The sequence below is a fragment of the Pleuronectes platessa genome, chromosome 11, assembly GCF_947347685.1.
Source record: "Pleuronectes platessa chromosome 11, fPlePla1.1, whole genome shotgun sequence".
NCBI classification, from domain to species: domain Eukaryota; kingdom Metazoa; phylum Chordata; class Actinopteri; order Pleuronectiformes; family Pleuronectidae; genus Pleuronectes; species Pleuronectes platessa.
The window spans coordinates 14,999,131-15,119,045 of record NC_070636.1 but is presented as its reverse complement, the minus strand read 5'-3'; the positions used below and the strand labels follow the sequence as shown (position 1 = coordinate 15,119,045).

The 119,915-nt window shown below is 44.9% G+C and overlaps 4 protein-coding genes across 6 annotated transcripts; 1 reads left to right on the top strand and 3 right to left on the bottom strand.

The window, feature by feature from the left end:
- Nucleotides 1-502: 502 nt before the first annotated feature.
- arhgap11a (Rho GTPase activating protein 11A) lies at nt 503-8,548 on the bottom strand. 3 transcript variants are annotated; one of them, XM_053435394.1, is made up of 13 exons: nt 8,431-8,521; nt 7,915-8,172; nt 6,370-6,437; nt 6,181-6,277; nt 5,834-6,090; nt 5,556-5,719; nt 5,329-5,469; nt 5,114-5,188; nt 4,557-4,730; nt 4,333-4,462; nt 4,092-4,200; nt 2,675-2,789; nt 503-2,554 (listed from the first exon to the last, which is right to left on the bottom strand). In XM_053435394.1, the coding sequence occupies exons 2-13, from the start codon at nt 8,041-8,043 to the stop codon at nt 1,080-1,082; spliced, it is 2,934 nt and encodes a 977-aa protein (XP_053291369.1). In that variant the 5' UTR covers nt 8,044-8,172; nt 8,431-8,521; the 3' UTR covers nt 503-1,079. The 3 variants fall into 3 exon arrangements, with proteins under 3 accessions (XP_053291369.1, XP_053291368.1, XP_053291370.1); XM_053435393.1 differs by having other exon boundaries at nt 7,915-8,548; XM_053435395.1 differs by lacking the exon at nt 5,114-5,188 and having other exon boundaries at nt 7,915-8,548.
- A 665-nt stretch (nt 8,549-9,213) lies between these two features.
- On the bottom strand, nt 9,214-12,479 carry LOC128450721 (actin, alpha cardiac muscle). The gene is made up of 9 exons (XM_053434343.1): nt 12,443-12,479; nt 11,237-11,387; nt 11,006-11,134; nt 10,705-10,815; nt 10,525-10,609; nt 10,115-10,276; nt 9,832-10,023; nt 9,554-9,735; nt 9,214-9,462 (listed from the first exon to the last, which is right to left on the bottom strand). Exons 2-9 carry the CDS (start codon nt 11,363-11,365, stop codon nt 9,319-9,321), a joined length of 1,134 nt encoding a protein of 377 aa, XP_053290318.1. The 5' UTR covers nt 11,366-11,387; nt 12,443-12,479; the 3' UTR covers nt 9,214-9,318.
- Nucleotides 12,480-15,556: 3,077 nt separating this feature from the next.
- Nucleotides 15,557-38,376, top strand: eif2ak4 (eukaryotic translation initiation factor 2 alpha kinase 4). The gene is made up of 39 exons (XM_053434278.1): nt 15,557-15,936; nt 16,028-16,143; nt 17,800-17,902; nt 18,016-18,189; nt 18,660-18,740; nt 18,851-19,002; nt 19,128-19,228; nt 19,335-19,492; nt 19,579-20,117; nt 20,609-20,724; nt 21,359-21,513; nt 21,603-22,042; nt 22,120-22,192; nt 22,282-22,365; nt 22,446-22,568; nt 22,657-22,761; nt 23,132-23,195; nt 23,297-23,376; nt 23,525-23,626; nt 23,716-23,766; nt 23,874-24,110; nt 24,757-24,832; nt 25,210-25,331; nt 25,625-25,674; nt 26,112-26,280; nt 26,879-26,995; nt 27,136-27,201; nt 27,298-27,468; nt 27,551-27,685; nt 28,134-28,241; nt 28,586-28,714; nt 30,827-30,913; nt 31,126-31,238; nt 31,327-31,385; nt 31,827-31,930; nt 32,563-32,631; nt 33,468-33,512; nt 34,427-34,542; nt 37,950-38,376. Exons 1-39 carry the CDS (start codon nt 15,799-15,801, stop codon nt 38,005-38,007), a joined length of 4,986 nt encoding a protein of 1,661 aa, XP_053290253.1. The 5' UTR covers nt 15,557-15,798; the 3' UTR covers nt 38,008-38,376.
- Nucleotides 38,377-39,042: 666 nt separating this feature from the next.
- Nucleotides 39,043-75,278, bottom strand: crim1 (cysteine rich transmembrane BMP regulator 1 (chordin-like)). The gene is made up of 15 exons (XM_053434279.1): nt 74,631-75,278; nt 70,386-70,547; nt 69,973-70,146; nt 61,723-61,965; nt 57,993-58,172; nt 55,177-55,380; nt 54,210-54,338; nt 53,324-53,477; nt 50,323-50,444; nt 48,171-48,389; nt 45,810-46,025; nt 43,887-44,108; nt 42,992-43,114; nt 42,426-42,604; nt 39,043-41,397 (listed from the first exon to the last, which is right to left on the bottom strand). The coding sequence occupies exons 1-15, from the start codon at nt 74,926-74,928 to the stop codon at nt 41,203-41,205; spliced, it is 2,820 nt and encodes a 939-aa protein (XP_053290254.1). The 5' UTR covers nt 74,929-75,278; the 3' UTR covers nt 39,043-41,202.
- Between the last annotated feature and the right edge of the window lie 44,637 nt (nt 75,279-119,915).

The following is a 119,915-nucleotide window of genomic DNA, read 5'->3' as shown; positions in this document are numbered from 1 at the left end:
TGGACCTCACCTGCAGCATTACAATTTTCATCCTGGTCCAATTTAATCCTACGCACGTAATGTAGTATTCAAGGTTGATCCATCTCAGTCTCAAAAGAAAAGAAAATCTTAAAACGTATTTACGGTAAATCAAAGTTTAAAAATGGCTGACACACTGTAATGAGCTTTTTTTACAAGTAACTAGGAGTTTAGAGTTCACTGGGAAAAAAAATACAGAGAAAAACAAATGTTTGTTAAATGAAGAAATCGCAGAGATGTACATTAAATGTTTTCAGACGCACCAGTACCAATTTTATTAAAAATGTGGCAAACAGCCAGCCAGAAAGTATATAGTTGCGACGAGGCAGCCTTTAATAATATAAATCCTGCCAGGATCTCTGCTGAGGTACGAACAAGTGTTTCACTGAACGTTTCCTTCTGATCCAGTCTAATGGTAGGACGCCCTCTTGTGGCTCAAACGCGCTCCAATCTCACCAGACCAGAATAAACAAACCAAACAAAGTTCCATGTCGTTTGTTTTTATTGTTTTGAAACAGCTCATGTGGCAAAACACTTCCCTATCCGATGGTTCTGAAATCAATGGACTTCGATCGACTGATGATTTGATCAATACTGCCTGGCTTTTCTTTTTTATACAAATCAAACAAAAAGGTGCTTCTTTTTTTTCCCCCTCTGTTTATCAGAAAAATAGTAAGACAATGTTCTGTAATAAAAAATAAAAAAAACAAAAAAAAAACAGCGTCACCCTCAGTAAACATCTACCAAAAGGATTAGATACATGATGCATAAATAAACGTTTAAGACTTGATCCAAACTTTTCCAGTCACACCCTCAATCCCATCCTGTCACATCATTTGGCCTAAACTCTACTCAGCGCTACTAAACATAATCTTGTGGCCTGATATGTGTCGATGTTTAGTTTCTAATCAAATAAGGCATAAGAACATCTCCCAATAACATCACAAAACTACCATAGCTAGAAAATAAATTAAAACTCTGAACATATGGATATTATGAGCAGGAATGTTCAATTTCATTTAGTTTTAACAGAGACCTGCAGAGTAAGAAAAAAAGATGAGCTATAAGTCTACGGGCCTGGTGGCAGACAGCAGTCGTGCCTGGTTCAGAGGATTCCTCGGTGAACCTCTGTAATGGTTCATTTCCTTCTCAGCGACCTGCGGCACCAGAGGCTTCTGAGCTCCCGACGACTCCGCCACAGAAGAGTCCACTCTGGTCTTTGGTTGGACCTTGTTGGTCACATCGCCTAACGCACACAGTCTGGGTCTACGGGCCAGGGTGCTGGGCTTTTTGGGTGGCACTGGAGGTGGTTTCTTTATGGGACAGCTGCTGTTGGACTCTCCCGCTGGGGGCTGGCCCTGGTGAGGCCGAAGCTGTGGGTGAGGGGAGAGGCCGCTCTCCATGCTCACTGCCTTGACCACAGGGCCACACAGGCTGCTCCTGGTGGGCCTCCTGTTCTCCCCCAGGAGGGAGTTGATCCTGCGGACCGTCTGGCGCACGGGGGTGCGCTGGAACTTGAGAGGAGACCTGATGTGCTGGCCCTTGAGGCCTCTGGGAGAATGAAGGGTGAGCTTGTTGAAATGTTGAATGTGTTCGGCCACATGCCGCTTCTCCACCTCCAGGCTGCGTGGTGAGAGTGGTGGCTGGTTCTGGACTTTGGTATCGATCCCTGGGGGAAATTCTTCCTTTTCTTGTACCGTGCTGACCTTAGTACCGACTCTAGGAGACGTACCAAGCTCATGGTGAAGTTCAAACCTCTTTTTATATGGCGTGGATTGCTGCCCGGAGGTGACACCCAGTTTGAAGTGAGCGGGGCTCTGCATGTCCAGGGCGTCGATCAACCTGCTGCAGTTCACCTGCTCTTCCTCACTTTCACTGTCGCCCACCATGGAGCCGTTAGGACTGTCAGGAGCGACATAAGTTCCACTTTCATCAGCCTTCAGTGCTGAACTACAGTATACACCAGATTCAAATAATACACTGTCAATATGCAGAGGAGAGAGCGCAGCTATTTCAATATGGCCAAAGGTAATGTTCTGATCATTAGCCAGGAACTTCTGCCTGGATGGGAAGGTGGAGGTGTCCACAGACCGAACTCTATTTGTAGGGGTCTCTGGTGGACAGACTTGGACGCCGTGTGAATGTGGCGTCACATTTGCTCCGGCAGCGCTGCAGGAGTCCCGTACGACAGCCTGGAGGTCACTGCCCGACTCTGTGAAGGCCTTCTTGATTTTCAGCAGGGTGGGGCCGGTTTGGCTCTGGGCTTCGGCGATGGAGCTCTCGCTCTCAAGGCTCTCGGCGCTGGAGGCACAGCACAGCTTCATGGGACGGCTGCTCACGGCCGGGGGCTTGGACGCCACGATGGCCGGCTCAGACACGTAGGTGTTCTTTAGGCACATGTTCATGGGCGTATCTGTGAAGGACCTTCCGCTGAAGGCCTGGGCTCCTACTGGGGTCTCCACACTCCATGAGGTCTGGAGGGGGTTGCATTGGGGGGTCAGCAGGTTGTCTTCAGACTTACTGATATACTTGGTGCCTATGGAAATAAGTGGGATAATAGCAAGTATTACAACTTGAAAAAGTACATCATACTTTGAAACATTACAATGGAACATTTCAAGGTTGGAATAATTGGATTTCTTTAGCAGATACTCACTCTTGCATTCCTTTTTTCTGGGCAGAACTGATGGACTGAACTCTGTCTCTTTGGTGAAAAGGAAACTGGTGGTGCTCTCCTGCGTGGCAAGGCGCCAGCCAATGGACTCAGATCCCTTCATCACATCATGGAGGGAGAAATGAAAGATGGAAGAAAGTTGAAGGAGGATTTGGTTAATATTTGGTTAAAAAGGACCCCGCAGATGTTACCCAATGTGTAACCATTAATATGTTAATGTCATGATAATTGTGGTTAGTTCTTCAGAGGATGATTAAAAATCACTCAGAAGAAACAAGATATTGATTTGTAAAACAACTTTTATTAAGGCAAGAATATACATATGTAGTGTATAAGTAAAGTGCATTAGAAATCACCTTACAGTTCACCCAATTAACCTAAAACAGGTTACAATATTGTCTCTGTATATACTTTAGTAGAGTATATACTCACATTAGGGCTGGGCTATGTTGCCAAAAATAAAAAATATATTTTCTTTTAAGATTGAAAACAGATTTTTCTCCAGAGTTTTGTTTTAAATTCTTCTTTTAAAGAGGAGAATAATAAACCTGAGGTAGATCAATTACGGGTCACACCTATTGAATGTATTTAGAGATAGATGCACGACTGCTCCTCAAAAGTGAACATGAAGTGTCTTGTCGCCACCTGGTGTCTGGCTGCGGTGCAGGTCGTGAATCCTGCTGGAATTATTGGAGGGATATGGATCCAGCCAAATAGTCAAAGTACAAATCAATACTTTTGTTTTAATCAAACGTTTCCACTTTAGATATTTGATGCTATAAAAACATGGTTGACAGCCGACTCGTATTTGGTTGAGCTGCTTCCATGAGTCTCTGGGATATTGTAGCTTAATTTCTAAACAGTGGCTGGATGCGGAGACGTGTCATCCATCTTTATATATAGTCTGGTTATATTTCCTCACAGAGCTTGTACAATGCAAAAGCATTAAATCGATATATTGGACTTTTGTAATTTTGCTATTGATGATTGACAATCATCAATATTTGTATTGCCCAGCCCTAACTCACATGCTTCCACCTAAGTGATTTAACATATTATATCACTGGTAAAAGGGAAATAGTCCACAGATCTGTACCATATGTATAAACATGTTATTTTCGAATTTTACACATGTCAAGTTTATAAAAAAACTGATTTGTTTTAAAAACCATGCATATATTAGTTTAAATTTGTTAGCTACTAAAAGTAAACATGCCTGACACAATAGGAAAGTGCTTCTGTGCACCATTTAACCCAACATCAAACCCCAAGTGCAAACATAGTATTAAATCTTAATATATATTATTAGCGGAAATGCCTGAGTGCACTTCATTAACATCTTTCACCACCTGTGACCCTGAGAAATGCAATGTGAAGTCTAACTGGTTACCACACTTACAGCTTCTTTGCTGCCCCTGCCCAGGCTGAAACGCAAACGCAGAGACTTGCGTGGAGCCTCTTTTTTGTTGACTTTAGGAGAAAAGCAGCCGGCCCGTCCAGATTCAACTCTGAAGAGGATATGAAGTCAATTATCAGTAAGATAAGTCAAGAATAACCAATTGCATTATAAGAGTACTTTCGATGTAACAATTTGTATCAAATCTTCATAGAAGACAAACAAAAAGAAAACAGGAGCGTACCTGTTGACAGCATGTCTGCTGCTAAGTCGTCGACTCTTCCTCCTCACAGAGGTCACTGATTGTCTTCTGGACCTTCCGGCTGGGGACGGGGCGTTTTGGGAAGAGTCCAAGACCCCCGAGGCACTATAAGCTAGAAAATATAAACAAAAAAAACATGTTAACGTAACCAACCAGTCCAAATTTCAGAGGAGTTGGTGCCCATTTGATCAATCATTCATCAGTACCTGATCCAGGAGTGGAGAGGCCGCTGAACAGTGTATTAGGAAGTAAATCTATCCCGAGGCTCTTTTTGACGGATCTACGTTTCTTGTTTGAGAATCCAAACGAGTGACCAGTTTCCGAGGGAAGTTTTCGCTTGGACGATGGAGTTGCAATCACAGGAGTTGCAGAGGAAAAGACTGACAAAATAAAAAAAAAAAAATCACAGAAAATGTTTAGTCCCCAAATGTGATGGATTTGTTAACGGATGATTGATAGCACTAAGCACTAGCACTAAGTGCAAATAGCAGATTCATGCAGATGACAGACAGGCAGATAGGCAAAGACAACAGGAGCCAGAGCAGACGACGGGATTTTATATAATTTAAATGACACCTCATTCATTATCCAGGCAGCTGCTAATCCATAACAGCTTATGCATTTCGGAAGCTGAATCGTGTGATGAAATGCAGAGTTGGATTTTGTTTGAACAACAGGAAGCTGATTGTTTTGAAATGCAGGCATGTTTCAATCATCAAGCCACATGACAAGCATCGGTTACCTCCTCTGATAAAGTACATACCAAGACTGTCTGACTGGCTGGCATGTGTGGGTGTTCTATTAGTTTTTATTTTATTCAGTGCACCATTGACCATATCTGAAATGTGACAGAAACCAAATAACTTTAACATCATTTATGCCTAAAGGTGCTGAAAGCAGGACTTCTTGTCTCCTTGAAAGGAAGTTGCCTATTTTAACTTTCTCACGGATATATAATCTCTGATGGTGTAAATTTACCTCCGAAGCTGCGTCTCTGTTTCCTTTTCATCCCTGAGTTCAAGTCCAGCTCCTCGAGTTCATTGAGGGATGGGGACAGAACCCCCGCCTCACAGCCCATCGTGGCTGGAACCTTTGCCAGAAGGAACTGAGGCAACACACCTGTCACACACAAACACAGAAACGTTTGAGTGCTTTAAAGCAACAGAGAAACACAGAAAGTGTAGATGAGGTGCTTTGAGTTTTACCAAAACGGAGGGCATTCTCTATGAAGCACTGGACTACAGCTGCCTGGAGCCTGAGGCGCTTCTCAGTGTTGGCATTCATCTTCTCTGTACCGTCTCCAGAGTGAAGGAGGTTAGGGGCCAGTATTACAGACAAGTTACTGCTGTCCATCTTATTCTCTGCACTCCTGTGATTGAGCAAGGAAATGGGAAAATCTATATATAAATATGTGTCTGAATCACATTTTAAAGGCTGTAAATGTAACAATAAAGTAATCAAACTAAAAAGGTAGTTACGGCACCTCTGAGACACATTATAGAGGAAGTCAAAAAAGTGACGCAGGACAGAGAGGTTTCGGTCGGGCAGCACACAGGACAGCAGCATGGTGGCAGAGGTCCTGTCCTCCTCGCTGGGCAGCTGCTGGGCCTTGAGGAAGGCCTCCTGCAGCTCTGCGGGCAGCAGAGGCTCCGGTAGCTCCCTGAAGAACTGCTTGACTAGACCAGCGACGTCACACGGAAGTGCTGTGGACAGGCACTCCTCGCCCGCATCCAGTTTTGCCTGGACACAAAAAAACAGCTGTGTTGTTAAGACGGTTCCCAGGGTCAAGATCCCCGAATGAATGCGAGGTCAAACTAAGCCATCACTCACCCTGAGTGCTTTGAGGCGAATGACAGAGCCTGATTTTCTGAACAGCCCCTCGGTGTCAACATGTGCCATCAGATTCATACACGCATCAACCAGAAAGCTGAGGAGGAAAAGAAATATCAGGATTAATGGTACAAAAGGGGACCAGGATCAATGTCCCAGCTGAAATTAAATATGCAAATAAGTACTAACCTTGGCACGCTGCCACTTTCCATATTGTAGTATGGTAAGATTTCCAGGGACACGCCGAACACCTTTGTCTGGAGGAACAATCGAACAGTGAAAACTCAAGATTAGAGACATTGTTTCTGAACAATGTTGGGAGACATTAAACTTATTTCAATCAGGCTACTGTTGATTATAACCAGTGGCCTCACAAAACCTTTCTGTATTTATCTAGGTCAAAACCTTGGAAGAATCTCTTGATTTTTTTTTTCTCGACAGTTTTGATCAAAATATTAAGTTCTCCGTGTCCTGACAGGAGTTTTACAGCTCAAGCTTCTACCTCTGATAGGTTTGATGGCGGACTGCCAAGCATTCCTGTGTTCGTGGCGAAAGCTGCAGCACCTGTATGTTCCCTGTTGACCTGCACGATCTGGAGTCATCCATTTTTCCACACCGGTTCACCACAGAAGAATTACTTTACACAACCAAGCGAAGGTTTGTCCTCACATTTTAGCGAATAATCCAGACTCATCAGTCATATCAATATTTAAATAAAGATACATTTTACTTTATCACTTTACAAGCCTGCAGAGATTAAAGACACATTGAGACATTTGTTCAAGTGTTTCTAAAAAAGAAGATAAGATTTAGTGTCCTCTCAGGCCATAATGATCACAATTTTGAGTCAGTTGATCAAAACATAAAAGTATGTATAGACTTCTTCAGCAGTGGTATGAAAGGTGGAAACACTGATCGCCCCAAACACGTGATCGGCACTTGTCCACCCAGGAAGCTTGACAAAATAACTTTTTGCAGTTATGCAGGACTACAGCTGCACAAGAGGTAAAGTTGAGAACAGCATCTGCATCCTCTGGACACAGGAAGTTTGTGTGAAGTAATGTTCATTGTTCGATTGGAAAGTCACTTAGTCTCTCGCAACAAACCTTGTGACTCCTATGGACCAATTACAGATACAGTGCACAGGAAGAAAGAGAGCTGAAATTCCTGTAAATCCACTAAAGGACCCTGTAAAGGTTAAACTGCAGGGCCACTCCTCCATCACATGTCTCTGTAGGTGAAATGTGCCACAGGGATTTAGGAGTAAGTATGCATGTCCCTGTGCCTCGTCTGCCTTTGGCTCCTACTGCTACTAATGAAATGTATGGAGTGAGAACAGCAGGACAAAGCGTCAGCAGAGACTGACATGGGTGCGACAAATGGGTCTCATCCGTGGAGACAGGCTTTCAGCGATATGCTAATTCGATTCAGCAGATTCAACAATAGTCAGAATCAGGTTTATTGGCCAAGTAAGTTTGCACAAACACTGAATTTGACTCGGTAAAGTGGCTCTCAGGTGCTTACACAGAATACACATCACAAAAAACAAACATAACAAAACAATACAAACAGTCAAAACAATACAAACAGTCCTAGTCTGAATCTGCTGCTGGTATTTATCTGATCGTTAAAAAAAAAAAAACACACGCTCAGGACCAAAGATTGTGAGTCAGTGTACTTAACGCACTAGTGGCTGGTGTAACTACGTCTGTAATGGATCGTGTGTGTACTCACCGAGCTGCTGGCGGTGGTCTTACAGCTGGACGCTTTGTTTTTGTTCCAGTTCTTTGTCTTGACGCCATACGCGGTCCGGAGGTGCTGCACGGCCAACAGGCGCATCACGTTCCTCTCCACGACTTTCATCTTTCACCTCTGCTTCGTGTTTTCAAAAACCCAAACTCCAGTTCGCTTAATCCAGCGAGCCTCTCTAACGTGATCACTTTCCCCAGACGCTAACTCATCCTCTCGTGGCTCTGAACGGATCACAGGAAGCTTCTCACACACACACACGGAGGTTTAACTACGAACCTCCACGACGAAGTTACTCGGTCTAAGTTAGTCTATTTAATCGCTGCCGTCATGCTTCGGTTGCAATGCAGTTAGCTAGCTAAAATGAACACGCTAGGCTTTATTTGTTACCGTTTGCTAGCTGGGTTAGCAGTGCGCGTTAGCTTATAAACGAGCGTCAGTCGGAATGAAACCAACAACCCCCACCTCGCTGAGTCGCAACACTTTAACGTTACTGCTCACCTCTGGTCAGGCTCACGGGTTCGAAGTGGTTCTGTAGCTGGCTAACTGCATCGCGCTGCGGCTCGGTGGCAGCTCGGTTGGGAATCGGACTGTTTCCGCACAGTATTCAAACAGCGGCGCTCCCAGCTCTCTGGGCTCTGATTGGCTGGAAGCTAATAACATCCTCCGGGGCATGTGTTTTAGAAATCGGTGTAGCCTAGCCGGGCGGGGCGGTTTCCATCGCTCCTAATTAGGGCTTAAAAGCGGACGGTGAGTGAAACCGGGCGACTCCATAGCTAGAAACTATCGCACATTTGAAATGGAGCGTGTGGACAGAGACACGATTGTGCAACTTTAGAGTCACGGCCACGTTCAAGACCATGTTTTTAAATGACTGTGAAACAGGAACACACGGGTTTGATGTTTTTGTCATTAAATATTGGGAATGACTGTAAAACCAAATACTGTGAAACGGCTCATTACTAACAACATTCTGACAATCAATCATAACCTCTATCATGAGACGAATTAAACAATTACTTCAACCAAAATGTATTATTTTAGGTATATCACCAATTTGAACCTAGGTTATAAATAAACAGAAACATGATACTTAGAAATTGCTGAATGCAAAAGATTAGGAGGAAGTGGTTTCTGTCAATAGCTGGGCGTCAAATCTGAATCGTATCATAGAAATATGAATGATTACCTCACAGAATCATAAATCAAGTATTATCAATTACAGTTTGAACACCCGCCCCCTTTCCCCGTTCATGTTTCTACAATTCAAAACAGGACAGAAGATACTCTCACAAGGGCTTATCTTTATTACAACAGAACATAGACATATATATACAGGAGACAACAACAACGTACAAAGGCATGGACAAGAGGAGTTTGGTTGAGTGTTTAGAAGCACTTCCTGTGGACGATGGAGGGGCCTGCCTCGTCGTACTCCTGCTTGCTGATCCACATCTGCTGGAAGGTGGACAGGGAAGCCAGGATGGAGCCGCCGATCCAGACGGAGTATTTCCTCTCAGGTGGAGCAATGATCTAGACAGGTAACAAACACCGTGTAAGTTTCTCTGAGTGCTCATTCACTTAGTAGGTCCACTTCATGATGGATAACATGTTGTTTCCTCACCTTGATCTTCATTGTGCTGGGGGCCAGGGCTGTAATCTCCTTCTGCATACGGTCAGCAATACCAGGGTACATGGTGGTACCACCGGACAGCACGTTGTTGGCGTACAGGTCCTTACGGATGTCAATGTCACACTTCATGATGCTGTTGTAGGCGGTCTCATGGATACCGGCAGACTCCATACCTGGTGGACGACAAGCAAAACAGATGAGCTTTGTCACAGATGCAGAATATACTGCATGTGAGAATCAATATAAGTCAAGTGTCAGCAATGACTCACCGATGAATGAGGGCTGGAAGAGGGTCTCTGGGCAACGGAAGCGCTCGTTTCCGATGGTGATGACCTGGCCGTCGGGGAGCTCGTAGCTCTTCTCCAGGGAGGAGGAGGAGGCAGCGGTGGCCATCTCATTCTCAAAGTCAAGAGCCACGTAACACAGCTTCTCCTTGATGTCACGCACGATCTCACGCTCAGCTGAGGGGCAGAAGGTTCACATGTTGAGAAACAACTCCCGGCGCCTCTCATATACACGTTAGACTAAATAACCATGATGGCGCAGACCTACCAGTTGTGACAAAGGAGTAGCCACGCTCAGTCAGGATCTTCATCAGGTAGTCGGTCAGGTCGCGACCGGCCAGATCCAGACGCATGATGGCGTGGGGCAGAGCATAACCCTCATAGATGGGGACATTGTGGGTCACACCATCACCGGAGTCCAGCACAATACCTTTAACAAGCAGGAGAGGAGCAGAGTTGGAGAGCTGAGCTTGCCAAGGTGAGGACAGGCAGCTAAATACTAGTCTTTTTCAACTATGTATCACATCATAAACCATATAATGCTGCTGAGATCAAGGGGAATACATCCTGAGGGAGAGGGATTAACACCTCCTTTCAGAATAGGATGTATCCAGATGATAGACATAACTGATCACAGACAGAAATTGGATGCATGTGAAAAAGCTGCAGTGTACTGACCGGTGGTACGACCGGAAGCGTACAGGGACAGCACAGCCTGGATGGCCACATACATGGCGGGAACGTTGAAGGTCTCAAACATGATCTGCAAGAAAGCGCAGGCAGAACGTCAAGGGTTTGTCTCAACTCCAGATCACATATGTGAAAACAACAAAGGACAGAGCAGAGAGTCCGGTGTACCTGGGTCATCTTCTCCCTGTTGGCTTTGGGGTTCAGGGGGGCCTCAGTGAGCAGGGTGGGGTGCTCCTCGGGGGCCACACGCAGCTCATTGTAAAAGGTGTGGTGCCAGATCTGACGAAGAGAAGCAGCTGATGTCAGGACTGAGCGTCTCAACTGAGTAAACAACGACTAGGTCATTAAACAAAGCGTCAGATCTAAAAATAAAGCAGCCTTTACGGCGGGGGGGCGGCTGTGAGTTCCCGAGAACGCGACACTTCAGCTGCCATGAATGCTGTAAATGAGCGTCACTGTCAACACACACCTTCTCCATATCATCCCAGTTGGTGATGATGCCATGCTCGATGGGGTACTTGAGGGTCAGGATACCCCTCTTGCTCTGGGCTTCGTCACCAACATAGCTGTCCTTCTGACCCATACCAACCATAACACCCTGAGGAAAGGAAGCATGAGAGCAACATAAGTTATAAGAGGCTACTTTTATCTATTGCTCCTAACCCAGAATAAGATTTTGTGGGGGCAGATTGAGGCGTACCTGGTGGCGGGGCCTTCCCACGATGGAGGGGAAGACAGCACGGGGAGCGTCATCTCCGGCAAATCCAGCCTTGACCAAGCCAGAGCCGTTGTCGCACACAAGGGCGGTGGTCTCTTCGTCGTCACACATGATTGAGCTTTACTGGATTGGTCTAAACATTTGAGGGACAGGTGGAAACACAAGGAGGGAAGGTTCAGACGGGTGTTAGGAGCAGGAGCAGCTGTCTAAACTACACCCATCATAGAACACATAGCACAAAGGCCTGTTATAATTGAACACTTTATCAGCGGAGCAGCTGTTGATGTGATGATGTGAATACAACTGCTATATCTGGAAAAAGTTAGCGACATAATCAGCCAATCACTTATGTGATTATTATAAGTATTAGCGGTAATCCACAGCGACTTTGAAGGCCGGCCAGCACCCCTTTGAAACACTAACACAGCCCACCTCGATGGGTCTTATCTACATCGAGCTAATTAGCATGCATTTGGCTGCTATTTTTGGTCCTGACCTCTACAACTACTGATACCATATCTCCACACTGTGATTGTTCCTGGGACTTCTCAGAGCTGCTGAGGTAGCACCAAAAAGGGCAATAACAGAGAGAGAGAGAGAAAGAGACCTGTGATCTATTTTTAAAACTCAGCAACCCCCACTTTGCTTTAAAAGGGTGAAAGAACTGACACACGGATCTCCTGCTATTTCAGGTCTGAGGGAGGTTGTCAGTGATCCAGGGCAGCAGCACCCATCTGTCAGCACACTGACACAGTTGTTTTACACATCGGCTTATGCATCTCAGCTGCCCATTTAAACTTCATTCATTGGTGCATACGAGAATATGGGAAACTTCTCCACTGCTTCTGAGCACTATAATGATGCATTTGAGACGAATGCAGATCTGTCTATGTTTTTCCACAGAAACTGAACACACAGTGATATGTGTTTATCACAGAAAATCACATCATGTAACGACCGCAGTGTTAATTTCAGCATCACTACAATAATCTAAGCAGAAACTCCAGTTTAAACCTGCACTAACCAAGTTCAGTTAGAAATGACAACTTAAGAAAACCCAAACTTTAGCTGAAGTTAAATCATCCATTCATTCATCCAAGTATCATCAGCTCAAAGGACAACTGCATGAGACCAATCGCACAAATGACACAGTCACACACAGTGACACAAGTTGTGAAGTGTACTCACCAAGGTGCAGTGCTTAGAAGGATGCTTCCACTGGGACAAAGTCTGAGGGTGAGGAGGGTCCCTTAAATAAGACCCAGACTGGGCCCGGGGACCAGGGGCGGGGCCAGGGGGGGTTCACACAAGTCCAAATAAGAGCTGCAGGCAAAAATCAACAAGCCAGAGGAACGTGTGTTTCACATACATGGAGGGAACTTGTGTACAATGAAGTCACTTGAAAAATATTGGCACGGGATAAGAACAATAAAATCAGAAAACACTATGATGCAACATTATAATGTTTAATTCAACAAAAATGATATCTTTTGGATTATTAATTGTTTAATTTAATCTTGCAAAATCACATTAACATGAATGCAACTTTGGCAAAAATTCGCCCTAATAGTTTTTTGTTATAGATTATATGATATTTGTGAGCTTTATAAAGTATGGAACTCCAAGCATTAAAATAAACAAAATAAAGCACACTTATCTCTGTTTAAGTATATTTTCTCTATAGCCTTTATATTGTGTGTTAGATTCAGTGTCAAAATCATGCAATAACTGTATTAAATTTATGTATAAATACTGCAATTCTCTCCCTCTAAGTCTAATATGACTATACAGGCCATGGACACATATGTCATAGCTCAGAGTCATAACCACCAAGAAGGCCCTCTATGATGACCCAGCCAGGCCAGCATCAGTGGTGTCTTGTTAAGGAGATGAAAACACAGTATATGTGTGTGAACTAGGCTGGTGGTATGCAAACTGAGCCTCCTCAGCGCAGGGAGCAGCTGATGGTAATGCCAGAAGGACCCTGTGTCTGATCTGGATGTCTGAGTGGCCTGTCGGCGTCGGTGCTGCGTCCTGATTGGCCCGGCTGTATCCTTGTAGGGTTATGCTGAGCAGCAGAGTCATAACTGCGCAGCCACTGAGGTTCATGAGTCGCGAGTTTCCAAAGAGGAACTCCATATTTGTCCCCCCCCCCCACTTGAGTGTGTATACTGCTTGAGGTTCGCTGTACCTTATGAGGGAACACTCTCATCTTTGCAGGAATGATACAAGTGTTTGACGTATTCCTTCTTATGCAGCATGAGTCCTAATGAACACATCATATATGGTGAGATCTCAGGGAATGCCTGCCATGTTTTGAAATGAAAAAATCCATGTATTTATTCGGACCTTCAGGTTAAGAGGGAATGACTCAGCTGCAGACGAGTAGAATATAATATGTGAGGTTATATCCTAGCTGGAGGTATGTGAGAGCATTATTCTGCTCCACGCTGCCCCACAAGTTGTAGCACCACCTATTTATAGCTATTTAACCCCCCAGTTCTGCAGATAGAAGCTGGATGCAGTTTAAGTTATTATCATAGATTTTGCAGAGAAGCCTTTAAAAGACTGGATTAGTGTTGTTTAGATCCATGAAAAAATAAGGGGTCTGAATCACAATTAAGCTTTTCTACCAATCAATGGTGAAAGACAAGGTTTTCTATGAAGCTTCGAAGATAAAGACGATATTGAAAAGTGTCTTCAGTCTCTGTGGAGGAGTTCCATAATCAATAATCATCAGGATTATGTGGATTATATGGAGACTGGGAATCCAGGTGGGTCTGAAAAGATTTCACGTTAAATTCATGGGGAGAAAAGATGTTATTCGTTGCATTGTGGGAAATGTAGGACTTTGTCAGAGCCAGAGCTACAATAGAGATTCAATATTAAACACCGTGTTTGCCTCTTCTGCATTTTCACTAGAATGTTTTCTATTCTGAGTCCCCAAATTTTCCTTCTAAATCCATTTTTGCTCTAATTGTTCATAAGTGATTAGCAATTTATGTGTTTGGACATTCGACTTACTGTATAGTTTAAAGGCCAAGTTTGTGTCCTGATGAGATGCAGAGGCTCAGTGAGGTCGTTCTTCTTGAGGCTCAGCTCCACCTACCTGCTCTGCTCAATGGAGCCTTTGTGGCATGTTGCAAATTGATGCCCTGCATGTTGCAAGGTTTGCTATCCACTGTAATACCATGAAAACAACAAGTGAAGTACTGCAGTAGTACTTTACTACAAGATTTTTGAGAACATGGTCAAAATGGCCCTTTGTGTGTGTGTATGTTCAATCTACAATTGTATTGCCAATATCCATCAATCTTGACCTTTGACCTCTTACTGAGGTAAGTGCATCACTAAAATACAGTTTCTTTACTTTCAATTTTTACACCACTGTAGATATTTAACTAGAGTTATAACATGCATCATAGAAGACATTTATAACAAGCCTATTAAATGACACATAAATATACAGTACATTAACTTCAATGGTGTATAAAACACAAAATAGTTAAATGACAGTTAACAACATATTTATACTAATTATACTATTATTGATAATAATCATATGGTATATGTTGTAGGATTTGTCATATAAGACCATTATAATAAGCCTATAAAATATTATGCATAAACTACCCTGTAAATAAAACAGATACTTGAACAGCGCTAAAATTCTTTATATTATTTTTAGGATCAGTAATAATAATCTCATGTGATGAAATATGGGTTTTAAGTTCAAGTTTCCAGCCAAATCTGTAAAACATACAGTGGAACAAAATTGAGATTCTATGGACCCGTGTGTGGACATGTGCAATAATCATAAGCAGCAATCAAGTGCAGGAGCTAAAATGATTCAATATAATAATGAAACACATAATGCTAGTTATAATAAACACAGGTTTTATTGTAAATATTCACAGAAAGATGATAAGATACACAAGTTGGTTATTTTTTTTGTGCATTTTCATTTAATTTATTAATTGATTCAGTTTGAAAATGTAGAATGAGCATTACAGAAAAAAATGTCAACAATTGTAAGCAGTCATATCAAATCCTTGTGAATGTAAATAAGTCAATTCAAGTGTGAGAGAAGGATGATCAGTAATATATATGTGTATATATATGTATATTATTATTATAATGTGTATAATGTATGTATTTCTACAGTGTCTATTTAAATATGACAGTCACCGAGTCTGTCAGCGTCAGTTTAGGTCGTTTGGCACCTTTCTGCCCTCTAGAGGCCATTTTGGAGAAAGTAGCGTGATGACGTTTCACCTGCGACACGCACGCACGCAGGCCATCGGCAGCAGCCACGCACCACGAGCAGCAGTGTTGTGGTGCGTGTGAGAAGTTTGATATTTAGTGAGTTACCTGCTCAACTCTGACTCTGTGAAGACCCGGAACAGCGGCGGAGCAGCAGCCGCTTCCTGCTGCAGTGTGACGGCCGTGAGGGAGTGACAGCCCCCGGAGGAGCAGCAGGAGCAGCAGCAGGAGCAGCAGGAGGAGGACCGACTGACTGACTGTCATGTAGCCGAGGCAGGAGAATGAGCGCTCGGCAGCAACCCACTCCAGCTGAGGATGGGACAGAGGAGCACACGGTCCAGCAGGAGAACGAGCTGGAAGCCCTCGCCTCTATCTTCGGAGAGGACTTCCAGGATCTGCGGAACAAGGACCCGTGGAAGGTAAATCTCGGGGTGTTAGCATCGCCTGTAGTTAGCTGTGAAAGTTGACGTGTGTACACAGCAGCGTTAAACTGGCTGACCTCCCTCCCAGGTTAAAAGAGCCCCAGAGGTCCACCTCTGTCTGCGGCCCAACGGGCTCAACACGGGGCAGGAGAGCCACGTGACTGTGGAGCTGCAGGTCAAGTGTCCCCCCACTTATCCAGACGTGTGAGTAGTGAGCCCGACTTCCCACTGTTACCACTGACTTACCACTGTTACCACTGACTTCCCACTGTTACCTTTGACTTCCCACTGTTACCTTTGACTTCCCACTGTTACCTTTGACTTCCCACTGTTACCTTTGACTTCCCACTGTTACCTTTGACTTCCAACTGTTACCACTGACTTTTAACTGTTACCACTGGACAAACTTCAGCTGAACAAGTCTGTTTCACCATAATTAAATATCACTTAACAGATTCTCCAGACTCCTAAACATTGAGAATGAGGCAGAGCACTTGTTCAAGTCCACATTCTGACAGATGAAAAACTACTGTGTTTAGAAACTTTTTTCTACATTTATTTAAATATAATCCTCTTTAAACAACTCTAAACTTCAGCTCTTTCTAAACCTCAAAACTTATCTCTTACCTCTCTTTAACATTCTCAAAGCAAAAAGCTATAAAAAGATGTAGGACTGGACGATATGGCAGACGACTATAACAAGATAATCAGTTTCATATCAAGCGTTATCAATAATTATCACAAATAATATCACATAATTGTTTCTTTAAAGTAAAACTTACTGAGTTTGTAGTTGTATACTCTTTATCAACAGAGAATAGCAACAGGTTTTACAAACCTGACATCCACTGTCACTGTGCTGACAGAAGCAATATACATTAGAATGTTATGTTGAATAAATTGCAATAGTTTTTGATATTGTGTTATTGCCCAGCCCTAATAATATGCATGAGAAATTTATCTGATTTTGTAGAGTGAAACATTTTGAGGAAGTCAGGAAGTGATACTATTGCATATTAATGTTCACCAACTGTCCCACTGTATGTCTCCTTCATGCAAAATAGAAGATATAATCAGCAGCTCTGAAGCATCTAAATGGCTCTGACGCGGTTAACAGCCTTTCCCAGTTCCAACCATTTAGCTATAGATCCTTATTTTCTTTCTTCGTATGTGAAACATAGTTTGTCTCCTGTGACAGACAGATTAGAGAATAAATAAAATCTAATCTGTAATCTGATGGTTGAATGCACTTATTGTAAATCGCTTTTGCTAAAAGCGTCAACTAAATGAAATGTAATATGAATCCAACCAAAAACAGGAAAAAGTAGATAAATTAAAGCAAACATTGACATAATTTAGAGTGAGGGTTTTTTGTGGCTGCAGCAAAGACCATCAACAACTGTTCAGTAATAAAAGTTTAGAGGGAGATATTAGTGTTCTCCAATAGGCCCCTACTGCCCTCACACCCACCCCCCCTCTCTGTTCCTTCCACTGCCTCAATGCCACTGACATTCAACACAGAACTTCTCTAATCAGAAATCAGAGTTTTATAAACAGTTTCAGATTTAACTGAAATGTTTCACAGATTTTGGATCTAAAATCTAGGCAATATGAAAAAAAGAAATGATTCAAAAGATCACAGGATACATGAAAGAAATGAGAAAGATGCTTGATATGTCCTACTGAACTGTGGCTCTTACTGTTTCAGGATAAGTGGCCCATGTGCCTGTTGGTAATCAATGCACAATCAGTGCACAGATCAAGTGTGGAGCTCTCATTGTAATGTCAGTCAGTGTTAACTAGTTGTCATTGTGTTGTGGTGTTAATGTATAACATAAAATCCTTGGGAAACACCATCAGGCCTCCAGAGCTCGAGCTGCAGAATGCTAAAGGCCTCTCAAACGAAAACCTTGAGACCCTGAATCGTGAACTCAACAAGCTGGCAGCAGTGCGATGTGGGGAGGTGAGGATGCACACACACACACAAACAAGCAAACAAACACAGACACACACACACACACACATACACACCCGCAAACAGACAACTGCTACCTCCTGTGCTTGCTTATCCTCTAGGTGATGATTTACGAGCTAGCGGACCATATCCAGGGCTTCCTGAGTGAGCACAACAAGCCTCCGTCAAGCTCCTTCCACGAGGAGATGCTGAAGAACCAGCGGAGGCAGCAGGAGAAAGAGGCCCAGGAGGTGCAACTGAAGAGGGACAAGAAACGGCGGCAGGAGGAGGAGATGGTACGGAAGCAACGCTGAGAGCTATTCATGCTGGATTAGTTTAATCCGGGGTTGTGCGTTAATTTGCTTTCTCAGTTATTTGTCAAGATCTTTAAATTACTCTTACAGGAACAGTAAATATCTCTTCTTCTCTTGAGAAGAAAAATAAATTAGGATATTAATGAACAATGGATTCACATGAAGCTAAGCAACCAGAAATCCAATGTTCAGTTTTATTATTTTATCCACACACAAAAACTGCAGAATATTACACCTTTACTACATATAAAAAGGGCATTCGATTAATATTGTTGTTATTTTTAACTGGGTTGCCTTTCTTAGACTCTCAGTAATGGTAGAATATCTAATTGTATTATTTCAAATTTTTCATGATTTATAGCAAACCATATTTGTATTTTCTGAAATTACTGAATCCCTGACAACTGACAGGTTGAACGGGATGATGACTCAGGTGTTTTTTATCCTTGCAGGAAAAAGAGATTATGGCTGAAATCCTAAGACGTGAAGAGGAGAAGCGAGAGGAAAAGAGAAGAAAGGAAATTGCCAAACAGGTGCACGAGAGACACAGTTTCTACTGTTGTCCATAAAAAAAAGCCGTAGCAAGTAAAGTGCACAAGCTTTTTGTTGTAATGTTCTTTTCCTGTGTCGTAAACATTCCCAGGAGCGACTCGAGACTATTGAACAGCCAGTCCCTGCCAACTCTCCCCTGTTGAGGAGGAGCCCCCCGAGCCCAGGAGGAGCTGCACCTGAACTTTCCGAAGCAAAGAAAGGAGGCAGCAACCGCCGCCGCACTACCTCCAACACACGCCACAGGTAAACAGCGCTAACTGAGCACAGTCTAAATACAGCAATATGCTTCTCATGTTTTATATATGACAAATACATATTATTCTGATAACTTATGATAATAAAGGGTAAATGTGTATTTGTTTCAACAGACGTGACACGACCAACGAAGACAACCACCGTTCACAGGAGCTTCTTCACTTCTATAGCAGCACTTCCGGGGAGCTTGTCGTCCACAAAGGGAAAAGTTTAGGTGTGAGCTCTCTGAGACGATGCAGCAGTGACGGTGCGAAGTGACTTCCTGTCGCCGTGCGGAGCTGTTTGTAACGCTTGTGTGTGTGTGTTCATGTGTCTGACAGGTGGAAGCGAGAGGCTCGGCCGTAACGTTTATTATGGATTCGAGGCCAACTCGGGAGACTTTGCTGTGGTGTACGAGTGGTCGCTGGGCTGGAACAAGAACATGGGCAAGTTCCTCACCAGCCAGGAGAAAGAAAAGATTGACAACTGTAAAAAGCAGGCAAGTAGAGAGCAAGCAGTCAAATCATTTTCAGTATATTTGCTTAAAATACTGACGAATTATTTTCCACTTGAATTCCTGTGTAGATCCATGCGGCAGAAAATGAGTTCAACTCCCTCCTGAGGCTGGATCACCCCAACCTGCTGCACTACATGGCGCTGAGCTCCATCGAGAAGGACGACTGCCTCGTGGTTAACCTGCTGGTGGAGCATGTTTCCGGGGTCAACCTGAACCAAAGTCTGGTCAACCAAACTCCGGTCCCGCTGGATAAACTCTGCCATTACACGTCCCAGCTGCTGGCTGCACTCGACTACCTCCACTCCAACTCTGTCGTCCACAAGCAGCTGGGGGCCTCCAGCGTGCTGCTGGACTCCGAGGGCAACGTCCGGCTGACCGATTACAGCTTGTCAAAGAGATTCGCCGACATCTGCAAAGAGGACATCTTCGAGCAGGGTCGCGTGCGTTTCTCGGAGGATACAGCGATGCCGACGAAGACGGGGAAGAAAGGGGACGTGTGGAGCCTGGGGCTGATGCTGCTCGCTCTGAGTCAGGGGAACGAAGTGAGGGAGTATCCAGTGGTGGTACCAACCACCCTGCCTGATGACTTCAAGGACTTCCTCAACAAGTACGTATAGTTGGATCCACTATACCAGAGTTTTAGCCCATTTACTGTAAATCATAGCTCACTGTTGTTGTTTGTCTTCCACACAGATAGTCAAGTTATGTGGAAATGGAAATGTACTTTTCACTAGTAGTCATTTTCAATTCATCAGTCGGTTATTTATCCATTGATTGGGTGAGACAACATCTTGAATCATTTAAAAAAATGTGTGACATGATATCCCAGAGTGAAGGGTTTTGTCGGACCAACAAAATTTGTCGATCTAAAACAATGTGAGACCTTAAATAACCAAATGAAAAAATCTGGTACCATCACTTTTGTGATATTATCTTGAAAAATTACATTTAACAATTATAACTTTCAAAATAGTCATAGTCATGTTCACACTACAAGCGAAAACCTGAAAGATACAGCTGTTTGTTTCCAGCTCAGCACATACCATGTATCTTACAGTACCGCAGAACCATTATATTGCATTTGTCTCTGTGTTCTAGGTGTGTGTGCCTGAATGATGCTGACCGCTGGACGCCCCAGCAGCTGCTGGACCACTCCTTCCTCAAGCCTCCGTCACCCAAAAACCTGCCTCAGTGCCAGGACGCCAGTTCAGAAGGTGATACACACGTCACAGCATGTCCAATATGTACATGGACAGAATATTAGACAAACACTTTGCCCGCGGAATCTACATGAACTAAACTTGAGTCAACAAACAAGTAAAGTACAGGTTTCTGCAAAACCAATTGAATTGAGATGGTATTTATTAGAGCTGCAGGTAATTGTTTTCATCACCTTTTGATTCCTCTGTTTTTCTTTTTTGATATACAATGTAGCCTCTAAAGCGCACAGTGAAAGATAGTGATGTGTTCTGTTAGCTTACAATGTTCCAACAATGGTTTATTATTCAAATTTATAAAATTTATAGTGATTTAAAACATGATTGGGACAACATTGTTGTTGGGTTCAGGATTACCTCAGTTAAATTTCTGCTGGACAATTAACAAATAAATTCATTAATCTTTAGTATACCAGTATTTATTGCAGGTTTGTTGTAGATTATTACAACAATTAGAGTTCTCAGTCGAAGTTGATTCCCAAAACATATGATATTACATAGTTGTACAAATCAAAATGACAACATGACACAATAGACAAATGGTAAAGATCTGAGAGGATAGTTTTGGTATAAAAATTAACCCTAGAGAGAAAATCGAATAGTTCACATGTTTTTTGGTTTGTCGTCTCAGATCTCGCTGTGGACTTTGCGTCGTCGGTCATCCCGCAGAGTCACATCCTCGATCACCTGTTCATCTCCGGTGTGCAACGGCAGTTTTCACGCTACTTTGATGAGTTTGAGGAGCTGCAGCTTTTGGGAAAAGGAGCTTTTGGTGCCGTGATCAAGGTTCACACCTTTTTATTTCAAACATTATCTTTACTGATTAGAAAAGCTGGCCCTGGTTTGTTAGTGTCCACTTTCCATCGCTCCTCCAGGTTCAGAACAAATTGGACGGCTGTAACTACGCTGTGAAGAGGATCCAGGTCAACCCAGCCAGCAAGCAGTTCAGACGAATCAAAGGAGAGGTGACGCTGCTCTCGCGCCTAAACCATGAGAATATTGTTCGCTACTACAACGCGTGGATCGAGCGGCATGAGAAGCCCTCCTTAGGGGTGCTGAGCAACACCGACAGCTCAGAGCCTCAGAGCAGGGCCGACAAGCTTACTCCAGGTCGAGGTCCTCCGCGGCTCCTCAATGAACTCGGCTTCCCAGACAACGCGGAAGATATAGCACCACCTCCAGCCCTGTCCAGCTCTGTGGAGTGGTCCACCTCCATCGAGAAGTCCACCAGCGCCATGTGTAGTGGACACCAGTCTAGCGATGATGATGAGGAGGAGGATGATGAAGAAGAAAATGTGTTTGGTTCTTTTTATTTGTAAGTATTTTTATTCCATTGGCGAGAGTTTGTCCAACTCAATACACCACTTATTATGATTTTCTATTTGCGTTCAGGCCGTCAGATAGTGACTCGGGGAGTGACATCATCTTTGACAATGGGGGCGAAAGCACAGACGAGATGTCACAGGTTTGAATATTGACAGCTTGTTATATATTTGTTTGTCTTTGGTTGTGTTTTTATTTGGTTAAAAAAAAGATATTTGTGTGTTTCCTCAGCTTCAGTCAAGGCCAGTGACCGACACAACAGAGAGCACAGATTCAGATCAACCTCCCCAGATAGCACATTACCTGTACATACAAGTAAGCTTCACCTCCATCCTCAACTTTCACCACTAGAGGTCTCTGCACTACCAAAAACTCACGTTTTCCCTTCCTGGCAGATGGAATACTGTGAAAAAAGCACTTTAAGAACCACAATAGACCGCGGCCTGCACGAGGACCAGACTCGGTTATGGAGGCTGTTCAGGGAAATACTAGACGGTCTTGCTTACATCCACGAGCAGGTACAGATCATCAGCAACATAAACTTTACCAGGCCAAACAGCAGGATTTCATGACCCGGCTGATCTCTTTCCATTTCTTTTCCATCAGGGGATGATTCACAGGGATTTGAAGCCTGTCAACATCTTCCTTGACTCGCAGGACCATGTGAAGATCGGAGACTTTGGCCTAGCTACTGACCATCCTGCTAACGTGGTATGTAGGTGCCGTGACTTCATTCAAAGAAAGTGGCTGTGGTGGAATTTGCTGTTACACAGTCTGTCCTCTTCCGTTTCCATCGGTGCACATTTTCTACAGCGGCATGACCAATTGTCCTCTGTATGGGACGTCTACACTGCTATCCCTCACAGCCCGGTGCCGCCTCACTCTCCTTAAGATGTAGTTCCCCCACAGTGTATTCAGGCTCATATAAGTTAATGTGTTCATGTGAAGGATTGGTTTACAACAAGTATTGAAACTGTGCAGGTCCTCTATCTAAACTCTACCCTTTGCTGCTGTGCAAAGATGCATACAACCAGGGTTGAACATGTTATAAACCTGTGGACAAACTGTATCTGTGTCTCAGGCGGCAGGTAAATGTGAAGTGGAGGAGGTCGGCTCTGCAGCGATGGCCAAACCGGACCCAACAGGTGCAGAGCTTGAACATTTTCACAAAACACTGTCCTTTGATTACTGTGTTGTCTGAGATGTATGTTTCAGCACTTTGTGTTACTTTTGCATCTGTCTCCAGGTAACATGACAGGCATGGTTGGCACTGCCCTCTACGTCAGTCCAGAGGTTCAAGGAAATACTAAAGCCACCTACAACCAAGTAAGAATTCAAATTAAGATTTTCTTCACCGCTTCAGTTGATAACGACGCACTAACCTGGGTGTATACAATATAATTTTACCCTGTGTGAATTTTGAAAGTTATTCTTAGTTAACACCACTTAATGTTTTTATTTCTTCTGTTCTCAGAAAGTGGACCTCTTCAGTTTGGGAATCATCCTCTTCGAGATGTCATACAGGCCGATGACCACCGGGGCGGAGCGCATCTCTGTCCTGAGTCAGCTGCGTGTTGTACGTCTATTTTCACAACTGGATGTAATTTAAGAAGCTCTGGGCTTTTAAACTGACTTCTCACTCCCCTCATCTTCTTCACGATGCAGGAGCCCATCTTCTTTCCTGAGGACTATACTGCATATGAACAGGGAACTCAGGTTAGGATGTTGGTAGCACGCAAATGGTAAACATCTTTTACCCATCCCTTGAATTCCAGTCTAACATTAGAATACGTCCCTATGTTTCTTTTTGTCTTGCCTGACAGAGAACGGTGATACAGTGGCTGTTGAACCACGACCCAGCCCTGCGGCCCACCACCCAGGAGCTGCTCAAGAGTGAACTGCTGCCTCCGCCTCAGATGGAGGAGTCGGAGCTGCATGAGGTGCTGCAGCACACCATGGCCAATATCAATGGCAAGGGGTACCGCACCATGGTGGGTCAGCTGTTCTCTCAGAACACCTCGCCGGTCATGGACTTCACCTACGACATTGATCTACATAAGGTGCGGCTGGTACTTGAGTTGACCGTGCTATTGATGGTAGATTTTGTTTAATTGTTTTTTTACATTTTACCATACTGTTGTGGTAGAGACGGTTTTGGGTTCTTAAATTTAGTTTAACCAACCACATGTGCTTTCTATGCCTCCGCGCCGGCGATAGCCAGGTTGTCTGTCCATCCCATTCTTGTGAACGTGAGATCAAGAATGGAGGGAATTTAACTTGGACTCAACGATACAGGGATTACATTTCAGTGGTCAAAGGTGATAGTGATCTGATATGAATCTGGAAAAAAAGTACCACAAAAACTGCAGTGGTTGGCGGAGGCATACAACCACAGATCAAGAGCATTATCTAAATTGATATGGCACAGTATAGATACAGGTAAGGGTGCACCACAGCAATGTCTTCTATGCTAAAATATGAGACCTAAATAAATTTAGTTTTAAAAGTTATTAGAAGTCAAACTATGCCCAACAGTTACCCAGCTCTACCTCTAGATGTCACTGCAGACTTATGAATGGATGCACCGACCCCTCCATGCCTCTTCTCTCATCTCCTCCATACACAACGGAGCAGCAGAAGGCCTGTTAGTGCTTAATCGATGTCTCCTGATCCCTAACAGAGACTGCTTGTTTGGTCTCCCTTCAGGGCAGCTTCAGCTTGAACGGGGCCAAATTGCAGCAGCATGTGTTTGAAACAATCACCAGGATCTTCAAGAAGCATGGTGAGTACACTACGCTTGTTGAGTGTGTATGTGTGTGTGTGTGTGTGTATGTGTGTGTGTGTGTGTATGTGAGAGAGAACATGAGCCTTTGTTGACTCTCCACTGTGAAGCACTTGGACTCCTGTCCTGCTGGAAGCCAGTTTTTCAGGACCCCAACATCTGCCCCAGTGAGAGGCAGCGAAACAATAAGTGCACTGTTGGGCAGCGCAAACTCTGTGCAGGTGCGAGGGCTATTTCCGTGCACGCTGCTGATGATGTCCAGCTGTACTTATTTATTTATCCCGGCTTTGTATCTGCTCACATGCATCGGTTCTTCTCGGGTAAGGGTCATGTTATCTTATGCAAATGTTGCAGTGATACACAGTGTTTGTCTTCAGGTGCGGTGCGTCTCCAGACACCGCTGCTCCTCCCCAGAAACAGGAAGCTGTATGATGGCAGCGAGCTAGCCTGCTTCATGGACCACAGTGGAATGCTGGTTACGCTGCCCTATGACCTTCACGTGAGCCCAACACACACTTGCATACAGATACAGATAACACACACACACACACAGGTGTGCATGTCCATGCTTGCACACATACACTAATTATCAGACTATTTGCATCGGCAAATGCGAACGCATGAGTGTGAGGCTGAAATCAGCAGCTGCCTTAAGTTCCTGCTAGCTCAGGAAACCCTGAGGACTAAATGGCTGTTTCCACAATGTGATTGATTACAGGCTTGTATGTACCACCTACTTCACTGTCATTATTCGACTGTACCCTGTGTCTCAACTGTCTCTTTTCACCTTAGATGCCGTTTGCCAGATTTGTCGCCCGCAACAATGTGACGCACCTGAAACGGTAAAGTTCTGTGATTCAACACCTATTTATGCAAACAAGGCCTTACTGATCCATCAGGGATAATAAAGTCAAACCAAAGTCCTCTGCAAATTACCAAGCAAACAAGTTATATTAAATTACTTATTAGTAACTTATCAATTCCACTGTCTGTTAAATGGTATAAACCATAGACTGCATGTAAAGATTGAGAACATGACAGCTCTCCAAACGTGGAGCCACAAACATCTCAGCCAACCATCGACCCCTGATGGCTGGCTGATCAATAATCCCTGACAAGTAACTTTACTCCAGTTGTGAGAGCTTGCTTTGAATTAAGTGAATACCAAGATCATGACCTAAAACGTCTATCAAAAGTGATCCTTGCTCTGTATCTTTTGGAAAACCTGACGCGCCTATTGGAATAAACTTCACGTGTGTCTCTCCCCATTTTGCTCCAGGTACAGCATTGAACGCGTGTTCCGCTCCAGGAAGCTGGATCGTGCTCACCCGAGGGAGCTCCTGGAGTGTGCCTTTGATATCATCACGCCCGTCACCAACAGCTTGCTCCCTGATGCTGAGACCATTTACGCCATCTCTGAAATAGTCCAGGAATTCCCTGCACTTCAGGTTACACATGTGAACTGTTTGTACTTGAAACGGTCCAGTGAGCCGACAGTTTATGCTACGCTGACTTGTCTTCATTCACACTCGCAGTGTGGATGCGTCATTGTTCAGTTATTTCCTACAGATTCCTCCACTGCAACCTGGGCTGTTGTTTTCCCCCCATTTCACTTCCAACTCACATTCCTAAAATTCCAAAGTATGCATAAGCATGACAGATTTACACTGTGTTTATTATTGACACAGTAAATCTGGTATGTGCAGCGCTGTCCACTTCCTTCCCTGACTCCCCCAGTACAAACCATTTCCTGTCCACATGTCCCGATGCTGCGTCAGTCTCCAGTCGCAGAATTCCTCTGCATGTCGCGTGAACCCACTCAACCTTGGGTCGGATCTGTAGTTTATCCCTCGTAGATCCTCTCCACCACCCGGCTACCTATTGTGAAAGCTTTTAATAATATGTGAGTGGGACAGAATGAGGGGGCAGCGAGATACAGCAGTCATTATTCACTGAGGTGCTCATCATACAGTAGGACTCATGGTTTTGACAGTAATTGCAGCTGAAAGGGTTAAAGGTGTGTTTCTGTGTGTGCTGTGACCGTAGGAAAGGAACTATAATATTTACCTGAACCACACCAGCATGTTGAAGGCCATCCTTCTGCACAGCGGAGTCCCCGAGGACAAACTGACCCAGGCCTCCATCATACTGTGTGACGCCATGGTCAGTGCAGGTCACACATGCATCACAGATGTTATGCACATAGCGTGTCTTTTACTGATATCCAGCTTTGAACATTTACAGTTGTGTTTTTTCCCCAAATATGGCAATATAACCTTTCTATCATCTTTTCGTTCCCTCAGAGTGACAAGCTGACCAGACGGGAGGTGGAGGCCAAGTTCTGCAACTTCTCATTGTCGACAAACAGCGTAGGTGTCCACGGAGGTGTTTGAACTTTCTGTAAAATCGATCACACTCGTAGTTGCTTATAAGCATCAACGACTCTCCTCCTCTGTCACCTCCAGTTGCAGACTCTCTACAAGTACATCGAGCTGAAGGGAAACCTGCAGGACCTGCTGCCACTGCTGATGCCACTCACCAAACAGAAGACTGCCGTCACCCAGCTGGCCAAGCAGGCCCTCAAGGACCTGGAGGAGCTCACGGTGCTGCTGCATAGACTTGGAGTTAAACTGCAGGTGATTTTAATTCAGAAGTCTATAAGAAGAGCAAGTGTTTTCATTTTCTCTCCATTTTAACGTGGATGTATTCCCTGTATAGGTGGTGGTCAACTTGGGCTTGGTGTACAAGATGCAGCACCACTCTGGGGTCGTCTTCCAGTTTGTGGCTTTCATCAGGAAACGCAAGCGAACTGTACCAGATATCGTTGCTGCTGGAGGACGCTACGACCACTTGGTGGGTTTGACCACATTTGTCCACATTCCACACAGATATGAGCCGATATGAGCATATCAGTATCTGTGTCTCTGTATGACAATATGCACCAATATGAAAAACTTTATTTTACTGAATAAACAATGTAGAAAATGTGTGCATTTATGTTAAATTTCTACGTAAAATAGTCGAATTTGTATTTAGTTGATATTAATAATTAGTTTCATGCTCAAAAACATCAAGCCTCAATATCTTATTCATGAGGGTTTGCTGTCTTCAAACATTCCTAATTAAAAAGACAGTGTACATTTTTTTTACTCCCTTATATTGTTATAGGCATTGGTGGAGCTCTAAATTCTTCATGTTAAAACTAATACATTTAGTGTGTTTTACATTAATTCCACATGATGCAGTGTTGGTTATCACTCTATGTGGCATCTTTATATTTGTTTGTTCTCTCTGCTGTTAGATCCTGGAGTTTCGAGGACCAGCCTCCACAGTACCAGTCCCTTCTGCAGTTGGGGCCAGTTTGGCTCTGGACAAAGTCTGCGCTGCTATAGCCAACATGGAAGAGCCAGTGAGGGAAACACACACAGAGCTCTGACATCCCTGATTATTGTAATGAAGGAGCAGCAGACAAGAGTTTCATATTTAATGATGCCTTATTACAGCAGTCGGCCGCCACACAGCCACTTTTAGAAACATGCTAATAACTATGATCACTGTGACTCTTGACGCCGTGGAGTTATTCCTGGAGCTTCAGATTCAGAATATGAAATGATGGGCCCAGATTACTGCACATTGTCTTAAAACAGAGAAAAGCACTGAAACAACACATTTATTAAAGATGTTATTTTACTTCATTTCGATAACCTTTCCGTGTTTAATACGTTTTTTTATACATTTTCTGTTTTACACCAGCCTTCTGTGAGCTCCTGCGACGCCCTCGTGGTCCCAGTGGGACATTCTTCCATGCCCAAAGCCATCAGCGTCGTGCAGAGGCTGTGGAGCACCGGCGTCTCTGCGGACATCGCCTACGATGTGTCACAGGTGAGTGGGCGGCCACCTGGTGGTCCTGAATTCACCGTCTGACAGGGTTCAGTCTGGAAACCCTAATCGAGCCAGTTTTGATTTGAAGGTGCTCTGATGAGTTACATAGGTATATTTTAATTTTGTGTTTTATTCACCATAAAGTGCTCTCTTGATGGCACCTGCGTTGTTTGCAGGAATCTTCACTTGCCAGCATTTGGTGCAATTGTGTAAAACCCTTGGCACTATTGAGTTGTACTTATCTTTATTTTAGAAATATTTGTTTGTCCTGTAACTAATTGGCCCAAAGATGGCGCTACATTTGTGTTGGAGATAGTTTGGATACCTGACCCAAGCGTTTATGGTTGGGACCTGTCCTGGTTCGATCTCGTTAGCCGGACTCTCCACTTGATGTTTTTAGAGAATATCAGGCTGGGGTCAGGTGCTTACACAGAAAATTGAAACTCAATTTAAAAGGTCAATATGTATATAAGCAATAATACAGTAAAAATGCATAAAAACGACCTAAACCTAGTTAAGAAGGAGTCATTAAGGCTAAATATATCTCAGCTAAAGGAAGCAATGTTCACTTCTTAGAACATTTCTCCCTTTCTGTTTTTCAAAGACCTGTGAGAAGAGAAGAATCACCACAGGACGCAGGTAGAGTTTATGTTGCAGTTCAAGCAGAAGGGTTTCGTTGAGTACGTGTTCATAAACTAATTATTATAGAACACAGCCCTCGTGTTTGTTGCATATTTAAACTCAGCTTTTTTAGATAGACTATGGGAGTCTACCATTGCTGTGTAAAATGGCTCCCCCCACCCCCATACTGTAGTAACCCCTTCCCACCTACAGAGGACAGGCCACACCTGGCATCAGTCCTGAGGAAAAAGCCCCTTGTTTTTTATCAACAGATTAATCCTGAAAGTATCAGAAATAGTGTAGAGGCTTGATGTGACAACACAACATCATCTGTGAGACAAGTTTCCAACAAAGTCATTTAATATACTCATATTTGCTCAACAACCAGGCTGTGATCAGTCCCATCAGAGTGAAGTCATTTATCCTCTGGTGTACAGCTCCAGATGCCATGCCTCCGTCACATTCACTGGGTTTATGTGACAAACTCGTGTCGGGCCTGTTTGTGCGTGTTTGTGTGAAACACCCTCCCTGTCTGATGGCCCTCTGCCCACATTTTTATGCCCCTTGTTTTTTCCTCCTTTAGTCTTTATGACCTCTTGTTGTTTTAACTTTCCACTCCTGCAGTGGGTAAGAACTTGCTTTAATGGTCTTCATTGTCTTTTGCTCTGGCCCAGTACCAGCGTGATTGCCTGCCTTCCGTTCCCCTGGATCCTTAGAAGTAACTAGGAAGGGTTGGGTTTGGCTGAAAACAAGCAGCGTTAAGTTTAAAACATTTCCAAGAGTGTGTGCGTGCTTGCGCGTGTGTGTGTTGATAATGTAGCAGGTCAGTGTCTTGACCAGTGGCAAGATAGTCAGATCGCCTTGTTCGGACCTCCTCCTTCGACTCTTTGTTAACGCCTTTCACGTGTTGGCCTCTTTAAAGACCAAATCCGTAGCTTTATTTCATCCTTAGGAGACGGTTCCACTCTTTTCGCTTTTATTAGCCAAATATGGCAAAACCTCGACCACATGTGGTCAGTGAAGGCGCGCGGCCCAGAGCTACTCGTTGCCCTCGAGGCAGTGACTTCCCTTTGACTTAATTTGTTCTGTCACTGAGAAAGTTGTAAGAAATAGGAAATCTTGAGGCTTAAATGAGGGGATTTGTTCTGTGCCACTGTTTGCTCGTCTAGCAGTGGAGCCAAAGTGAAGGTAATGAGGATAAATTGAGCTGACACTAACGTATATACATGCACACTGTCCTGCATGTAAGGGACACTAAGGGCCTTGACTGAGGTACGCATTCTACTAAGGGCGATCATAGTTTTAGGTGAAGGAATGCTTTTAAGGACTAGTATTAGGACAGAAGTTTCAAATTCTCATAAATCCAGTTCTTTGATAAGCCAGATAATCAGAATTCCATCATTGTTCATGTGTTTAAATGTGTTATTACTATAAACATGCTATTCAAAGTGTGTGTTGGTAATTCATCCTTTTGTCGTTGTGTGTTTGCAGTCTCAGGAGACGTTGTTCGACCACTGCAAGCTGGCTGGCATCACCTGCATGGTCCTGGTGTCTGACAAGGAAGGAAGCTATGTGAAGGTGAAGCAGCCATTCGGCACAGCCAATTATCGCTCAATCTTAACTAGAAATTCTAAAATTTGAATTTGTCTTTAACAGCGAGAGTTCGGAAGCTCAAACACTGAACCTTCCTGGTAGCATTTCAAATCCCTCTGCTTTCCAAACCTTTTAATTACAGGGAATTATGGGAAAGTTGAACAGGAACCTGTGTAAAAGTCGTTTTCTGTCTTCAGGTAAAATCCTTTGAGAGGGACAGGCAGTCGGAGAAGCGTATCCCTGAGTCGGACTTGGTGGACCACATCATTCAGAAATGTCGGAACAAATTCTCTGAGGAGAGAAACCTCAGGTAAAGAAGTTTTGGACTTAAATCTCAGATTTCTGTGAGCGGTGTGAAAGAGGTCGTTCTTGTAAGCGTCGTCCTTGTGCTCCTGCAGAGAAGCCCCTGAAAGCATGTCTCTCCAGAACCCCAAAGGATCCCTGCTCAACACCACAGGTACTGTATTCAGCTCCGTGCGATCAGCAGCTTTACGTCTTTACAGTCGGCTCCTATGTGCGGTATTTTTGTAACCTTAAAGCCGTACTGTAGCACGAAAACAGTCACACCTCTGTTCGTACAGTTGTGCCGTGACTCCACCATAGTGCTGCACCTAGTTTGAGTGTTAGATTTGAGTCTGGGTTCTGTAATGAATGTCCTATCTGTACAGTAGGACTGCCCTCTGGCATTGAAGCAGTTTGTTAGGCAGTGTGACGAACAAATGAAAGAAGTGTTAAATGTCACACCACTTCTGGCACAAACACACAGGTAGCCAACAACAGGAGCAACAGCCAATAAAAGCGGTTTTCATAGTCATCGGGACTTTGAGGTGTGATTGTCTGTTAATTATTATTATAATTATCATGTAAATTGGATAAAATGTGTAATATTTGTCTCCAGGCTCCTCAGAGCAACATGGGAGCAGCTGCATCACGAACATGAATGTGAACGTCATCAGCCCGGAGAAGGTTTCCTCCAGTGCGAGACGACGCTATGAGACTCAGGTCAGTGACGCACACAACGATTTGGGCTGCAATCTTCTGTCTGGACCCGATCAACCTGAGATAAAACTGACAAAGCACATGCAGGGTAAAAAAAAATCAAGTAAATAGCTCAGCAAACGTGACAGCACTCGGCCCGGGAACGAACACTCTACTGTGAACAAACTCACACACACACACTGGTTGGTCTTGGCCCTCTTGGTCTTGGATGTGGTTTTAACATTCCTCCTGCGAGATCCAATCACAAGTGGGCCGCTCTTAGTAAATGTGTGAACGCACCCAACTACATCCCAGAAGCGTCTTCACATCCGATCGCTCGGACCACAATTGAAGGTGGCCTGACCACATTCAGTTGCCTGTGTGAATGCAACTGGGTCCTGGGACACATTGAAGCAGCTTCTGTAGTTGTACGGACAGTTGGACACTCCCTGACCCTCAACTTTATCATCACAACTAACTGCCTCATCACAACCCTTATCTTAAAACGTTAAGAATAAGGCGTCTGAAACCTGAGACAAGCTGTTTGCTTTTTAAATGATTTCATGTTAAGCTGTTTTATTTTTGATAAAGAAACAATTCATATTTTCCTCCACCCTTTTCCCTTGTTTCTCTCTACATCCCTCTCTCTCTCTCAGATCCAAACCAGATTACAGAATCTTGGTAGCAATTTGCAGAACAAGAGCAATGACATTGAGGTTCTGGCGGTAAGTCATTTGTTTGTTTACCCCTTTATCCCGCCCAATCCCAGCTCCCCAGCTTTAGATGTTTCTTTTTTCTTTGCTCTCCCACCTTATCACCTGAATTCATGTGTGAAATCACAGAGCGAGGAATGAGCTTTGGATGGCTAAAACAGTAAACATCACTTGGAGCAGCCCTTATATAGTTATTTGCCTTGTTGGTAAAATCCCCGGTCGGTTGTGAATTCACTCCAGTCGCTACAGAACAATGAACACTAAACAGAAGGCAGCCAGTATGTCAGTTTCGGGGGATGTAAATGGCTGCCATGTCGCGTTTATTTGTGGTGGCGTTGTAGATTTATGGCCAGATACTCTCAAAGTAAATAATCCCTGCTTGTCCCCTTTTTTGCCATATTGCTGCATATTCCAAATACATTTGTCATCCCTGCTGGGAGTCTGGACTGCATCAGGAAACGCAACAATAAATCTGAGTTATAAATACAGGCATAATCACCTTGATAGCGGTCAGCAGGTACACGGGCCTGTAATTCTTTTTGCGTACGACAGCAGCGCGTTAATTAAACAGCCTCACTGGAACACAGCAGCCTTCAGTTTCTAGTGATAAAGCCCATTAGTCCCTTCCTGGAAAGGGGACATGGAGTGCTTTCAGGCTGAGAGCCTTGTGAAAGTGGAATTAAAGGTAATTTTCTGACGCAGGAGTGGTTTGTGTGTGTCGAAAGAATTACGCGGCCTGTTTGGCAACGGTGGATGTTTCATGGTGTAAGGAGTATTCCCCTGGGACGTTTGTGGAATTGTTGCACAGAAAGTCAGGCTCCATTGTGTTTTTGTTTTTTATCCCACAGGTGGATCTGCAGAAGGAAACGCTGATCAACTTCCTGTCTCTGGAGGTCAGTCCCCTACTGGCTTCATCAAGAACACCGCAGAGTTAATAAACGGCTGCATAACAATGAAGGGTTGGAGGCAGAGGGGAGGGGGGGTTGGCGGCGGAGCAGTGGAAAGAACAGCCAATAGAAGTCAGGATTTGAGACAGGAAGAGGGGATCCCGTCTCCTTCCTCACGGTCCTGACTGATGAGGAGTGCAGCGAGGGAACACCCCGGGCCGGTTACAGAACTTTCCCTCCTTTTAAAAAAGACTCACACGTGCGTCAGACACGCAACATGGTTAACAAAACGCACACTTAAGAGGTGTTAATATTCACATTCCAAACTCCTGACTGCACTCGTAAAAACGCGGGTCCCTCTCAACGTATGGTTAATATAAGACTTTGATTATATTGTGCTAAGAAACACGAAGGACGCTGGAAAAATGCTCTTAACACTGCTGTTATATAAGCAAAAGCCTCCACTCCGTAAAATGAAAGGGCCGCCTGTACAGAGGTGGTCAGCGCCTCGCAGCACATGTCAAAGAAAACGCATTTAGTGTATAAAACACATGACAATACCCAGTGTGTGTATATGCAGGCGTGCAGGAAGGGCCTGTTTCGAATACGTCAACTTACCCCAAGTCACACAAGGAACCGAAGAAATCTATAAACCCACTGTAGCTTTGTTGCCTCACTGCTCGGCTGCTCTTGACATGCGAAAATATACTGCGAGGCTCTGGATGAAAAACGATTCTCTCTTACAGAATGCAGTCTGTTTTCTTGTGTTAGTGTGAACAAACATGTCCACAGCTTGTGAGGCCGGTCGCAGTCTGCTTTGGGTTTTGTTCATTCTCAGTGAGTTTGACGTGTGTTTTAACATCATTTTGTCACATGACCTTCACTCGCACTGTTCTTTCGAACCTCTGCCGTCTCTCCAGTTCGACAGTGAGGAGCAGTTCAACAGCAGCGTGAAGACTCTGCTGTCACGTCTCCCGAAGCAGCGCTACCTGAAGTCCATCTGTGACGAGATCCACCATTACAAAATGACAAAAAGGTAATTTAACATGTGCGATTCCGGCTCAGTTTCATGCTAGCTATCGTTTTATTAGATAATGGAAGTGAATTAAGAGTCTACTACCATGTAAGTAGGTATGAGGCTGAGCGATAATGCCTAAAGCTAATACCTAACATCTGCATATTAACATAATGCTGTTAAGCATCTATGTATACTACAGACTGCAAATAAAGATGGATGACACATCGTAACTTCCTCCTATTTTAAGACATTTTTTAAAATGATAAATAATATTTGTCATGTACTTTTTAGTTCGGCCCATGTCCCATCTCCTAACATGGGCAAAGTCAGGTTTAAAGACATACACTGCAGACATCCATCAGGGGGATGATCAAGATGTTTTGGCTTCACTTACGGGGAGCTATTGTGTTGTCCATCCTCAGCCTATATTGCCTTTCTGCACCAGGCTGCTAATGTGGCTAAAATCTGTAGTCAAATTAGCTTCATGCTTATAGGTGTCATTAGTACCATTGTTTATCTACAGTGCATTAGCAAAGAAGTCTGTAAATACATAGTCTTTGCTTTCACTATACATGCAGCTCTTTCAACAATGTGAGTATCCTTCAGACCCAGTGCGTCACTTAGTTATATCATATCCTGACCTGCAGAGTTATAATTAATGAAAGAAATGATTTCAATGGGTAAGAATACGTGAATAAATCTCGGACGAGTCAGACAATTAAAAATGTGTTAATTTAGTAATGACGACAGGCTTTACATGCAGGAAAGGACAAGAATCCAAAATTAAAAATTACGAACAATATGATTTAGAATAGTTTTAAATCTCCCCTTTCGCATTTGTTCATCTTTGTCTCTAGGGTAAGAAGTTTTACATTAAATCCCCCCCAAGCAGGAAAACAACTCGATACTGTACAGCCATTTTCCTAACAGCTGCAGACGTCTCATCTCAGTGGGAGCCCTCGTAGAAGATGATCCAGAGACAGAGTCTTGTCTCTCGCTCATTTCCATCCACTACTGAATATTTTTAATTCAAATGAAGCCTGAGGCTAACAGTGGAACACATTAGAGACCAGTTTGACAAAAAAGGTAAAAGAGGCAGACTTCCTTTCATGGGCAGCTGCTCAACTTCAATCTTCTGACCAATCCCACACACTCCAGGTGTAACAGTGACAGTCGGCCTCTTCAAAGAGAGAGCTGTTAGACAGATAACTACTGCCTTGCAGAACATTAAATCCTCAGCTGATCCTCTTTCCTGAGGAGAAATCTAGAGAAGGATTTTCCTTCTTTGGTCTCCTCTTGTCTGTGTCGTAACTCCTCAGTTGAGTGACACTGAGTTTGTATTGCAGGTTTTTTATTTTTTTTATCTCAGGCTAAATCCTCAGTGTTTGTGCTTCTAGTGTTGTGATGTTTGTGAATGCCCATAGAGCGCAAAGCTGTGAGGGATTCAACGGATTTTTCTCTTTCATGAATGAGATGGTATCCAGGAAAAAAAGAAAGAAAGCAAATCAAAGCCTCTCTTTCTGCGTTCCCAGCCCCCTCCAGAGCAGTTGGTTTTAATTTCCTGTCTCTGCTGTGTGTTTGATTTGCCGTTTAGGGGAAAAAAGTCTCTGCTGATAAATGAACGTCATAGAGGCAACAATGGATATATTCAGCATGTGTTTTTATATGTTTGTTTGGTTGTTTTCATCGAATGTGGGGCACAGGCAATTGAGGCCAGATGAGTGAGCGAAAGGGCCCATGCAGTCACCTGGCTGCAGCGAGGCCATAAACTAAACGTATCCCCTGGGCTTCCTCGTCAGCGAGCTTTGCTTTCAGCCAAAGCTTCGGTGGGCAAGTCCTCAGATCCAACACGACAACACTACTACAAGCTGCTGCCTGCTAACTGTCTCCAGCAGAGTTTGAACAAGACTTAATTGTCCACAGCCATCCTAGCATTTAGTTTCACCGCATTCAAACCGCACTGGATTAAAGGGGACAAATGCTTCTTTCATCTCACCAGTAGTCCGAACGATACTTCTAAAGGAATTGCGATGTCATGGGACCACATTTGCATAATGCATGCACGCCTAGCGGCTAGTCCGCCACATCCCGAGCAAGTGTTTTAGACAGAGGTTAGAACGAGGTGATGATGATGTGAGCTGACCGTATGTGTTTTGTCTGCCAAGTTAGAAAAGTCCCAGTTTGCCTCAAAAGTACAAAAATATCATAAACATGGCATTTGTCAGCGTTGTCTTCTTTTTAGCTTAATGCTAACATGACAAGTGTTAACAATGTTAACATTGTGATGTTTGGAAGGTATATCATATTAAATATCAGGGGGTTAGCATGTTAAAGGGGACATATTATGAAATTTCCACTTTTGTAGTGCTTCTACACGTTAATTTGGGTATCTGGCATGTCTACCGTCCCAAAAACTCTGGAAAAAAACAACTCCCGCGATTTGTTGTGGTTCCTCTATGTCAGAAACGATATGCTAGAGTGCGTCGAATGGGATTTTGACCGAAATAAACGTCATAGTCACACCATGCCCATGTAGGAAGACTCGCTACATGGCCTTGGAAAAGCGAGCTAACGCTAGCCAGGCTCACCGGCTAGTGTTAGCTAGCTCGCGATGCGTTAGCTCTCGAGCTAACGCATCCTTCTGCTGCGCCAGCTCAAGCTCCCACTGCTCCCACTGCGGGGCTGCGCTAGGGAGCTGGGGCTCTCGCAGCCAGGCTCACCGGGGGTGAGGGGGGCGGGGCACTCAAAACAGGGCAATCTGAGGAGGGCTGTTTTAGACACGGTAAAAAGGTGCTGTTTTAAATGATCCTTGAGGTATTTTGACCAAAATATGTTACAGACATTTCATTAAGACCGTGGTAAAATGGGCACATGTCCCCTTTAACACTAAAACAAAGTACAACTCGAGCTGATAAATGTCATGAACCAAATTATTGGATGCATCGAAAATTTGACCTGTTGATGCTAACAGATTCAAATTGACATCTACCAACTAACTACAAATTAATGAGAACGCATCCAGTTTTTGTCAAGATGTTTCAGTTTAGACTAAAGTAGCAGACTGATCAACCAGCAGGGCTATAGCTGTTCCACTGGCTCAAAACTGGAGAGAACCAATATTTTATGTGATGATGTAAATAAATGTTTTTAATTTGACTGTATTGACTTTACATTTCGGTTATGTAGGGAGTGTTCTGGGACTTTCTGGCCCGTGACAGTGGCTCTTGGCAGGGTTGAATCTTGAGTTATTTCCGCAGGACTGACCTGTTAACCTGGAAAAATCTAAGATCTTGAAAACCCTGTCGGCTGAATATTTATTATCCTATTTTTGAGATGTTCCATTGGGGAGTTCTCTAATGTTTTTTTCTGATTGAGTGTTATTATTCTTTGAAATCTTTGAAATGACATATGTTGTCCTCTTGCAGGATGGCCGTGGTCGTCTTATACAGCTACAAGGACGACTTCTACAAGATCCTCCTATGAAAGCCTGAGGTTTTCCACTCGTCTGGGACACGTCTCACTTTGCTCGAAGCTCAGTTGACCCCAAGAAACTATTTTCAATGTTGGACCTACAGAATCTGCTTGAAGACTGGATTCATATCTTTTCCATTTCGGAAAAACGCAGTTTTTCTTTTTAAACCCTATTTCAGTAGTAACCAAACTATTCAACCCAAAACTTTCCAGGGTTTCGTGGTCTCAAAATGAGACGTTAACTCGACTTTGCCTTAATAGAATTATGGAATTTGAGGAAGGCCTTTTTTACTGAGGAGTATGTGTCATGAGTATAAATCGGTTTTACATATTGAATTAGCTACAAAGTGGATAGAAGAAATAAATCACTTATTTTCCACATGCTGTGATTCGATGGCTTTTGTGTTTTACACAGGTGATAACATTCTGAGAACCCTTAGGATTAATGGTCTGAATATACAAGGATAATCAATTTATATAGTGTTATAAATGAATCAAGTTATAGCTCAGTTTGTACCGATGGTGTCAAAGCTTTGTAATGCAGTATTTAACATTTTCTAGGTCTGGGAAACTGACCCTTCTGTTTGTTTAGCTGATCCTTCCGGAGAAGCGTCTTCACCTTGAAGTTTATGAGCAGGCTTCGACGGACAAGTCAAAACAACAGTGCAGTCTGCGCTGAGGATTATTCAGGTTTCCAGCTCTGACCTGCAGGTCTCTGTGTTTTCCGGTGTTTTATTAGGCCACTGGTTAGATGAGAGGGCGACTTGCTCTCCGCTGGCACTCAAAGCTCAGAGGACCCCCCCTCCCCCCACCTCAGGCACAACCCATCAACGCTTAACACATCTGCTCGCGCTACTGAGATAAGGACAGTAATGATGAGAAAGAAGAAAACGATCAGATTTTAAGGACCTAAGTAAGAGAGGACAAATTCCCATTTTGAAGTGACCAGATGTGAGTGTGTGAGTCTGCAGGTGAGATAGAAAACCACCAACAGATAACACATTAGATGACATCACTGCACCTCAGAGTATCACCATCCAGAGCCACTTTGGTTCACACATTTATTTTTCAAAATAAGTGTAAATGTTACAGTTCATCATCTAGGAAACATATTTACAGGGTCTGCAACAGTGAAATAAATAAGGTTGAATAGAATATAGCAGATACAAATGGTAAATGGTCTACAATGTACAGCAGCTTTAGCTACCAAAAGATCATTTTTCAAAAAGACAAAAAAAAAAATTCTCAAACTATAGTTTAGTATTAATAAATAAAGCTATGTGAAAAAATAAATAAGGTATCTTCTGTCCTACTAATTTAAACTACTTTTTTTTTACCTTTTTTTTTTATACACATAGAAGAACAAAGAATTGCGTAAGCTTTTACAGTCACCTCTTCATCTTAAAGCACATGGTCATGATCCAAACAGATACATCTACTGTTACTAAGAAAACACTTCAGTATTAATTGGTCTCAAACCAATTTTGGCATCAGAATGTTCTTTGTTTTGAGAAATTGGCAATGGGTTGAGAACTCTTGATCCAAACGTTTCTACGAAACCTCGGCTGGTTTCACAACGCTTCTCGGAGTCCAGCCTCCACCGTGCTGATCAGATCGGTGCGGAGCCTCTCGCTGCAGCAGCGCGTTCACTCGAGTGGTTTACGTGGTGTGCTTAATATACCTATCAAATCCCTGATTAGGGCCTTTATCCCTCCAAGAATCCTGCAGTGGGCTTTTCTTAAAAAACACTGGCTCCAGAGAAAAAGTGCTACGTCTCTTGAACATGCTCCTAACTTTGTACAGTTACAAACAGTAAAACTCATGTCCCCACATCCTATTATTCACTAGTATAATGAAGAGCTGATAGGAACCATTAGTGACGCTGTCCAACCTAATCTGTCCATCTTAATAATGGGTGAATAAATTACTTCTTTTTCAATATGGGCTAACAGTTATTAAATGAAAAGATATGAAAGGAAATGTATTAAGGCTATAGAATTAAGGCGTATTATGAACCATCAGTAACACTCCGTGTGAACGATAGCTCCAGACACACAGAGCCGTGAATGAGGCGATGAAGTGAGGCACGCTATCAAAGCCATTCCTCTCAGGTCTCCTCTGCAGTCAATAAAACTGACATTCCTCCTGGACCAGCATCACTCGTCTTCATCTTCAACCCTGCTGCGATTCCTGACTTGATGAAATACGACTGACGGAGGAGCCAAGCTCGTACGAGCCCCAGTTGAGATACTGTGTGAAGATCGTTGGCTTATCGCGTCGCGGACCAGATAAGAGGGCAAACTCACGTGTTTATCTTTTCTCGCACAGCTGCGGTACGTGGTCGGGGGTTTTCCGAATGGAACGAGTCAGGTCATTTAAAGGTAGAAACAAGAAGCTGTTGCATGGGATGAGGTGAAGGAATGTTTAAATGGGCATTTTTCAAAAATGATTCTATCTGGCCCCCATGGAGACAGCCATGATACAAACGAAAGGCGGCCAGGAACAACATTTCAACTAGTACAAATACTGTAGAAATATACAAAAACTAAAGAGGGAAACCACACATTCTACAGCAGGGGTTTGGATCTGAGGGTCTATATATTCTGTATAAAGCCTGTTGACTCGATTTGGCTGCTGGACTCATTTCGATCCAGGTGGATTATCAGTTCCTTTGGCCTCCCTGCTGATGCTACTGATTCCATCAGTGAAACACTGCAGCACTCAGGTGGGCAGTCTCCTCTCTCCTGTCCCCTTCACACTACAGCTCAAACCCCTGTTTGTCCTAAAGCTTTTTAACGCTCCGCTCACTGCCTCCACGTTCCAGTTTCCAAGGAGGCAACATTAAGCAAAAAAAAAAAAATTACAATTCACAGTCAAAGTCTGATTCTGACAGAGGAGTCTCGCTGGCTGCCTCTTCCTCTCTTTTAAAGCGGAGTGCAGAGTGGCCTTGTCCTTTTACATGTCCACCCCATCCGTCCGCCTGCCAGCGTCTCGCTCCGCCAAACACAGAAGAATACGTACATGCGATAAAAAGAGACCGAGGTGACTGGCTGTGTCTCTCTAGGAGCACACTCGGTTTTGCTGTCACACAGAGAAAAAGGGTGGGAACATGGTGGCGGCCCGAGGATACAGCAGTAAGAGAGAGGAGGAGGTGTTGGACAGCTCTGATCTGCAGAGTCTTGAGTGGTGTATGTGTGGCTCCGTGCTTTAACGCGACGTCCAGTCTTTGCCCATGCTCAGCTTGGCCCTGGGGATGGTCATCTTGTCCGCGCAGGGGGAGCCCATGTCCGGAGAGAAGTGGATGAGGCCGCAGTCGTTCTTCACGTTCTGAAACTTGTTCTCCTTGGAGGGCTCCATGTAGACCACGGAGTTCTTGTTGACGTGCTTCTTTAGGATCACCGTCTGAGGAGAAGGAAATCAAATCAGTTTTAATTTTAGCAGCAGAGCATGAGGGGTTATAAGCTTGATAATTTATATTAAAAACTGCTTTTGGGAAAATAAACAGATATATATATTAAAGACCAAATTCTGACATTGCTAGAATGAAGTAATATTGCAAGAACAAAGCCCTAAAATTGTGGGAATACAGTTATAATTACACAAGAAAATAGTAATAATATTATGAGAAGAAAATGGAAAAAAAGGAAATGTGCAGCAAGTAGAACATGCGCTTGTCTAAGTTCCACTCCTGGATCCAAAATCTTGATCCCATCTGATTGTTTCTTGAGAAACTGAGAACCCCCTTTGAATATCAGCACATGTAACCAATAATAACCTCAGAGTCGACCGCTACCAAACATTTCCTCCCTCACAAAAGAGGCGGTCTGTGGTTGTTTCTTGGAAATAGACGGGCTCTTTCACAATCTCTTCAAAGTGCCGATACTTGTGATAGTGGCGTCCTGATGTGACAAAGGATGACGTGTTTTGTTATTTGAGAAACTCACACTAAAGTATAAATTAACAAGATGCTTTACATTCCTCAGTTTAACACAGACGAAATACCGATCTTCTGATACAGCCATAAAAAATGACACACAACCCCAAATTATGACTTTGCTCTTGCAATATAACGACTTCATATTTTGTAATATTACGACTTCATTCTCAGCATTGCATTCTTTACCCTTGAACTGGCCCCAATACTGAAAACAATCCCTTACATTTCTTTCTCTGAAACCTCACTCTCATTTCATGGTGGGGGGGGGGGGGGGGGGCTACAGATTTGATGACCATGTTCCAGTTGCAAGAGCGGGTTAAAGGACAAGCACCTTCATCCTGACATCATGGCAGGTTTAAAACTCCCCTTGACTCCTCCACATATCAACTCTGCTGTTTATGTGAAGGCAGCTGCTTCAGTTAGCACCTTTTTAATCCACGGCTTCAACATGAAAGACCTGATTTATGAAGATGGGCAGATAGCGATGGGTTACCTTCTTTGGTGCGCTGTAGCAGGACATCTGCACCCACTTCTTCTTCTTGTTGATGAGCAACGCCACGATGATGAAGATGATGATGGCTAGGAGGAGCCCCGCCAGGATCCAGGCCGCTGATTGGTAGATCAGGGCCATCTCTGTTTGGCTGGGGTAGTTCTCACCCAATCCTGGCTCATCTGTGGGACACAGACAACGCTGATTAGATTTCCATCCCGGCACGGGGAGCTTGTCTCACTTCTGATACTGTCATTGTTGTACTATGTGCATTTACTACATTCAAAAGGATCTTTGCTTTGGCATTTGGCAAATATCCCCGCTCGGTGCTCTTTGCTGAAAAATGAACGCTGGAGGTCTCTCGAGAGATCATTTTAGGTCAGTGTTCATTTGTCATAATTGTTTTAGCTAGTTTACATTTCACTACACCCTCCACTGGTGTAAACTCTCCCAGGGATTGGCAGGAGCTGTGGAGCAGTGATGCCAAATAAACACGATGAGGTTACTACTTCGCAGTGTGTGAACTTGAGAAGGGAGTAATGGAGACATGTGATTCAATGAGCAGGTACCTGTTTGGCCGATGATGGGCGGTGACACAGTGGCAGTGGTGATCCACACCGCGCTCCCCACTGTCGTGACCGTCTTCTGGCGCACGCTGGTGGAAACCATCACCGGCACTGATGTTGTGATTTCTGCGCGGACAGGATTGAGACCAGTTACCAATATGACTGGTGTGTAAACATCCAACTGGGAGTCGAGTGTGTGAACTCCCTGGTGTCTGCTCGATAAGCCGTGTTTATAGGAACTGTCCTAACTTCCACTGCAGCACTCTGCATGAGGTGTTGCGTTAAAATAAGCTGTGTTTTCCACCGGGCGAATAGGAAAAACAAAAGGGCCGGTGAAACGGCTTCATATCAGGGGGAACAATGGGAGCCTATGCCGAGGTTTTCCTCTATAGGAAAAGCTGACATGGAGCTTTGACTTCCTGCGCCGCCACAGAGCGAGAGCGTCGCGGGCCGCTTCAGCCGGGGACAGGAAACACGTGTGAATGTGCGGATGCCCGAGGAATGTTTTTGCTCCGAGCGCACCGTGTGTGTGTGTGTGTGTGTCACATGGAATGTTATTCTGAATGATTGTGTTTGCCCGTGTAGCGCCAGAGTGGCGAGGACTAATGAACAAACATACACACACATTCAGTCTGGAAACCGTCGTTTTCTCAGTGACGTGCGGCATTATGAATTATAACCTTCCCAACAACAGGCTGTGCCTTGTTCCAGTGGCACCACTTGTTCTGTGAATAATGGTAGCCCTACACAAGTTTGACAGCTCATTCTCAGCATGTGGAAGCTTTACATGACCTACACCTTAAACTCGAAAACTCGCGCTTTCGTTTATTTTTAGTGAAACAAAAATACTCTGAAGTCCGGAGACAACTTTGGCACAGGGCGACACCGAAGGACTCACCGAGACAGTGTGGGCAGCACTGGCCCTTGCGTAAGACGGGCACCCTGCAGTTGGCAGCGGGACAGCGCTGAGAGAAGCACTGAATGGTGGCGTTGTTGCAGGTGCAGCTGGTGCAGGCGTTTGCCTTCCAGGAGTCTCCGGCCAGCAGCACGTCCCCGTCGCTGGTTATGCAGTACTCCTGCTGGCTGTTGTTCACCGGCAGCAAGGGGCTCAACGTCTCCTCTGTGGTCACACGCAGGTATAAATAGAGTCAATCATAAAAGTACACAAGTGTTAAAAGTTAAGACATGGAACTAACAGGGCTTGGTAATGTAAGGTTTGAGCCACAGTTCAACTTATCATTTGTCTTTCTCGAAGGAAAAACTAATTTAGTCTTGGAACACGAAATCCAACATGACGCTCGGTGAGAATCTTATTTGTTTTTGCTCAATATCTTGAAAATATCAGCACATTAAGATCCTTGTTCAAACCTGCTACTTCCAAATCAGAAATATTGCTAAAGTCAAACTGATAGAACAACTCATCCACACCCTCATCTCCTCCAGCCTGGACTGAGGCAAATCTTCTTACAAACACTCGACCAAGAGATCACATCACTCCAGTCTGAGCCGAACTTCACCGGCTCCACTTCCACTTGGCGGGTTAGGGTTAGGGGGTTTAAAGGGGATCATGCTTTTAGATTAGGGTTAGGGTTTACAAACAAACACTCCCTCAACATCTGATAAGTAGAATCAGTGCCTCGTTTACAAAAGTGGGTAAAAGCTCACCTGAAAAGACTGACATTTTTATAGTTTCATTTTTTTATGTTTTTGTTTATATTTAGTTTATTGTTTTAATTCTGTTATTTTATCTGTTTTAACTTATCGCACTGCTGAGTGAGATTTGGCTTTTCTATGACTTGCTAGTTTTGCACTTATATTTAATTGTGTGAGTTACTCTCACTGAGCTATAGAAATAAAGTTTATATTATTTACTATAGTCAGTGTTGTATATATCCACATGGAGACGCCTGCTTCCACATGACTCATGCGGTTCAGCCCTGCTGTTTAACATCCTACTCCACACTGGCTGTTGGGCGTTTAGGGTTGCGTTCAAGATAAGACGCTTTACTGAACGTTCAAGACAAACATAAGTGACTCCATACGACCGATGTCAAACCAGTCTCGGACCTAATCTGTCTCTCCGCAGGGCCCGTGATCCACGGCCCTCTCAGATTTACTTCCCATGTAAACACTGCGCTGCCCTACTGTAACCATACATCATAGGGCCTGTCAGTGCGATGCCTCTTATTCCCACATTCCTTGTGACCAGGCCCATACATATATCAAAGGCCGGCCTCTGACAATCTGCTTTTGTGAGGGGAGATGCAGCGATAAGGCGGGCCGGAATTCTCCAGAAGGAGCAGCAGCTCTCAGGCGCAGTCAAGCGTCGCTGATTTGTGGGCCTCATACTTGGGAGTGCTTGGGATACGTTCTTTTTAGGAGTGTGAGAAAGAGGCTCGAGTGTTTGGGTGCAGTTGTAAATAAAATATGCTTGTGGGTAGTTTTTTTTGTCCGGGTTTGCCTTGACATTTGCGTCAAGAGTGTATTCCCATAACCGATGCAAAAGAACGTTGCAGATCCAGAGAGATTAGTTACATTCTTGGCTTTCCAGCAGTAAGAGCGTTAGACGGAGCCCCGGCTGTGAACCGCTGGGAGAGAGACGTCCACATGTGCTGCTGCCGCCTGCCCCCGAGGAGCGCTGTGTAAACCCAACCAGTCCGGGCTGGTTTCTTTATGAGCCTGTGTGCCTGACATAAAACGGCCCGACAAAGTGCCGCATGCGAGACCTTTCTAAGCCACCAGCTGATAGCACATCCCAAACAGATTTATACACCTTTTCCAATTCCCTTCCCTTCTTTCATGTCTTTTTATAGTCTGTTACCTGGACAGACGTGGCAACAGGTGTCCTTGTTCCTGGTCGGAGTCTGGCACAGAGCGGGGGGACACACTTCTGTGTCGCACAGGACGCGTCCCTTCCTGCAGGTGCAGCGTGTGCACTCGTCCAGGTTCCACGTCTCCCCCTCCACGTAGAACTCCCCCCCGGGGGCTCTGCACACCACCATGTCCATCCCCTCTGGCTGACCGCTGCCTGACTCATCTGTCAGAGTAAGAGGAGAGGGGGGGAAATAAGGGAGACAGTCATGTGTGCGTTGCTATCAAATTCACATTCTGTTGGTGTTCTCGGTGCCAAACATTCATTCATTTATCTCGGGACAACGAGCGTGGCATGATAACAGGATCAAGATTCTCTAGAGGGAGTAGCTGACTCTCAGGGGTTTCGAGATGTGAGGATCCGTGGGAGAGCGGCGTACGTTAGAAAGCAGCCTCAGGCCGGGCGGCGCAGGGCGGCGTCCGAGTTATGTTTTGACACTCGTCTATTTGAAAACATCTCTCTGTCCAGCTGAGTAGCAGACATCTGCGAAGAGTTAGCCCGTTGTCCCCCGACTGCAGAGTGTGCGTAGCTTCTGAAAGTTGTAGACATTCTTTCACTGCTAAATATTTGAACAGCCAGCTGAGTCACTCCTCCATAAATACACCGCATGAGACGGACGGTTGTGGATGAAGAAGAAAAAAAGGAAAAGTATGGGTGTGGATCCAGCGGGCGTCTTCCATTTTTAGAGAAACAGACAGAGACTGTGTGTCTGCGAGTGTAAGTGGTGGGCAAGTCGAGGGCCTATAAGCAGACTAATGATCCGGAGCTCTCGGCTGAATGAGCTGCGAGGGGACGATGGGCTGCTCAGTGCCAGATGTGTGTGCGCGCCTGTGAGCGTGTGACCGAGCTGCGACTGATTCCGAAGAAAAGTAATCAAGTGAGACCAAAGACCTGCTCCGAGAATGAATGATTCAAACAGATCTTTAACCGGTGGAAGAATTAGTTTCAAAGGAGGTTACGTCTTCGTCTGCTTTTGTTAGTCCGTCTGTTAAATCGCAGGATAACGCAAAAAAACCTGGTGGAAGGAAGTGGTATGTGTCAGGGAAGAACCCATTCAACTTTGGAGCAGATCCAGATCAGGGGGAGAATCCAGGATTCATTTTTTTTATTTTCTTTAATATTGCGCATTTCATTCGTTTTTGAATACTCTCATTGATTTCTGAGCAAAAAATATAGGGGACTGATATTCATGAGTGTGTGCAATTTGTTGCAGATCCATATAAGTGGTCCTGATCTAGTAAATTGAAATAAAGGACTGTTGGGCCTTGGTGTGCGCTCTAATGAGTGCCATTCTAGTTCAAACTTATTTTCTTAATTCTGGAAACCGTTTTTATCGGTTATGACAACACTGCGCCCACAGGATGTGAATGCTGAGATGTGGGCACACGGCAGGATTGCTCTCATGAAGTCATGGAAGTGAGACGTTGACTTAATCACTCATTACACAAGAAGCTGTGTGTGAGCAGCTATGACATATTGTCAGTGGGGGAACCATAAAGTCAGTCTGTAAATTGGATGTTTTAATGGAGAGCCTGAGAAATAATTGTGCCATTCTCCTTCGTTTACTGTTTGAAATGAGTTTGACTAACCTGAGGGTTGGTTTGAAACTGATTTGATCGTCTCTGTCTTATGTTCCAACCCTTTGATTGAGTACATTGTGTTATTACCGATAGGAGTGATAAGCCAAACTACGAAAATATTTCAAATATATGCCTGATTTTTGCTCATGAAGATTCCCCAAATATTCCCAAATATTTAAAAAATATTGAAAAGGAATTCATAGATCTTTCCCCTTCATCAGATCCACTCCAAACGTTCCTGTGTTGTTTCTCGGCCCACACCCTAACTTTCCACCAGGTTCAAAGACAATTGGCTCAGTAGTTTTTTGCGTAATCTTACTAACAGACGGACAACAGACGGACAACATGGGCGGCTGTGGCTGAGGGGTAGAGAGTGGTCGTCCTCCAACCTGAAGGTCGGCAGTTCGATCCCCATTCTGACCCATCTGCATGCCGAAGTGTCCTTGGGCAAGATGCTGAACCCCAAATGGCCCCCCATAGAATAACTAAGTGCTGTGAATAGATGCACCGTGTGAATGTGTGTGTGAATGTGTGAATGTGTGTGTGAATGTGTGACTGTAGAACTATAAAGCGCTTTGAGTGGTCATCAAGACTAGAAAAGCGCTATATAAATACAAAACCATTTACCATTTACAACGGTAATAACCGGGAAATATCCTTTTATATTGGTCCTGAAATATATTGAATAACATAATATAAAGTCATGTTTGAATATCTGAAAGAGACATACCCTCACACGTAGGACAACACTGGTCAAGCCTGACCACCGGGTGAGCACAGCTGGGTACGGGACAGGAAATGAGCACGCACATCTCCCGGCCTGAGTGGCAGTAGCAGTCGCGGCAGCCGTCGTGCCAGCCGTCGCCCTCCTCGTACCGGTGCCCGTTGGAGGTGAGGCAGTAGCTGGGCATCGGGGCCAGGGCGGTGGTGCTCGGGACGTGGCTACTTTCTGGAGACACAAATGTGAGAGTGCAGACATTAGTGAGCGGGACAAGGACGTGTGGAACAGCTGTGCAAAACAAAATTCTTAAAAAGAAACGTAGCCAGATATGACAAGATGACTGAATTCAAATGTCATGAAACCAGGTGGAAGAACAGAACCCATTCAATTGGGATGCAGATTGAGATCATGGAGAAGATCCAGTAATTTGTTTTCACTTTCCTCAACATTTTAACTTTTTCGTTGATTTCTCATGGAAGAATTCACAAGTCTTGACATGTTTAGGGGACTGATATTTATGAGTTTGTGTAATTTGTTGTAGATCCAAATAAAAATCTGGATCTTGTAAATTTGAAAGTGGTTTCATAAGGGGACTGGTGGGTCTTGGCTGAACTAGGCACTCAGCTCCATTCTAGTTCTTGTTTTATTTTCCGATAATCAAATTTATAATACACAGTGTGTGACATTGCAAAGCTCATTCATATTTAGAGATCTATTATCTTTTATTTGAATCTTACAAAAACACACATTTATTAACGTGCTCTATAAAAAAAAAGGTCTATCCTTGAGTAGATTAACAGTCTACATAGAGACTGATCCAAGAGTTTCAACATCAGGTAAACAGTTTTATTGCCAGTAGTCAACACTGGTCTCTGTGTGATGAGGAACCACATGTTCTGATCCGAAAACCACAAGTATATTTGAGCCTGACATATTTATAATGCAGCCAAACTGGCCAAATAAACACATCACATAAAACATGGCTGGGGCATAAATATGGCGGCTGCATACATATCTAAATAGAGCTGCGCACACAGTCCCTCTGTAAGACGCTAAACACCAACAGGAACCAAGCAGAACATAAAAGTCTCCATGTCGGAGCAGAGGAGGGTCAGCGGAAATCAAAGCTGCAGCTCAGTGGATTCAAACTGCGAACAGAGATCCCCTATCTGCCTCCAGCCTCCACCCCCTCCACTGCCAGCAAACTGTATATTGTGACAAGGTTTATCCATTAGGGAGCATGTTTGGTAAATGTCACATTAATCTATGAGGGGGTGTTACGCTCTGCTGGTACATGAAAGGTCAGGAGCCTGCAACAATAAGCAGGGCGCGCTCTCTGGGGACCATGACTACACAAGTTTAATAATAACCAGGGTCCAAAATACAAAAGGTTTACACTGTGTATGTAACATGAATGTGTTCAGTGGATTCCAGAAAGTTATTTTGTCCTCGTTAAGGGCTTAAGGCCGTTACGGAGAAAACAAACACAAATGCTGGTTGTTGGGATCAGAACAGAACCTACTTCACTTACTGTATCTGGAATGACATTATAATAGACCTCTTAATATGCATGAACTGTGCATCGTCATACACTGTGTTAATTCATTTGATTATTGGGATATAAAAACCCAACTACAATTAAATTCAGACTGGTGCATATCTCAGCCCAGGCCCAACAGTTGCTTTAACATCTTGGATCCAGCCCCAGATCCAGATCCATAACACACCAAAACCAACCGACAAACGGGCAGAGGTAAAAACATAATCTCTTTCGGGGAGATAATGTTTAAATCTGTATATAATATACACATATAAAATATGTGTGTGAAAACAATACCTCACCACCTCAAATAAGAAATGTTACTAGGTCTGCAGGGCTGAAGGGTGAACATATAACTCATGTTCCCTACAACACACCTGACGTGACAACAAGACTCAAAAGGAGTCTCTAATACATGAAAACGTGTGTCATAGAATTAAGGGAACACCTTTAGATGACTTTAAAATGATTGGGTACCATCCTATGGAAAACCATAAATGTATATTTCTCAATTTTATGTCAATCTGGCCTATTGTATGAATTAATATCTCCCCATCTAAGTGGCTGTCCTACATTTAAGTGAATCATTTTGCATCTCGACTCCAAACAGAACTTAGTTACCTTTGCACATGCAGACAGAGCAGCCCTTCCGGTTCTGTCGATAGCCATCGCTGCAGTGTTGGTCACAGGTGAAGGGGGGACACTTGACGCAGCGGCACATCTCACAGCCGTGCTTGTTCGTCCTGCGCGGCAACAAACACAGGCACAAATTCAATTCAATTATCTGGAGAGCATGTTCGAAAGTAAACAACATCACTCATGTTCATAATTGCTTCACATCGAGGATATCTCCGAGACGAGCGTTGCTATGGATCAATGGGGCCTCGAGATACAGAGATCCAGATGCTCCAGTCGGGCATAATCAACATCTGGACCTGTTTTCCCCCCTCCCTATATTAGCTGCCTTTGAAGAAGGCCAAATAAAAGGCCAACATGTGAGATCCCTGCGGTTTGCACATCATACCAACCCAAAAGACTCCAAAAACAGTAATCTAAAGCCAATTCAGATGCTTTCAATTCACCCTGCTGCCATCCTTATTGCTCCAAAAGCCCTTGGCGGACTCATAAGAGCAGGGGCCAGATAAGAACTAGTGTAAACATGTTGATTGGGGGAGTAGAGAGACGCACAGAAAAGAGAAAGAGAGATAGGGCCTTTTGCCTGGTCGTTTTGATTTTTAAAAGTTCAGTGATAATTGTACCGAGCTGACCACAGGGTTATCTTCACAAACAGAGGGAAGAGAGGGAAGATGCTGCAGAGGCTGGAAATGGTTGGATCCAGTTAAGTGCCCAATAAAACATGGATGAGCTGCAGGTTGATAAACTGTCCTCAGCTCGGATGAAGGAACGACCTGTATCTCACATTTTTCATCCTCCCTCCCTCGATGTTTCCTCCTTTCTCATTCATCTTCTCTCAACCTCTTCGCTTCTTATCTCTTTCTGCCACCCTCCAGGTAAGTGATGATACCTATTTAATGAAGCAGTGGCCTCATTTGGCCCCTGAGTAATGACTCAATTAATCTTCATCCTCCAGAGCCACGTAAATAAAAGGAAGCCCTCGAGCCCAAGAGGAGCGGTGCTGTGTCCCATGAAGGGGACGGAGCATTGTCGGCCTCAGCAAACACAGGAGCCCATCTATGCTGAAGCAGCAATAACAGCTTTTGAAACAGCACTGCGAGGGCTTGGCCAGAGCCTCACTGTACAAATACAGAGACAGAGAGTACTGCGACCTTAGAGCAAGTGCTTTGTTTAAAGATGGTGTGTGGAATGCCAAGCAGCGCTTTGGCCTCCAGGGGGATAGAGGGGGCTAGGGGAGGCACCGGTGAGGCCCCCGGGCCCTGGAACTGCTAGCTCTGCACAATTTCCAGTGCGCCGCAGCCGTGATGGCCAGAGGGAATACCGTTCATGACCCGTGTGGTCACAGCGATGATTTTGAGCTATGAACGATGGAAAACACAGGAGTGTCCCACAAAAAGACCCGATAGGAAGAACCACCCTGAGCTTACCCTTCACCTAGGGACTGTTAGGAAAATCTTTACAAGGTTTACATTCATCCGGTGCCCACAGCTTGGAATATGTACATTACAGTACTCACAGGATGTCATCAATACAAGCATTGCAAACACAGTGATCCTTTGTGTCTTTGTGTCTTTGTGTCTTTGTGGTGGCTGCATGCAGGGGACCTGTGTGAGAAGACGGATCTGCATTGTAGCGCTGGCAAGCTCTCAGAGGATTTTAGACATCTGAGGCTCGACTTAAACAGCTGCTTATGAAGGATAAAGCCGGGACTTCCTGCCCCTCCTCTCCTCTACTCTTCCCTCCTCTCCTCTCCTCTCCTCTCCTCTCCTCTCCTCTCCTCTCCTCTCCTCTCCTCTCCTCTCCTCTCCTCTCCTCTGGCTCCCCACGCCCAACATATCGGTCCCATCTTGCACCGCAGAAGAATCCCGCCTGTATACGTTTTACAAATGCTGCTTTTGTCGCGATGTGTTTTTGATCGTTGTTTTGAGACAGGACGATGATTTATGAAATGAGAGTTGTGCCTGGGGACCAAATGTCTCTGAAGAGAGCACTTCCAGATGTTTGATTGGGTTAAATGGGATTAGGGGGAGAGGAATTGTAGGGGGGGACTGAGAGGCCAGATTGGACCTCACAGTGAATAACTTGCACACACAGGCACATTCTCTCACACACAGATTTAGACCTGGGATTGGCCACCAAGGTAGGCCCTTTGATATTGGATGCCAAACGACAGTGGTCTGTTGTGCTTCCTCCTGAACATGACCAAACAGGCTCTGACCCCCGAGCAACACCTGATAATATAATATTCCTTTAATTATCTAAAGCTGTTTAGATTCAGGTTGGGACCGGAAGACAAAGCAATTTAGGAAATATAATGTCCTGACCTTTGGATGTTTCCATTTAGTATGAAACAATATTACAGGTGTGAAAGGCTCCATTGAGCACGGTTTGGACCAATGGACCAAATTTGAGTCCAACCCAAAGTGGTCTTGGTACGGATCAAATTAAACCATAGACTGGATAATCAGGACTTTTGGTTTGCAGGAAGTTGAGATGGTATTTAACAATAGAAGAAGAAAAAGAAGTGGCAGCAGCTCGTAGGATTGCTTGAAGCCTTCGCTGATGGTATAATGGTTAAATGGCACAGCGTTCATTTGGTGCATTTGAACTGGTGTTGATCTGAACCTGACGTTGTTGATGCTGGTGGATCAGAATTATACTGTGTCAGCAAAATTACCAACATTAAAGAAATCAACCTTTTCGTTTTTCTCTCCATTCAAATGGAAAGACTACCCTTATTTTTTTTAATGCAGTTTATTCATTAAAGACAGCAATGGTTGAATTGAAAACACGCTCCCTGAACTACAGTGTGAAACCAACACTAACCGGATCAAATTGAAACACCATGACAAAGACATGAACCTTGACTAAAACTTTCAGGAATGACATCCCTTAACACTGGGATGTTGTGGCGCAACCTCCGTTAGCTGCCACAGATGCCTTTAAAAACAAATGACAAATGAGTGTGGCCGCTGGGTCTACTTACACATATCCATAAGGGCAGGTCTTAGTGCAGGTCAGGGGTCGGCACTTTGGCAAGGGGATGCTGCACTCACACACCTCACAGCCAAAATCGTCCCTCTCGTATCCCATCGGGCATTGCAGGGAGCAGTATCTTCCCAGTTCAGGGCAGGAGTCATCTGAAAGAGTTGAGGTAGAGGTCATCTGATCACGGGCACAACAATCCATCAAAAGGCAGAGGCAATGAGTCACTGTGGGGGTGTAAACAGGAACATTCCTTTGACAAAGACTGCGGCCTTGGATGCAAATGAGAGGCAACGATTAGATACTTTGTCTTTGCTGTTGTCAAAACGACCTTAGTGGTCGGCAAATTAGTTTGACATCAGTGTGAGCAAACGTTGTCTAGTTGTATGTCTAGCACAAGAAGCAGCTTGTCAAATGGATTTTTTGTTCATACTTCTGCAAGTCAGCCCCTGAAACTTTAACCCTTGAGGTGCAAACACCGGCTACAGCCATACTACTCTGTTTTCATTTAAAACCATAATTTTTTAACCAGAACGATCCCTGTCTACATGAACGTTTTTGCTCAATGTCAGTTGTAATCCCAGTCCATATTAACACGCCTGAAAAAAAAAATCACGTGACACACTGGACATACATGTGTCAATTTTAACAGGAAGCATTGTAAGTTGGTTGTTAGTTGCAGAAAACGCAGCTGGACATTGCTCGAAAAATAGCTAGCATCATGTAAGCAGTTGTGTCGTTGTAAAATACAGAATTTAACTGCACAACAGCTTTTAGCAGAGACAACAGGGTCAGCAACGCTTGTAATTCTAAAGTAGTGTGGACGCCAGGCGTATCTGTAACGGGGATGTATGGATGTAGCCATAGTCTGAGGAAAGTGAACTTACTGCTGAGACACTGGCAGAGGAGACATCCATTTCTGTCTTGCTGGAAGCCGTAGGGGCAGTCGTTCCCTGACAGAGAGCAGTTTTCCAGGGGAGGACACAGCAGGGGGCTGACGGTTTCATAGGAAGGCTCTGGTGAACAAAAGAGACAACGGAGGGTGAGAAGTTTGCACGAGAGCAATAGCCACAAAACATTTATTTTGAATACATCCCTCCTGGTTTGAAATGTATGCGCTCGGATCCCCTCATAGCTTTTTATGCCAACTGTAATAGGCACCTATTTACACTTTTTTGGAGTAAACAATAATTACAGATAAATATAGAACAATCACACCAGGGTGGGTCGCACTGTAAGAGGGGATTATACCTCTGTCTCTCATTAAGCCCTGAACTGTCTCCTATCAATAAGTTGAATGTGTCTAATGTTTTAGCCCTATCAGGGAATGAAGTACGACTCTGACACTGCCCAGACTTGAATCAGAGCCAGCTTTGTTTAGAGGCCAAAACAAATGGGAGCAGTTTAGAACAACACACACCCACACACACACAGCACCAAAGCTTTTCCCGTCAAACGATCCTTGCCACGTTCAGTAGGAGGAGCAGGCCAATGAGCTGTGACTAATTATGCACAAAAAAAAGGATCCACTTCAATTATGGAGCCTCCTGCGTTAAAAGCACCCCACAGCCTCACACACACACACACACACACACACATACACACAGGTGGGTCTCATTTCGGCGGGCAAGGGCAATAAAGGAACACAAAGAACCCTGCAGCTTGAAGAATGCTCGGTGGCCTCCGCTTTAATGAGCCCATGGCGACACGGCCTCTGTAGCAAAGCTGCGGAGCCACAGGAGCCTCCTACATGTGGTATGCGGGCTACTGCGTATTTCAGATAGATATGGGCCATACGTCAGATATGATAAATATAAAAGATGTGGTTTGAAGTCCCAACTCGACTCTCCGCACCTTCACAGAACGGGCAGCACTCTCCGGGGATCTTGACAGGGTTTTGGCAGCTCTGCTTGCAGGCCATGGCCGTGCAGTGCGGGTCTCCATCCACACACTGGCAGAAGGTGCAGTCGTCCTCTTTCCACTGCTCCTCGTGCGCTCGCAGTTTATTATTCGACCAGCAGCTGGCCTTAGTGCTGTCCAGCGACAGCAGCTCCACATCTGAGAGACACACAAGTAGGTTAGGGAACAAGGTAGAAGAGAAGAGGAGAATCTTTGATCCGATTCTTAGCTAAGACACATGAATAGTGTGATTTGGCAGCAATGAAAGGAACTCAGAACCAAGACCAGAGTCCAATCCTACTGTACAGTACAATCTTATACTGTAACTGAGTTGACAGGAGGGTGAGTGCAGAGGTGACAGAAGTGGGATACTCCATGAGGGAGCTAACGAAATATGGACACTGGTATGTCCCTAAGAGCTATGGCGAGAACATGACAAATTTAGATTTATAATATAATTTATAGTTCTGCAACAACATAACTATTCACGTAGAAATTGACATATTGAGTGAGGGGTGAAGACATCCATAACTTCTGGTCTCCACAGCCGCCGCTCATCTCTCGGCTTAAAGCGCCAACTCATCCATGTGAGTTTTAGCCGTAACTCCTGAGTTAAAAGGCAAGGTCAGCGTTTTATTCAATAAATCTCACTACAAAGGAGAGAATATTTTAGATCTGTAGCCATTAGTAGGAGCCGTAAAGTTTGACAGTTTAAAACCCGATAGTGCAGCCATCCGGCTCAGGATGAAGGGGCATATCGTGTCTGAGCTCAGTTGTGGAAGCCCAGTTTCCCCCCCACTTCCTATAAACACTTTTTGTTGTTTTTGCTACAGCTCTTATTAGCAACAGAGGTTAGAAGGTGGTCTCTGCATTTTGTTTCCGTGTGTTGGAGTAAAACAAAAGCAGTTGTGTACAGGATTCTGCATGTTTACGTGTACGCTGCAGCTTTTTGAAAGTGTGTAAGTAAGGCTGTATACTTCACACAGGACTCCTAATTGCCCTATCTGATCCCAGCGGAGGTTAGGCTGCTGCAGTTCAATCCATCTGGCTGTGATTAACTTGAACAGGATCTCTTTCTCTCTCACTGTATACACCTCCTGCATGCTGTACCGTGACCCTTATAATGAAAATGTTCAAGGGTCAATCCAGGATTTTGGTATTTCGCTGCCATGTAGGTGGGAGACTTGTAAGAGACGGATAAAAAGAGTAGAGATGAATGAGAGTATTTGCAACCCCTGCCGCAGAAGCTCAGATATCCTTCTTTTTCCCTGGTCAAACGCCAAATACCCCCAAAGCCAACACTTCCCATAATGCAACCTTCTATCAGACATTTTTTGTTTCCAAGCCCAAGCCAAGATTTCTATTAGGATACAAATGCTGTCATCTTGTGCATTTAGAGTGAGAGCCTATACGCAGTAGTGGTCAGGGGATAGAAACACGGTACCATGGTATCGTAGATAAACCTTTGTCCAGTCATGTGTCAGACTCGTCTGTTTTGTTACACCCTGTTTTTTAAATTTTTTATAAATTATCATATTACAACGTAACTTCCCGGAAAACCGAGGTCTTGAACACACCTCAGTGCAATATGAACCACCTAGAATGAAGGAAAGCATCTTTGAGAAATAATTATTTAACGTGTACTTTGCCCAATCACTTGTCGGGAATCTAAATGTTCACTTTTCTGTCAGCTCTGTTTTTGGTCAACTTCAACTCACAAGAGAAAATCTATGTTTACCCCCTGGTTTCCAACTCTGACTTAAGTCATGTAGAATTGAAACAAACGCTTGTTTTGCTGCCTGCCTCTGCTGTAAACAATCTGAGTTGTAGAATTGACCCAATGTAGTAAAGATGTGGGCTGTGAAACCAAAACCATTAGCGGTAAGACGCTAGAGCGCTACACAGAGGAGAGCAGAACTGCAGCTAGATGATAATTCAATATGGTTTAATCATTACAAACAACCCTGTCACACTGATCTTTTATAATGCTGAAATATTGATTAGTACAGCTCTAAGTGTAATTGTCACCAGGTCACCTTTAATACATCTCTTAATCCAGATTTAAAGCATAACCGCCTTTGTTCTCTGCGGTGAGCCGTGCACTAAGCATGAGCAGCTTTTCCATAAGAAAAAGATGAAAGCATTCCATACCATCTAAATGCCTGCACATTCCAGGTGTACCTCCAACACTGACCTAAGATGATCTCCTCTGCAGTTTCGCTGTTTGTCTTCTTCTCTATCTCATGAGCCCGATCGACTGAAGCCACGCAGGCAGAGGCCAAAGCTGGCAACCGTCTCCATCCACAGGCTCCTGGCAGACTGTAATATGGCTGCCATATGCGCTGCAAGCCTTATTTTTTAACAATCCAAAGGGCACATATCACAGCTCCCTACCTGGCTTTGAGCACATATGTTTTTGTAGAGTGGGTCTCCTCTATTAAGCCAGTATTACAAAGCCAAGCCGTCCACTCTAAAAAAGGTTTTTTATGTTCCGCAGGCTCCCCAATGGAAATGAATCACTATGCTGGCTCTTTAGTGTGCCGCTTTAGTATGCCAGGTATGTTAACAACTGTGGAAGCTGGTTATATGAGGAAGCCATTAAGGTAGGGTCACTGGAGGTAAGTATCAGGCAAGGTGGATTTCGATTTTGACTCTACCCTTCGGGCATCAACTTTCCGCTCTGCCACACTGGCCTCCTGTATGCCACCTCTCCAGTGGCATATGTCAAGAATTCGGTTTCCCTTTCTAAGCAAAATACTAAAGACATGTACCTAAGCAGACAGGGCAACACTCGCCCTCAGGAATGTAGAAGTTCTCACAGTCCAGCTCAGCGCACTCTGCCTTGGAGCAGAAGGAGATTCCTCCTCGGCACTGACACAGCCAGCAGGGGTCCATGCGGTACACCTCTCCCTCTGAGAAATCCTTCCCGTTGTGGATGCAATTTGGGGAGACTAAGGGGAAGAAGAATGAATAAAAAACAAGAATCAGATGCAGTCACTGAAGACAGATGCCATCAACCTGATGCTGAAGACCACGTGGGGAAGATAATGCTTAACACACTCGACAAAGGAACGCACTGGCAGGTGTCCATCACACATTTGGCAGGAATCAACCCCAGAACTTTCTCCTGACTATAGGACTGAAAAATGCATTTTTTCTTCACAAACGTCAAGTTCGATGAGCGAGAGTCTGTCACAACTGTATAAAGTCAATTACAAATTCATAAACAACCATTCTTTTCCTGTGTTGATGTGATTCTGAACCAAATGGTGCAGAGGTGGACACTGATGGTTGAGCCTGTGATGTTGGACATGTGGCATCTAATAGAGAGTGAAGCCAAGTCCATTAGCAAATATTCCACAGATACATCGGGACTCAAGAAGGTGTTTGACTCTTCCAGTGCTGCGTTAAATAAACCAGGAGTTATTAGGAGGGTTTTGGCAAAATTTGGGCTCAGTGTGCTGGTGGCAGGTGGAGTGAGTCAATGACTTGGCCCAAATTCCCCAAAAGCATCCAAGCATATTGAACTTCTTTTGACTGAATCCCCCCTCTTGGGAAATAGAATGAGCTTACTAATCTTATGTATAGACAGGTGGGCTCGCAAAGACAGAACACCTACGGGAAAACCTGACCTAATCATTGCACCCATACTGTAATTTGATTATTAAATGAATGTGTGAGTATGGATTGCGGCCCGGAATGCCGTTTTCAGTTTGATCAAGTCCGAGCCAGAGCGAGAACTAACAGAGCCCGACAAGAACGAAGCAGACATTTAGTTTTTTGTGTCTGGACCTGACCCAAGCCCGATGTTTTACCCAATTACAGAGCATTTGCAGTGTAAACAAATATAGTACCTAGCCCAGCTAATGCCGAACCCACCCTTTGGCCAAATATCTTTTCAAAATCTCTGTCAATACACAAAAGTCCCAAAAGGCTCTGGTTGGGTCTCCACACTCCAGTATGTGTGTGGATGAGAAAATGATGCTAGTTCTGTGGCCGACAAAAAGAAGATTACAGCATGACATATCTATGGTAATGCCGCACCGCTCATTCAAATGCACCACGGTGGCTTGATCTTCGATAACCACACGGCAACTTCTCATCAAACACACTCGACATGAGGGAAGTGAGGCAATGTGGTTATGTAAGAAATCTCCAGACTCGTTGAGGAGTAGCTGCACTAGTTAAGTGTGTAAATGTATTGCGCAGATGTGAGCAGATGTGGAGCCAGTGGTTTCTATAAATGAGAGCGGAGCTTACGGCGGCATCTGTATGCCAAAGTCTTTGAGCGCAGACTGTCTGCACCGATGACCCCGTGCCTCCCGACAACCAGCGCTGCACTCTTAATACAAAGCAGGTGGGCCAACCGAGTTGAAAGTGGAGTGGGGGATTTGTTCTTTTATTCTCTTCCTCGCTCCCACTCTCTGTTCCATCCTCTCTGCCCTCTTCCTCTCTCGTGGTCGGTATTCCTGCCAGCCCTTCCTCGCGTGCAGGAAAAATCCAGGCAGAGAAAATGCAATAAGCACTGGCTCAAATCGCAAAGGCGCAGCAACGATTCTCAACACTCACAGAAGCAACAGGAAGTCACATGAGGCGATTCCCACGTGTGATTTCGGCAGTGTTTGTCGATGGTAATCCCTGAAACCACTTCTAGTCTAAAATTCCAGTCATGCTTTGTGATGTTCAGTCTTTTCTAAATTGAGGTGAGGATCGGATGCGGCAATGGATGGGCCATAAAACACTGGCCCCACTCTAAATCATTCATAATGGACTGTCATACTGGTGCTTGTGGCGGTTTACAGGCGAGAAAAAACGCAATCGGAAGCAAGACATGACTACATATAAATAATGATGTGATTTATAAATGTTACAATGATATGCTTGATCAGTTCAGAATATCCTTTGAAAATATGGAAATAGGAGTTTAACTAATGTTCCAAACACCACCGCTCAAGAAAATGGCTGTTAATAACAAACTCAGGCTGATCTGCAGGAGAGCATTGAGTGTGGAGATCTCAGCCTTGTTTGCTTAACGCCGGCATATATCTCAAAGAAACATGTGCAGTCATGAACCTACCCTCTACCCAGGGCTGCCTACAGTGGACGATTGCCAATTTTGTGCCAGCTAATGTTTTGAACAACAGCGGACCACAGCTAAACAAGATCCAACTGGATCATCTGTGGCATCAGATGACATCTGGTGAGGATGGTGGTGCTGGGTTCACTCTGCCACCCAGATACAGCCACTCTCCAGCCAACAGTGGAAAGAGTCTATTGTCAACGCCTGCTAAAACCCACAGGTGGGGCTTATTGTCAGTGGACATACTCACCCTGGCTGAATATGAGCCCATTGCCAAGTGGGCAATGGAAACAAGTTAATCAGTCCGGGCCAGACAGTGGTATGTTCCATCACAGAACAGATATGGCATTCGAAAGCAAGTTAGCGCTAATGTGTCGGTTACAGTACCTCCCAAGTTCTAAGAGGCCTCTATAGGACTGGGGGAGGTGACAAGGGAGCCCAGTGTGTGTCCTTGTCCGTGTCCCTGTCTGTGGAGCTCTCTGACACACAGTGCAGTCATGCAGGCCTAATGTACGGTGGGGGCAGTACAAAAGGCATCAAGCCCCGGGCCCAAAGAGCAGCAGACACTTGTTATCAAAACACTGATCCCATGGCCCCCACGGCTGCCGTTCAGACCCCGCTGGCCTGCCGGACTCGATTACCCTCCCCACTGACAGACTGGAGCACATAAAAAGCATTCCCATCGCTGAACTGTTGAACCTTTTCCCTTTGGATGTGTGACCAGACAGGAACCCTTTGACACTGCACTTCTGTTGAGCAAATTTGTAGCCTAAGCACTTCTCTGGTCACTGGGCTCGTTAAGTCCATTAATTCCGGGACACGGCACTCATTTATATATGTGGAGGGGCCAGAATGGGAATTTGTTCTGTTGGTAAAACAGCGAATATTTGTTTGGATCGCAAAGCAAACAGACCAATACCGCAGATCCCCTCCCTGCCTTCCTGAATCTCCTGGTTTACTCTGGACCACGACAGAGAGAACTGAAGTCTCCCTGTGTATGATCAACCTCTGCTCTCTCTCTCTATCACTTCTCTTTTTCTCTATAATTACTTCTGCCTCTTTCTTACCTGCTGAGAATGTGGTTCGCACACACATTTCCAACCATCAATCTGCCTTGAAAGACTCATTGCATTTAAAATACCTTTGAGCAATAAAAATGCTTGCAGCTACACCCAAAAAAATGATTATCTTGGAACCATGGGAGGCACTGGCTGAGCCTGATAAACAGCCCAACAGTAATTATCCAATCAGCTACTTTCTTTTTCATCTGCGGACATTGGGTCAGCGGGGAGGAAAGCCTCACTCTGAGGGACGTAATTGCCTCCTCGAAGGCGATGAATCTCACACCAACTGTGCCATTGCTACCCTCGGCGGGAGACCAATCGAAACAGATTGTGTAGCGTGCGGTTCAGCTTAATCACCTTTCTGGCACTCAAACACGTCACAGCAGTTTCCCGGCAGACCGCTGGCCTGGCTGAGCGGCACGGCTCGCTGTCCGCCCTGACACTGCGGCTTGTGGCAGGCGCGGAGGTCGCAGGTGCACTGGGGAGGAATGGAGGGACAGCAGCCAGCAGGGGGCGTGTAGCTCTTGGTCAGGAATGATCCATGGGGGCAGGAGGGCACCTGCAGATCAGGACACCTCACCCCAGCACACCTCAGCTCCTCTGAAACACACAGATATGGATGCATGTTCAATTTGAGACACAGTATGCAGCAAACATAATATGCAAGAAAGAAAAAACAGGGATACAGATTTGGCATCTTTTTCCTTTTCATGCTTCCTGTGCAAGAGATATTGCAACACCATGTTCCGGGCTCTGCTCTAGGTGCAGAGACAGTGCTGGCTGTGTTCTCCTGAAGGAGGAAGGGTTGTGTGCGTGTGTGTGTGTGTGTGTGTGTGTGTGTGTGTGTGTGTGTGTGTGTGTGTGAGTGTGAGAGGGTGGCCTCCTCCTTGCTATGTCAGTTGAGCCACTTCAGAACAGCGCTGCTCGTGTTACGGTCTTAGAGCTGAGTTCACACAGCCACCCAACACAAACTCTTGTGCGCAGTCATCAGAGCCCCACTTCAGCCTGCGACAGCTATAAAGCATCCTGTCAGAGAAGTGAGAGCGGCGCTCCAGACACGACAAGGCTCTCTCTGCATATCCTGTCTACACTCCTCTGATCCAACCCGGCCGGGCCCGACCGGCTCGCAATCCAAACAGCCCCTCACGCTCGAAAACTAGTCATTTATAACAGCCAACTTTCAACGGAGTCTTTCTTCTTGGCAGTTGAGAATCACCCCTTCACTTAGCATTCCAGGACGTGTTTGTCTATTCATTTGCCAGAGCCAACATAATAGCTGTGATACCCCTTGTTAGGGGGGGTGCAGGGGTACTGGAAATGGGCAAGGGGCTCAGGGGTGGATTTTGGAGCCTGTTCAGGAAAAGTAAATGAAGCGCCCCTCTGTACAGACATTGTGTGAGAACAGTAGCCACCTCACAAAGATTAGATTACCCAAACGTGTTTATTTTGGTTCTCAGTGTCACTGTAATGTATACAGTGCAGGTAGAAGCGAGGGATTGGCGAGAGCAGACCTGCGCTCTGTCCTATAATTGTCAGTCACTAAGTCATTTCCCAGCTGTAAGCACAGTACAAGCAGCTTTTGTGGCACTATGACCGCTGAAAAGAAGGAGAGGAAAGACGGCGCTGACATGCAGAGAGATAATGGATGGATATGAGGGGAAAATAATTGATTGTGCGTCAGGTTTAAATCACCAGTGACATTTAAAAGAGGAAACGTGTCAATGAACAGCTGCCTCATAAAATGGAATCATTAAATGAGGTGGATTATGATTTACTTGTGAGGAATACTTGAGAATCTTTGCATACATATGGCTTTTGAGGAGAGGGAATGATACAGGCTGAGGTTGCGCAACAGCACTCAGGGTTTTGGCCGTGTTTTCCAGAAGCTTTGAGTCTTGTTGATGGTCTTCCCAGACCGGTGGCTCCACTGTGCAACACAAGTCTCTCAGAGGATGTGCCTCATCCCTGACATTTGAAGACCGGTAAGTGGATCCCTATTAGTTTTGCCACCAGATGAGGAAACTGAACCGGTGAGCAGTTGGGGTCCAGACTTCTGATCCCATGATAATAGTATTGCTCTGCAAGTCTTCGGCTCCAGATAAGCTCCTCTGAATCGCACTGTTTATTCCAGGTTTATTAGATAAACTGTCTGGTTATTTGATGTCTACCTGACCCAGAATAAACAGTGAGGAGGGGGGGGGGGGGGTTGGGGCGCTGTGAGAGTGTGACCGCTGTGCTTTGGCGTGCGGTGATAATATTTCTAACAGATGAAATCGAGGATAAGGGAAACATTGAATTTAGCTGGTTCCAGATAAATAGAGTGAGTGTATCAGTAATGTACTGCTTACCCAAGCAACCTGGGAACAGTGAGGCTACCACAAAGCTCTCATTGATGAACCTTGAGCTGAATAGTGTCATAGAAAATGAGGGCGAACCCCCTGAATTGAGAAAGGCTACGAACATTTTAACGTTTTTTTTGGCCCCGATTCCGATGCTGGAATTAAATACACTTCAGTTGGAAGCGCTGATTGGCAAATGTTTTACTTCCAATAAAGTATGACGCACCCTGCTGCTGCTTCGTTGAGGACTGGTTTTGCATATGAAAACCTCACACTTTTTAAAGCCGTGTATTAATGCCATGGGACGATCTTGCACAACGTTCCGCACTGAAAAACACATTATGTGTCTTGTATGTCTCCCAGAGAAGGATGATTACTCTTTCACTTGTGATAATGGGTGGGGTTAGAGTGCGCTGGGAAAAGCAGTTGGCAGACTTACCATTGTCATTTAAATTAATAGAATTGTATCCATCTGAGGAAACGGTCCAGCCCTTGCAGGTCCAATTAATATAATTTTCTAGCAGGCACATTTGTAAGCCCAGTAGGCAGACAGAGAAAAGGGCGGAAAGAGTCAGCAGCAAATGGATTTCGTCCCGTGCTGTTTGGGTTGTATCTTTGAGCATAAATAGCTGTAATTAGTGAGTCAGCAGCCACAGAACCAATCTTCATATCACAATGGTGGCCATACTCCAGCTTGCACAAACACAAAAGGCCTGATCTGGTTTGGTTGATAAACTCTTTCTCCAGATTAGGCAACATGTGCTCACAACTGTAAGATAGCAAAGAATGGGAAACCTTTGACCTCAATGCACAACCAGCAGACAATAAACAGGCCCCCACCTCCCAGCCCCACACACCTGCCACTGGTCTGGAGGAGGTGGGATGAGGAAATTGCTTCATTACCACAGAATAGCCTCTTTTGTAAACAATGCATATTTCTGGCATCGCAGCGGCCCATTGAAGAAAGAAAAACACCTCCTTACTAAATGGGTTTTTTCTTCCCTCTAAGCTCGGACACAAGGAACGCAGTCTTTCTCCGAACCGGAGCGGCTCAGCCAGGCAGAGGACGCTGTGTTGACAGCCTGAGTTTACTCATGGAAAAAGCGCACAATGTGAGTTCTGTTCACCGACTGACTTTGGAAGCAAGTCAGCGGAGAACAAAGCTGTCTCAGTCCAGCTGCCCTCCGTGGGTTTCTGGTCTGTCCTCAGGTTTTATAAAGTTGCTCCGCAAAGGGACACATCGGGGCCGTCTCTCACGTAAAAGCTGTGGGGGTCTGGCCCAGTGCCCACCAGCAGTTACAGCTGAGAAAGTAAGCATTGTTCCCTGTTTGTGTCAGCGTGTGTGAGAGTATTTGTGAGGGCCGTGGAGTAGGTCTGGGAGGTGGTCCAGGTTGAAAGGCACAGACCGGGGTCACCTGGAAGAACTTCACACCGAAGTCAGAAGCCCGCGGCGGCCGGGCGTAGGCACGCAGCAGCCAGCAGGCCTGCATCTGCTGCCTGCACGTCTGCCTCTCTCACACTGAGGCTAAATATTTGCAGATGAAAAACGTGATCTCAGGGTCTTAAGAAAGGCCGCTACAGCTGTTGAATGAGCATGTTTGGGTGAGGTCATGAGATTATCCACGTGTAGATGCACATTTTGACATAGATGTATTCATGTATGTGTGTGTGTTTGTGTATGGATTGCGAGTGTACATAGCATTTGCGCATTCCATTGAAACACACCCTTTCCTTCACGTCAGATGGCCAATAAGATTAGGTCAGCGATAGGGAGCGCATGGGAATTCTATCAGCATAAAGGGTCCGTCCAGAGAGAAACAACACACATGCTCTATCACCATATCTGGCACAATTGCATATGAAAAGAGTGAACATTCTCCGCTCCAGGGTACTTAACATAAAGCAATGGAAAGCAAATCGAAACCGTCACGTGTACTGTCCCTCAGAGGACACAATACCTCAACCCTGATCTGTAGCAAATGTAGAAAACACACCATGGGAGACCTAGGGTTAGGACAGCTGTTGAATAAATTGTGGTAAAGGCAGTTGAGTTATGTATGGATTTTGGCCATATGTCTGTTACCTTTAAGGGAAAAAAGGGGTAAGAATAGCCGATGATATAAGAAATAGGTCTTGGAACAACAGGAGTTGGCTTTAGCTGCAGTCTGATTGATTTATTATGGGTTATGGTTGGGTCAATAGACTGAGGTTTTAGGTCTAGATTTAGTGAATGGAGAGAAGGTCGGACATGCAGGAATGTTGACGCTGGCTGGTTTGGTCCACGGCTGACCGTGAGTAGTGAGTGGGTTGAGAGCAGTCCCAACATGCCTTAAAGGGAAGTTCTTTGTGTTGATTGTCATACAAGAGTTTTGTTGCCTCTTTGAAATCCCTACCCACACACTCTACACACACAAATACACACACACGCTGGGAAACGAGCAGCTCGCAGGGCACAACAGCTTACGCAGACGGTGCACAAACACACGCCACCGAGACGTCTAGCGGCCCTTTCAGCCAGTGGCGGTCTGGCTCGGCCAGTAATCGCCCTGCCACAAAGAGGCTGCAGAGAAGCAGAACTAACAGTCCTTACACCGGGGCAGAGGAAAGGCAGGACGGAGGTGGCATAGGTGGGCAAGGAGAATTGTGGGAACAAGTCAGTTCGTGTCATGACATTGTGGCGGACCGCACCTCCCTGTCTGCCGAATGCTGCTGCTGCTTCTTCCTGTCAGTGAGCAACAACAGGGGAATTCCTCTGAAATAGCAGCAGGGGCCTTATCGTGAATGAAATATGTAAACTATCCTAGAGTGTAAAATTACCAAACACCACCCAACCAAGACTCTGGGGCCTGCGCTTGACACAAATACCTCAACAAAACGGCCAGGCCTCAGTTTTGATTTCCTGTCTTCCTGCGACTACCTCCCCCCTCCTCCTTCTCCTCCTCCTTCACTTATCACATCCTCTTTAACTCCCTGACATGTGGCTTATACGTCTGGAGTTCTGATTGAATGTTTGCAGCCAAATTACATCAGCACCATGCAGAGAACATTCTCCCATGAACATTCTCCCACAGGGCAAGAGGCAAAGTTAGGTGATGAAGCAGCGATGGGCTGGGAAGGATGTTGAGTTTTAACAGCTCACGGTGAGTCACAGCTTTTAGGGATGAACTGACCAGTCAGAGCTGAGTGAGTCAGAGGGAAAGTGGAAGGCCAAACTACCCCATGTGTGAGATTGGGGCTACATCCATACAACTCGGTTTTCGTTTGAAAACTGCATTTTAAAACTAAACAATCTCTGTCCACACAAGCCTTATTTTGGCTCCATATCAGTTCTAATCCAAGCATATATATAAGCATAAGCATATATCACATGACCACTCAAGTGCACTGCACAAGTGAATGCCAGTCTCAACAGGAAGGCAAGTGCAAGCTGCTAGATCTGTAGAATTTAACTGCCATGCAGCTGTTAGCTCCGTCTTCACCGACAAGACCCAATCAGCAAGTGATTGTTTACATCTCAGTTTCTGCCCGACTAAATTGCAGCCCTGGAGTTTTCAGACTAAAACGGGACCCAGCAGCGTTTCCAAATGTCTCTGTTTTAGCAGTTCTAAAACTCCTAAGTAGTGTGGATGCGGGCGTATCCGTAGCATACCGGTATGGATCTAGCCTGAAGGTTTCATCAAGTGTTGGGACACAAGGTCTACTTCGATGCACATGAAGACAAGCGCAGTGAGCGTGGCTCTAGAGCCTTGAGAGCAAGTTTACAGGACACGTTTGCTTCCAGACTCTAAACTGCTCGCATCCAAAGGCAACGAGGGATTGATGGACACTGTCACCAGCGAATGAGATCCTGACCACAGAGTCCCAGCCCGTCACAGAGGAAGCTCCTGCTGATGACAGACAAAAGGAAAATCTCTGCCCAGACATGGAGACAAACAAGATCATTATCGCACACAGACATACACATGCGCGGACGCAGACATGCAGGCCCGGATGCTCTTCTCACATATACATGCTCATCATTACATACACGTGATGATATACAAAACACAACTAAGCATGTGCATGTGTGCATCATTCCACATTCTTACAGACAGCGGCAGACACACATATCCTGGTCTCTTACTTAATGAGGGGCCATCAGAAGGGTGGGTGTGTGCTGCGGTGAGAACTCATAAGCTGCAGAAAAATGTTGTTTACAGTTTTCACTGGTGCAAGTTGAAACTGTCATCCATTTGGGCTCTGACTTTGAGATGAGGCGGTTACAAAACACAGAAGACCAACAGTGCGACTTTCATCGCAACGCTAGACTTCAGCGATGATATGTCTAAACAATATCATGTCTGATGAGCCTACTTCCTGTGGGATTTACTGAGTAAATTGCTCGAGGCGAGCCTCCACACGGCATGTACTGTAAATGTTCAGCTACAATCTCAATGTGTAATTTGCAGACTGCGACATGCACTGAACGAAGGATATTCTCCTGGAATTAAAAAAGTCCAACATCTTCTCCTGCTGATAAATGAAAGGCATTTTTCCACAGTTAATGTCCGAAAAAATAAACGTCTCAGAGGAACATTGCAAGAAAAAAGTTGCTAAAGAGCTGTTCCTCAATTGCAAGAGGCAGAACCTTGAGTATTACAGGGAGAGAAAACTGTGGATAAAAACATAAGCAGTCACATGTTTTGGACTAAACTCTTTTCGCTAAAGCACCAAACTCCTTTTGTTCTTCTAAAAGCATGTTCAGTGAGAACAGGTTCACCACATATGTACACAGAGGTTCAGAGGGTTCACTCTGTGCTGTCCTATTTGGCAAATGTCAGTCAGGAGGCAGCCGACACTTAACGCCTGCCTATATCTATACCTCACGATCCAAATGAGGAAACTTAACTCACTGCGCCGGCGGTAACATCTTTCACTCACAAGTGTCAGTCAGGGAGCGAGCTAATAGGTGGAGGTAATCACACATTCATCTACTCTTTTTTCCTTTTTCTCCCTCCTGCACAAAAGAAACATTCATCCCACGCTCACACATTTACACGTCAGAATCGTCCCCCTGTGCCTGACGATTTCCAACACTTCATATACCCATAAGCCTTCTCAACAACTCCTTCTTTTTACATGGAGACATTCTCCGTCATTGAGGTTCACACCTTCTCTCCTTTCCCTCTCACCATCTCTCGCTCTTGTTTTCTTTCATGACATCAATCTTTCGCTCTTTTTTTCCCTCTCACTTCACCTCCTCTTCCATTCAATTTCTTACACTTTGCACGTCATCCACGCGGATACGTGTTTGTTTTAAAATGGTGTTTTTAAAACAAAGATCCTTGCATCAGTAATCAACATCCATACAAACATGAAACGTGAAAAGTAAGACGAGGGGTTGCTTTTCTTGGACTGACGTTGAGGTGAAACTGTTATTGAAAGTTCACATCATTTTGCTTTCACCGCTGGTAGTTGAGTCATGGCTGACAGGAACCTATCAGGAGTCTGCATCATCGTGTTCAAACGCCTTCGTTTTTTTGACCGTCCATACTACAACAAAGTCTCTGAGTTATCAAACTAAAATGGGGCCAGCAGCGTTTTCAAATTTCTCCATAGGTGCTTGAAAACTCCAGAGTAATATGGGATGGCAGCTGTTAAGGAAGCAACAGGCATTTTAAATTTTATTGACAGGCTAGGAAGCAGGAAATGGAGAAAGATGCAGCAAAGGGCCGTGTCGGAACCGAGCCTGTGGTCGCTAAATGAGGACTCAAGTCTCCGCATGCTGAGAGTCTGCACTGCCAGGTGAGCAGGCAGGCACCCCAAGCGGTAACGCATTTTAAAAACATAGCAGTGGGTTTGTAGCCTTGATGGGAAATGCTGAGCATGTTTAGCTTTTACAGATGGAAAATAGCACCGTGCAACTATTCAGGTAGAATAAGTACTCACAGATTTTAGCACTTGAAATTCAAAAATTAGACTCATAGGGTTTCCATTGGTCAGTGACAATATGCTTCTCCTCAGACATAATGAGTTGGGACATGAGAAACGTTGAGGCTGCATGTTCCACTCAGAGGTGATTTGTATGTAAGAAGAGAAAAACCTCAGAAGACACATCTGTAGTGCATTTTATACCAATGCTCATACTAAACAGAGAAGTAACTTTGTGGATGCAGAGCTTGTTTCTGACTTGCGTATAACTCTGTGCATCTAAATAACTTGAGCTGAGCCGTTACTGGTCAGCTGCTGTGTGGTTGTCACTTCCAGTCGCGGGTCATTAGAGGGTTACCTGCGGCTTCCTGGCACTGGCTGCGGTTGATGTAGGCGAAGTGGTGGTGGCAGCTCTGAGACTCGCACACACAGCCCTCAGCGGTCAGGTTACACCCGGAGAACATGCAGGCCGGGTTGGATGGTCCCACATACTTCTCTCTGTGTCTCTCCCGGTGCTCGTGCCTCCGACCCTCTGGAATCCAACCGTGAACACACAGATCCGTGAGTCACACACGATGGCACCACTCAAGGGTGAGTGGGGGAACCACTAGACAAAGCCTCGGCATGTGTGTCATCACTATGATATGTAAGTAGTATTAGTCACCTCAGAGTCACATCTGTTATGGATTAGCTCCTCTCAATGGACAGCATTATTCCCGCTAGCTCTGAGATTCTGGGATTGTATGATTGCAATGCGCGGAGAGGGCTCACCTGACTTGCTGGTCTTCATGCAGGTTTCTTGGTCTGGGTACGTGAAAGAGCCCAAGCAGGAGTGACGGGCATCACACACACACTGTCCTCCAGCCCTGTCGCAGCCTGTCATCAGGGGACAGCGGTCGTCCTCCAGGCCTGCCTCTGGATGGTCGGGGAGCACTGTGGGGGACAGAAACAGGGAACAGAGGATAAGGGGAGGACATGAACTTCTCACTTGGACTCTCTTATCCTCAATAGTCTTTTTGACAGTGATTAAATCGGACAGAATAACAGGTTAAGTTTAATCACAAGGCGAAATGGGCCAGAAGTTGTGATTTCCCAAAAGTGCTGAGGGGTTGGCCAACTCACGGCTTTCATTGCGACACATTGCCCCTGGCACAACAGTTGCTGAGCTGACCAGTGTGTTTCTGGGCTGCCATCTCTCCTCCCTCCTCGTCGTGCCCCGCTACTGGAGCCATTGAGCCCATTTGTTTGCTTTTGTTCCACAGCATGGGGCCCTCCCAGGGCTTCCATCTGCTGTTCCCCGCAACGCCTCTTCTGTACCGAAGCCCCTTGCACCATACCCACATATTGTTCATCCGCCCCTGTGAGCCTTATCCCCGGTGCCCCCACCCCAGCCGAGATGGCACATCAAGTCTTGGATGAAAAAATCGTACAATAGGAAGGAATGTGCGAGGGTATAATGTGTCACGTTATGGCCATGTGAGCTGAATAACCATCAAAACCCTGGGATTAAAGGGCCCCAACATACACTTCATTCATAGACTTTCACATCCATGCATAAATACACACACGTATACCCTCAAATTACCCTCCATCGTAGTCATTCAAGAAGCAGTGCGAGTGGCAGCAGAGTAAACAGGATGAGAGCAACTGTAACAACGAGTAACCCCTTCCCGAGCATTTAGCTCCCAGGCCTCAAATCAACAGTGTGGAAGCGTGATTGGAGCTTATCATAATACTCTGGCTTTCTTCTCCAAACAGCGACGCACCAGAACAATGCACAGTAGGAAAAGGTTTAACCATCCAAGACAAACACGGAACAACCGCATGGTATATTTACCTGACCACCGTTGTGATCCCACCTGAAATAAGGCCTTGTAAAACGAGAATCCTTCTCATTCGCAGTTAGGGGTCAGAAAAACAAAAGCAGGATGACGCCAAGTGATTGGAAAGGATTGGAATTCCATTGCTTTGCTTTTAAATGATGTAAATCATAATAAAACACATGTGTTGATCCACATTAATCTAAAACAGATATTCTGCTATGGGAAAAGGGCCAGTCTCTTTATTGTAATGATTTTCACATGATGAAGTGAGTCAATGCGACTCCAGAAACATGTATCCTCGGGCGGATGATGTGGACGCCTCCTGGGTGATGCAGGACACTAACCGGCCCTGTGACAGCAGCCAATGAAAGAAATGATGGTAACGATACCTTCAACCTGAGCCAGCCAGCGCTGTTAATAGCTCTCACAGACGGCCAGCGAGACTGGCAAAGCACAAGCAGCCTTTTCAATAAACCGCACCGAAACTTTCCCTGTGATTTCCTTTCACCTTAAAATGATCCTCACCTCCACATATTTTCCATCCAGAGGCTTTCCTCTGCCTGGGAGGGTATTTTCATTTGAGTCTGTGGTAGAATGTGTCGGGGGCTAAATGCGGCACGAAGAAATTGAGGTACAGGAGACAGAACAATGAACTGAAAACATTGTCTCGTGAGCCGAGTTTGTCATAAGCTGTTTGTCCCCGTCAGCCTGACCCAGCTCTGATCTGGTCTAGCCTGATTATCTATTATCTGGCCCGGCATGACTCTAGCCAAGGTCCATGGATTCATCCCAGGAGGATTCCTCTCTCAGCCACTGAGACTGCTTGTCTTGGCATCCAGAGCCAGGATGGGAAAGCTGACCTTTGCGGGCCCTCTGGCTGATAGCGAGCTAAAAAGGAAGTCTTTGAAACATTAGATAATACCAGAGAAGTGGAAGGCATACGAAGGAGGGCAGTGGACATAACGTTCCTGTAAGACAGACACTCGTGTTACGTGGTATGGTAAGTGCCTCTGGAGCTTGGGGGAAAGTCTGCGTGGGAGGGACAGAAAGACAAAATACAATGAGGACATCAAAACAAATCACTTAGCCGCAGAGACTTGATGATTTCACCTGACATAGCGGCCGATCGCTGAAGCAGGAATGACGCAGTTAAACAGCTAAGATCTCTCTCTGAGAACAGGTGCTTGACGGCTCATGAGACTGTTTTAGAGGGAGACGGACACAAGCTGCGATGTTTCATTTGCTTTTTTGTCATCTTCCGTATTTAAATACAGAACTCCTCCATGAGAAAATTTGATTTGAATGTCCTAAGTATTGTTTTTGTTTCGGCGTCTGATGCAATCATTATTTCACCCTTAAAATTATTGAATTAGCTGGACATAACACATTGAATTATATAATTCCTTAGTATAAAAAGAGGATAGATAATGATTCAGTTCTTATTCCTTTTTGACATCGGTGTCTTACATAACATTTTACCAGCTGTGGAAAACTCATTGTCTAAAGACTTTTGCAGCTACCACTGGGCATCAGGAGCCTGGAATGATTTTAATTGTTGTTTCCAATAAGCTTTTCGTTGTTGACAAGATGAGAATAAAAGCTGACTCTTAACACGTTACGAAGATATTCATTTCATGTAACATGTCACCTGTGCTTTAAAGTTGCTGCATCCCCAAGCGAACCGATTCTGACCACCCAGAAAATCCAAACTGTGAGCGTGGAGGCAGGGGATCAGAAAGCGGAAACATTTACCCCCTACTCCTGATTGCGAGTCTAATCACTCTAAGACCCTTGCAGCCTGAGGAGGGAAATCTGGGATCAGCCTCCAGCAGCCTGCCTACCGTGGCCCCTGAAAACACACTCTGAGGTGTTGATTTACCCCCGTCTAGTACCGCCTGGGAGAGTGGGGTTGCGTGTGTATGTGCCTGATTTATGGGTCAGCGGCATGCTCCAAGGTCCCTGGGGCCACAGGACCAGAGGCACGACTCAATCAGAGGAGCCATTAGGCCTCCCACTCGGCCCAAAGCTGTTAATTTGCAGAGATGTCCTCCAGACGCCAGCCTATACCCTGTACACGGGGTACAATCAGCAGCGGCGTCTCCTGGGATTGCGTGGGGCCGGAGACCCCTGGAAAAACCTAGTGGAGCCCTGACTAGGACCACCCTACGGATAAATGATGGGAGGGCAGGGTCAGGGGATCCAGACACACACTGAGAGCTGCCTACTCTCTACAGTCCTGTCAGTCCTCTTCAATCATCCCCAAACAGACCGGACAGAATGCAGGTGGAGGGGCTGCCGGGGGTCCTCCTACTGGGTATTTCATCCTCAGGGGAACGCCATTGCAACTTACACCATTAACCGTGGCGAACCTGACACCCCGCACATCTCTTTGAAGTACAGAAAGTTCAGAGAGTTGCTCAAATTGTGCGTAAAATGAGCAAATCCACAGTGTAACAGCCCAGCTCCACTTGGCAGGAACAGAACCATATACAACTCTGCTGCGTCACAGGGTTGCAAATGAAATTCTGCTGTGGGACTTTTGTAATCGTGCTGTCAAACCATTACACCTCTGAGTCACACACAAACCGTACCGACAAGAAAGGGCCAATTTATTCCTTCAGTTACAGTGTGTTTCCAAGGGTGCGCACACAATTATTGTCGGCCACACCACAGAGAACCACAATTTCACCCTCGCACAGATTCAACCAGTCTTTTTTTTTGTCTCATCTCAATTCCCTGCCTGCATGGGAATGTCTGCTTGAGCTGCGAGGCAAGAGAAGAAGCACAGGACCTACTACAGAGCCAACACCACTGCTGCCAAACTTATTGTCAGCCTTCTGAGCTGTAAGTGAATGAAGCATTGAGGAGGGAGAAAGAGCAGCTGAACATGACTCCTCTCCTGGCAGTCAAGAGCCCCCTCAGACCTGGGCAGCAGCTCCAGGCAGCCGGAGACAAGGTAAACAGTGACACATAGTCCCAGCAGTCAGGACTGGACTGACACTTGAATCGCCGTGCGCTCAAAACACTTAAAAAGAAGAGGATGGCCGCCTGCTGCTCTTTTGTGGCACACTCAACAACATCAAGAGTGTTCTTTTTTATTGGATCTCCGCTTATGGTTTCTATAAAATTTAAATACAAAATAGCCCAACCGTTTTTAATCAGCCTCACACAACACACTTTCACTTCAACCCACCTTTACACACTCCGATCTCAGGGATGGTGGCCGCTCCGGATCCGTTGACAGAGGCGCACGTCAGCCCCAGGGCGCAGTAGCCGTGCGCCCAGTCCTGTCCGCCGCAGGGCTCCCACTCCAGGCGGGCGCACTGGTCGCAGCATCCGCACGGATCCCGCGCCAAGGTCCGGCCACCCTCGCAGCCGTGCGCGGCTTTCAGCGGACAGGTCCGGAGGTCGCACGGCGTGCACTCGTGAGCCGAGAGCGCCCGCGCCAGAACGAGGACGCTCAATAACACAACGGAGCACTTGCTGAACATGTTTGCCCCCCCGCAAAAAAGAGTCTCCTGTTTTAAAGTTTCCCAGAGAAATGATCCGCGCTCCTGTCAAGTGATGAGCTGCGCGCTGCGGCCACTAAAGTTGCAAAGTCTACTTTAAAGTTTGGATATGGCTCTTCTCCCGGGCGCGCTGCTCATTACGCAGCAGCTTGCTTCGAAGAGGTGACAAGTCTGAAGTGTGCGGATGCGTGAGGTGGCACCACAGTATCCAGTTCAACGCAAACAGGTAGACGCGCGTCCCGGGCGTCTCGTCGGGGTTGAATACGCACAGAAATCCCTGGAGCGAGGCTGGTGCACGTCCACTGGGTCTCGCTGCTGCTGACAGGCGCACACGGGAACGCAATATGAGCCCTGATTTGACATACAGGCATATAGAAATTAGCGGTGCACCCCTCCCCCTGACGGACACGGGAGCCGACCAGTCACAAGGGGCGAAAGGAGGGAGGATTTGAACTGATTTATCTCCGTCTCTGGGATTGCGCAATGATGCAACTTTGGATGTCTTCAATGCATGTTCCCCTTTTCTTGTGCGTGCTTTGCAAATAAGATAAACAGCGAGAGTTTATAGCATTTTAATATGTTCAAGAAGTGGGACATTAATAAGCCAAATCCAGGTCATAAATCTGAATCACAGCTACACCAGTATGAGTACGTACATGTGCATATTATATAAATACTGCATCTCATTTTAATTGTTTTGTTTTGTTCCAAATCTCAACATACATTATCTCGAGGCATTTTTGGGTCAAAACCAAAAAATGTTAGGGCAAGTGAGAAAAAAAAAGGACTGGTGACTGTGGAAGGAACCTCAAGCAGAACCAGACTCAGTGTGGGGGATCATGTGCTTCGACCGGTTGGGGTGAGCAAGAAAAATGGGGAAGATCAGAGGTAGGGAGAAAAGAATAAAGAGGGAGGGGGGCGTGGGAAGGGGAAACGAGGGGGAGAGGGAAGAGACAGATCAGGTTCTGTCGTTTATATTTCACATGTACTTTACAGTAAGGCTCTTGTCACCACTATTCTAATTGTGCTCTGTTTCTATTCAACAATACGCTGATAAAGTCTGTCAAAGCCTCATAATCAAACATATCAGGCCTTATCGAGGCCATATCTCACTCCTCAGCTTTACCTTTTGTGTTTATGAGTTGCGTGTGCATGTGTGTGGGCCTACCCGTGTTTGTAGGTGTCAGATTGTGTGTAGCTTCTGGGAGGTAAAAGGTCACCTGATGTTTGCTGAAGTGGTGTTTGTGTGCTCAGATGGGTGGTGTACTGGGGGACAGTGGGCACAGCTGGAGGCTGTGTTGTGACAGTAGGCATAAAAAAAAAAGAAACATCTAGAGAAAACAATACTGCTGGAAGAAAGAGATAAGAAGTTGCTGTTTGTTCCTGCTTTCTGTTGGGAAACAAGAATGCAGCAGATCGTTTTTCCCCAAACATGGAGCTGACATCCAACGCTATGCTAAGTGATTAATACAGAGATTATCAGATATCAAAAGTGAGGACGGTCCAGTACAGGGAATTGTTTTCACTCTCATTGGATTCGCCTTCAAACAGCAATCAGAAGTCATCCGGGGCGCTTTTCCCACAATGTCAACACACAACAGCACCTCCTTCATTTGCAACATCTGCCTGGAGCCACCCGCTCCAACACAAACACAACATCCAGGAAACCATCCCCACAGCACGCATAATCAGCGCTTGCAACACAACTCGGCTCTTGTCCTCCCGCTCTCCCTCCAAACCTCCCTCGCTCCGTCCCCCCTCCTTAAAGCTCTTGTCGAATGGGCCGAGCCGCTGACCGCTGACTGCTGGTTGACGACAGATCACACCAGGACCTTGGAGAGCCCTCGGTTTCCATTCACTTGCAGAGATTGTGGCCCACTCTGACCTATTTGCCTGGGTGATGGGCTTTCAAATGGGGCGAGCTGGCCGCTCCCAGAGGCCCCTCTTCCCCTCGTTCTGCTATCATGGACCGAGGGTTTCTGTCCAGCTGAAAGGTCACAGCAGCACCTTCTGGTTTTCTTTCTGCACCAGTTATTGGATATGTAAATGCTAAAGCAGAGCATGGAATGAGTCAAGGGACAACAATAAGCAATACAATAATGGGGACCAAATTAGAATACTCCCTCATTAGACTCACATGAATGTGGTAGTGGGAAACCCTCCCCGTTGTTATGTCACATTATCCATCAGTTTGGCTTTGTTCAGTGCCAAATTAGGTCCAAACAAAACTAATCGGATTTGAATTGTGCCATGGATTTAAAAACCAGAGCACAATGTGCTACTCAATGTGCCGGGGTGTTTGGAACTGTACATGAGAGAAGCAACCAGGGGAAAAGGTGGGGCAGGGAAAAGTCCTTAATAACTTCACTGTGTGTGTACTAATGATGTTCTGAGTCATGGATCTTTAGGAAAATACAGCAGTAGAGGCGCCAGCTTCACTCTCTCCTACAACGAAAGTCCCTGGTGTGGTGACTGGGATCCTTGGCAAGGATTCAAAAGCATGCACATCCAAACTTGATGAACTCTTGGTGCTGGACAGAAGTGACGAAAACAAGAAGATTAAAAATGTCCGGACACTAGCTGATGCTCGTGAGACGTCACCGTCCTGGGAGGAAGTTGGTGGGAGCATCAACCCCAGCCCTATCAGGAGGGGTGGATGGTTGTGTCACACTGTTGGGATCTGTCTCCTACATTAGCTGACCTCTCTTCTGTCACCCACTCGTACCGCTTTCTCGTGTCCGGGCGGATTTTCCCCCTGCTGCTGTGGTGGTTGCTAGGGAGGTGTTGTCTGGGATGTAGACGGGTGTGCGTGATGGTTTGGAGGTGAACTTACTGGTGGCAGCAATACGAGGCAGAGGGTGACACGGGGGCTGAAAGTGGAGTGGCACACAAGGAGCATGTTGAGTGGGCAGCGTGCGGCACACCAGGATGTGCTCATGGCTTTTTCTCCAAGTGTACAGTGGTGGTTATCATGCCTGCTTGGCTTATCTGTGAGCACGGGGTGTTGGACTGGGAGGGGTGAAGAGTGGGAGAAGGGTGGGTGGGTGGGTGAGCGGGCATAATGGCAACGCACACTGACAGTTGAAAGAGTTTAAAAGCCATTCAGTACCAAATAGCGGAAATATGGAGCATTTAGTTCGGAGTCTCAGCAACACTGATGAATGGATTGTTGGAAACTCAGAACAGATGAGGTCATCTGTTTTCTTTTACACGAGCATCCAAAATAAAACAAAAAGAAATCAGATATAGGATAAAGAGGTGTGAACAAACCAAACCTTTCAGAAGAATTAGCCACGATGATTAACAGATGCGACACAGCAATCTTCTCTTGACACAGACAGCTGTAGAGCACATTGAAGGTATAATCGACAGAGATGAGAACTCTTTTCCGTTGCTGCCATCCAGAGTGCTTTTGTTTCTCACTTTGTACCCCTCATCCGTTTGGACCGATGCAGAAAGTAAAAAGTGGTGATTGGAAAAAGTCGGGGGAGTCCAACAGAGAGAGTAACCCATCTCGAGGGATATAATATATATATATTTTTTTATTTCTGCTGTTTTCCTCCGTCTTTTTAGGTCCCATTTTTTTCTCCCATCCTTCCCTCTCAGTCTGTTTTCTCTTTCTCTGTGTGAGGTCTGATCCATTTGCTGTTGTCCTTGCGGGGGTCTATAATAACGGGTTTTGACACCATCAGGTCTCCTTCTTTTTTTTCTTTCTCGCCAAACCCTCAGAGTCATCGCAGCAGCAGCAGAATACACGACTCCCTCCTTCTTCTCTTGACTATAAGCAGTCCAGCTTGAACCTTAAAGGGTTCAGTGGGTTCAAACAGCCCAGAGGTTCAGGTACGCCACGTCGCCTTTGTAGTTTGTGACTTGGCTGTTTTTTTTGTGCGGTAATGGGGAAAGGATGTAAACCTAAGCAGATGGCTGTTCATCTAGTGAGAGCTGAGAGGTACATTAATCCTGACATGTAAATAACTACAATCTGAGGTAATATAAAGGGGGTTTTCGCTTGTTTTCATGAAGTGGGAAAGACTGATGCGATTTGATTGGATGTGTTGGAGGAAGAGCCCCCCCTCTCCCCCTCTCCTGACACACACACATTTGATGGATTCCCTTTTTTTTTTAAACCACAGCACAGCTCCAAGGGAAGAAAATGTCACGGTCACCCATCAGATTTTAGAACATTCATGGTCCCCAGTGGTTTTGAATGACTTTATCCATCATCTCACTTTTCATCCAGCATACATCAATTTATTTTAAATTAATAATTATTATATAGTATAATCAATACTTTGGTTTAAGGTCATTAGATGATCGCTAACCTCTGATGTGCCTCCTATTTTACTAGCTTGTTAACAAGCTAATTTAAGATGGCAAACATGATCAGCATCTGCAGTTAGCATTGATAGCATGGATCAAGTAAGTGCTAATAAAATAACTGTACACCTCACACTGTGTCAACTTACCAACAACTTCTAAAACTGCAGTCATGACACTTGAGGTTCCTGGGTTCAACTGGCACCTTGAGTCACCATGAGTCACATCCCCGGACCCTCACTGATGTGGCTCAGATCCTCTGGCTGCGGATTGTGCTGGGCCCCTCTCTCTCCCTCCATCCCCTCCACATGGTGAGATCCTGTGACCTTGCGGCCAACAGCTTGTATGACAATCATAAGTGGCGTACTTGCTCACCCCTGTCGTGCTCCGGCGGAACGCTAAGTGGACCTCTCTGAAGTTTTAATCTGCAAATCTATGTGATGATGGTGGATTCCTCGGTGGATTGGAACCATGGACTGTATATAAAAAGAGTGGAACCCTAAAGAGTCCTCTTGCCTCGTTCCCACAGCATCTCCCCAGCGTAATCTTCCCTTTCATGCATGGGATAATGGAGACAAGCTACAGTTACAAGAAATGAGTAGAGGGCGAGGCTGAGACACAGATTTTCTGTTCAGTCATAAACCCCTTTGAGTGGGCGTAGCTGGAGACATTTGTCATGTAGATGAACTGAGACTGTCTTGTGCTTAAGTGTGAATATGTAGGTCTCAACATGTTTTCTTTGGATTGGCCGTTCTCCAAGGTTGAAATGTACAGATTACTCGGTTTGATATGGATCATGTTGTCAGACATGAACTACGCCTCATCCTCTCACTGGATATGTTACCGTGATGATTTATATCATATGGAACAGAAACACCATATTAAAGTTTTACGTGTGGGCCGCGCAGCAGGCTCTAAACATACCATTGACATGATGTCACCATGTTAGCAAAGAGTTACATCATCCTGACAAGGCGCAACATAAGCATTTGTGTTTCTGGCCACAAAAGTCAGATATTTTCACAGATTTTAGTTCTTTTTTGGTCTCCACCAGCTCCTGAGGGAAATATCTGCTTATGAATGCTTGATATTCACCAGCTAGGTGCCAACTTTGTCTGCCATGTAGTATGCTGACAACAGCTGCAGGGTCACAAGACATCCTGACAAGAGCATTGAGAAAAGTTTTTGTTCTTCTGGCTGCTCTTGTCAGATCTTGTGGCCCGCTGTCAGAAGTCGTGGGCCACTAAAGCAAAACAATGAGCTGCAAGACAATAAAATTCTGCGTCGCGCTGTACTCACTCTAATCTCCATTTCTTTTTTTTTTTTCTTTTTTAAAGATTATTTTTTGGCATTTTTATGCTTTTATTGATAGTTTTTAGAGACAGAGTTGAAATGGGGCAGAGAGGGGAGTGACATGCAGAGAACGACCGCGGGCTGGAATCGAACCCGGGTCCGCTGCTGGCCGAGGCCCATGGGGGGGACGCCCTACCAACCGAGCTAAGGGCGCCCCCATAATCTCCTTTTCTGTTAAACTGTTATCAGCTCCCACAGGGTTTATATGTTTAAGATCTCAACCCTGGAATATTTTTTACCCTGTTGGTGAAAAGAACAAAGGAGCTCTCCACCGAGATAAGTGAGTAAATGAGCTAATAACAGTGAGTAATCCGCTCCAATGGAATCAAATATTAATGCCTTATCTACACTCCCTGCATTGGCCATTTAGTGACCATGAATCAAGCTAATGAGGCTTGTTGATGAAGTATAATTAACCCAGTCTCCTTGTACCCTCTTGATTTAAACACACTAAATCCTGCTCCTCCTCAGGGCGTGCAGACTTACACCTGTGGCTGAAAGTACACGGTTCTGTCTCTCTCCGTGGGCTTTGGGGGCGGATCCGCAGGTAAAGGTGCCACATTTACAGGCAGACCTCCAGCTGGCAGAGGAATGTCACAACCTGTGTTTCAGATGTAAATTCTGACATAATTACAGTGCCACTAACTCAAACATCGAGATGAAACAACCACCTTGCGAGGGGAAAATGATCACTGCTTAATGTTATGTCTGGGACACAGATTTACTCCTGTCTTTGTGGAGGGGAAGGACGGCCGGTCGGAGCAAGAATGCGAGAAATGTTCGAGCTCTCTGACCTCTCTGAAGGTGAAGCAACAGGTTGACATCATTACCAATGCCGACGTGTGGGTGCTTGCAGTCACACGGGCCCAAGGAAAGTAGATACAGGTCAAATTAGGGGGGAGAGTGTGAGTTACCTGCTGTGTAAATACTTATATGAATCCATAAACTTCATGTTTACTCGACGTGTAAAACACACGTCAGGGATTCTGATTGTCTTCCTGGCATGGATGATAATGAAAAGGGCGCAGTAAATGTTATAAAAATGTGACCTACTCGTTTATAACTTCTCTTTAACATTTTCCAAGCAAGGGTAAACTGTGATTACTCAATGTTTTAAAGAAAAAGTCCCAACATAAATCATGTCCAGGAGATGTGTGTCTGTGTTGTTTAGACCTAGCTGAGAAGATGGATACAGCTCTCATATAGCTTCACTCAGTGTAAAGCTACAGCCAGCAGCCAGTTAGCTTGGCTTAGCATGAGGCAGGAAATGGGGAACCACTCAGCCTGGCTCTGTCTGAAGGCCACAAGGACGTCTACCTGCATCTCCAGCACTACTGTCATCACCTTGAGGTTGCCAGGCAACAGCGCAGCCTCCAAGAACTGGTAATTGCAACCTGCCTGAAAATGTTAACAAAAAGTTATTCTTAGACTTTATTTGTCTCTGTATGTTAACCTGAGCTAATTGATCACTTGCTTCAGCTTACATTTTTTAAGTCTTTTTCAAAGATATGGCCTTTATTATTATTATTAATAATAAAGAGGGACAGGTCAGAACTGAACTGCAGAGGCCTCGGCTTCATATTTGCGATACTGTTATGACAACCTAATTCTCTGAGAAAGAGAAATAGGTTGTCATATTCAAAAGTGAATGCATATAAATCCTATTAAATTTCAACCACTTTTTTAATGACATTGTGATTGTGATTCCAGGTTTGAGCCCTGTCAAATGAGATGTTATCCATCCTCATTCCCTGATGACTAAAAAAAACAGACATAAAACATTGTCCAGACATGCTGTATTATTCAAAAAGCGTCATCCTGATGTCACAATATTGTACTTAATCAAACCTATATGGCTAATTTGAGAAAGAGGCTAAGATAAAGCACAAACATGTAGAACAGAGAGATGGTGGAAATCACTATCACTTTTTGTTTCTGAATGTGGTGCTGCCACCATGTGATACAACACAGGCAGTGCAGTGTAGCCAGAGACTCACCTCATCTTGGCATTCCAGCTTATTTTAGCATCAAGCAGACAATACCTCCCGCCTGCATGGCCGACAGCTCATGTGAGAAGGGACATCTAAAGGCAGGAAGTCTTTATTCCTCCTGGACCCGGGTCTTTTTACTGGCTTGGTCACACACTCTTCCTGTTTTTCTCCCACGACTAACCACCAACAAACAATACTAGGAAGGGGTCTGCTCTTTGTCTAGACGGTGTTCTGTCAGCTGTGTCAGATCTGATTCAGTGTGCAGCCCAACAACAGCCAAGACAGGTGACCTGTCTGGCTGAGGTCAGCAAGGCTTCTGAGGCAAGGATCAGCCGAGGTGAAGCCTGATGCATCCTGCTCTTTGTGAGTTGCCTCTCTCCATCATCCCATCCATTAAGGAGCATGTTAAGTGCAAAGTGTAAGTGCCAAGGAAGTTGTGTTTTCACTGGCGATTTTTTTTACTGTTAGTTATTATACGAAAATTATTGGACAGATTCGATATGTATGAATATGAATCTGGGGGCAGATGCAGGAACTTTCCCCCCCACTATCTGGCGACTTTGAATGTGGTTTCATAAGGGTACTGCTGGGCCTTGGTGGAGATATGTACTCAACTGACTTTGGTCATATGTTGCTTCATGAATGAGGCAAAGATGATGAGCTAACAAACACTTTGTATTGAAAAACATAATTGAAAATTGTTTCTCAATATGATGCACTTGTCAGAAATTGTCAATGTCATTCTAACTTCATCTTGCAATGACATCTTTGAATCAATAGAGGGCACACTGACACAGCTATCCAGTCGGGTGGGTTTCTTTGAGGACACTGTCAGCTGCAGAGAAGTGAGTAAGAATCTAATTTCACGGCACAAAAGATTATTGAACAGCTCGAAAAAAGTGGAACAAACAGAATAACTCCACAAAGAAAGTGTTTCAACTCTCACCATTACTGCATTTCTCGCAGGGAGCCCACAGCCCCCCCCCCCCCCACTGGTGTGAAGTCTCAGAGGTGTGCATGAAATCAGCTGTGATGTGCCTTGTTGTGCACGAGATCCGTGTTAAAACAAAGATTATATTCAGTTCTCGACACATTTCTCTGTTTCGCTCTCTTTCCTCCAGCAAGAAATGTTCCTTTTTAACAAGCTCCCTATATTTCAGAGCAGATTCAGCTGGTGTTTCTTAAATAAAAAAGATTTTGTGATATTTGGTCCAAAGGCGATTCCTCGAAGATCTAGGTCTCGCCTCGTAACGTGGCTCTGAAATGTCATCGCTGAAGCCCGGAGGTGTGTTGATCAGTCAGAGACAAGAAGTCCATGTAGTGTTTGGCTCGACAGATACTAGCAGCCCCTCGCTCTCTTTGAAGACTCTGACTAATTTGTGAGCTGACATTTGACTTGACTGGTCCTTCATGCAGGCTGCAAAAAAAATAAAAAATACACATGTGTGTGTGAGGGGAGAAAAGAAAGGAGAAGCAGAGCCAGTGTCAAAGTAGGTATAGGGGCAGACTTTCTGGAGCCGGCTCCCACATGCCCCCTGACTACCTGTCACTGGTCAACTTTGTCTCCCTGAGCAGATGATGTGATAAGAGTGGCAAAGAGGGAGAGAGGGAGAGGGAGAGAGAGAGAGGGCATGGAGTGCAGAGTAAGAGAGAGGGGGATGAGAGGGAAAGGTGGACGATGCAGAGCCAAGGGAGGAGGTGAGACAGGGATAAGGTGATGCATGAGGAGGGGGGGAGTGGGAAAGTAAGTGGAGAGAAAAAGGAGAGAGAGATCAGCAAAAAGGGAGAGATGGCAGAGAGAGGGAGAAGGAGAAAGAGAGAGAGAGAGAGCAGAAAGTCTTGCCCTGAGGCGTCGTTTCTCTGTCTGTGCACGGAGGCCAGCAGCGGTGTCACTCGAAGCTGAAGACATTCTGTGGCGGCCAAGAAGCACATCTGGATTTCTCATAATGAAATGCAGTAGGCTGCAAAGATTAACCGTGCAAAAATACAGTAGAGAGCAGTCGCTGCGAACTGCACAAATCTTTTCTCGTTTGTTTAAGATAAAAAACAAGTGGCTCCTTTGACCTTTAACTTAATGTGCACGGTTAAATGCATGCGAGCAGGAAGCACAGTGTATTTTTATATCGTCAGTGTTGGTAGACCCTGCTAGACGGAGGAATCACCTGTTGACTGTCAGCAAGTGAAAGCAGTGTGCCTACTGCTGCTGCCATAAGGTTACAGGAATCCATCATTTCCCTGTCCTTGTATTTACTGCTTCCAAAATACACCCACCGACACACACACACACACACATGCAGAGACGCACACACAAACACACACACAGAGACACACACACACATACACACACGCCGCTAAGCCGTCCAATCCCCTGCATGTGCAACATATCCTCCACTTTTTTCCTCCTCCTCTTTTCAACATCCTTGCACAATACGGAGAAGAAGAGTTGCGCTCGGGTTACGTGTTCAGGTTTGGACCTCTCGATTGCTCCCCCGGGGGCAGCTGGGACGAGAGGAGGTGGAGAATGAAAAAGAGAGAGAGAGAGAGAGAGAGAGAGAGAGAGAAGGAGATGATGGAAGGAAGGCCCACAATAACAGTCTGTTTCCTTGCATGTCGAGGCCTGCAGCCTAACCTACTGCACCTGTTGTGGAGGCTCACACTGGAGAGAGAGGGATATGTGAGGGGGGCTGCAGAAGAGGGGGTGATGTAGTGTGGCACCTGTATAGTGGCCCAGAGCGTACTGGGACGAGGCCAGTGCCTGGACAGAACTCAGTGCACTTTGTCAGTATATCCACTGGCACTGTCTGTGCACTTGACGACCCCGGTAGCCTCCTGCTAACCCCCCCCCCCCCCCCCCCCCCCCCCCAACAGTCTTACTAGGTAATTGGGTAAGTGTGTAATAATGTTGGTCATGGGTATCTGTGCGACCCGGCCAGGCTAAATGTGACCCAGGCAGATCTACCAGCCGTTCGTAGAATGGCCAGAGGATCTGTTTATGATTTGGGGCTGTGGGGGAGGGAGTGAGGACGTGAGTGAGTGGAGCTGCGGTAGCGATCGCATTCAAGTTTTGGTTTGGTCTGCAGGATTGTAATATGAATCACTCACACCCCAAATTTCATTAGTTTCTGTGTAATCGCACTTTGTTGGAGTATTTTTTATTTATTGGCTACGGCAGAAATGTCCTGTTATGTAGTTGTATTTGCCCTGAAACAACTACAAATGAAATGAGTGTGAGTTTATGGGACACACACGCAAACACACACACACACACACACACACACACACACACACACACACACACACACAGTTGAGTGAGTGACAGCACATCCTGCCATCCATCTCTCCTCATAACCCATCACTATTGTCTGACAGCACTGTGGAGACCCCTCGGCCAGAAATCTGATCTTTTCAAGTTTCTGTCGACAACTGTCCATGCTGCCAACATTCCTAGAGGGGACTGCCGCTTCTTACTGTATATCTGTCTGTCTGTCTGTCTGTCTGTCTGTCTGTCTGTCTGTCTGTCTGTCTGTCTGTCTGTGCCACACTACACCACACCAGAGGAGGCGTCCGCTCTATAGCCGTCACATGAGACAAGAAGATGAGCAATCTCCTTTAGGTTAAACTGCATTTTGTGGTCTTTGTGACATGTTTCAACACCGATCTCTCTCCGGGGGGGGGGGGGGGGGGGGACTCTCTGTATCCTGCACATCCATGACAGAGGATACGGGGGTCGTTTGGCGAGGCAGCTCTCCGTCTTGCCCCTTTATCTTCCTAACTCTCCTCTGATTGCTGCATTAGCAGAGCGGTGTGACCGCATGAACAAGAGCAGTGAGCGTATAGCGTGGAGCTTATTATCCCTCATTGCCTCCGCCAGGAACAGGAAATGAACTAAGCACGGCTAGGGGCTGTTCCAGGGCAGTAAGTCTCCAAGGGGTTTGCACCAGAGTGATTATGTGACTTTTTTATATCAGCTAACCAAAACACAATTACCCTATTCCCTAAACTACACATTAGATCTGTATAATAGTTTGCAGTTGTTTTTGATATGCGGAGGTAAGTTTGCGGGGCCACTTTGGAAGGAGTGTCCACTTTGAGCTTTTTTGTTTCTGGTCTTCAGTTTCCATTCTATCATTATTTCAGATATTTCAGCAGAGGCGGCAAAAGTACACACATCCTGTACTCAAGTAAAAGTACAGATACTTGAGTCTCAAGTGAAAGTGTACTGATTCAACCTCTTACTCAGGTCAATGTATTAAAGTAAAAACTACCCTTCTGAGAGCCATCTCTACTGACTGTATCTGTGCAAAGCAAACTCATGTCACATTAATCAAGTTCATTGACCAATACAGTTAAACCAGTCTTCGTTATAATCTAATAAAAAAACAATTAGGGGTTGGATAAAGCTAGAAAAGTGTTTGAGCATGAAAAATGGCAGAGGAGGAAATATGTAGCCCACAGTGTGATAAAGTATCAGTGTTATCAGCGTGCTGCGATCTTGATACGCCCTTTACACTGTGATGCATATATGTTTTGCATGATATGGATAAACAGCAAGGAATGGTCCTTTCTGTCTTATTGTCCATTCAGCTTAAAGCTTGTGTTGATATTGGAAAGGAGGTGCTCAATGATGCAAAATAGAAATAATGAATAATTCCATGCATTGTCGAGGTAGAAAATCTGCTATACAGTGACAAATGATCTGTATCCCTTCCCACCTCTGTGTTTCAGGGGATACGTGCCACTGTCCCCTGGTCACACAGGTGCTTGAGATGACTGACAGCCACTGACGGTAAGTAAGTGCCGTGTTTGGGGCCAAAACGCAGCACAAGCAGTCTGCCACAGCTCTACATATAAACACCTCTTCATGCTTTTCCCTCAGCCTGACAGCGCTGTCACGGGGCATTACTGCTAACTACAACCTGCCCTTGCTTCTCGTCTCCCTCTTCTTTTTCTCCTCAGCCTCCTCTGGCTTTCAAAACGCTTCACTCTCTGTTAAATGCCTTCTCCTTTGGTCTGTCCATTTACTTTAAAACATACATCTCTACCTCTCCGTGTCCCTTTCAAGTCTTTTCTACTTCGTCTCCCTCCTCCTTCTTTCTGTTTGACCAAGTCTGTAGCTGTTGTCAGACAAGGCAGCCTCTGTCTGAGCTCTCTGCTTGTGTGAATGCACGCATCTGTGTGCATGTCTATGTGTGCTTGAAACTGTTGATATCTGGGTGTAAGATCATGCCGTGTGTGTGTGTGTGTGTGTTCGTGCGTGCGTGCGTGTGTGTGTTTAAGCACGCCTGGGCTGAGCCTTGAGGGCAGTCCTCTTTTGTCCTTCCCACCATCTCCCAGAGATGGATGTGTCTCCAGGGAATTGGCCCCAGAAGAAAAGCACCTCCAGCTCGCTCATATTAAATTCTGCTGAGCAAATACAATCTAGCAGCATGTTTTTTCTTCCCTCCTCTTTCTTTTAGTTTTTTTCCTTTTTTGAGAGAAACTAATTTAATGTGCGGGACAGAAAAGCAAAAAAAAAACTAGTGCTGGAATAAAAATAATCTTTGCACATTGAAAAAAATTGAAAACACTTTCTTTTTTATGTCCAGAATTATCCCTGCTTATCTCTCACACGTTTTGGAAAAGCATTTCTCATGCACTGGGCAGATTGAATCGGATATCTTCAGAAAACGCTCCAGTTCCCTTTGTTGACACATTGGGATGTCACGCTAGCCTCCTCTGACACGGGCCTTGGCGTGCTCTCGGCTTCCTTGTCCTGTTTGAGGCCACTTGTGGACTCATAAAAATGTGCTGGACCTCACCATTGAATAACAGACCAGAGGATACAGAGGAGAGCTGCTGTCTTTCTCCCTCCCTCCCTCCCTCCCTCCCTCTTTCCCCTCTCCTCTCCTCAAATACATCCACTTGCCTCCCCCTGACTTCTCCTCTCTCCTCCCTTCCTCCCCCAGGCTCAAGGCTCAGCACCTGTGTGCACCCCCCCACCCGACCCCCCTCCCTAAACTTTTTCCCTCCCCCTCCGTTTGGCAGGACGCCCGACTCACTGACACAATCACGGCTCTTTGCGTGAGAGGGAGGGCCTGTTTTTCTGTGCCTCGCTGATTTGTGTGTGTGTGTGTGTGTGTGTGTGTGTGTGTGTGTAGGGATGCATATGTGTGTGAAATTGAGGGAGTAACTACACACATCAAGTCACAGACGCGGAGTCGAACCTCTTCGGCGAACAGCAGATAAGTCAGTGGACTCGGGGTGATTCAACTCTCGCAGCACTGACCTCTAACCCTCAGCGACTACTCCTCCACTCCTCCAGGCTTCTCCCTGTCCTCCTCCTCTTCACTTGCTACTGCCCTGCTTCAAGTCCTGCTCCGGTCTATCATCGTGCAGACTGGCTGTGAAACTCATTCCAATGTGAGTTTTAGCAGTAATGGGAGATTTTAATAGACTTGCACCTGCTCTCTAGTAAATGGCACTATAAAACAGCTGTGAATGTAAAACTTAATGCCTACAGATCCCGATGAGCAGAGTTTGCCAGGTTGTCCTCCTCCCCCCTCATGGGCATCATTGCTCCTCAAGCCTTAATCCTTTGTCACTTCTCTCCCTAATTGAAAGCAAGAGAAACGCACAGTTCTGCAAAAAAAAATAAGAAAATCACTCCCTTCTCTCCTTCCTGGCACCCACGGCTGCGTGGCACCACCCCAAACACATGGTTTTAATATCCCCTCTCTGTACTCACTCCTTTTTTCTTCTTGATTCACTTGTTTTGTATTTCTGTTTCAGAGCACATGTGCACATTCACACTCAATAACCCCGTATCAAGACGTTTCTTAACAGAAACATAACTTAAACACGGTCTTGTCACTGAGATGTGATGGATTTCCCACTCTGCATGCGTCCACTCCTTTCAGCATGTGGCATTGATTCTGATCCCACTGTCAGACGAGCAGTCCCTCAAGGTTAGGCAATAATGTATCACTCACGGCCTCGGGCTCATCTACTGTTTCCACTGCACATCTTCCCCCTCTGGCAGGAGGAACTGTGCATGGTTTTCATTAGCAGAAATACTGCCAAGGAGCAATCATTCTCCCAGGTTTCACTGGTGTTTACCAGCATGCTGCAGTATATGGACCAACTGCATCTGTTTCACTGCAGGATCTGATGTTGCTTGGAGAAGAGCAGAGTCACAGCAGAAGCACACGTGGAACCAGAGCAGCGCAGTCAGTAATGCTGTTTTCAGACATAAGCTCCAGAGGATGTGTGCAAAATTGGGTCAGGACTTTCTCTGGATGTGATTCAGGTGAGGGGTGTTGCAGCATGCAGGAAGCAGGAGGCAGGAGGCAGGAGGCAAAGGGCAAGAGGCAAGAGGCAAAAGGCAGGAGGCAGGAGGCAGGAGGCAGGAGGCAGCCGGTAGGAGGCAGGAAGCAGGAGGCAGGAGGCAGGAGGCAAGAGGCAAGAGGCAGGAGGCAGGAGGCAGGAGGCAGGAAGCAGCAGGCAGGAGGCAGGAAGCAGGAGGCAAGAGGCAAGAGGCAGGAGGCAGGAGGCAGGAGGCAGGAGGCAGCAGGCAGGAGGCAGGAGGCAGGAGGCAAGAGGCAAGAGGCAGGAGGCAGGAGGCAAGAGGCAGCAGGCAGCAGGCAGCAGGCAGGAGGCAGGAGGCAGGAGGCAGGAGGCAGGAGGCAAGAGGCAGGAGGCAGGAGGCAGGAGGCAAGAGGCAAGAGGCAGGAGGCAGGAGGCAGGAGGCAGGAGGCAGGAGGCAAGAGGCAGGAGGCAGGAGGCAGGAGGCAGGAGGCAAGAGGCAGCAGGCAGCAGGCAGGAGGCAGGAGGCAAGAGGCAGGAGGCAGGAGGCAAGAGGCAAGAGGCAGGAGGCAGGAGGCAGCAGGCAGGAGGCAGGAGGCAGGAGGCAGGAGGCAAGAGGCAGGAGGCAGGAGGCAAGAGGCAGGAGGCAGGAGGCAGGAGGCAGGAGGCAACGTGGGGATCACATGTTTTATTTTAGAGCACCTCACCAACGGCGTCGGCCCTCAACACCAAAAACTCTCTTGAAATCTTTGTTGGTGTCTCCTACATGTACAGCACCACTTTTTCATCCTGAGATATTTGTATTCTTTTTAGTTTTTTCTTTAATGCGTCTGTCACTTGTTAGAAAGAGACACACTCACTCACTCGTGGTGAATCCTTATTTTAAGGGGATGGCTGTCTGAAAGCAGCTTAGCTAAATAGGTCCACATCTTTCTTATTTCTGTTCTCTCCACACCCTTTATACCCAACCGGGATTCTAAATATGCACATGAGTTGCACAGAAATGTGATTAAAATGAGATCTTTTATCATTTTTTTTTTTGTGTTGCATCAGGCCGTACAACGTGTCGATGAGCTGACGAGGGAGAGAGTGTTTTGTTGGTTGGCGTGTTTGTGTGATCAGCGCTTCAGAAGCCGTGTGATCTTCAAACAACCGACCATGACCACAAGTAGTGGCTAATCCCCATCATGTGACCATCCAGCAATTTGAGTGAAACACCAGCGATTGAAGACCAGTAATTAAAGTAGCGGATCTCCTCCATCAAAAGGAGCCGGGATGAGATGGCGGCTCTTGAGTCATGCAGGCTGCTTTAATCTGACTCTAATGAGGCACCAGGAAAGCAAACGAACACACACATTGAAAAAACAAAAAAGAAAACAGCCAAAGATGCTTTTGTTTTCCGAAGTGACTCAAACATGGAGATCCATCTTCATCTGGCCGCAATAACTATACGTTGTGCAGCAGACTGTGTCTTACAGGAACAACAATTACACAGTGTGTTTGGTTCCCTGGCTGAGGAAACTTTTCACACAAAGACTCAACAGGCTCCACCAAATGCTGTCAGCTGGCTACTTTCCAATGAGAAAACTCTGCGGGTAAGACACACACACACACACACACACACACACACACTAACACAGAAAACCCTCCCATTATGTATCACCTGGACGCTGAGCAGTGGCCAACAAAAGACTCCTACTGGGACAAAGGATTAAGGTTTTTAAAACAAGCCCTTATGGCCAAAACCCTTCTAATAGGACAGTGACTACTAACTGGTCCAATAGGCCCTTGACTGCCTGTATGTCTGCCTGTGTTTGTTGTGCACATGTGAATATGAATGGGTACTCGTCCACATGCGTGCACGTACAAGCCAATTGATGTTTGTATGTGTGTTTGTAATATGTAAACCTTATTCGACTGTTCCTTCCTTCTGTATCTTCCATGACTGGTCAAAATGCCAAAACATAGCACCATGGCATCAAGGTAAATGAAAGATACAACTAATGGAAGTAAAAGAAAAGCCATATGAAACCAGCTCAGGAACAGCTTGTGGACACAGTTAGCAGCTAGGAGACACTTATTTTCCTTAGAGGATGTATTTTAGTCTTTCTTTGAACATTTTGGACACTTGTTTAAGGATATCATACGTAACAATTACAAATGAATAGACATACGATTTGTCAACTTGTGCACTGAAGATTTTGAAACTCGGAGAAATCCCAGATTCGAGTTCAAGGCTGGATAAAAACAGCATCAGTGAAAAACCCCGGTGCTCTCAGTGTGCAGTCCACCACTGTTTATGTTGAAGCAGTAAACGTGACAATAAGACCCCCTCTGTCACATGATGGTTGAATGTAGGACGAGGCCCGGTGGATGTCTTGTCACCGCGCCCTGCGAGACTTTCTAATCTCAGGCAGTGTGTGAGCAGAGGTCTGACCACTGGTGCCAGCTGGGAACAGTAGTCCCTCATTAGCACTATTTTCATGTGACCAGGCTGCATGCCCCGCAAGCGACACACACACACACACACACACACACACACACACACACACACACACACACACACAGAGTTGCATACAAAATCACACGTATACACACACACACACACACACACACACCACATGACCAGATGAAGAGGAACCATTGTTCGACATCATAGGACCTCTTACCACAGACACACACAATTCCTCCTCTGCATTGCCATTTGTGAGGAACCACCAGAGTTGCCCTAGCACTAATATTCTGTGGGTTACACTCTTCCACATGCTTTCACCGACGGTAAACACACAGTCCTTCTATGTTCATGCCTGTCACTATGGCTTCTGTGTTCATGTGTGGCTCCAGCCTAACAGAAATCTGTGTTGTGTCACACAAATGCATATAGAGATCTGAGGCACACAGACGGACCCCCGACTGCCTGCCCCCCAGCCCCCTTGGCCCGGCTCTCCAGTTTGACCAGTGTGAGGCCTCATAGAGCTGTCAGACTGTGGCAGGCAGTGACAGTGGCAGGCCATTAGCCCGCTGCTCTAAAGTGAGCGAGTTCAAACCCCTGACCCCCGAGTCTGAGGTCTGAAGTGGACCCAGAGATCAGGGGTCACGGGGGGTGGAGACATTTGACCAGCTCCAACCTCTGTTCCTCTTTCTGTGGAGACCAGTAACAAGACAAACATGTTCCACTGTGATTTATGAGCTATGAGCACCTTTTTTTCTTTTTTTTTTTTACACATGATGCAAAACTGGATCATTTATGAAATTTATTTCTTAAACATTTATACTTTGACCATTTAAATTTTTCTCCACAAAAAGTGGTTGGACATATTTGTGAAGATGTTGCATCTTGTTGTAGCTGGCATCTGTGGACTATGTATTTAACTACTACATAGTAATCTGGACCCATGGGAAGAAAGTAACTAATTACATTTACTCAAGTACTCTGCTTAAAAGTTGTAAAATCTCTTGAGATACTTGTACCTAACTTGATTTTTTTCATAATCTACAACGTCTCCTCAACTCTGCACTTCAAAACGGAATGCTGCACTTTGTATTCCATCTCTACTACATTTATTTGACAGCTATAGTTACTGGTTATTTTTCAGATTATAACTTTACAAACAAACTAGAGTAATGCATCACACAATATTGTAAAATAAGCACATTAGTCTAGCTGGTGCCTCTTGTCATATTTCAAATATAACTGTTAACAACTCTGCAAATGAGACGTTTCGCTCTAAATTTCATATATAGTTAAATTTATTCATGTTTAAGTCTAAAAGGTAATTTACCGGTATTCAAGTTCAAAGTAAATATTTTGTACTTGACTGCAGGAGAGACAATAAAGGAGTCCTGCTTCTTCCACCAATTACTCGGACAAAGAGAATTACTCGATCGCGGTTTAGGAGCTTGTCCAGGGATATTGTGTATATCAGCTGTTTTCAGAACGACGCCACATTCCATCATGCAGATAAGTTACAGCAAGTAACACCGCATCAATGCAAAAAAACATTCAATCGGGCCGTGCACCGGTTAATTGCAACACCTCCATGTGCACAAGTCCGTTCAGCATCCCCCTGAAACTCGACACATCAACTTTGGTCACTGTAATTGCACTTTTCTTTCAGAAACTCCCGCAGCTGCTGTGTCTTTGTTACACAATGAAAACACACAGCTGTGCGGGTCATGTGTAAAACCACAGACACTCGAGGGAAATGCACCTGTGACAGAGTGAGATTATACCCCCCCGTCTGAGCCTGACCCAAGAACCACATCCCCTCACCAGTCACACACACTCAAAACCAGTACACGTCACTGGAGGAGTCTTAGGTGCTCATGCTGTCAGACTTAAAGGGATAGTTCACCTGAAAATAAAAGTGCACTCATTACCTACTCATCACTATGCTGATGGAGGTGAAGTGTTTTAGTCCTTAAAACAGATAATGAGTGGGTTTTGGAGCAAGGTGAGGGCAGAGACAGACTATAGTGAGCGGCCCTAAGGAAATAAATGTGGCAGAAAATAGTATCACCTAGAGCAGTTGACAATCTTCTGGGACGTCAGCGTGGTTCCTGTTTTCGCAGAGGTGCAGGGCCTTGTGTCACAATATCGCCTCATTCCTTATGAAAACAAGCAAGTGCCACATTGTCACTTCCCCTCTTGCACCATGAACCCCTGCTGGCATCCTGTGTCAGAGTGATAAGCAATCCCCTGATACCCTGCAGCCCCTCGCAGAACAAAAGAAGCACAGGAAGAGGTCAGGCCCTCGCCACGTCGGCCTGCCAAGAAATCATAGCTCTCCATATGTTTCAGGTTTGGGCTAACTCAAAACAAATCCCCTGACTGCGCCGTGCGATCGTATACAATTAGAAGAAGTACAACTCACTTATGGGTGCGCTGGTGTTATTTGGCTTAGGTAATGATGATATACCTGCACACTGTCAAATACTGTCAGTGTGATCATCATTCATCGGTCCTCTCCCTGACCTACTAATCACATTGTTTGTTGTGACTGTGCACGCGAGGAGGTTGCCCCACACTTTGCACTTTCGAGAGCATTAGCGCAGAGAGCGCAATTGTCCATCATTGTTATTAGTCTGATATATTCTGCTTTATGGGTTGTAGAGCTACAAAGACGCTATTTAACTGGAGTCAGAGGTTTAATGCTTGCCAGGGTCAACCAGACCCAGGCTGTTATTCACTGAACTCTTGGGAGTCTGGGCTGAGGTCCAGCGGTGAAAGAAAAAAAACCTGGGTCTCGGAATAAAACGTTGTAAACAGCGGTGGTGACACTGTGGCCGTGTCATGAAAGGTCTCGTCCAAACAAATCACATCATCTGCTCTGGTCCCGTTTATTTATTTCGCCCTCACGTCACAAAGGGATTATGCTCAGTCACATTGAATGGGATAAACCAAATCAGAGAAGACTTGTAAATAGTGAATGTTGTTGTTTTTATCACCTGGCTCTCCCACACAACCACATGCATGTAGTAGTTACAGAGAAGTGGGAAGAGGGTCGAAGGGGGGGGGGGGGGGGGGGTTGCCACATTTGAAAAGCAATATGCCCTCTAGCCCAACAACAGCCTGTTGAACATTAATCCGACTCAGTGCAAAGGCAAACACCCCCCAGCTGGGTGAGCAGTCTATATGTAATCCCTCCTTGTTTGGTCCAATGCAAGACTGTTTCTATATCATAAATCACCAGGGTGAACCGAGAGTTGATTAATAAAACTCACGAGGGGCAACACAAAACAGCTGTTTCTTCCGTCCATGAAACCCATCAGCGACGTCTTATGAATCCTGAGAAGCCAGTTTATTTCTCTTTTTTGGGGGGGGTTTGGGTATAAAATCTGAAACTGAACCCTTTCCAAAGCAAACGAGTGCCAAACTCTTTCCACAACAGAAATAAGACAGATGTTGGATCTTGAGTGTGTACACTGGCAGATCGGCTGAGTTCTGCTCCAATCTCTTCGGCCCTGAGGTAAAGCTAAGGAGCTGCAAACATCTGAAGGTTGCAAGGGAGAAGGTGTGTTGTATTTCTAGCTTATCGGCTACCTCAAGGTCACCAAGGTCAGTTCATCATATTAAAATCAGCATGATGCAGAAGAATTAAAACCGTAAAATACAGCCCCCAAAATGAAATCCAGCAACAAATGTAACTTTATTTCACATGTCAGTGTCCACGGCTATTTAAAGCCTAATTATCATATCACATTGTCTTAGTCCCCAAGTGGCCAAAAAAAAGAAGAAGCAATCAATAACAAATTCAAGTTTTTGAAGTAAAGACTGTATTTGAAAAATGGATGATGCGTTTGCAAGCTCAAGAGGTGAAGCCAAAATATCCAGAATGAAAATGCAGCCATCTTGAATATTTGGAACAATTGTCTGCGCAGTAACAAACTGGGATGGAGGTACTGAGATCAGTCTCAGCCGTCAATTAGGAGTTTCTCCCTGTTTTTGTAGAATCAAATAACTAATTCAAGCTAAATTGACTTGAAAAATTGAGACTTGTACATACATCAGTGTGATAAGAACTACCTACAATGGAAAAAAAAACATCTTTGAGAAAAATGCGTTTTGCCATGTGCAAAATTTTCAGTTTGGTCCATGTCCCATCTGCTCACATGGAGGAGGTGGGTCATTTATACTGCAGCCGGCCACCAGGTGGTGAATTAACTACTTTGGCTTCACTTTTGGTCATGCCGTCCATCTTTATAAACAGTCTATGGTTTGAAGTGTCCTGAAAAATCTTGATTTTTATTTTTTATTTTCAACAAACAGTTCCCTCATTTGCTATTGATGGAGCAACGACACCAAACCATCTATCTCTGCTTATACATTCTCCCTATCCCTCTGTTTACTGTTGCATTCCACTCGCAGTCTCACAAATAATTGATTTTACAAAGCAGTGTAATATTACTTCTGACTTGTGAAAATGTCGGTAACTTTGCCAGAGTCGGGATGAATCACAGACAAAAGAGAAGGGAAGAGATGAAAGGCTAAATTGCATTGGAGATCCCTCTTTAGAACATCAAACACTGGAGTGTTTCTCGCAGAAGCCAGCGGGGCTCCAGGGGGACGGACTTGTAATTTCCTGGCAGAGAGGGGCTGGACATGTGGGCACAGCCAACATCAAAGACTCCAGACCTCGAGAACACCGAGCGTACACACTCGTTCTGTCTCTGCCCGTGACATCTCTCTCCTCTTATCTGCCTATTTCTGTGCAGAGTTCTCTTATCCCCACTCCCCCTCTATCTCTTACTCACATATTCATACAGTTCAAATACAGGATCATAATTTTGAAAGAAAAAATCAACCAGTTTAACAGACTGAAAGTCTGTTTGCAACCGAAAAGAGTTTCAAATACTAGAAATGTTTTCAAACAGGAATTGTTTTCAGTTTCGGTTTATTCTTTCAAGTCTAGTCTTCTTTACACATCACTTTTTATCATTTAAATCTTGATTTTTTTGCTTCAAACTTGTCAGTTCCATTGTATTAGACATAGAACAGATCTTCAAATGTAAACATCTCTCAAGGCTCGGTAGTTTTTGTTTAATCTAGCTAACAGACAAACAAACTCCAATGAAACTCTTTGGTGGAGATAAAAAATTAAGTGGTGGATCTGGGTTTTAAGTCAGTGGCTTGATACCTTGTTTTGGTTTAGCTGTTAATTTAGATACACCATATCATTACAGTGGCAACTGAAACTATGAAGCATATAATCATCTTTAAAGAGTTTGGGGGGGAGTAGATTCACAGTTTATATGTTTGTCTGTTAAGCCTGTTCAGGTGTCTAAGTTTGTTAATGCAACACAAGTATTATCTGAGATGAAACAAAGTGACTTTTGCTGGAAACGATTTCCTCTTTGAACTGACGGTACTTTATACAATTAATTCAACTGTAAAGATGTCAAGATCTTTACTGAGCTGGAGCTTTGGGAAGCATCTTTAACCAGGTGCCAAAATGAAGTGCACCCAAACCACTTGGATTTGCAGGCCTCAATACTTTCCAATTTAAGCAAGAGTGAGAATAAATCATTATGACTAATAATAGATGATCAATCAATCAATAAAATTTGATTTGTATAGCCCATATTCACAAATCACAATATGTCTCATAGGGCTTTAACATGATTCTACAAGTCGTAAGAATTATTGAAACAGGTTTGTTTTGACGCTCCCCCCTTTCATGACCTCCGATCACATATCTGCAGAATCAGTCACACACACTTATAAGATGGATGCAAGAGAAAAGCATTGCAGAGGAGAGGAATTTAACAACGGAGACATATGACCAATGAGACATATGACCGGGGCGGTGTGGCCTAGGGGGTAGAGTGGTCGTTTTCCAACGAGAGGTTGCCGGTTCAGTCCCCACTCTTCCTCACTCGATGACTGAACCCCTAAATGGCCCCTCATAAATGTTGAGTGTACTAATTGTAAGTCGCTTTGGACAAAAGCGTCAGCCAAATGACATGTAATGTAATATCAGTCTACTGGTATCCATGCATAAAACCACATCATGGCTTTTATTAAAAGCCAGTAATCAGTGCACAGCTCTGAAGTCATCATCATGTGCTGTACAGGCAGTGCAAAGAGTTGCTAAACATGATGAATACAACTGGTGAATGTATTATGTGCAGAGGTGTGATGGTCTGTGATCTCCGTAATTCACAACAGCCAGGACTGAATGTCAGTGTCACTGTGGATTTGTTTCTCTGTCGAATCGAAGCTTATTATTTTTTTACTCGTGTTCATTAGAAACACTGTAGTTAACCTGACTCACATGATTATAAATAAGCCCTGAGGAAAGATGAGAGATGATGAAACTGTTCCTCGGAGGAGTCATGTTGGGTCATGGAGAGTCTGAGTGGATTTTTTTACTTTTTTAAATTAGAACAAAATGTTGCCTGCAATGACTTTATCCGAAATTAAAGACAGAAGTGCTTTACTCAGATAATTGTTACAAGGTGCAGGTGGACCCAAATGCAGGAGCGAGGCACAGGACAAACAGATGTCACTAATCTAGGCAGGCAAACTATCAAAACTGGAGGAAAACACACAAAGGTGGGAGGTAAACTGAACAGGAACACATGAGGGAGATCAGAACTACAAAATAAAACAGGAAACACCAAACTTAAACAGATAACCATGATAGACAGCTCCCAGATGTCCCTAAAATGTCCCAAAACAAATGTCCAAATAAGACCAGGAGAGCGGAGTGGGTCTGGAGGAGAGTCAAAACTTCAGAGTTAAGTTAATAATCGTATAATGCAAGTTAATACAAATTATTATTATTAATAATGATGACAAAGTTAATAATAATATAATGCAAGCCAGATAGCTCTGGTGAATGGCCTGGATGCAGATCAGCGTAGCCACTTAGAGGGACAGCCCAGATGCCGGGCAGACGGCAAAGACGGAACCCTTATGGAGGCCGGGCTGGAGGCTGACGAGAAAACTGGAGAGAAGAACCAATTCCATTAATGGGGCAGCAAGGGTTGTCAGGGGGACTGACAGGTGAACTAGGGGAACACGGTTGATTTGAAACTGCTGCAGCTTGGGCTCCAGAGACTGCTGCAGAACAGGCTTTCGCGGCGGCAACTCAGGCACGGGTACCGAAGATGGCGCAGGACGGTGGAGTGGGAACAGGAGTTGGATGGACCGCCAATTGTGGAGCAGGAACAGGAATCGGCCGGGCCGTGGAGCAGGAACAGGAGTCAGCTGACCCCAAACGAGTGGCAGGAACTGGAAGAGGGGTCGGCCAGGCCACTAACTGCAGACGAGGAGCTATGGTCTTAGGATAAGATTCAGTTCTCTTCTGATTATAAGAAGAGGAATAGATGATAGAGTACGAGGAGTTAAGTAACCAGCACATGTAGTATGTTGTATTTATGAACTCCTGATCTTACATGACATCCTCTGGTCTACAATAAATTGTTGTAGAGTTATCTAACAGTTGTTTTGGAGTACCTGTGTAATATGCTCTGAGTCTGTTTATGACTGGCAGCAGAGACATCTGGTGGTTTCCTGGCTTCCCACAAGTACTAAATCAAATGGTAGAGCATAAATGACAATCAGCAAAACCACATGTAATTTAGTTTCAGTCCAGTTAAATTCACTTTATGAAGATATTCAGTAACATGTGAACTAGATTACAAGACTATATAACATTATTTACTTGTATTTTTTTGTCTGATTCATTTGTTTTTCTTTTAGTTCGCAGGATTCCGCAAAAAATACTGGACGGATTTCCATGAAACTTGGTGGAAGGATGTAGCCTCATAATTCTAGTCACAATATGAGATAACACATTGGGCTGTGATTATGGGGCGTGTTTCAACCGAACCAGAAAAAAAAAAGCCTCTTCGCCTAATTGGATAGAACTACAACCAATCAGAGTATGTATGTGACGTATGTTAAGCGACGCATAGTTGTTGTCAACAGAACTCAATTGCACGCACGCTGGAAGAAGTAGACGAAGAAGATCAGTAAAAACGATTTTTGCCGGTGTTGTAAAAAGAATTTAAGGATACACGGAGAACTTACCAACACGATCAGCATTTTTAAGAGAAACAGTAACGCCGGGTTCACACCGGACGCAGAGGCGACGCCAAAGCGCCGCGCCGCGCTAATCCCTAGCTCCGGCACTTGGCTGTTCACACCGGACGCTGAACCGCCGGGCAGCGCTAATATTATCAGCCGTTGATCCAGTAGTATAAAAGCATATACTTACTTGTTGCTCCAACATTAAGCAACAGCGTCCCAACATTTGTCTTTCTTGGTGTTGTCTTTAGACAACATGTTCCGAGGATCATACAACTCACTGTACTTCTCCACTTCAATTATTAATTTAATGTCATCCATGTTGAAGAACTTCTCCGCTGTTTGCTCCGTTAAATATCGGGTGTCGAGGGTAAATTACGTATTCTCTATGTGGAGAATACATTAAGGAATGTGGTATGGGTCAGGAAATTACATTTTGGTGCGGATCTGAATCAGGGATTTCTTTTCACTTTCTTAAACATTGTGAGATAGTTGATCGTTGATTTTTCAGAGAATCATTCATGAATCTTTCCCCCAAAAATCTGACATGTTTAGGGATTGGTCTTTATGATTGTGTGCACTTTGGTGCAGATCCAAATAACAATCCCAATCCAGTGAGGTTTCCTAAAGGGGCTGTTGGGCCTTGGCGGAGGTATACGTAGGCAAATGCATCCAAAAGGTGCCATTCTACTTTTGGATATTTCAATCAGCGAAAAAAAGTGAAGCAGGCCAAAGTTATGAAAGTTAACACACACAATTTAGTGTTTTTTTAAATCTCTGTGTTTCTGGCTTTTGTGCTCTGTGTAAAGTTTACATCAGTCATCTGAAATGTGGAGCTGGATGTTCAGTTGTTGTCCTGTTTGTGTGGAGCCTAATTACTAAATGAATATGAACAGCATAATGTGTGTTGTGTAACTAAGAGAGAGGTGTGAGTGTGCAGGTTGTGGAAAGGCCTGAGGCTTCTTCCTCAAGGACAGTTGAGCATTTGCAGTTTGCAGCCATAGTAAAGGATAAATACAGCATAGGTTTGTTGTTTGGAGGCCCCTGAAGCTGATGATCTGGAACACTGTGTTCAAACATAAGTGGACCAAAAAAGGGAGCCGTATTCCTCATTCTGTTTTTTTCTGTGTCTGCTGGTGCTTGTACTTGTGTTTATGTGTACAGCGATGAGTTAGCCACCGCGCTTGTACACACACTTGGCCTCAGGCGCTATGAAGCGAGCAAGGCTATAATTTAGGAGAGCAGGCTGGGAGGGAGGTGGCCTCTTGGCCCAACTCGCCTCAGGTAACAGCTAAGCCCATAGATCTGAGTCAGGCAGCGCTGACTGGAGACGACGGCCAATTTGCTCCGAGCTCAGGCTCTGTGAGAAGAGCCTGAGCTGTGGGAGCAGCTGGGCTTGTCAACAGATTCATGCATCAACCTGAATGACGGGACCAGGACCCACCCACCCTGTCAGCTCACCCCGCCGCTCACTGCTCTCTCAGTTCGTGCATCTTTCTCCCGTCTTCACAAGCAAACTCATCGCCCCTCTGGGAGAGCTCTTCCACTGCAGCTCCAAACGACAAGCCCGGCCAGGTGGCACGTATTGTTGTGGCCTGGCTTCGGGGCTTGCTGTTTTTGGTTGAGGGTAGAATTTTCCACAGGCACACGCAGCATGTCTCCACGCTGCTGCTCGCCGATCAGGGCCATGCGTGTCAGCAGCCTGTGTTAATGCTGCCCAGATGAGGCGAGGAGAGACTGATGGAAATAGAAGGGGAGTTGAGAGGATGGTTACATGTGAAGAGGAGTAAATTCTTTTTACAATATGTTGTTTAGATTTTATTGTATAAACCTTTTATTTTCACATCTTATTTTTTACATTAGTCTGTTTGTTGGTTGGTTTGTTTGTTTGTTTTATTGTGAACAAAATAAAACAAAAACAACTGCAGGGTTTACCACAGAACCTGGTGGAAGGATGCAATTGTACAATTTTGGCACAGATTGGGGTCCCTGGGAGAATCCAGGATTTTTATTCATTTTCTTTAACATTGAGAGATATGTGACGTTTTTCAACATTTGTATTATTTTCTCAGAGAATCATTCATGAATCTTGATAAAAAGAATTAGCCACATTTAGGTCAGCGATTTCAATGACTTTGTGTAATTTGGTGCAGTTTGATTTGAACATAAAGGGGCTTTTAGTCCTTGACAGAGGTATCAATCTGCTGATGCATCCTGACCTCCCTTATTGACTTATATATTTTTCTATTCATTATGTTTACCACTTTGCTCCACAACACCAAACTAAATGAATTGTGTTTGAAAATCATCAAAGCAATAAATCTGTTTCTGAAGAGACAGGAGAACACGATCCCGAGCGGTGTGAAGGAAGTCGCACCGAGCAGGTGTGCAAGAAGAAGAGTAAAATGTGGTCCAGCCCCTCCAGCCCCCGCTCCTCCTCACCCTCTCAAACCCCCCCCCCCCCCCCACCCCTACGCTGTGGTGAGACAGGTGACCTGCGGACTCATCGCTCGCAGTGGTGCTTGTTTTAGGAAACTCGGCTCCAGTCATCGTGGTCAGAACAGGTCACTCTTGCCAACTGACGGCTTTGATGTGTCCATCTTCAAGGGGGTTTAAAAACCAAAGGGCGTGTTGGCGAGGAGTATAGTGTATATATGCGTGTGTGTTTGTGTGTGGGAGGATGTGTTGGGTGCATGAACGTGGGTCAAATCCTTCCTTTGAAGACGTGTTTGCGTCCAGGCCAAGGACAACATAAAAGAAAGGGACAAATTAGGTCGAGCGAGCAGGGATCGCAGTTCGTCAGGTGTGCTTACAGTCGTCTTAGTCATTTGTACTTTCAAGCTTTGCCACAGTTATTTTTGCTTCTCCAGCTGTTTGGGCTTTCACTGTATGATTAACAGTCTGTGTAAACAATGTACAGGCAGTCTGTGTGATGTGTGGGGGGGGAAGAGAGAGGCAACAAAAGACATTTCTTTACATACACTCCTGATCCAAATCTTAAGACCAGTTAAAAAATTGCATGAATTTGCATTTTGCACTGTTGAATCTTAGGAAGGTTCTAAGTAGAGTTTCAAAATGCAAAAAGAAGAAATGGGAACAAGAGCCCGAAAGTTGTGAGCAGGCAATTTATTGAAAACAACAATTTAACTGAAGTAGGCTGTTCATCAGCTGATCAAAAGTTTAAGACCACAGCAAAAAAAAAAAAAAAACCTCCTAAAACAGAAATTAAAGTGTCAAAAACTGACTCAGTAATGAGTAGCTCCACCATTATTGTTGATCACTTCAAAAATTCGTTTTGGCATGCTTGATGCAAGTGTTTCCAAAAGGCTAGTGCGAATGTTGCGCCAAGTGGTGAAGATGGCTTCACGAAGGGCATCCACTGTCTGGAACTGAAGTCCATTTTTGTAAACTTCCCTTGCCATCCATCCCCAAATGTTCTCAATTGGATTAAGATCAGGGGACCACGCAGGATGGTCCAAAAGAGTGATGTTATTCTCCTGGAAAAAAGTCTTGTCCAGACGGGCATTGTGAATTGGAGCGTTGTCCTGCTGAAAAACCCAGTCGTTACCACACAGACGAGGGCCCTCAGTCATGAGAGATGCCCACTGCAACATCTCCACATAGCCAGCTGCTGTTTGACGCCCCTGCACAACCTGGAGCTCCATGGTTCCATTGAAGGAAAAAGCACCCCAGATCATGATGGCGCCCCCTCCACTGTGCCGCGTAGAAAACATCTCAGGTGGCATCTCCTTGTCATGCCAGTAACGTTGGAAGCCATCAGGACCATCAAGGTTACATTTTTTCTCGTCAGAGAATAAAACTTTCTTCCACCTTTGAATGTCCCATGTTTGGTGCTCCCTTGCAAAGTCTAAACGGGCAATTTTGTGGCGTTGAAGGAGACGTGGCCTTTGAAGACGTTTCTTGTTTTTGAAGCCCTTCCTTCGCAGATGCCGTCTGATGGTTATTGGGCTGCAGTCAGCACCAGTAATGGCCTTAATTTGGGACGAGGATCGTCCCGTGTCTTGACGGACAGCCATTCGGATCCTCCGGCTCAGCGCCGGTGAGATTTTTTTGGGTCTACCACTTGATTTTTTTGTTCCATAACCCTTTTAAGAAATGCAAAATGACTGTCTTACTGCGTCCAACCTCAGCAGCGATGGCACGTTGTGAGAGGCCTTGTTTATGCAGTTCAACAATCCTACCACGTTCAAAGACGGTGAGCTTTTTTGCCTTTGCCATCAAGAGATCTTCACAGTGTGATTACTTGACAGGAAATGACATGGAATCCAAATTTTTGCACAGATTTTGGCTTTTAAAAGCTGTGGTCTTAAACCTTTGAACAGCCTATTTGAGTTAAATTGTTGTTTTCAATAAATTGCCTGCTCACAACTTTTGGTCTCTTGTTCCCATTTCTTGCACCCTTGCATTTTGAAGCTCTACTTAGAACCTTCCTAAGATCCAACAGTGCAAAATGCAAATTCATGCAATTTTTTAACCGGTCTTAAGATTTTGATCAGGAGTGTATGTATATTCAGCACACATTAGATTGTGCATGTGTGTGTTGGTGTGTGTTAGGAGGGGCTCACTGGTGTTATGGGGCAAATAATCCATTACTTACGACACACTACATGCTCTTTGTGGTTACAAAAGAAAACTATGTTCCATTAATCTAGCATGCCTCCTATTCTTATGCTATAATCCGGATTTAATATCTATTAGGCAGTATGTTTAGACAAGGTCGACTAAATCCAATTGTTTGTTACTGTCATTGTGCAGGATGTTTTTTTATTGCAAGTTATAATAATATGCATGATTGCAGTGCCACAAGCATTGAGTCTGTGCCAAATTAATAAATGTCATGTTGAATCTGATGAACAGCCATGACAAAGACACAGTTTGCACCTCCAATCCAATTCAGTCATCTTAGAAACCAAACAAGGATAAACAGCAACCTAATGAGACACATCTCCAGGCATTAAGGCAGCATCCCCTCCGCACTGTCTTCCACAGACACACAAAACACACTCTGCAACCTAATGTTTCCAGCGTCTGCCGTGTGGCTGGGGCGCTTTGTTCCGAGTGCTCTCTGACAGTGAGTGGAGGTCTCGGGAGGCGCATGGTGGAGTTGAAAGCTCAACAAGCTCTCTGAAGTGGCTTTCATGGTGCACATTGTGCTGGAGCTGGAGGAGAGGGCAACACAAGTCCAAGAGACGGATTTCAGTGGAAAGCAATGTGTACGTCAGTCGCACGCAACTCCGAATGATTCACGGCAGTTTGTGACGTCAGAACAGGTGGATACTTTTGAAAAAAACAATGAGGGATTTTGTTGTATTCTTTGTGTTAAGTCAAACTCAAATAATGGCAGACAGCAGCAGGTTGTAGCTAATGCAGCATGTCAGAGTTAAAACTTATTAAAGTGTGGATTCATGCCTCAGGCTGCTTCCCTCCCTGCTCAGGTCAGGATTCATGTCAGGACATGAATCCAGCTACAGGACTGCTCACTCTATTGTGCTGGGAAATTTAATTACTCCTGTGTGTGTGTGGTGCGTGTGTCTGTATGTGTGCGTGCGTGCGTGTGTGTGTGTGCATGGATGCGTGCATGTGTGTATGTACTTAATCTATGTATGCTGAGTCACAGTGTGGTAAGCACCTCTGCAATTTAACAGCCCCCTCGTAATGACCCTCAGTATTAGATGCTTATTATGTTAATTGTACTCAGACTGTGACAGGCTGGTTTAGGCTCAGTTTGCTTAAGACAAAACATCAAAGTAACAAGACAAGGACTAATAAAATCATTGGAGAGTACAACTTAATACTGTAACAATATATGTATATATATATATATATATATATATATTTATATACTGCATGTCATTTTTTTTTATATATTCATATGTGTATTTGGCTTTCTTATTTACATTCCCCATGTTTTTAGTTCCTACTGTGTTTACAGGGGGACAATTAAAAGGTGACACTGTGGTGCGGTTGAGAACCAAAATGATGTATTAAAATAAATAAAAATAAATAAATAAATTAGACCGTGCGAGAGAAACTTTGACCTGCATGTTACCCACACATGTTACCCACAGCCCAGAGAACTTGACCCGGCCAGAACTTCAATAAGAGGAATACATGTGAAGAAAGGATTAAGTCAAAGTGCACATTGACACTTAAATTGGCCCATTTTTAAAAAGACACAATGGATCTCTGTTATTGTCATGTCCATTTTAGAAACCATGAATCAGATGGCTCTAGTCTGTGCCAACAGCAGTGACCCTCCCCCACCACACGGCCCTCACCTTGTTTAACTACTTCAACCTCCTTTCTTTTCTCTCCTGATTGATCCTAATAGAAAAACATTATTCATGTTGAGGGAAAGCATTCACTTTCCAGTGTTTTCTTGATATTGTGTGGTGGAACTGATTTTTGCCTCTGCACAGTTGTAAAAATGTGGGAAGCAGCAACAGGAAGCGGTGCTTTTATAAGCAGCTCATTAGGATCTTAAACAGCCTCCTCTGAGATTCGTCTGCATGACAGAGTCATCTCCTGTGACTGCTCAGATGGCTTTAGGGCACTGGAGAGATGCCAGGAGGAAGACAGGCGGACTAGACAGAAGAAAAGAGTTATGTATTGTATATGAGGCAGCAGTGGCCTGGAGGCTATAAAAACAAGTCGGAGACCACAAGGTTGAGTGTCACTCCCCTCACTCCATAGCTGTGAGAGGCACGTCAGCCCCGACTCCTCCAGTGGAGGAGCTCAGTGGTCAGCACAGCAGAGGCAGCGCTGAGCAACCCCAAACTGTAACTCTACATAGCACAGGAGTTTCCCTTTCTTTAAAGAAGCAATAACAGATTTTTTTTCCACTAGGGGCAGCAGAGACAAGCTTTAAACACAACACTGACATCGTCCAATATTTACTCTCCTGTTAGCTCCGTCTTCTTTGTATTCACACACTCAAATCTGGCACTTCCATTCGTAAATGGTCCACTGTCTTGTTCGCTAGCTAGGTGTTAGAAACTGCTGTTTGATTCAGGGTAGATACATTAATGTCTCTTTTTGTCTCATCTCTCTTACGTTGAGATTAGTTTACGACTAAAAATAGCACTTGATCCATGGCAAGTAAAGTCCTGTTTGTTTTGTTTTTTTTCACTTTAACACTGAGATCATCTAACTGCTCTGACCAAAAATGTTACTACGAGATCATTGAATCAAAACCATAAAGTTGTTGGCTGCAAAACCAGAACAGTCCTCTGAAACAAACTAAAACCTCTGTAGACCCGAGAGGAACTGCAGCGTTGGGTAATGTGGGTTAGTTGCTACAAGCGAATGAAATATTGAATGCATTCAAGTTTTAAACATTTGGATTTCAATCTTGGTTTGTTTTGTGACACCTGTGATTATTGGTGGTAATGGCAACTTTCTTTGAAGTAATACAGAATCCTTTGGAAATGGGACACGCATCAAGGGGAAGCGCAACTCTTGCATTTTTTAACAGCACAATTCAAAGAGCCAAAAGCTAAGAAGATTAATGTGTGATGCAAATGTGAAGTCTTGCCCGTGCACATCCAGTATGTGGAGGCATCACTTTCTGTGGAAGCTTTTATGTGCGTGGATGATCTACTCGCAGAAAGTTGGCTTCCACAGATCCCCTTGATAAGTATAGAGATAACAGAAATGACGGCATTCAGAATGCAAATGTCCATTAATGGTATAAAAACTGGGTTTGATACCATGAATCCTAAGTGTTGTAACATTGATATGTCACTTTGAATCTCTACCTTGCTTTCTGACTTTCCTCCCTTTTACGATTCATGTGCACTAACCCAGTGTTCTAATCACAAACTAATGTGAATCCCATGACGAGATGGTCAGCAGTGTTGCATGGCCGGATAGACAGTGGCGCCAGAGTTAGATAATGACTTCTTGTGTGATTCACCGAGATCTGTGGAATCGTAACATTCAAGTTAAGTGGTGACTCCTTAAATGATCCTGTGTGATTGTCTGGATTGAAACAGTAAGTGGAGGTTAATTTGACTTGGGTGCTTCATTCTGCTATTTTGAGGAGCCTGAAATAATTCGGGCTCGATCGCGTCAGAGTTTGTAGCCAGAGTAATTATAAAGGAAAGTGATGAAGCAACTGTCTATGAAACAAGTTATTCTTCAAGTGAAATTTCATTTGGAGGAACGAGAGTTAGCCTGGACCAAACAAATCACACATGGATTGCGGCAAAATCCTCCATGAGTCCCTCTTTTGATCTGGAAGGGTTATCTGAAATATGTCAGGGATTTAGATTACAGTCAAAGAGTCTCTGTGGTGTTTTATTTGCAGCACAATGTAAAGGGGCCCAGTGCAGATAAGAGGTTTTTTATGGTGTTTCCTCAGGACGGGAGACCTCAGGGCCAGGCAGGAGATATTAGATGACCGGGCTCCGGAGCCTGGAGTCTCCGCTCCAGCTGTTCACACAAAACCTCTACACACAGCACATTCAGCCTATAAGGGCACGCAGGGGCAATGAAGTTGGGTCAGGTGCAGGCGACATGCCAGTACTTTGACTTCAGTGTGTGTGTGTGTGTGCAGTGGATGAATGCATAGCGTGCTTTGTATGGGATGTTTACATTGGTCTAACCAAGCTGATCTCTTTGTGTAGTCGCTCTTCTGTGTTATGTTCCTATGTCTTATGTCCTATGGTTTGTTGCAAAAGCTGATGTACTAATATCTGTCATGAATCACCATGACAGTGCTTGTGTGTCTGCTTTATTTGTTCCAACTGCGAACTGACCACAGGCTCAACGTGCAGCCTTTAAAAACCACGGGCAACACAGACTTAAAAACAGCCTCAAACTTGCACATTTGTGTTGCATTCACTATTGAGACATCAAAATTTCTGCAATTCAATCAAGACATGGTCACTAACCTGTTCCTCTGCAGGCTCCTGACAGGTTTTAACAATTTATCCTCTAATTAACCAAGAGAACCTTATTAAAATGAATATCTAGGATGGTCCAGGCCAAGAGTGCACACAGGCAGGATGAAGAAAATGAAAAGAAATTCTCTTAAATCAGCTGACTTTGATGAGTGCGGGTTAGTCTGTGGCGATAAGAAGACGAGTTATGAGAAGTTCTCATAATTCACTGCTTCTGCTCCACATAGAGCTCGTTCAGACAGCAGGAGGGCAGGATATCCTGACCAGGCCGAGCATCCAACCATACACTCTCATTGTTTTCATTAGTTGCCTCCAAAAGCACAGGATCAACCATGGGAAAGAGAAAGGAACGAGAGAGGAGCAGCGTATACCGTGTGGACAACAGAAAACAGCTGTGGGATCCCAAAACAGCCACTAGTTGAATTGGTGCGCGGCCCCTTTAAGGAACCGAGTGGATGAGCCCCCATCGAGGGGCCGAGACAGGGGCTTTGTTTAAAAACCGCACGCTCCAATCTGCTGCAAGATGCTGACATCAGCAGAAGCTGGGATGGGGGGGGCGGGAGGGGTCAGGTGGGGTCGAGGCTGCCACTCATCCGCAGCAAAATCAAAACAGCCTGGGCAGAGCCTGCAGGAGGAAGGAGGAAGTAAGAGGAAGGACAAGGCAGAGGAGAGAAGAAGAAGAAGAAGAAAAAACAACCTGTAACAGATGCACACTTGCTCTGCTTTAAATGAACGTCCAGGGGTGAAGTGGCGCAATAAGCAGAAGTGTATAGTAAAATCACGTTCGTGTCGTATTCATCAAATTTATTAGATAAGTGCAACATAGTGGCACCCGCCTTTATTCCTAAATGACTGTGATATTATTAGTTATTTGAGAGACACGGTCAAATTAAATCTACTCTTCTCTTTCCTCCTGAGTCCTCAGTCAACAGGATGTGTCCCTGCTGTGGAGAAAAACCCTCTCAGCTGTCGGGAACACTGTGACCTGACATTCGCCAAAACAACCAGAGACAGACCACAGGGTTTGTACAGGAAAGGTCTGATTTGCAGATCTGCAGCGAGATCCACAAAGGGCTTCATGGCCTCCTGGTTTCCAGCTGCACACAGAACACCAGACTCATTTGAAAGTGAGCAAATTTTGAAATGCTCTGCTAAGTGGAGCGAAGTGATAGGTCATCATCCAGACTGTATCTAAGACCGGCGCATGCATCTGCGTTTTCACGGGCCCGCAAGCGCAAGAGCACTTCCACGCAGCCCGCAAGGCTGTGATTTGTCTGCTGACTACACCCTTTCCGGAGTCACATTTCCGGTTTCATGCCACATAATACCGGCAGAAACAACGGAAGATTTAGAAGAACGAATATGGACCAAATAGAAGAGCGTTTGGCAGAAGAGATCCGAAAGTATGTCCACTTGTATAACCCGTCACTGACTGGCGGATTTGACGACTGCCACACACGAAGAAGGCGTCTCTAAGGCCGTCTTCAACAAAAGACATTACTCCGCCTAGTGTTCTAGCGGTGAATTGCTTTGTGACACGCGCAATGCTTGGAGAAGCATGAATGCCAACGAGTCCTTCGACACAACTGCTTGAAAAGCCGCAGACGCAGTTGCAGAAGCATGCGTGGGCCTTTACAAGTCAGCGTCAGGTCAGTGGATCTGCGGTGTTAAAGGCGGTACCGCTACGAACAGCGGAAACAACCGCAGACTCTCCCCCCCCCCCCCCACCCACAGGCCCTGCTCAGATGCTCACGGAGGAGTCTTTCAAAGTGTCTGCTGCAGGTGGATGCTTGTTAACTGGGTCATACTTGCCTCTGCAAAGGACGTGCACATGCTGACACGCACATCTAATATTCAGGAACACTCACAGGCTCGTTGGGCCAAATGTTGTCTTGCTTTTTCACACATGCCCCTCTTGTACCTCTCATATCTGTCTGACTGCTGAACTTTTCAACCCTGACAATGTCCACACAAACGTCCCAGCTTTGTCGTGAGTAGAGTAGTTCTCTCTTCTCTCAACAGGACAAGCGTCAGGATTTCTTTACCCAGCGACACTTCAGTAAAAACCCGTCAGAGGTTATATTTTGTCTGAGGGCGACAGAGATCTGCCAGTTCACACTATAGACCGTGTAAGAAGATGGACGACTTAGCAACTCCCCAAAAGTGAAGCCAAATCTTCTGGTTGATGCCCTGTGGTGACTGACTGTAGCATAGCGTATAAACCCTGCCTCCTCCATGTTAATGGTTGGGACATTGTCCAAACCAAAAAGTTATATAAATTATTTATCAAACATTGTCTCTGTGTTTTTAGGTAGTTATTATAACACTGATGTATACTTTGTTCATGTTTCTGATAAGTGATACGATTTTATTGCCTAATTCATGCTATAAAAACAGGGTGATACACCATGATTGACAGCTGAGACTGTCTCGTGGTTGGTCGAGTGTGTATATCTTCACACGGCTCCATCCCCCGACCTCTACTGCACAGACTCTGGCTCCAAATGACATTAAAAGCACAAGATGGCAGCACAATTATCCAGCCTATATTGTATTCAGCTGTATACAATCTTTATGTACAGGCCATGGGCGCTTTCCCATCCACATTGTTTAGGGTTTCGGACTTTCCAAACCAAAATAACAGGTGTGAAGGAGCCTCGGACAAAGGGACCAACATTTTCAGGTAGGTGATGATTGCTATGGACATTTTCTGGAAGCTGGTGAAAGGAGAACTCAAGCAGCAGCAGAAGGTTTTAATGTAGACTTGATGCATCAAGGAGACCAGAAGGTGAAACAATATACAAATGGTAACAGAGCAACATGAACAATTGTCCCCCCCCCCAAGTCTGAAGATGGCTTCCACAGCATCCCCATATACACTCCTGATCAAAATCTTAAGACCAGTTAAAAAATTGCATGAATTTGCATTTTGCACTGTTGGATCTTAGGAAGGTTCTAAGTAGAGCTTCAAAATGCAAGGGTGCAAGAAATGGGAACAAGAGACCAAAAGTTGTGAGCAGGCAATTTATTGAAAACAACAATTTAACTCAAATAGGCTGTTCATCAGCTGATCAAAAGTTTAAGACCACAGCCTTTAAAAGCCAAAATCTGTCCAAAAATTTGGATTCCATGTCATTTCCTGTCAAGTAATCACACTGTGAAGATCTCTTGATGGCAAAGGCAAAAAAGCTCACCGTCTTTGAACGTGGTAGGATTGTTGAACTGCATTTCTTAAAAGATCCTCAGGGTTATGGAACAAAAAAATCAAGTGGTAGACCCAAAAAAATCTCACCGGCGCTGAGCCGGAGGATCCGAATGGCTGTCCGTCAAGACACGGGACGATCCTCGTCCCAAATTAAGGCCATTACTGGTGCTGACTGCAGCCCAATAACCATCAGACGGCATCTGCGAAGGAAGGGCTTCAAAAACAAGAAACGTCTTCAAAGGCCACGTCTCCTTCAACGCCACAAAATTGCCCTTTTAGACTTTGCAAGGGAGCACCAAACATGGGACATTCAAAGGTGGAAGAAAGTTTCATTCTCTGACGAGAAAAAATGTAACCTTGATGGTCCTGATGGCTTCCAACGTTACTGGCATGACAAGGAGATGCCACCTGAGATGTTTTCTACGCGGCACAGTGGAGGGGGCGCCATCATGATCTGGGGTGCTTTTTCCTTCAATGGAACAATGGAGCTCCAGGTTGTGCAGGGGCGTCAAACAGCAGCTGGCTATGTGGAGATGTTGCAGCGGGCATCCCTCATGACTGAGGGCCCTCGTCTGTGTGGTAACGACTGGGTTTTTCAGCAGGACAACGCTCCAATTCACAATGCCCGTCTGACCAAGACTTTTTTCCAGGAGAATAACATCACTCTTTTGGACCATCCTGTGTGTTCCCCTGATCTTAATCCAATTGAGAACATTTGGGGATGGATGGCAAGGGAAGTTTACAAAAATGGACTTCAGTTCCAGACAGTGGATGCCCTTCGTGAAGCCATCTTCACCACTTGGCGCAACATTCGCACAAGCCTTTTGGAAACACTTGCATCAAGCATACCAAAACGAATTTTTGAAGTGATCAACAATAATGGTGGAGCTACTCATTACTGAGTCAGATTTTGACACTTTAATTTCTGTTTTAGGAGTTTTTTTTTTTTTTTTTAGCTGTGGTCTTAAACTTTTGATCAGCTGATGAACATCCTACTTCAGTTAAATTGTTGTTTTCAATAAATTGCCTGCTCACAACTTTTGGGCTCTTGTTCCCATTTCTTCTTTTTGCATTTTGAAACTCTACTTAGAACCTTCCTAAGATTCAACAGTGCAAAATGCAAATTCATGCAATTTTTTAACTGGTCTTAAGATTTTGATCAGGAGTGTATCTCCCTGAACTGAATGACTAGCATTGCTGTCACTCTCGATGTTACATGAAGGTGTTCACATCCTATTGGATAGTTAAGCCTAAATATGCATTCCTACATCATGTTGTGTCTTTACGTCTTGCCACTGATAAAATACGCAAAAGAGTTACAGTTGCAGAGAGTTGAAGTCCGTGCCTCTCTGTCTGGCGCATCTGAGTTAGATATGAAAGTCGCTAAGCGTAGACGCTACAATGTACCATTGGTTGGCCCTTTATCTATAAACTGACCTTGGGTACTGCTTAGACAGAGAAGGGAGTATCTGTGGAATCAGACAGGCAGTATTCTCCTGTACAGATATAATGTGTAATATACAATAAATATAGGGGCCTATACAGTAATGTGTGACGATGGTCAGAAAATCCTCAACATTGACGACAGGATGTGTGTAAGACCCAAACCGTGGTTCATACTTTCAGGTGTGAAAACACCCTCAGTTTCAGTCATCCATTTTTGGCAGCTTCCAAATAATTGAATGACTGTTTTAAGAAAAACAGCCTCAAGAATAAAACAAATAAAACATTTCGATATTTACTCTGTAAGATATTTATTGGAAAAGTCCCTCCTCTCTCAGTCTACATTAAATCTCCTACCGACACTTATTGTGGGAAGAGTGTGACTTAAATGCGTTTTACTATTCTGGCAACACTGAGTCTACTACACAAAGACCGAACATCAGAACATGGAGCTGGAACCTGTCCAGAGAAGACTGGACTCGACAACATGTGAACAAGCTGCTGAAAGACTCTGCCTTCCCCACTCCCAGCTCCACTCCCAGCTCACAGAGGAGGCGTCTGGGAACCAGCAGTGTTGACTTTACTGATTTCTGGGTGATCACGTCCTTTCTTGTGAAACTTCTCAGGCAGCAGCACCACGAACCACCAAGTGCTTCCAATGTGATTCTTGAACAGTAGCTGAACACTGGCTGCAAAATGACACATAAGTACTGCCGTGGGTGGCTGTTATGTGGTCACAGGTGTGCATTTATGGGGGCTTTTACAGCGGCTTGGAATGTGAGTCATCCAATCAGAAGTGTGGATCAGAAATAGGCTTTTTATAATATGTGTACGTGACCCTGACTGGGCACCTATGGGTGGTGTTATGGGCAGAGACAGGAGATAAGAGAGAGTGGGAATATCAGGGCAGCAGGGAGGAGATGAGCAGAAAAAGAAACCATGCAGACACAAACAAAGTCTGATACATATAAAAAACCCGCTAAATCTCACACACACACACCCACACATACACACAGACACAAACATGCGCACACATACAAACATACACACACACACTCACGCTGTGAATCATGCAGACACAGTCAGTCTCCAGCAGGGATCTGTCCTCACCAGAAGGCCTCAGGGGAAACCAGACAGAATATTTAAGACAGGTCTCCCTAATCCCTTTAGTTAGACTGAAATCCAACACACACACACACACACACACACACACACACACACACACACACACACACACACACACACACACACACACACACACACACACACACACACACAAACACACACACAATCAAACATACAAAAGAAAACAGGATATGGCTAAATTTGTTCTCTTGCTTACATCTGTGTTTGTTTGTGTTTTCTTGTTTATCCTTTCATTATATTTCTACTTAAGAATTTACAAAACAGTCGAACAGTGGAGAAAAAAACGGGAGGGGGGAGGTCTGATTACATTTAGAAAATAGACGTGTACTTATAGCTGTTTATAGCTTTTCATGATGTTAGCACGTATTATCAGTTTTATGATTCCAGATAGACGTGTGGCAATGACCTTGATAAGAAATTATGTTTATGTTGATGCAGACCTGTGTGTATGTGTGTGTGTGTGTGTGTGTGTGTGTGTGTGTGTGTGTGTGTGTGTGTGTGTAGGATGGTGATAGAGGCAGTGAGAAGTACCTCCTGTTGCAACTTTTACTGTTTGACAGTTTGTGTGTTTGTGTGTGTGTGTCTGTGTGTTTGTGTCTGTGTGTGTGGGTCTGACAGAACAAAAGGTCATGAGGCTGCCTCTGTGGTTGCACATGAGTCCCTCCGACATTTCGTTCTCCCAAGTGCGACATCATCGAGAACGCTCGTAGCCACCTACACAACTCACAAGAGCTGAACATTTTACTCCCCCCCGCTCTCTCTCTCTCTCTCTCTCTCTCCCGGTCGATGAGGGAGTTGTTATTATTGGCGGCGAGCCCACTCCGAACTCCCAATAGAAGCCAGATGATTGTTTTTGCTGCCCGGGGTCCAGACCCTACCTCTCCAGATCCTGTTACTGGGTCTGTGGACCTTTCCACAGGGTTCCCGCCAACAGTTGGACATGGAGGGAGGATGTGAGATGAAACTCCATCTCAAACCCCAGGACTTAAATGGTTTGCAGCCATTTCAGATGGATTGTCTTTTTATTTGCGTTGAGCTGCAGCAGTGCGGGTGTGGATGAAAATAGCACTTGGTGGAAAGTATTTAAATTCTTGTACGTTGACTGTTTTCCATTTTATGCTATTAATACTTCCACTCCACCCGTTCAAGAGGGACACATTCTATTTTTCTTCCATTGCATTAAATGTGACAAAGATTAAATCACCTGCTTATAAGCGTGTGTACATGTGTGTACATGTGTGTCACAGTACTGTTAGGAATCAACCACGCCATAGGATACCTTAAAGTTTTATATAAAAAAACAATAGAATCTGATCATTGTTAAATTCATTGTTCTACATGAAACTTCTCAACAGTACGTAAACGAAAAGCAAATTAGGTCTTCTTACTCTTTTTTTAGCTCATCTGACACAGTTTCCATCAGAAGTTTAACTATGTTAACATGAAACTTCCGAGGTGCAAACGTTTCATCATTCTATACTTTTTCATTAGGGTTGAATAAGTGAGTAAGTGACCTTTAAGCCTTGATCGTTTTGGGCGAAGGTCAAAGAATGAAGTAAAAAATGGATTAAAAGTCCAAACATAAGGTGTCACATGTTTCTCAGGGGATCTTATCACAAAGGGACAGCTCTATGTCAAGCAGAGGTTTGAACACACCCACCACACATTGAGGAACAAACCAATAGGTTTAGTTGGACTGGGTAAAAACTTGGTCTCCGTGAACAGAAATGACGTATGCATGTATTTGCATATGTGTTTTTGCACGCATTGAGATGCACTCTAGTGCCAGGTGTGAACTGACAAACTGAGAGCTGTCCACTTGGGATCAGATCCCTTGTGAGAAAAAGAAAAGAACATCCTAGGAAGCACTTTACTTTTACTACTGGCAGGACAATGGAGAGTTCTGATGGTTTCAGCTATTCAACTGAATAACATTCGACAACAACAAAGGCCGTCGAGACAGGGAATGGTAGCAAGGTGAACATGGAAGCACTGCAGGATTACATAATTAAACAATTGGGCTCTGCAAAAGTTAATGAGGAAGGAAGTGCAACAACAATAACAACATGCCTGTCCTACCTAAATGAAACAATGCATTTTAGCTACTAACACTGAATTTCAGCCTAACTGCTTGTTTACGTGAAAACACCACAGGACGCTAAAGGTTTACATTCACTTGTAATGGGGTATTTCAACACAATTGAGTCATTACTTCTACCACCACTGGGAAATAACAGCAATCTCTCATGATTACTCTGTGGTGCTAATCCTGCACATTTTCCCATCTATTTAATGCAACATATCTTCTCATCTATGAAATGAAGCGTGCACTGTATAGTTTATACAGGCACATGCACACCTGTCACACATGTGTGTGTGTGTGTGTGTGTGTATTTTTAGCGGACCGCCCCGAGCAGCTGTTTGCCATTAGTCATTTCGGTGTGTGTGCTCCTTCTCTCCCTCTGTGACCCGGTGTGTTTTTCTTTCTGAGCCACTGGAGCTACAGTCACTGTGCGGCTGTGTTGGCCTAACCCTGGCAGCCCGTTATTCCTGCCGTCGCAGTTGAAGCAACAAATTTGAAATGCTTGTCCAGTTTAATCATTTCCCATTGTGCCCGGAATAATTTATCGTAAAAACTGTGCAGAGGGAATATTTGCATAGGAGCTGTCGATGAGTTATTCATTGTCCTCAACTTTGTTGTTGCCACAGTGAAACAAGTTTGTCAAGAGAAGAAATATGTATGTGTGTGTCAGTGTGTATGTGTGTGTGTGTGTGTGTGTGTGTGTGTGCTTGATTGCATGGTTGTTATTGTGTGTGAGTAGGTGCGTGGAGTTAAAGTTTTAACATAACCACCATAACAAAACACACACAATGATGCCACAATGCCAGAGCAGGCACATGTGCTTACTCACAGTCATACACACATGGAGCGGATCAAATCCATCATCTTATTTCCTCTGTACCAAGGATCAAGACACAGAGGTGAGGGTGAAACCTTACGCCGTGTGTAGCTGTGAAAAAAACACATTTGGCGAAAACGATAAAGTCTCTTAATTGATCCGTACGGCGCGCAGAGGATCAAGTCAAGGTCGTTCCATCCCAAAAGGCAGAAAAGCAACTTTATTACCCTTAATTAAAATGGCATTAATGACTTCCCCCTGGGCCCTGGGTATAAACATCCAGTTAGTGTTTTACAGAGTGCAATTATCCTGGTGGCGTGATTACCTCAGACCGGAGCCTCCGCTGGCTTCCTCCAGCAGTAATAGCTGGCCAGGAAGACATCAGCTTGTTTAGCTTAACTCCGCAGATCGAGGCTTGGACGTTGCAGAGGCGGATAACAACGAAAGACGGAGAGCGGCAGACAAGACTGAGAGACTTAATGCATTTTGCTGTAATTCTACTAAGCAGATGCTCTGATTTAATATAGAGGCAATGAAGACGAGGCTTTAGGCGAAAGGTCAGCGCACACATTTAAGTCTGTAATCGCTATGAAAACCCTTTCGACTTGCGTACGGAGCTGCTATCAGAAGTTTGTCCAATCTGCTGATCTCTTCGCTGCGCAAACAGATGAGCAGCAGGCACGGCTCCAGTATGAACAATCAGTATCCAGTGGCTCTCTATAGTGCAAACCAACAACATCACATATTGCTAATCCATCTCTTGATCACTTTTGCCAGTAATCACCTCAAAGGGAAAACAACCCCTCAAGCAGATTTCCCTGTTTTCTTTTTTCCCTCCTCATTGATAACAATTGATTTTGGGAACTTGTCGTGTTCCACTCGCTCATTTAGACGTTGCATTGTTTTCAGATAAAGCTGCAGTAGGGCTGATGTATATCGTCCTTCCAGCGCAATCGCATCCTCAGTATCTTGCGCTGTATTCAGACATAAACTCTAGAAAATGTCTTTCAAAATTGGCTCTGGATATTTTTCCGTGTTTGTCTTTCACATACTGACAGCGCACAAGCAGGTTGTCCGAGTCTGATGAGTTCACAACAATAGAAAACATGTCTGTAACATTCAGGTGAAGGGCTGTGTCTGGGTAGAACATGCAGGAGGCAGGACATGGCGAAGGACGTCCCCTACGGAAATCACTTGCTTATCGTCGAAAGCTCTAGAAAATCATCTTTCAAAGTTCTCGTCCTCGTCTTCAACGAGTTTTGAGTTATGCGTCCAATGGATGTAAGAAACGTCATCAACACGCCCACTCACTCGTTCTGTGTCTCCAGGCATTTTACAGCTCCGTTCTCCCATGGGCTCATTCAAACATTATTCAGACATTTTACAAAAAGTGGATGGCAGGAGAAGTTCCAGAAAATATCTGGGGCAACTGACTCAGACTTTTGCGTTATCACCTACACCCCCTCCAGGAAAAATGAAGGAAAATGTCCAGTGTTCAGCATATCTCTGAAAACAGCTTTTAAGACTGTTGGCGACGTTAGCACAAGTTGCAGTTTGAGTTCTGGCGGCCATGCTGCTAAATTTGTGACCTGAACACTGAGATGTGATGCATTTACACAAAATCTCCATGTGCACCCAGAAGTTCTGCAGGACTTTCAAAACTGCCAAATGAATAAGCAAAGAAGACTCATTTGTGAAAATGGCCCCTCGGTGCTTTTTGCTTGAAGAAAGATAACATAACACATGGTAGATGTTTAATAGCGGCCTCTTGCTATGAAATGTAAACCATCAGAGCTTAAGTATGAGATTGAACTCTGCCTGACACATCCTCGCAGGCCTTTGGGCATTGAGGGATTGAGGTCATCTTATGGACCA

What these genes read in the sequence shown, in the direction of transcription:
- arhgap11a (XM_053435393.1), bottom strand. Translation starts at nt 8,043, where the DNA reads ATGAAAGTCGTGGAGAGGAACGTGATGCGCCTGTTGGCCGTGCAGCAC. An exon ending in GAAAGTGGCAGCGTGCCAAG is followed by an intron (nt 6,278 to 6,369) that starts GTTAGTACTTAT and finishes TTTCCTCCTCAG; the next exon opens with CTTTCTGGTTGATGCGTGTA. An exon ending in CCTCTCCACTCCTGGATCAG is followed by an intron (nt 4,463 to 4,556) that starts GTACTGATGAAT and finishes TATATTTTCTAG; the next exon opens with CTTATAGTGCCTCGGGGGTC.
- LOC128450721 (XM_053434343.1), bottom strand. Translation starts at nt 11,365, where the DNA reads ATGTGTGACGACGAAGAGACCACCGCCCTTGTGTGCGACAACGGCTCT. An exon ending in CGCTTCCGGTCGTACCACCG is followed by an intron (nt 10,277 to 10,524) that starts GTCAGTACACTG and finishes TGCTTGTTAAAG; the next exon opens with GTATTGTGCTGGACTCCGGT. An exon ending in CTTCCAGCCCTCATTCATCG is followed by an intron (nt 9,736 to 9,831) that starts GTGAGTCATTGC and finishes GTCGTCCACCAG; the next exon opens with GTATGGAGTCTGCCGGTATC.
- eif2ak4 (XM_053434278.1), top strand. Translation starts at nt 15,799, where the DNA reads ATGAGCGCTCGGCAGCAACCCACTCCAGCTGAGGATGGGACAGAGGAG. An exon ending in GGAACAAGGACCCGTGGAAG is followed by an intron (nt 15,937 to 16,027) that starts GTAAATCTCGGG and finishes CCTCCCTCCCAG; the next exon opens with GTTAAAAGAGCCCCAGAGGT. An exon ending in AATGTGACGCACCTGAAACG is followed by an intron (nt 25,675 to 26,111) that starts GTAAAGTTCTGT and finishes ATTTTGCTCCAG; the next exon opens with GTACAGCATTGAACGCGTGT.
- crim1 (XM_053434279.1), bottom strand. Translation starts at nt 74,928, where the DNA reads ATGTTCAGCAAGTGCTCCGTTGTGTTATTGAGCGTCCTCGTTCTGGCG. An exon ending in GTGCTGCCCACACTGTCTCG is followed by an intron (nt 43,115 to 43,886) that starts GTGAGTCCTTCG and finishes CTGTCCGCGCAG; the next exon opens with AAATCACAACATCAGTGCCG. An exon ending in GCTACAGCGCACCAAAGAAG is followed by an intron (nt 41,398 to 42,425) that starts GTAACCCATCGC and finishes CCTTCTCCTCAG; the next exon opens with ACGGTGATCCTAAAGAAGCA.